Source organism: Brassica napus, chromosome C6 (assembly GCF_020379485.1).
Source record: "Brassica napus cultivar Da-Ae chromosome C6, Da-Ae, whole genome shotgun sequence".
Classification (NCBI taxonomy): Eukaryota; Viridiplantae; Streptophyta; class Magnoliopsida; order Brassicales; family Brassicaceae; genus Brassica; species Brassica napus.
This window is the reverse complement of record NC_063449.1, coordinates 18,992,890-19,109,556: the sequence shown is the minus strand read 5'-3', so window position 1 is coordinate 19,109,556 and position 116,667 is coordinate 18,992,890. Positions and strand designations below refer to the sequence as shown.

General features: G+C 37.8%; 14 protein-coding genes, 1 long non-coding RNA gene, 1 other non-coding gene and 2 pseudogenes across 23 annotated transcripts; 14 read left to right on the top strand and 4 right to left on the bottom strand.

Moving 5' to 3' along the window:
- The first annotated feature begins 6,576 nt into the window (after positions 1 to 6,576).
- Positions 6,577 to 8,876, top strand: LOC106402546 (membrane-associated progesterone-binding protein 4). 2 transcript variants are annotated; one of them, XM_013843312.3, is made up of 8 exons: positions 6,577 to 6,821; positions 7,132 to 7,208; positions 7,308 to 7,379; positions 7,502 to 7,539; positions 7,767 to 7,810; positions 8,023 to 8,069; positions 8,202 to 8,376; positions 8,457 to 8,876. In XM_013843312.3, the coding sequence occupies exons 1-8, from the start codon at positions 6,708 to 6,710 to the stop codon at positions 8,622 to 8,624; spliced, it is 735 nt and encodes a 244-aa protein (XP_013698766.1). In that variant the 5' UTR covers positions 6,577 to 6,707; the 3' UTR covers positions 8,625 to 8,876. The 2 variants fall into 2 exon arrangements, with proteins under 2 accessions (XP_013698766.1, XP_013698767.1); XM_013843313.3 differs by lacking the exon at positions 7,308 to 7,379.
- Positions 8,877 to 12,494: 3,618 nt separating this feature from the next.
- Positions 12,495 to 13,073, top strand: LOC106402616 (annotated as a pseudogene).
- A 2,099-nt stretch (positions 13,074 to 15,172) lies between these two features.
- LOC106403789 lies at positions 15,173 to 18,221 on the top strand. The gene is made up of 8 exons (XM_013844578.2): positions 15,173 to 15,201; positions 15,253 to 15,602; positions 15,672 to 16,012; positions 16,092 to 16,775; positions 16,969 to 17,276; positions 17,359 to 17,440; positions 17,522 to 17,534; positions 17,638 to 18,221. The coding sequence occupies exons 1-8, from the start codon at positions 15,173 to 15,175 to the stop codon at positions 18,219 to 18,221; spliced, it is 2,391 nt and encodes a 796-aa protein (XP_013700032.2).
- A 6,162-nt stretch (positions 18,222 to 24,383) lies between these two features.
- Positions 24,384 to 28,130, top strand: LOC106406253 (protein FAR-RED IMPAIRED RESPONSE 1). The gene is made up of 8 exons (XM_013846880.3): positions 24,384 to 24,701; positions 24,861 to 27,059; positions 27,125 to 27,178; positions 27,264 to 27,332; positions 27,412 to 27,474; positions 27,612 to 27,680; positions 27,770 to 27,817; positions 27,909 to 28,130. Exons 2-8 carry the CDS (start codon positions 24,963 to 24,965, stop codon positions 27,960 to 27,962), a joined length of 2,454 nt encoding a protein of 817 aa, XP_013702334.2. The 5' UTR covers positions 24,384 to 24,701; positions 24,861 to 24,962; the 3' UTR covers positions 27,963 to 28,130.
- A 3,066-nt stretch (positions 28,131 to 31,196) lies between these two features.
- Positions 31,197 to 32,600, top strand: LOC106411462 (extradiol ring-cleavage dioxygenase). The gene is made up of 3 exons (XM_013852266.3): positions 31,197 to 31,557; positions 31,742 to 32,121; positions 32,226 to 32,600. Exons 1-3 carry the CDS (start codon positions 31,240 to 31,242, stop codon positions 32,416 to 32,418), a joined length of 891 nt encoding a protein of 296 aa, XP_013707720.2. The 5' UTR covers positions 31,197 to 31,239; the 3' UTR covers positions 32,419 to 32,600.
- A 246-nt stretch (positions 32,601 to 32,846) lies between these two features.
- LOC106406724 (extradiol ring-cleavage dioxygenase) lies at positions 32,847 to 34,167 on the top strand. Its single transcript, XM_013847447.3, has 3 exons — positions 32,847 to 33,241; positions 33,406 to 33,785; positions 33,860 to 34,167. Exons 1-3 carry the CDS (start codon positions 33,005 to 33,007, stop codon positions 34,047 to 34,049), a joined length of 807 nt encoding a protein of 268 aa, XP_013702901.1. The 5' UTR covers positions 32,847 to 33,004; the 3' UTR covers positions 34,050 to 34,167.
- A 203-nt stretch (positions 34,168 to 34,370) lies between these two features.
- Positions 34,371 to 38,833, bottom strand: LOC106406725. The gene is made up of 2 exons (XR_007325047.1): positions 35,065 to 38,833; positions 34,371 to 34,720 (listed from the first exon to the last, which is right to left on the bottom strand). It is a non-coding gene; the product is annotated as an uncharacterized LOC106406725 (long non-coding RNA).
- A 421-nt stretch (positions 38,834 to 39,254) lies between these two features.
- On the top strand, positions 39,255 to 41,881 carry LOC106404619 (choline-phosphate cytidylyltransferase 2). 2 transcript variants are annotated; one of them, XM_013845328.3, is made up of 8 exons: positions 39,255 to 40,189; positions 40,286 to 40,399; positions 40,491 to 40,586; positions 40,682 to 40,724; positions 40,800 to 40,955; positions 41,055 to 41,123; positions 41,308 to 41,418; positions 41,519 to 41,881. In XM_013845328.3, the coding sequence occupies exons 1-8, from the start codon at positions 40,062 to 40,064 to the stop codon at positions 41,651 to 41,653; spliced, it is 852 nt and encodes a 283-aa protein (XP_013700782.1). In that variant the 5' UTR covers positions 39,255 to 40,061; the 3' UTR covers positions 41,654 to 41,881. The 2 variants fall into 2 exon arrangements, with proteins under 2 accessions (XP_013700782.1, XP_048616711.1); XM_048760754.1 differs by having other exon boundaries at positions 40,682 to 40,955.
- Positions 41,882 to 42,016: 135 nt separating this feature from the next.
- LOC106405550 lies at positions 42,017 to 43,009 on the bottom strand. The gene is made up of 2 exons (XM_013846070.3): positions 42,233 to 43,009; positions 42,017 to 42,142 (listed from the first exon to the last, which is right to left on the bottom strand). The coding sequence occupies exons 1-2, from the start codon at positions 42,608 to 42,610 to the stop codon at positions 42,038 to 42,040; spliced, it is 483 nt and encodes a 160-aa protein (XP_013701524.1). The 5' UTR covers positions 42,611 to 43,009; the 3' UTR covers positions 42,017 to 42,037.
- A 627-nt stretch (positions 43,010 to 43,636) lies between these two features.
- On the top strand, positions 43,637 to 58,234 carry LOC106404782. Of its 6 annotated transcripts, none has more exons than XM_048760751.1 (4): positions 43,637 to 47,082; positions 47,195 to 47,478; positions 47,707 to 47,847; positions 48,256 to 58,234. In XM_048760751.1, the coding sequence occupies exon 4, from the start codon at positions 52,370 to 52,372 to the stop codon at positions 54,431 to 54,433; it is 2,064 nt and encodes a 687-aa protein (XP_048616708.1). In that variant the 5' UTR covers positions 43,637 to 47,082; positions 47,195 to 47,478; positions 47,707 to 47,847; positions 48,256 to 52,369; the 3' UTR covers positions 54,434 to 58,234. The 6 variants fall into 6 exon arrangements, with proteins under 6 accessions (XP_048616708.1, XP_048616706.1, XP_048616705.1 ...); XM_048760749.1 differs by having other exon boundaries at positions 47,702 to 47,847; XM_048760748.1 differs by having other exon boundaries at positions 47,195 to 47,847.
- A 2,168-nt stretch (positions 58,235 to 60,402) lies between these two features.
- LOC106403793 lies at positions 60,403 to 61,239 on the top strand. The gene has a single exon (XM_013844580.1). The coding sequence runs from the start codon at positions 60,403 to 60,405 to the stop codon at positions 61,237 to 61,239; it is 837 nt and encodes a 278-aa protein (XP_013700034.1).
- Positions 61,240 to 66,802: 5,563 nt separating this feature from the next.
- Positions 66,803 to 69,897, bottom strand: LOC106403794 (meiosis-specific protein ASY2-like). Its single transcript, XM_013844582.1, has 4 exons — positions 68,985 to 69,897; positions 67,876 to 68,711; positions 67,279 to 67,804; positions 66,803 to 67,164 (listed from the first exon to the last, which is right to left on the bottom strand). The coding sequence occupies exons 1-4, from the start codon at positions 69,895 to 69,897 to the stop codon at positions 66,803 to 66,805; spliced, it is 2,637 nt and encodes an 878-aa protein (XP_013700036.1).
- Positions 69,898 to 84,949: 15,052 nt separating this feature from the next.
- LOC106454124 lies at positions 84,950 to 85,459 on the top strand. The gene has a single exon (XM_048759714.1). It carries the CDS (start codon positions 84,950 to 84,952, stop codon positions 85,457 to 85,459), a length of 510 nt encoding a protein of 169 aa, XP_048615671.1.
- A 4,287-nt stretch (positions 85,460 to 89,746) lies between these two features.
- Positions 89,747 to 91,152, top strand: LOC106345441 (leucine-rich repeat extensin-like protein 3). Its single transcript, XM_048760747.1, has one exon. It carries the CDS (start codon positions 89,815 to 89,817, stop codon positions 90,937 to 90,939), a length of 1,125 nt encoding a protein of 374 aa, XP_048616704.1. The 5' UTR covers positions 89,747 to 89,814; the 3' UTR covers positions 90,940 to 91,152.
- A 14,064-nt stretch (positions 91,153 to 105,216) lies between these two features.
- On the top strand, positions 105,217 to 105,323 carry LOC125589312. Its single transcript, XR_007325500.1, has one exon. It is a non-coding gene; the product is annotated as a small nucleolar RNA R71 (small nucleolar RNA).
- Positions 105,324 to 108,118: 2,795 nt separating this feature from the next.
- LOC106452413 (proteasome subunit alpha type-4-A) lies at positions 108,119 to 109,671 on the top strand. Its single transcript, XM_013894522.3, has 2 exons — positions 108,119 to 108,268; positions 108,737 to 109,671. Exon 2 carries the CDS (start codon positions 108,748 to 108,750, stop codon positions 109,498 to 109,500), a length of 753 nt encoding a protein of 250 aa, XP_013749976.1. The 5' UTR covers positions 108,119 to 108,268; positions 108,737 to 108,747; the 3' UTR covers positions 109,501 to 109,671.
- A 445-nt stretch (positions 109,672 to 110,116) lies between these two features.
- On the bottom strand, positions 110,117 to 110,563 carry BNAC06G11380D. The gene has a single exon (XM_013896301.1). It carries the CDS (start codon positions 110,561 to 110,563, stop codon positions 110,117 to 110,119), a length of 447 nt encoding a protein of 148 aa, XP_013751755.1.
- Positions 110,564 to 113,339: 2,776 nt separating this feature from the next.
- On the top strand, positions 113,340 to 114,031 carry LOC106454126 (annotated as a pseudogene).
- Positions 114,032 to 116,667: the final 2,636 nt, after the last annotated feature.

Genomic DNA, 116,667 nt, shown 5'->3' with positions numbered 1-116,667 from the left:
CTTGTTGTTCTCGATCACGTTGAGGAGTCCTGATTTGATCTCAAAGTTGTTGGCTGCTATAGCTGGTGCTCGGATTCCCAATCTATGACCATGAATGTTGGGGCGGTCATAAGTACCAATGGGTCGAGCTGCTCGCTGTTGGTTTTGTGGAACGTTGTTGGCATCATTTTGAGGTATGTCTCCCATATCAGTATCCAATCTCTGCAAGTGAGACTGTTGCTCTTCTTCTCTTCTCTTTCTAGCACACTCTCTCTCTAAAGCTCTGATGTCTGCGGCTCTTGGAACTAGGTTTGATGGACCCTTGCTCCTCAAGTTCATACACCTGTAAATTAAAGGGAGGTGAAGAAGGAGAATCAGTAACAAAAGAAAATAAAAATGACTTAGTCTCAAGTAAATGACTAAATCTCAATGTTCAAATCTACTCAGAATTTGGCAACGGCGCCAATTTGATGTTAGGAGTTTTCAAGGCTCCTAAGACAAATGTTGTAGTTTAAATGATTGTCGAACCAATTCTAAGGGATTTCAAGCACTGAGAATGCAAGTACTTACTTAATCTAAGTGCAACCGATGATTTAAAGGGTTTTCTAAACTAATGATTAATACTAATGCAGTTTCAGAATAATAAAAATGGTAAATGAGTTGACTTTCTTAACTAAGGAAAATGAGAACTCATGGGCATAGGAATTAGACCTTGAGTGATCAAGTTTCGAACTAAGGATGGCAGACGAACAATCAAACTATCAACCTTAAGCTTAGACACGATCCTAAACAAACTCTATGTCTAGATGAATGTTCATTTACTAACACATTTCAAACAACAAATGTCTTTGGTTGAATAATATGGAAGCAATCATTACTAACAGGTCTAAGGCTATCTTAGCACTTCTAACAACAAATGTCTTTGGCAAAATATGCTAAAAGCTTAGAAGAGTTGTTTCATGCATTTCATCGAACACCTTTTGGGTGGGAAATGCCTAAAGATCAACTTTTGAGAAGCTAACTCAGAAGATGCATTATGATTACTCTACTAGCAAGGTTTTGGAATGATCTACTCTAAAACATCCTAGCTCTAAACTAATCACCTTTAATCTTCCTAACCCATGAATTCAAATGGTGATTACTCACTACTCTTCATGATTCCTCTTAAACCCAATTTGGATTTCAGATTAATCATACAGAGGGATGCAACAACGAATTGGAAAGACAGAATTGCAATAACTAGATGAACAAAGATGATTTAAGAGATGAACTTTCCAAAGGTTTTTCTTTAGAACAAAAGATAATTTGTCTGGTGGCTGCTAAAGGTACTTAAAACATAGGTTTTCAAAAGTAAAAAACGTGCATAATGAAATGACCAAAAGGCCCTTAGAAAACATGAATTCGGCCAAACAAATAGACGCGGAGCGACCTTGGCACGTCGCTCCGACAAGTCGCTACGGGCTTCGGGAGAGACCTCAGTGGGTCGCTCTGAGAGGTCCCTCCGGCTCCATTGTGTTGTCGTCACGCGATATACATGCGAGCGACCTCGGGGTGTCACTCTGGCCAAGTCGCTCTGGGTCGGGAGCGACCTGGAGTGGTCGCTCTGATAGGTCGCTCCGGGTCAGTTCTCGTCTTCCACCGGGATGAGATGGCGAGCGACTTCTCAGGGTCGCTCCAGCGAGGTCGCTCTGAGAGGTAGTTTGGAGCGACCTCATGGCGTCGCTCCGTGATATCGCTCCCATGCTCTGCTCGTCCAATGATCACCTAGAACACTTCTTTTGAGCTCAAAATGCACCCAAATGCCTCCAAGAACTCCATGTGGTACTCCAACACCTGATAAAGACTCATGTATGCAAAATGCAACCTAAACGTGGCTAAATCCTAGTCTATATGATAAAAATGCACATGGATGAATGGATAAGACAATAGAAATATTAAAGACATCATCATGCATATATGTTTTTCCAGCGTTTTCTGACTGTTGTATAGAGTCATAGCAATCTGATCTGAGACTTTTTTGGTTCATCTGTAGATAACAAAGCCTGTTAGACTCTATGGAAGTATAAGAATCAACCAAAAATTGCTGAAACAATCGTTTAAAATTCAGTAGTGTATGACATTCATTCTCCCTTTCATGTAGACAGAATGCATACCACTGCCTCATACTGATAGTCTGCCTCTTTAGTTTAGCTGTAGAAGTTGTATCTCTTTTCTTAATCCCAAGTCTGAAGCCATCTTCCCCATAAGTAAATATGAGAGGATATTGAAGTGCCAAATAAGAAGGGTGAATCTCACTAATCCTCTTTAGCCAACCAGTTTGCTTCTCTTGCAGCACAATATCTCTTTTATCCATGTCCAAATTGAAATCTCATGGAATTAATGCAGCAACCTCAGATGCTGTAGGAGTGTCATATATCCTTCCATCTTTTTCACGACTGCTAACAATGCGCATATGGAATGCTTCTTCCGGATTAGTGTTAAATCTATCCTTAGCAGATCTAAACTGATGAACATAGGGGTTCACTTCGTTTAGCATCTTCAGTAAAGAGTCAATGACTTGATTCCGAATTGTCTCCTTTTTAGAGGATTCTGCAGATTTCTTGTACTTTCTGAATTAAAAAATAAGCACAAGAGTAAGTAATTTAATAAATATAAACAATCGAAATATATATAAAAAATTCTTTAATGCCCAATTATAGAAGCACGGTTGGCAACTTTGTTTTCTGTGTCTACAATATATAGTTGTCCAAACTTAGCAGGGTCTCCTGGAGGAGGCTTCAAACTTCCCATCAGATGATAGTTCTCTCCTTGAAGTACAAACATTTTTAAAGGGCCACATCCTCTTTGAACTGAGCGGTCACATCTACCACCAAGCGACGTAAAAGAAAAAACCATATTTAACTGTCGAATATTTTCTCGAAAATATCTGCTCTTTGCATCAATACCATAAAGTAATCGTTGCAGTGTAGGTGGTGATTCTTTTAACAAAGGAAGTTGGACTTGTCCTTGACCACAACAAAGAGTAAACTTTGGTTTATGGGATTTTTTTTGTTGTTTATCCTTTCACCATACCACATTATAGCTCCACAATGTTCACATTTGTGAGTAGGATCACCATCATCAATGTAACCTGTATTTGAAAAAAAAAAACAAAAGCTGAAACTAAACAAAATAACTCAGGAATGATTTTTTTGTCAACTTCACGAATTGATTACCACAATGTTTCTGAGAAGTAGTACGTTTTGGAATCTGGGTACTCTTAGATGAAGAAGTTGGCTTTGTGTTAGTTTTGGAACACCCTTCTTTTGGCAAGACATTGGGTGATCTTTGATCCGTATCTGGAGATAACATAGGGTCGCAGCTTATGGTTTCACAATCACTTGAGTCACTTTCTTCGCTACTGCAGTCATAAACTTGTTCTTTGTATAATTCAGACTCTTCTGCGGATAAAAACCATAATATAAATTGTAGTGACTTATTTTTAAATACATAATTTTCTGCAAGATTAAATGATAAAAAAATTTAGACCTTCATAGTCAAAATCGTATGCTTGATCTTCTTCATCCTCACTTGACGAATCATCTAGACAACCATCAAATTGTGGTTCCAATGTTTTCCTACAACTCTTGGTTCGAGTATTACTCTTTAACTTGTTATCTCCAGCAACTACCTTTCCTTTCCCTTTATCTGACAAAGCTAACAGAGGTTAGTCTCCCTGTCAAACAATTGAAAAAACAAACAAATGAATAAGCACAAATTTTGAATTTCTTTTATTATACCGTTGGTAGATATTTTGGAAACACATGAACCACTCGTAAAAGCTGAAAGATAAAGCTACGAGGCTGATTAATTTATTATTTTGTCACAAATTTAGTCATGTAGACTCTGCAAATCAAACTGGTAGCTCCACATTCATATGGATAACAAATGACGGTTGCTTTCTTGCACTGTGTGATGCTAGACTGTCCGCCCTGAATTATGCATCTGTGGTATATGAATGAGCTCTGAGCTGTTGAAACTCATTTTCAAGATCTTTATGCCTTCCAAATAACTTGTAAAGGCTGGGTATTCTTTATGGTTCTGAAACCATCTTCACCAAATAAGAACAATCTGTTGCAAATGTAACAATAAACTGTCTTAGATTCCTCATGCATTTCATTGCCCAAATGAGAGCCTCTATCTCCGAGTGAAGTGGCGACGAACACGCTCTTGTATTCTTCGCTCCCATTAAACCATCAAAACCTTCCAGTGTGCTATAGTACCCTTGTCCCGAAAAGATTTCATTTCCTGATTTTTCCATGATCCATCCGTAAAACACCATCTACCTGGGATAGACGGTAATATGTGTTTTACGGGTACTCGAGTGTGATCGAATCCATGTGTTAGTGAAATATGCGCCTCAGCCCAAAGTGATGATTCCGTTTCTACCATTCTGAGAGTATCTCTACGATCAATATCCAATTTGCTAAATACCTTGTTGTTTCTTCCTTTCCATATGTACCATAATATCCATGCTAATTGATGATCTTCCAATTCCAGAGAGACCCCCCAAAATAAATGATCCATGTTTGCAAAGAGTGACTGAGTGGAAAAGATATCTAGATCCGATGAAATTCGTGAGAGTGCCCAAACCTGAACCACCGGTGGAAATTCAAAAAACCTGAACGAGGCTGATTAATTTATATGGTTAAATTGTTGAGTTTGATTTCTGATTAACTTTTAAGAAAAATGTGTACTTCTCTGCCATTGGAGATCGAGGTAACACGAGTTCCAAGAGCGCTGTTTCATCTTCTTCCTTATCAATCCGCAGAGATACCTGTTACAGATTGCCCCTCTTCAACTCCTTCTTAAATCCATACCCCATGATCTCTCTTGAATGTGATCTTAACTCATGGAAGGCGGTGGAATTTCGACTATAAAAAGATATGCTTTCATGCTATGAGAATCATCTCTCCATTTCGTATTCAAAAACCAATAATCTTATTTTCAATAGAATGGCTAAAGCTGCAATCTTTTTTTCCGATTTGAAGACCGGATGATGCTCCTCCACAATTCAAATGCGGTTGCTCCATTATTAGGAGGCCAGGGACGTCCGACGCGCTGGGAAACTTATTGAACAATATCTTATGAACATTTTTGTCATACAAAATTAACGATAAACTTATATATAATATATCCAAACTACATAAACTTATTGGATCTATAAAAATCTGAGAAATATCTTATAAAAATATGAGCAATATCTTATAAACATTTTTTCATATATAATTAACGATAAATTTATATACACTATATCAAGCTATGTAAATTTATATCACAAAATAAAGTTCAACAAGACATATAACAATAAACAACCTTAAATCATAAATTAAATTTTGATGAAATTAAACAACCTTAAAGTTCAACTAACTTTATTTAATGAATTAAACTCTTTGTCTACAGTGCCTGACATAATTACCATTACTACCGGTAAATCTTTAGTTTAGGAGTTTCTACATTAAGTAAACATAGTTGAGGAGTTTTACCATTAAAATTAAACAAATAAAAAAAATAAAAAAATCAATAATATTATCTAAAAATTAGTAACTTAAAATTTTAAAATTAGAATTTTTTAAAAACAAATTGTAAATATATGTGTTTGATGTGTTTTTAACATCAACATTATATATTTATAAACTAAAAATGTAATTTTCTTGTTTTTTACATTTTTAATCTTGTCGTAATTTTATTACAGGTAAATCTTTAGATAATTTTTGTTATATTTTTGGGTTTTTACTTTTTTAATTTATACATATATTGTTAATTTTAAAACAAATCAGACTCATATATTTACAGAAATGTTTAAAAATGCTAATTTTGAAAATTAAAGTTACTAATTTTTAGTTTAGGAGTTTCTACATTAAGTAAACATAGTTGAGGAGTTTTACCATTAAAATTAAACAAATAAAAAAAATAAAAAAATCAATAATATTATCTAAAAATTAGTAACTTAAAATTTTAAAATTAGAATTTTTTAAAAACAAATTGTAAATATATGAGTTTGATGTGTTTTTAACATCAACATTATATATTTATAAACTAAAAATGTAATTTTCTTGTTTTTTACATTTTTAATCTTGTCGTAATTTTATTACAGGTAAATCTTTAGATAATTTTTGTTATATTTTTGGGTTTTTACTTTTTTAATTTATACATATATTGTTAATTTTAAAACAAATCAGACTCATATATTTACAGAAATGTTTAAAAATGCTAATTTTGAAAATTAAAGTTACTAATTTTTAGATAATGTTTTTATATTTAGGATTTTTTTTTATTTTAAAAGCAAAACTCTTTAACTATGTTTACTTAATGTAGAAATCCATAAACTAAAAATTTACTGGTAGTAATGGTAATTATGATATGCGAGGATTTAATTCATTAAATAAAGTTAGTTTGAGGTTTTTTCGTTAAATATTTAGTTTAAGAATTTTTACCCTAAACAAATTTGTTCTAGGGGTTTAACAGTTAAAATTCCTATTTATTTTAATTTTTACCTTTTTCCCCGAAACTCGAAATCCCTAGGAAAGTCACTAATCACACCCTGTACATTTCAGTTATTGCGATTTAATTCATTAACTTTTTGTCCTTGATTTTAAGCCCTCACATCCAATAAGTGCTTCGTAGCGTCTGTGGGTGGGGGGTTTTGGAGACTTTTCGCATACAAAACGCAGATCGGATCCAAAACGATGATGTCGTTGAGGAGAATCTTGCTATCTCCGTTCGTAGGTGTCAGCTTGATCGTCGTTCTCTTGGCTCTCTACTTCAGATCTTCCTTCAAGTCTCCTCCACAACACAGCCAAGTACTCTCTCTCACCTTTCTTCTCTCTGCTGCTCTGCACACTCGAAATCTTGTATAAAAAGTCTTTAACGTCTGCTACTTTTGTTACCTCCACTTGCGTACTAATTTGACAAAAGTCCTTTAAACTAATGAAGTTTGTGTCTGCGTTTGTTATGTTCCCATATGGTATATGTGTCTGAGTTTTAAGTAACTAAGCGATGTTATGATGTGTCATGTCTTGAATTTGAGCTTAAATTTTTTTGAAAGCCTCCAGTTTTGATACTTTTTGTTGTTGTTGTTGTTGTTGTGTTATTTGCTTCCAAATTGAAAAGAGGTTGTTTTCTGCTGAAGAATTGGCATTGTACAATGGCACTGATGAAACGTTACCTATACTCTTAGGGATTCTTGGGTAAGTCTTCTTCCTTGTGCAAAGTAACACACGTATGTCTGGCTGGCACTTTTGAACAACTTAGAGTATAGATATATATATGTACATATTGGGATACAGATCTGTATATGATGTCACCAAAGGGAAATCTCATTACGGTAGTGGAGGAGGTTACAATCATTTTGCTGGAAGGTTTGTTTTTGTTTTATCAATATATGTGGACTGGAGAGACTCTCTCATATGTTTCTTATATATAGTTTTTTTGCATGTTTCTCGCTGATGGGAATCTTTTTTCATGTCATTCTTGTACTCAGAGATGCTTCTCGTGCATTTGTTTCTGGCAACTTTACAGGTACAAATTTTTATTTTCCCGCATTCTTTGGTGTGTTACAAAGATTTTAAGTCTCTAGGAAAAATGATCACTGTGCTTTCTTGATCTACCAAAATTCTTGTGACATTATCTTCATGCATGAACAAGTAGTCATAGTTGTTTGCAGAGGATTTGATTGATTATACACCAAGTCCCCGATTATCTGTTGAAACTTCACATTTGTGTGCTATGATTATTTTCTTGTGCAGGAGATGGACTTACAGATTCGTTACATGGGTTATCTAGCAGTGAGGTAATGCTTTTCTACCTTTTAGATAGCTTGATCGATCAAAATTACGGGAAAACTCTAGTCTTTGGGTGCCAGATGGGCTTATTATATCTTCATAGCTATCACTTTCTATTATATGAAATGTTTGTTATTCTACTGATTCGAATTGTGAGCTCAATGAACGCATGTCTGGTACAAATGTTAATTATTTGATAAATATTTACTCTTCTTCGTAGGTGAAGAGCATAGTCGACTGGCGAGGTTTCTACGCCAGGACCTACACGTAAGTTACATGCTTCATTCATCACACGACACGATACAGTGCAGATAATGTTTGGCTCACCCCTAATCCCTGTATAATTAGGTCATGTTGGTTTGGTTCTAACTTCTTAGCTTTTATAATTTGTGATCTCAGTCCTGTTGGAAAGCTTGTTGGACGGTACTACGATAGACAAGGTAATCCCACTAAGCACTTAAAAGGAGCTGAAGCAAAAGCCTCCAGAGGTGCACAACTCATGGAGAAGCAAAAGATTGAAGAAGACAAGCAAAAGAATTGCAACTCACGATGGAGTCAAGATGAAGGTGGAGAGGTATGAATTCTTGTTATCTTCTATCAAGGTGGCATGAAAAAAAAAACAAAATTATGCTAAAGGATAAGCTATTTGTGCAGGTTTGGTGTGATGTTGGGGTGCCAAGATTGGTACAAAGACCATTGGAGATAGCAATAACAGGTTCGATGAGCAAACGTTGCGCTTGCTTTGAGGAAGACCAACTTGATCAGTCTGGTTTGGAGATCTATAAAGACTGTGAACCACTTGCCAAGACTTGCAAAGTCTGAATGTAATCACAGGACTTGGCTTAACCAGCAGCTTGCAATTGCTAGTTTCTTATATGAGCTTGTGCATTCTTGTATTATAAATAGCTAAATACCACAGAAGTCTTTTTGTATGGTTAGACGCCGTGCTCTTTTGCTTTTGCGTCGCCAGATCATGTATGTGTTGTGTGAACGGCACACTGGCTCTTCTTTGTTGACAAACGGCAAACTGATATTCCCTCCATAGCCCGGCTTTATTCATTTCTATTAGAACAATCTGACGCAGAGCACATGTCGTATCTGCTTAGGTTTTTGCTTCTTCCTGCTACCCACGCAAATGTTAGAAGAATAATCTCCCAGATACGCCAGCGGTAAAATTTCACTGGGAATGTCACAGCATTGTGGTTCTCGAAATATAAAAAAAAAGGAAAAACAGCTGCACATAATGCAGAAGGTTCTGTTCTACATGCTTTGAGATCAAGCCTTCGATTTCAGAATGTAAGTTGGTTTCAGTTACAGTTTTTTAAGAATGTTAATGTTTGTCATTATCTAGCATCAGTTTGTTTTCTTTTTATAGATACTCTGTCAAGGAGCTTTAACAGTCTGGAGAAAACTAGGGAATGGTATTAGATGTATAGCTGTTCATTCATGTACATGAATGCTGATCCCATCCGCAAGAACATTGATATGCCATTGTGTGTGTATTCGAGAAAGAGAAAGAAGAAGGATGGAAGTGAGCATATTGACGTGGAGCACAAGGATGCTGAGAGTGACAGTTAGAAGTTGTTTAGAAGATATTGTTACTGCGCCTTAGTATCTAAGAAGGCCAAGTGTTAATTGGAGAATTAGTAAAGATATGGTAAAGGGTTGTTTGGACCTTATCGTTTGTTACAAAGATAGATAATACTACTATTATCTATCAAATTGGTGCAGCCTTGAGCGTTCTGGATCGAACAATCGCGATTACGAAGACGACAAAACCATGAAGAAATCGCAAAAGGTTCAGGCGGAGGATGAGCCGGTGATGTTGGATACTTTTCCGAAAACATTGAGGGATCACACGGCAGCTCAACACGAGACGAGCATTGATTCGAGCTTTGGACACGAAGTCGATGTCGAAAATCGAGGTTCTGGAGAGAAAATAACAAAATCGTTACGAAGAATTGCAATCAAGGATGGATTCGAACTTTCAGAATTTATGCGAGCTGATTGTGAAGAAGGATTCGAAAAGTGTGGAGGTTACGGAGCCAAGTCTGAAACCATATCGATAATTGAGATGGATTAGTGAAGCATGTTGAACTTCCATCTTTTGCTGGGGATGATGCATATGGTTGGTTCGTCTTAGCGGAGAAATATTTTCTAAGCGAAGGTTATGATGAGCGGAGAGAAACTGGAGACTGTTTCTGTGAGTCTTGCAGGTGATGTTTTGAGCTGGTTCAACAACGAAACACACACACGAGCAATTTTGTGAGTTGGAACAAAGTCAAGGAAAGGTTGTTAGCAAGATTTAGCAGAGAAAAATTAAGAGGTCCGAGTCAACCGTTTTTTGCTGTAAAACAAACGGGAAAGATTTCTCAATACATCCATATGTTTGAGGATCTATCGACTCATGTCAGTGGTTTGACTGATAGGCAATTGGAAGGTATATTCATGAATGGACTGACTCCGGAGATGAGAGAAGTGGTGAACATGAGTAAACAGGTAGACCTTCCTGAGATGATTGCTACTGTGTATCAGATGGAAGACAATGCGTTCTATAAGATGGTTTGTCGGGAGATAAATCAAGAAGGAAGGGTAGGCATGGGGCAAAAAAAATTCAAACCTGTCGCACAGTCCTGTACGTCATCTGATTGGCAATCAAAACAACAAGCTAAGAAAACTGGTACTCAAGATAAAGGTGGTGGTAATAGAGTGCAACGACCACAACTTTGGTTATCAGATAGTCAAATAGTAGAGAAGAAGAGGTTGGGACAATGTTTTACTAGTGATGATAAATGGTCTAGGCAACATTGGTGTCCAAACAGATACTTACAAGTGCTGACGGTTGTTAATGGGATTGAAATGGAGATAGTGGATCAATCTTTGATTGAGATTGAAGAAGATACAGAAATTTCGGAGTCCACATTGATGGCATTGTCATTGAGTTCGTTTATGGGAATTTCTTAACCAATTACAACAAAAGTTCAAGGCACTATTATGACGAAGTTTACAAAGAAAAGAGACATAGTAAGACCTGGAGTAACTAGATTTGCATCTGCTTTCCTTTAATGGATAAGAAAGAAAACTTAAAGATGATGTTTGCTAGCAATGAATGGGCAGAATGTAAATGGACAAAGCATCATAAAGGACTTGCAGCCTATCATACAACTTGGTATATGGAGTATTGGGATGGTGTAGGAATGTGTCTGAAAGTGTTTTCACCCTTGGTTAGAGTACTAAGATTAGTTGATGGAGATCAGAAGCCTACAATGGGGTTTTGCAATGAGAGTTATAAGAAGAAGCGAAGAAAGAAATATGCAAAGCACTCAACAATCTGGAAAAAAATACAAATCAATCCTCAATATTGTTGATGAGAAGAGTTATGGTCTTCTTGATAGTCCTCTTCGTTGGATGGCATATCTCTTGAATCCTTATTATTTTTATAAGGATATGAGTATTCAGTTCGACCAGGATGTCATTACTGCTACTTTCAAGTGTGTTGATGCTTTTTATCCGAATGATCTCGATGCTCGAACATTTTTCATCAACACTGAACTTGCAATGTATGCAAAAAAGAGAGAAATTTTGGGCATCCAACAGCCAGCCATTAAAGGATGTTCAAAAAATGATGAAAATTATGATCTAGGTTTGTTTCCTGAGAATTTGTGTATTTTGAATATTTTCTATGTATGATTTTGCTAATCATTCTTTCTAGTTCAATGGTGGAACTTTTATGTAGTTGAAGTTCTAAGTTACAAAAATTAAGGAAGATTTTGTCTCTGATGATTAGCTCTTCGGGATGTAAGCGTAACTGGAGTACTCTCGAAGGGATAAGTATTTCAAACTAAACGAATTGTATATTTCATGAGCATACAAATGTTTGTGTGTCTTATTTATTCAGTTTTATGTAGGTACATACCCAAAAAAAGGAATAGACTTGATGCAAAACAATTGAACAATTTTGTCTATGTTCAATTCAACACGAGTTTAATGGCTAAACGAAATAAGCAAAAAGAGAAGAACGTGGACACTACTTGCAGATTCTGCTACTCATGCTCAAGATTGGATTGTTGAAGAAACTGATGTGGAACTTGGAGATACTTGTGAAACTCTAGGTACCTCATCTAGAGATGATTTGATGAGAGAGTTTGATGAGTCTGATTTTGAGTCTGATGATGAGGAAAAAATTGACATGGAATTTGACTTAGATGATGAGTAAATTTTAGAGGAGATACACTGAACAACATGATTAAAATCACTGTTAGAATTATAGGACAAACTTCTTTTCCTACTTATAGCTTATGTTTGCACGCTATACTACGTAAGTTTGAGTTTTTCTTAACTTTTATTTTTTATGGACAAACTCCTTTGCTTATTACTATAAATAACTAAACATATATATATAAAATATAGTTTGTTAAGAATGCGTCTAGACCGCCTAAAATCGCCTAGGCGTTCTAGGCGCCGGAGGACTACCGTCCGCTTAGCGATTTCTTGAACGCCGCTTTCGGTACACAAGAGAAGGACAATACATGAAAGAAGATATCGTAGATACTCCAACGGGCCATCCCACCTTAAATTGGTTTAATTTAACGGCCCAATATGAGGCGTTAGTACTAGGCTAGGTTACTTTTAGTTCTCTCAACCTTCACTATTAAACCAAGAATTCTCACTGAATTCGCCACTTAGCGGCGATAAAGAGAAGAAACAATGGTGAAGTTCTTGAAGCAAAACAAGGCAGTGATCCTTCTTCAAGGCTGATACGCCGGAAAGAAAGCCGTGATCATCCGTTCCTTCGACGACGGAAACCGTGAGCGTCCTTACGGACACTGCCTCGTGGCCGGACTCAAGAAGTACCCGAGCAAGGTCATCCGCAAGGACTCGGCCAAGAAGACGGCGAAGAAATCTCGGGTTAAGTGTTTCATCAAGGTCGTTAACTACCAGCATTTGATGCCTACCCGTTACACCCTCGACGTGGATCTCAAGGAAGTCGCTACCCTGCTCTTTCTTAAAAGGACGAGAAGGTCGCTGCTCTCAAGGAGGCTAAGGCGAAGCTTGAGGAATGTTTTAAGACTGGCAAGAACAGGTGGTTCTTTACCAAGCTCAGGTTCCGATGACATTTCGTATGGAGTTTTACAGCTTTACTTTAGTTTCTAGGGTTCATGTGTTGGACGACGTGGATCCTCTTTTATCTTGTGAAATACTTTTTGTTGGAATTTCGATTCTCGATTTTCTGTGTTATGATTATCTTATGCAGTTTGATTTACCTCCTCATTTCCTTTGAATGATCTGCTTATGTTTTATATCTTTAGTAGATCTACCTTGTTCATAATCTCGATAGAAAATGATCATTTTGTTTCTAAAGATCAATTTCAAGTAGAGATTGATCAAAATTTTGGTTAGAAAAGTCTTTATTCTGTTACGGCTGAAGAGAGTCCTGATTTTGCAAGAAAAAAAAGGTATAACCAATTATTCTGTAGTTATTTAATTGTTCGGGAATGTTTCTCACTAAGGGTCGGATCATTAAGGTTCTGATTGTTAATGACTGTAGTTTTAAAAATTGGGACATTTATTAAAATCAACCCAAATATTCAAGTCAAACTTAAAAGTGTACCCCACTTTCAGTTAAATGCAAAACCAACCTAAAGAGCTAGTGAAAATACTATTTAACCCTTATGACAAAACAAAAAAAACATAAATGTATTTTACGTTTCTATCATTTGGAAGTCTACACGTAAAAAACGAAGTCTACAAATGTTTAGACTTTCTAAAAAGTCTACCTTACAGACTTAGTTTGTAGTCTACACTCTAATTTGATCTAAAATTTAATTTTGAAAATGTATAAAAATTAATTATAGTGATATTTTTAACTAATCATCAATATAATGGATAATATGAACTAAATAGATTAAAATTTCATATAATTGAACAATTTTCAAGAATATATACTAATTTGGTTATCATGTGGTAGACAATATTCATAGTTTAGAAACAAAAGGTTCTAACATGTTATGTCTTTTAGTGGTTGATTTCATAGGGTTAGATTTTAGATTTTGTTTTTTTTGTTTTATTAACTTAAATCTTCATATTAATGTTTAGTAGTTTATATTTTGTATAATTGAGACTTTTTGATTATCAAGCAAAACATTTAGGGTTTGAGATTTGTGGTTTAGGGTTTCGTAGACCTACAAAAAAGTCTATTTAGCTGGAGACGTCCTTTTCAGTCTATTTTATTGGTGTTTACATAAAATCTATTTAAATTAAATTTACATATTTATAAATAAGAATGTTAAATCATATATTATAAATATTAAAAATAAATAAAAAAATTTAGTAAGTTATTTTTTTTTATTTTCGCAAATAATAAAGGGAAAGAAAAAAATCGTTGTAGACTTACAAAGAAGTCCACATATCAAATTTAACCTAACCAGATTTAACCAATATAATATTAACCAAATCGAATTTAAACCAAACCTCTTTTAACCTAACCAGAAAAGTTACCGAGAATATAAATACGATTTGTTAAGCTTTTTGGGGTAAAAAAACCCTAATCCCCGCCGTTCTCTCTCTCATGCGATTTTCGGGGAGATTTCCGGCGAACTCTAGCCACACCGTTTCCGCCGCTTAAACTAGTCGTTGTCCACTCCGTCGCTCTGGTAAGTTAAATGTCTTCGGCTTATCTTCGGCTTCGTCTGCTCCGTTGCTAAAAGTAACCACCTTTATCTTTTTCTTTTTCAGATCTGAGCCGGCGACTTCTAGCGAACGGTGCTTATCGTCCAAATCTCCGCTTCCTGTCAGTCTCACGGCTTCTACTCTAGCGAGCGAACAAACTGTGTTTCATCTTTCCAGGGAACGAACGGTACTTCATCTCTCTATGTCTTCTCTCGTTTAACTAATAACCTAACTAGTTGACTTATATTCCTGTAACCTCTCTCTTAGTTTGTTAACTAACCTATTAGTTTCTTCTCTAATCCATTTTCTGCTTCCAGTCAGTCTACTTTAAGGTAGACATCATTGTTGATATGTGGACATCTTTTTGAATTGTTGTATATTGTTTTTGGCTTCCGTTGAAGGATGACAAATTTAGTTTGGTTAGATGGTTTCGTATTCTCGATTTATGATAGAGTTTGGGTTATTAATTTAGTTTGAATGGTAGAATTCTCGTGTAGACTTCATTTTGATTTATAGACTTCTCGGGTAGACTTCATTTTGCATTGTAGACTTCATTTTGAATTGTAGACGTCTCGTATAGAATTCATTTTGAATTGTAGATCTCGTATAGACTTCATTTTGAATTGTAGACTTCTTTTATTCGTTTGTAGACTTCTCTTGTGTAATTTTTTGTTTGTGCTTTTTTTGTTGCAGGTTTCAAAATGGATAAACTTGATTTCCCACAGAGGCTGTATAGTGTAGGCTAGGAACCTTTTCCGAATAAAAGCATTGCCTACTACAGCGATGACAACAAGCTCTTCCCTGCTCTTAAAGAAGCACTCGAGGCAGATGAATGGGAGGAGCTCAAGAACTCGAGAGTAGGAGTGTTCTTAAAGTTCCACGAAATGAAGTTTGGATGGGCTTCAAGGCTGGTGCACTATATACTGTGTTTTCAGCTTGACTGCAAGAAGAAGTTTGAGTTGTGGAGTCTCGTAGGTGTTGAACCATTGAGGTTTTCTCTGCATGAATTTGAAGAGATAACTGGCCTGAACTGCGAGTATGTGAAGAATCTCGAGAATCCGTTGGTTGAGGTAACGACTGACATGAAAGCATTTTGGGCGCAGATGGGAGTGAATTTCGACCGGGGGGCAAGTATTGATGAATTATCTACAGCGTGTCAGATGTGCAGAACATGGTCTTGAGATGATCGGCTGCGTTTAGGGTATCTAGCCTTTTACGCTGGCTTCATCGAAGCAGCAAAAACCTCGTCACCCACACGGGCTAGCCTGACTAGGTTAGTGATGGATCTAGATGCTTTTGAAGATTATCCGTGGGGAAGAGTAGCCTTTAAATTCTTGATGGAGTCGGTGAAGGGTGTAGACTTGACAAAGACGTATGCTATTGAAGGCTTTGTTCAGGTTCTTCAAGTCTGGGTCTACTGTTGTCTCCCTGAATTCGGAGCTGGGTTTGGTCACCCTATAGAAGGTTCTCCGACCCCACCTCTACTTGCCTTCTTAGGTGGCAAAGGCAAGAGAAGGCTCCAGGAGAATATGATGAAACATGTATGCTTCTTATGTTTATATATGCATTAATTTGATATAAAGTGGTTTTATACTAACTTAATAGTTTTATCTTCTGCAGACTAGGACTAAGAACTTTGCTATGAAGGATTACTCTGAAATGTTCCCTCGCTGGGATGGTGAGCTGGAAGATGAGAAGGCTGATAACATAGTGAAGGCAGTGTTTTCTTCAGGCTGGGCATGGGAACAAAGCCACTGGCCTCTTGTCGGAACAAAACTGTGGACAAATGTGAAGGTGGAGATCCTTCCGATGAAGACAGAAGCTGGTCAGATGATGCGAAGCTTGAAGACAGTGTCCCCTTCTCGCACACAGTCTGATGCAGAATCACGCAAGAAGGCTCGTGAGTCCCCTGGCCTGGATGTGGAGACCATGAAAGGAGAAATAGTTCGTTGGCTAACTGGCCTGACTTCTAATATGGTTGAGGGGCTGAGCAGATGCGAGAACACTCTGAAGACACAATCCCGCATGATTGAGGGCCTTACAACTCAGGTGGGAGCTGTTGAGAAGATGGTGCGTGAAGGTTGGAAGGAAGACCACACCAAAGCTGATTCATCTACTGATGTACCTGAGGCAAACAAATCTGATGGAGACAAAGCTAAGAAGGACAGCGCTGAAGAATGCAAAGGTGATGAAAGCGATGAAAGCAAAGGTGAGGAAAGCAGAGCCAAGGAAAGCAAAGCTGCGGAAACAGCTCCCAAAGGAATGACAACAAGAGCCAAAGCTAAAGACACCCAAGCCACTGTGGTTAGTACCAAAACATCTCCCAAACCACTCAATCCGAAAAGAGGAAAAAAATCAGTGAAAAAGAAATAACTTGTTTGCATTTGGATTTGGATTTGGAACTGTGGAAAAACGTGTGCATTTGAATGTTCTCTTTTGGTTTGTATAATATTTGTGGCTGTTATTAATGTGTTCTTTCTACTGAAAACAAATGCAGAGTGAGAGTGAAAATGAGAATGGAGGCATAAGTGTTGTTGTAGTAGATAAAGAACAATCATGCATTGATTATGGTTCTGTGAAAAAACTGAAACAAGTTGGTAAAGTGAGAGCTGCTCACATTGTGGCCCGTGCTAAGAGTGAGCGGCAACGTAGGCTTGCTGCAACTCAGCAGTCTCCTTTTGATGGAAACAGCACGGCAAAGGTTATTATACCTAACCAGCCGAAGCAAGGCCAGGGATATAACCCATTTGCTAATCCTGATCGCCAAAAGCTCTATGCTCTTCTTGATTGGGTGAAACTTGACCCGTAAGTCATCTATTTCCTAAATTAATTGCTCTTTATATAAAGACTTTGTAGTGTTTTATTTATTTAATTTGATTATTGACAGCAAATGGCGACAGAAGGTCAAAGGTTCTTCAAGTCATTGGTTCTACATACTACTAACTCCTACAAAATGGTTGATTGACACGGTATGTAGACTTCTCTCTCATGTAGACTTCTCTCGCATGTAGATGTCTCTGATGTAGAAGTCTCTAATGTTGTAAATGCAGCACATGGATGCTGGCATTAATCTCTTAAGGCTCCGTCCGATACACAAAGCACCCTGAATGGTTTAGGTCCGACAGATTTTGCATGTTGGATGCTGTATTTACTCAAATGTGGACAGCAAAGTACTCAGAGTTTCTGGCCTCTCCTGCCAATCCTGATGGCTCAGGTAAACTACTCCCTCCTGGCGCCTTAGACTACTACACAGGCGAGGAACCAGCGTATAGCAGATCAAATAAGACATGGGCACTGGAGATTGATGATATATATACGCCATTATTGGTCAAGAACGATCATTGGGTAGCTTGCTGGATATCAATCCCGAGGAGACGCATAGTGATTTGGGATAGTGATCTTGCTTACGCTACGGATGCAGAAATTGCAAAGGCCGTGAAGCCTATTGCACACATGCTGCCGTACATGCTGCGTATGTTATCTACCGGTGCGGAGATGGAGTTGTACACAGTTGATTTCACACATGAGCGTGAATCTGGGGTGCCACAAAACAAACAAAGTGGTGACTGTGGAGTGTATTGCTTGAAGTATATAGAATGTCATGCACTTGGCATGCCATTCCCACCTCATGAGCTGTGTGATAAGAAGATCAAGACAATCAGGTCTCAGATGGCGAGTGAGATATTTGATGAGACCAGGATAAACGGCACAGAGAAACGTGATTACAAGCATCTCGGTCTCTATGACTAAGGTTAATCCACTTCTTTGGGTAGAATTGAGGGAAAGTATGAAGTTTTTTGGTGACTTTCCTCATCGGATATATGTAGGTTGATGTAGTAGGCTTTTGTACCAGACTAGTGTATTGTGCTGTGAGTAACAGGCTGATGTAGCACACTTTTGGCTGTAACAAACTTATGTAATTTGCTTGCAGCAGACTTAAGTATTAGTCTTCTTTTACATAAGACTTTTACAGAAGTCTGCTACTCGACTACTATCTAGGCATCATCTTTTTTTCAGTATATTAGTCCTTTTTAGCTCATATTCGACCAAAAATTTCTAGCCAAGACTGTCACCTCGACTTCTTTTGCCTACCCCTTCCACGCTTGACCTCTGGAGGAAGACATTTACGTGCCTTATCAGCTCCTTCTTCATTAGCAGGTGTTGTGTCATCAGTGTTGGGAGCTTCTTCTTCATTGGCAGGTGATGTGTCATCAGTGTTGGGAGCTTCCAAAACGTCACTTTTGGGATATATATTTGCCGCGTATGCTGCATAAAGATAATTCTTTGAATAGGATGGGCATACAAGCGTAGTGACATTAATATTTGCGTCCTTTGCAGCTGCAATGGCATGTGAATAAGGTATCTTACTAGCAAAACTCTGATCGACATATATATTGTCCTTTAAGGACAACGATCTTCCTTCACCACCAGAGAACTGTGCTTTATAGCCATCATAAAGCATTTCATTTGCATCCACGTCAGAATCCTCATCTTTCACTTTCCCGTAATCACTATAGTTTACACCATTGTCAACATCAACAGCAACAGTCGCTTGAACATAATCAGCAGTTGCTTGAACATCATCAGCATCGTTACTATCTTCATCCCACTCTGAATCAGTATCTTGACCAGTATCTTCATCAGCAAAATTACTATCATCACCATCAGACACATCCGCATCATGATCAACTCCAGCTTCTACTTGGCTCTGGCTTGATACACAAAGGCGTACAAAGTGTGTCTTAGCCAACTCGATCAAGTTCCGCACTTGTCTATCACTCGTGACATGCATAGGAGGAGTATCCGAAGCCATTTGCTGTAAAATGACGTCTGGTAAGGAATATGTTAGCTCCACCTTCTCGATTTTCTTGTCCAGATCATAATCTTCTAGTGCCATTTCATGAAGTTCACCATGTGTACAACCATCCGGCACAAGAAACATTCTCCCTCCTTTCCGATTATTGACCACACACTCCCATAAAAAGCCTTTCACCACCCATTCTCCGTATACAACAGGTATCTGAGCCATTTCCTGCAAAAAAATACAGGTTTACATAATCAGCAAAGAAATATTTCATGTTTCATAAAACTATAAACGAAGACTTACAAATACGTCCACAATTATTAGCTAAACAACATTGTCAAATCAAATGAATTATACCTGAAACCATTATAAAAAAATTCTTTTCAAAATCATTCAAACCCATTAGGATTAACTAACACACACTTTCAAACAAATAAAACTAGAAAAAACTTAATGAATAATACACAAATTCACATTTTTATAGATTTTTCTATGCAGACTTAATATTCAGTCTCTGAAGATGTAGACGTTCTTTTCAGTTTACAGACGTAGACTGTCAAATAGGTCTACGCTTTGGGTTGGTTTTTGCAATTGATCATTTTACTGGTTGCTTTCTATAGTTGAAAAAAAGCTGTGATTTTGTACATGTAGACTTTCATTTCAGTCTACAATTTAAAAATGTTAGTTTTTGCAATTGATCAGAATTCATCCAAGATTTGACTTTCAGAACTAGACTTCATATGCAGTAGATATGTTTGAATTTTTTTGAAAGAAGTTAGTTTTGCAATTGACCAAGTTTGACTTCCAATCAGTAGATTGAATTGAATGTCTACGTGTGTGTAAACCTCTTGTGAAGTCTACTCTCAAATCCGACGGGTTGGTTTTGCAATTGACCAAAATAAAAAGATAGACTTTATACGCAGTCTACATTTTTTTTCTAAGATAAGAAGACTACATATGAAGTCTACAATTTAATAAATTTTTGATTGCTTTTTAAACTTTTTGGTCAAACACAAAACTAACCTATTCAACGAAGTCAAAGTTTTGGTCAAATGCAATACTGACCTTTTATAGACTTCGTTGGCAGTCTACAGTTTGTAGACTTCTGTTGAAGTCTATTTTGAAAAGTCAAAAGTTTGGTCAAATGAAAAACTAACATCTTTTAGGTAGACGTCTGAGTAAGTCTACCGAAAGTTTTATTTTTGTTGTCAAAGGTAAAGACGGAGACTACTGGGGAAGTCTGCGTTAGAAAAAAAATTGTTTGGTCAATTGCAAAACTAACCCGTGCGTTGACAAATAGACTGTATCGTAAGTCTACACGGAGGCGCAGACATACAAAACAGTCTACCATCGCGACACAGATCTGAAAGAGAACGAAAAGCATGTAAATAGTTACTTTTTTCCTGTGTAAAGCTCGTTTTCAACCTTTTCAACCGTCCAAACTCCGAATATGAGCAAAAAGAAGCATCTTTGACGATTCACTAATGAAGAAACTCGAAAATATGAAGTTTGTGATTGTGAAATTGAAAGTTATGAGAGTTATTTAGATGGAAATGTAGAGGAGATGAGAGGAAATGAAGTTTTTTGGGTTAGAATGAGAAAAAAAAGTGGTTGAAAATTGAATTCTAGAGCTTTAGAGCTCAAAAATGGTGGTTCATGGTGGTTGGAAAAATTGATGATGATGGCATTTTTGTAAATAAGAAGAAATGGTTAGGGTGTATTTGGTTTTTTGTTAATTTCGAAATTAATAAAAAAATAAATAAAAATGACAATTTTGTGAATAATTCAAAAACGTAGGGATAATATGGAAATTTTATTGATGAATAGTATGGACAAAAAAAAGGGTTGATTTTGGATTTGACTTGAAAAAGTAGGTTGGTTTTGAAAAACTCCCTTAAAAATTTTGCTGTAGAAAAAAATCTACAATTTTTTTTACTGTGGCTTTAACTTTTATTCCTGTAGAATTTTATGGAAAACTTTAAAATATTGCTTTGGATATTTGGCTCTGCAGAGCACTTGTACAGCTGTAGATTATTTCAAGAGCTGTGATTTTAAAATTTTTTTATTAAAGCTTGATTGATGTGAATTTAGTGCTCTATAAATAAATAGAGCTGTGGACAGCACCTACATCCACTACCAATCACACCCTAAAACAAAATGATGGCTATACTACAAAGTAGCAAAGTTGATATGTTTGATCAATTCAAGACAGATTTGGAGACAGTGTATGATGTCTGTTGGTTTTCACTTTGGAACCAATAAATCGACAGCTAAGTAATAGCATCCAACCATAACAGTGGATGCAACACAGATTCGAGCCATCCTTGTTCCAATCCCTCTGTCTGTATGATGGATACCTGTCCATCTCTCTAATCTCTTTCCTTGTTTATTCCATTTCAGAAACTTCCTCTCTTTTGTCATATACTGTAAAATCAACAGAAACCAAACTAGATGAGTTTTCATGTTTCTTGTATGACAACCAACCAAAAACCCATATTCTTTTTTTACCTTTGGCAATATTACACACTGAGCACGTGTTCTTGCTGTGTCAAAGCTATGAGATGCTGCAGCTGCAATGGCACCAGAAAACCCAGCGGCAATGCTAATAGCTACCGGAGATAAAGGCCCGACTTCTTCTTCAGAACTGAAACTCAACGATCATTAAACAATCACTACACTTAAATGATAAAACTAGTAGTTTAAAATTACCTGGGGAGAGGATTCGTTCCGACTGCTTTCCAACCGATCATTGCCTCGTGAAGAAACTACCATGTTCCGAAGAACACTCCTCCGTAAAGACAATCTCTTATAAGACCTGAAAGAAGATTTCTCCATAACGCTCTCACTCCTTCAAGTGATGCAACATCTAGGGGTCTCTTAACATCCATGGCTGACGGTGGGTTTCCTGTTCCAGTGGTACTTTTGCAATGCGGCTGCCATGGTTGGGTGTTTGATAACAAACTGACGGTTTGTGTCAACGAATTCATATCAAGATTGTATCGTCTAAGCAGTTTTGTGATCATGGGTGAAACCACTGTTGATGATGGTTTTGATGGTCTCTAGAGTGTAAGCGAGAGCAGTTCCCAGCGAGACAGAGGCTGATGCGGCGATGGCGTGTGTAGCAAAATGATGATTCTTAAGAAGCTTATCCATTTCACGGAGATAAAATACGAAAGAGGTTTATAAAAGGGGAGGTATAAATGTTCGACGAAATGCCTCAGCGAAAGTATACAAAAAAATGTTGGTCAAACCTCTGTTGCTGTTTCAGACAAGAACACGTGTCTCTCCCAGAAATTTCTTGGAGATTAAGTAAACATAAACCTCATCTTCAGAGTTGCTGTTAGTAACCAGATCGAAGCCTAAGCGTACGATGTCAAAGACGACGATCTATGCTAATCGGATGAAAGATCTAACCATGCTGGTCCTCCCAAAGCCAAGTAAGATTGGAATCTGCCATCACGCATAACACTTCGAGCGATATCACGGGCGATGATGTTCCAAAAAGAACAATCTGAAACCCTCGTCGTAGTGTCTCATTATGGTTGAGTAGGTTGCGGTAGCAAGGCCAAAGCTGAGCATAGGAGATACCTTGAAAAGCAGATTGAAGATCCAGTTCAGTGATTATACTGTGAAAACAGAAAAACGGCTTATTTATGCCTGAACTAGGGGTTGCCGAGAAAATAAGTGCATGAACTTTTAAGACGTGCCAAAACATACCTCCACTAAACATAAATTTGAAATTCATGCCCGAATTATATAAGTCGCCGCTAATCATGAACTCTGTTAATTAATTGTTAACAGCGATGACTAGGATGCTTAGTTGGCTGATGAGTCCGAATAGTCAATAATTGGGCCAAATCGAAAATCAGATTATAAAGGGCTTAAATTGATAATGTTGATAATCTTATTTTCGATTTGGCGTAATTATTGATTAATCTGACTCATCAGCCAACTAAACATCCTAGTCATCCCGTTAACAGTTAATTAACAGATTTACAATGCGCACGTTGTGGAGCAGAAGAAGAAAGAGTGAATAATTTATTCTTTGAATGTCCTCCGTTTGTCCAAGTTTGGGCTCTTTCGAGTATTCCTTCGAACTCACAAGTTTTTCCACTTCAATCCATTTTTAGCAAATATGGATCACTTGTTTGGGAGAATTGTACCAAATATGGATATTCATCAATTTGAATGGATTATATGGTATATTTGGAAAGCTAAAAATAGCATGGTTTTCAGTAATATATATGTGGATCCTAATGATATTGTTAAGCTTGGAGAAACATAAGCTGCAACATGGTTGGAGGCACATGCATCACTCTCACAACAAATTACACAACAGGAAGAAACAATTTTGACAGCATTTCTTTCGATTCAGGGATGATGATTTTTCACAGATGGATCATGGAAAGCCCATAATATTTTTTCAGGACAAGGATGATATACCCTTTTAGAGGGTTTTGATGGTTTGATGGGGGCGAGAAATACAAGGGCTAGTTTTTCTCCATTACATGCCGAGTTGGAGGCTTTCATCTGAGTTTTTGAAAGTATGAGAAATCTACAACAATTTCATGTGACGTTTAAAACAGTCTGTTTCCAATTGGTAAAGATGGTTTCTAAACCTGCAGAATGGCTAGCATACATAAGTTATTTAGAAGACATCCGGATCCTAAGAGGGAGTTTTAATCACTCTGTGATTATTCATGTACCAAGAACGAAGAACACAAGGGTTGACAGCTTAACACGCAATGTTTAGAAGCAAACGTCATTCGTCGTTCACATGGATTCAAAGTTACTAAGTTGATTCACACAGTCTTAGTGAGTCTGTATGTCGATGGTAAGAAAAAAAAGATTAAGAGCAAAACTACAACATATCTCTTCAATTTTTCGGTTTCCTTCTTTGAAAATGGAGTCGCTTAGTTGATAAGTGTAAACAAGTGAAAATGGAGCCGCTAAAAACAGATAATTATTCAGTAGTTTTGAACTTTTGAGACTTTGACTGTGTCAAAAGTCAACTTGACTAATGAAAAAGAAGAGCATCAAAATCCAAACGCAGGGACGCGCTCAGAACGCCAGACGCGCCTGAAATAAAAAGACGCGTTGGAAACAAACGCTGGGTGGAGTGAGGAAAAGGCGATTGTAAGAAACCAAACATTCCCGAGATCCCTAAAAATTCTAAAAAGAAACCCTAAATTCTCTACTCCTTCACGCTCCTTGCGTTCCTCACTCGCCTTCTTTGCCTCCCCACTCGCCTTCTTTGCTCTGCTGTTTTCTCTTTTCTCTTTTCTCTGTGTCTCCCTCCCTTTGTCGCTGTCTGGGTGGCCGAGAAAATGGGCAAATCCAAAGTCTTAAAAAATTCCTGAAATTTCGTGGATTCTTGCCTTATGATACATAAAGTCTGTATCTTTTGTGCTTAATACCCAATGAAAGTAAGCTTCTTTATTCTCTGCTGTGTCTTATGGACTAGAACTTGTCATGTTACTACTGAAAGTTCTTCACTTTCCTATTGCTATGTGTGTGTTAGCTAAAGGAAAGTATGTATCTTTTATGCTTAAAATACTTATGAAGTTCGGTTCTTACATTTCCAGGTGCTAATCATGTAAGTGTTATCTATTGGGAGGATTCTCTAGTTGCTTCCGAGTGTGTTAATAAGGTACTTTATAGTGAATCCAGATGTGGCTAAGTTGAAGATGGATTTGCAAGAGAGCAATAACAATCAGATGAGTGATGCAAATATGGTTGAATCTCATAATAACAACGAAGATGTAGGAGGAGTTATTGTTGATGATCTCAGAACAGGAGGACATCTTGGTGCTCTTGATCTTGAGCCACGGGATGGTATTGCCTTCGACACACACGAGGCAGCTTATACGTTTTACCAAGACTACGCCAAATCCATGGGCTTTACTACCTCCATTAAAAACAGCAGGCGGTCCAAGAAGACTAAAGATTTCATCGACGCCAAGTTTGCTTGTTCTAGATACGGTTCCACCCCCGAGTCTGAGAGTGGTAGTAGCAGTGGTCGAAGGTCGAGTGTGAAGAAAACAGATTGCAAGGCAAGTATGCATGTGAAGAGAAAATCGGATGGGAGATGGATCATTCATGAGTTTATAAAAGAACATAACCACGAGCTTCTACCTGCTCTTGCTTATCATTTCCGGATTCAGAGGAACATCAAGTTAGCTGAGAAGAATAATATCGACATCTTGCACGCCGTTAGTGAACGGACCAGGAAAATGTATGTTGAGATGTCGAGACAATCTGGGGGATATAAGAACAACAAGGGGCTTCTTCTTCTTCAGACCAGTGAGGTTGATAAGGGTCGTCGGTGTTTGGCTTTGGAAGAAGGAGAATCTCAACTACTGCTTGAGTACTTTAAGCGTATTAAGAAAGAAAACCCCAGATTCTTTTATGCCATAGACTTAAACGAGGAGCAACGTTTAAGAAATCTGTTTTGGGCTGATGCTAAGAGCAGAGATGATTACGTGAGTTTTAATGATGTTGTATCCTTTGATACTACTTATGTCAAGTTTAACGATAAGTTGCCTCTAGCTTTATTTATTGGGGTGAACCATCATTCCCAGCCTATGCTGCTTGGCTGTGGATTGGTTGCTGATGAGTCTACGGAGACATTTGCGTGGCTGATAAAAACATGGCTTCGAGCAATGGGTGCTCGAGCTCCTAAAGTTATACTCACTGACCAAGATAAACTCTTGATGGCTGCGGTTTCGGAGCTGTTACCGAACACTCGCCATTGCTTTGCGTTGTGGCATGTGTTGGAAAAGCTTCCTGAATACTTCTCCCATGTGATGAAACGGCACGAGAACTTCTTGCGGAAATTCAATAAGTGCATCTTCAGATCGTGGACGAGTGATCAGTTCGATATGAGATGGTGGAAAATGGTGAGCCAGTTTGGACTTGAGAATGATGAATGGCTGCTATGGTTGCACGAACACCGCCAGAAGTGGGTGCCCACTTTTATGAGCGAGGTGTTTCTAGCGGGAATGTCGACATCTCAGCGTGCAGAAAGTGTCAACTCTTTCTTCGATAAGTACGTTCATAAGAAAATAACGCTGAAAGAGTTCTTGAGGCTGTACGGTGTGATGCTGCAGAATAGGTACGAGGAGGAATCCGTTGCGGATTTCGATACTTGCCACAAGCAACCCGCGTTGAAGTCTCCCTCTCCCTGGGAGAAGCAAATGGCAGCAACTTACACCCACACGATATTCAAGAAATTCCAAGTCGAGGTCTTGGGGGTTGTCGCTTGCCATCCTAGAAAGGAAAAAGAAGACGAAAACATGGTGACGTTCAGAGTTCAAGACTGTGAAAAAGACGACGAGTTCCTTGTGACGTGGAGCAAAACTCAGTCAGAACTCTGCTGTTTCTGCTATATGTTTGAATACAAAGGGTTTCTCTGTCGGCATGCTTTGATGATTCTGCAGATGTGTGGCTTTGCTAGCGTTCCGCCTCGGTATATTTTGAAAAGGTGGACAAAAGATGCCAAGAGTGGAGGAGCAGACCAGATACAGACCAGAGTTCAGCGGTATAATGATTTGTGTTGTCGAGCCATTGAATTGAGCGAGGAAGGTTGTGTCTCAGAAGAAAACTACAACATAGTATTGCGCACACTAGTTGAGACCCTGAAAAATTGTGTCGACCTAAACCATGCTAGAAACAACTTCGCTGAGTCTAATAGCCAGCTTAATAATGGTGCTCACGAAGAAGAAAACCATGTATTGGCCGCTGTAAAAGCAACAAAGAAGAAGACTGTTGTTAGGAAAAGAAAGGTGGGTCAGTTGTTATTGACTTGTCTGCAAATTTATTATTTGATACTCAAATTGATCTTGTGCAGGGACAACCAGAGGCTAGCCAAATGCTCGAATCTCAACCGAGCTTGCAACCAATGGTTTGTGCTTTCTTTGGTTCTTCTCCTATTCATTCTTGATGGCCTTATATAGTCTGCTGCTGGTTCTTGTGATTGTTTTGTGTAGGAAAATATAAGTTCAGAGGGAATGAGTATGAGTGGTTACTATGGTCCTCAACAGAACGTTCAAGGATTGGTATGTTGATTATTATTATTACTTAACCTGGCTAAGCAATTCTCATGTATACTAAACCTGTTTTTAACTGTGGATATAGTTAAATTTAATGGAGCCACCTCACGAAGGCTACTATGTAAATCAACGAACCATACAAGGCCTGGTGGGTTTATTATATATATATATACACATAAATGCTTGAAATCAGAAAAACACCACCTATGATGCCTTACCTATATATGTGCCAAGTATAAATTCTTGTGAAATGAGATTGTCATGTTTATGTTCTTATGATTTCAGGGACAACTGAACTCCATAGCACCAGTGCAGGATAGCTTCTTCACGAACCAGCAAGCCATGCCAGGGCTGGTACATTTATGCTTCCATACTTTATAAACTCTTAATTTATTTTAGAACCATGTAATGTTATGAGTGATCTCTTGCTTTTCCTGCTACAGGGTCAAATGGATTTCAGGCCTCCTCCCAACTTCGCTTACAATTTACAGGTTTCAGCTCCATAAAAGTTGCTGCTTTACTTGGAATGATAATTTTTCTTTTTGTGGTTTAACCCACTTGGTTTTTTTCCTTTTCTTTCAGGATGAGCATTTGAGATCTGCCCAGTTGCCTGGTAGTTCATCAAGACAGCTATAGAAACTCAACAGATCTTCCATTGGACCTGAGTTGCAATTGACAAGAACAAATAAAATCTTTTAGTTTGGTTTATGTATATTATGTGATCCCTTATCATGTATGAATATTATATGGCTGAAATGTTGTGCATTTTGGTTTTATGTCATTAAATAGAAGGGCATCTTTTAATAACGTTGTCCATACGCTTGTTCTGTTCTGGCGGTATGATTACCCGGCCTTCTCAAGTTTAAGTTTAAGTAATAAATGTTCGTTGTCAGAAAAAAAAAAATAATGCTGTCCAAACAGCCAAGCCTTCTCTTTATGTTTTAATGCAGTTTTTAATGAATTTTTATATAAATTAGTGTATAAGTTTGAGTACATTTATCTGTAAGCCACGAACCAAATCATATTAAACCGAAAAAACCGAAACCATAATTGAATTGAACTTCTTAAATAACCGAGCAGATCATATATCTAGAACCAAAAAAATTGAGACAGAACCAAGAATCAAATGGGTACCTGAATTTTTAAAATACAAATTGTATACTTACAAATATTAATTGTACTTAATTTCTAAATAACCAAATATCCTAAAATACTATTTATAAACCAAATTATCTGAATAGCCAACTAAACCAAATATTTTTTATTCAAAATGTTAAAAATTACTCAAATTATCCGATGTTTTTATCTGAACAATCCAAATTTTCCGATAGTTAAACTGAAACCCCAAATTATATTTTTATCTATAAATCCATAATTACCCAAAAACAAGAATCGAACTGGAACTGAATTGGATCCAAAATTTTGTTTGCATATTAGGTGATTTTCAATTTTGCTACTGAACCAAACCAAAATCCAAAATAACCCAACTGAAATAGAACCAAACTTTGTAAGTAAATGAACGGTTCCTAAATTTCTAGAACCAAAATACCAAAAGCCAAAATACCCGAACTGAAACTGATTGATGAGGACTAATAGTGTGTCTACATTTAAATGGTGCGAAGAAAGCATTCTATTTTTATAAATGATTTTAACTCTCTTTAGTGGGGTATATATATTGTTTATAGACAAATTAAGATATAAGCAATGTTTTTTATATCCATACCTTGAGTCTAACATGTAAATCCTGTGGCCGTATATAATTCGGATTAGCTTATGTTCTTCATGTAGCATTCTATAAAAGGTTCTACCAACTTATATGTTTACACAAAATTCAGATTTTATGAAACCCCATTAATTAAAAATCCGAACGCCTTTAACCTATGAACCGACACCGTTGACCCGACCATTATAGAAAATATTATAATATTTTTTTTATATTGATTAAATTTTTCGTATATTTTATAATCGTACTTAAAAGTAAATAAACTATTTGATTTGTTGTATAAAACAAATGCATTGTTTTTATTTTATGCATTTTAATTGATAGGTTTCATAATGATCAATACTATTTTAGTTTTGATATAGATTTTTTTGTTTATAAGAATATTAGTGGTGTGTCTGTGCTACGCGAAGATTGTCTACTTTTTATTATTTTTTTGTTGTATTTTTTTTGCAAATATATTTTGTTTTTTTATGCAAAATATTATATTGCGTTAATATATTTTGTTTCAATAGTAATGATAGTTTTCCGAGTGTGGTCATTGTTTTGTCGTTCGGTAAAACTAAGTATAAGTTATTAACACTTTCTGTCTCAACACAACATTTAATTAGTAAAACTGTTTTTCTTGGGGGACGGACTACACAACTAGTAAACACTTTAAAGGAAAAAACATAATTATGAATTAAAATATAATAATTAAAACCCCATTATGTATTGTAAAGAAGTCTGAAATCATAGATGTGTTTTCCTGCATCTATGATTTCAAAGAGTAGGAAAACTTTTCATCTAACAAAAAAAAAAGTCAATAGCCATGATCTCTCCTCCTTTCTTCACACTGTGTGCCTGCAAATAAAAAAGTAGACACGCCACATGAAGGAGATGGTAATTCACCATTGTTCTTGGGGTTGAAAGTAAATAAAGCACTGAAGTTGATGAAGAGATGAGATTTGTTGACATCTTAATCCCTGTTTATAGACCAAAAAATCAGAAACATAGAGATGTGATGAAGTGAAATTTAACAGTACATAGTGGGACGCCTGGATTGAAAAACATAACGAGAAGAGTTATTGAATGTATATAAGACGATCTCCAATGACATTCTATTTTTTCCTCTATAATTTACATTAAAATAGAGTAATTCTATTATAGTGTAACTTTTATTTCAATGGTGTTACTTTATTATAGAGTGAAATATAGAAGTATGTCACTTTTCCACTCCAAATATAGAGTAAAATATGACATTTTTCCATATTTCACTATAATAGAGTTACTCTATTTTAGTGTAAATTATAGAGGAAAAAATAGAGTCTCATTGGAGATGCTCTAACCGGATGAAAAGAGAAAGCGTTTCAAAGGAGTTACGAACAGTCTATACCTAAAACATGTGAGACAACGATAGTGAGATATGGTAAACTATGGTTGGGCTTAGAAGTGGTGTACGAAGCCCATGGAGACTTGCGTAACATTTTTCATGATCGAGAAGAGTCTGCCATGTGTCGTAAGGAAGAATATGGTGTGTTGAAGTGGCACACTAACAAGAGAGAATAGTTAACTTTATCAGTATAGATAAATAATGGATTTAGACCTGTTAATAAAATTAAAATTTTGATTGCTGGTATGAATTTTTTTTTTTTTGTTGGTATGAATTTTTTTTTTTTGTTGGTATGAATTTTTTTTTTTTTTGTTGGTATGAATTTTTGTACTGATCATAGATTCAATGGATTAAATTAATGTAGTTTTAAGCACAAAAACCAAAAGATAAAATTACTATTAGTGAGAATTAAATTTCCTTTGTAAATTTAGGAGTCTCTTTGGAAAAAATTTGACATACATTTTTAAGGGAACATAACAAAAATTTTTTTTTTTAAAGTATAGATTTTCGTATAAAGTCTGTTAATCCGAGACAACTAGTTTCATTACAACAAAGTAATTATTAGATTAGGCTACAGCAAAACACATCCACGTTTCCTGCTAAGTTTGGTTAGTTGATTTGCTACGGAAACTAATTTTAAGGGTCGGTTCTAGAAACTAAAACAAGATGTAGAGATGATGTATCTGGCCAGAAAATGATGAGCTCGGTGGGACAATGTCGTGTCAGAGTTTCTAACCGGATATTCTATATATAAAAAAAACACGAATTTGGGTTTGGTGGGTGGGCCCGTAGGTTAAAAGAAAAACTGGAGGACAAAAGAAATGAAACCTTTAGAGTTGGTTGGTGAAACAGAGAGCAAGAATCAAGATTTGACCAAAACACGAGAGAGAGAGAGAGATTCGATGGAGAAAGTGAATCAAACGTTCTTCTTATCTCATGGCTCTCCTACATTGAGCATTGACGATAGCTTGGAAGCGAGACAGTTCTTCAAATCATGGACCAACAAAGTTTTGCCACAGAAACCCAAATCGATCTTGGTCATCTCCGCACATTGGGACACAAAAGTTCCAACCGTCAACACTGTTCTCCGCAATTCCACCATCCACGACTTCTATGGCTTCCCTGATCCCATGTACAAGGTCTCTCTCTCTCTCTCTTCCTCTTTTTTCTTACCAGAACCCAAACTTTTGTCTCACCCAGAATCTAGATGAATTAGGTTTTATCCTAAGCCCTACCCACCGTTGAAGAAACACATCAATTTTCAATCTGTGGTCAATTATATCAAAAAGTTTCAATCTATGTGGTCATTTTTGAAACTTGCAGCTGAAATATGAAGCACCTGGAGCTATTGAATTGGGGAAGAGGGTAAAAGAATTGTTAATGGGAGAAGGAGGAATGAAACGTGTTGATGAAGATAAAAACAGAGGACTGGATCATGGAGCTTGGATTCCTCTTATGTTGATGTATCCAGAGGCGGACATACCTGTTTGCCAGCTCTCTGTTCAATCATCTCAAAGTGGGACTTACCATTACAACATGGGCAAAGCATTGGCTTCACTTAAAGACGAAGGTGTTCTTATCATTGGATCAGGAAGTGCTACTCACAACTTGAGGAAGCTTGACTCTAATATAACTAATGGCTCAGCTGTTCCTTGGGCTTTGGCGTTTGATCATTGGCTCAGAGATTCTCTTCTTCAAGGAAGGTATAAACTACAGTTACAAATATATATATATATATATATATATATTTATTTTTTTTGGTTAGTGTTACAAGAATCATTGATTGTACGTATTATGTGTGTTATAGATATGGAGATGTGAATGAGTGGGAAGAGAAAGCCCCAAATGCGAAAATGGCGCATCCTTGGCCTGAGCATTTTTACCCGCTGCACGTTGCAATGGGTGCAGCAGGTGGTGATGCAAAGGCAGAGCAAATTCACACAAGCTGGCAGCTTGGTACTCTGTCTTATTCATCTTACAGCTTCACTTCTTCCCTTTGAAAATATTTCATGTCTATCTCCTTCACTTTGTTCTGTCTCTACTTTTAATATACGCTTTGTGTATTTCATCTATTTACAATAATCCAAATCTTTCCTTGTATGCAAATACAAAATCTACTTTGTGAACGACAAGAAGAAAACAAGTCTGTAATTGGTTTATATATACATTATATTGGATTGTCTTTGATGTATGAAAAAAAATGGAGCACATCCATTGCTTTAAACTTTAAAGTTCTCAAACAAAACAGTATTAGTTTCTGAATATAATTAACTTATATTTAAGTTTTAATTAAAAAAATTATTTCAATCATAAAATGATAATTTTCTTTATGGTTTCTTACAAAGTTCTCATATGAAAACATTTCTTCACTCTCTCTCTTTCTTTTTTGATGATTTATGTCCACTTCAAAAAAGCATATGTGTAATCGTGTAAAGTATACTCGGTTGGGTCTGGTGGGTGTGGCCCCTCCCTATCTTTCTTCCCCACATAATAATAGAAAGGCAGAGAATACTCAGGTGAAAAAGAGGCAAGAATCATCAAGAAGACAAGAACACACACACATAGTAAGAGAGAGAGGGAGACTCAATGGAGAAAGTGAATCAAACATTCTTCTTATCTCACGGAACTCCCAGGTTGAGCATAGACGACAGCTTGGAGGCCAGAGACTTCTTCAAATCATGGTCCCACAAAGTTTTTCAACACAAACCCAAATCTATTCTAGTCATCTCTGCACACTGGGACACCGAGTTCCCATCCGTCAACACTGTTCTCCGTAATACAACCATCCACGACTTCAATGGTTTCCCTGAGCCTATGTACAAGGTCTCTATCTCTCTATTCCGCTTTCTTTCTTACGCCAACCCTAACTTTTGTCTCACCGACAATCTTAGGGCTTGTCCTAAACCCTAACCAGATAGCAGATCGTTTAAGAAAAGAAACGCATTAGTTTTCAATATTTGTGGTCAACTAACTTATGATTCTTGCAGCTGAAGTATGAAGCACCAGGAGCTATTGAACTCGGAAAGAGGGTTAAAGAACTGCTAATGGTAGGAGGAGGAATGAAGCGTGTTGATGAAGATACAAATAGAGGACTTGATCATGGAGCTTGGATTCCTCTTATGCTGATGTACCCAGAGGCGGATATACCCGTTTGCCAGCTCTCTGTTCAGTCATCTCAAAATGGGAGTTACCATTACAACATGGGCAAATCATTGGCTCCACTGAAAGCGGAAGGTGTTCTTATCATTGGCTCTGGAAGTGCTACTCATAACTTGAGCAAGCGCGGCTATAACGTCTTTACTGACTCTTCGGTTTCTTGGGCTTTAGAGTTTGATCTTTGGCTCAGAGACTCTCTCCTTCAAGGAAGGTTGAAACGATTGCTACCAATAACAAACATCTTTTCTTACTGGTTAATGTTACAAGAATCATTGTTTGTTCCAGATATGGAGATGTGAATGATTGGGATGAGAAAGCTCCGAACCCTAGAATGGCGCATCCATGGCCTGAGCATTTGTACCCGTTACACGTTGCAATGGGTGCGGCAGGTGATGATGCAAAGGCAGAGCAAATCCACACAAGCTGGACAAGTACTTTGTCTTATTCTTCTTATAGATTCACTTCTTCCCTCTGAAACACTTCATTCACTTGTTGCGTCTCTTCTCTTAATAAGCTTTTGTGTATTTCACTTCTCTTTAATTATCCATATGTATCAAAATACAACTCCTTCATTGAATAATTTCGATTCTCTACTCTAGCAATTAACTTAAGTATACATTCTGCTTCCTTGTCTTGTAAGTTAAGAGTTTCCACTTTTTACCTACACAAAGAATGGTGTTTTCTTTGCTTATCTTATTTTACTCTGTTCTTCTCTTAACTTTGCACCACATCCCATTTTTGGCATGAATCGTTGCGCCGCTCACGAGTTCAACCGACTCTGACGATCCACGTGATAGAGTAAAACAGTTACTTCAATTTATATCCAAAAACAGAGAATCAACGTACCAGGTAAGGTTTACGCTTTGAGAGTGAGTCTGATGAGCAAAAGTGGCTATGAAATTTCTTCTAAATCCATAGCACTTGGTGAAGTCATTGATGAACCAAAAGCTTGTGAAGAAGTTTCTTAAAAGTTTGCCAAGAATACGATACAAACATATCATTGCAGCACTCGAACAAGTTCTTCATACATTGCAGCACCTTTGAAGATATTGTCTCATGGAGCATCTATGGTATGTTAAAGGGCTTTAACATTATGTCTTTGAGACAGGAGGGAGCTTTTGTGTGCATGGAATCATTGACAACACCCTGGTCCAAAGAGCAACAAGGAAGGTGAGAGTGGACAGTCTAATCATCCATGAAGAACTGGATTTGAGGACAAATCATGTAAGACCCGATCCTGGCTTTCAACCCCATTGGACCTGCGGCCTTACCCAAATGCAATCCGATCCTTAGGTTCTTTTTAGGTCCAAAATTTTCTAAGTATTTTCAATGTATATGCGGTTTAGAAACAATTCAACCAATATATATGAACAATGGGGCAAATCGATTGTATTAACATAAAATGAGATTCAGTACATATGTTTAAGTTGCACTATAGGCTATCATAAGTTCATTCCTAATTCGATCTACCAAAACACCACACAACTTACACACTACTGACCGAGTCTTCACGGCTCCTTGGCGTACCACGAGTAATCACAGATCCTGAAACCGTAAACCATAACATTAGACACAATCAGATAACCTATCAATCGATTCTAGCAATGTATGGTTCGGTTTCAATATCTACTTCATAAATCTCTATCAAATCCAACATATATTGAGCTGCCATACTCAGATCCCATCTAAGTACAATCACCCTTTACCAAAACACAATCGAGCCGCCCATAGTCCAATCCGACCGCACAGTTTAGACATAGGATCAATCGGCTTACCTTTTAGTCTGTCCCATGGGCTTTAGACTTACTTACCACAACCGGCCAACGCCCATGCCCAAGATTTGGCACATGAAACCGTTTAGGAACAGAACAACACCATGTTGTCTTTTAGCCGTCCGGTCCAATCGATCATATACGTCTCGGCCGATCATACCTTGGTGCGCGTCCAGCCTGTTGGCCTTGGAGCACGATTGATACACTACAATAAATATGTACATTGTTAGCGCGAGAAATATGCTATAGTAGATGTTTGATAGCGAATTCACAAATGCTATGTATACGGCAGCCATCATAGGTACCCCTCCTACGATAGTGTTTTCTGAATGCTACGAAATATACAGATACGATAGCAACACTTATATGATATTATTAACTTAACTATAGCTTCTGATTCGTGTTATGATGTACATATAATGACATTGATATAAAGCTATAACTAGAAATATAACAATTAAAAATTATTTTGTAACTGAAAATAAAATAAATTTTATTTGGTTTACAGATTAATTCTGGTTTACAAAACTAAACCAGAAATTAAAAAATAAAATCAGACCACTACAATTTTCCTAACTCGGTTTACACTTAACCAAACCTAACCTAAACCTAAAGAAAAAACTCCTGCCGCCTCCTCCATAGCCTTGTCCCTCTTCCAGCAGCCATGAACCTTGCTTCCTCCAGCCACCATGAACCTTGGCTCCTCCTATCTTTACCAAAAACAAAACAAAATCAGATTCGTAATAGAGCAACAGAGAGAAGGAGATACACATATACGAAGAGAGAGAGAGAGAGAGAGAGAGAGAGAGAGACGTCGACCGTGGTGGTGGTGAGACAAGGGGGAAAACGGTGGTGGTGAGACGAGGAGGAGACACGGTGGTGGTAAGATGAGAGAGGCGTTGAGAGAGATGGGCGAGATGAGAGAGGCGTTGAGAGAGATGAGAGAGAAGAGAGATATTGGATATGAGGATGAGAGGTTAGAGTGAAGAGAGAATCGGGGAAAAAAAAGCAGAGAAGGAGATGAGATGAGATCTGTCGTGAGAGAGAGAGAAGAAAAAAATAAAAATTAAATTGAATAAATCTCTACCTTTAGATCTAAGTTAATCCAAAGGTTAAGAGTGTGATCTAGGTATTTGAATCTGATTGGCCAGAAATTTTGTCTTTCTTTTTCTATTTTTATTTTTGTTTTGTTCTTAAATATTTGATAATTTGTTTTCTAAGTATTTTTTCTTAGTTATACCTTATATAAAATTTTGTATTTTCGAGTTTATAATTTAAGTTTAGAGTTTTCTTTTTTGAACATAATAAGTTTATATTTATTTTAAGAATTGATGTTTAAGTTTGAAAATATTTGATTAATATCAAGACTATGATTTAAGATTTTGGATCAGAGTATGAAAATATTAGATTTGAATATTAGGTCTAAGTTTTGTAGTTAAATTTTCAAAATTTTAGTTTTGAAGTTTATATTTAGAGTATTTTATGTATAGTAAAGTTTAGTGTATATGGAATATAAAGTTTTGATTAAGGGGTTGGAATATAGTATTTGGGGTTTAAATTATGATTTGAAATTAAATTATGAATTTAAATTTAAGATTTAAGTTAAATTATGAAAAAATAGAGTTTTAAGGTTTATATTTAGGGTTTAGGGTTTAAAAGAATTTTAGGGTTTAGGGTTTTAAGCATGTACAAAAAAACCGTGGCATTTCGTGGCTATTTTATAAAGACCTACAAAATATTTCGTAGCTAAATCGTAGCAAGAATATAATCTTTATAAATTGTCTTTTTTTTTCCTTCAATCTTTGATGATTTGTTTTGTAAATAATTTTTCTTACTTATACCTTATTTCAAAATTTATACTTTGTACTTTGGAATTTAAGTTTAAAGTTATTTTTGAACATAATAAATTGATATTTATTTTAAGAATTAATATTTAAGTTTGGTCATCATTTAAAAAGTTTGTATGTTTACACATAATGTATAATTTATGTTTGAAGTTATGATTTAGGATATAGAGATTGATTAAAGATTAAGGATATGTGGTTAGGAAATTATAGTTTAAGATCAAGAAGATTAAATTTTAAGTTTAATTTTAAGATTTGAAGTTATGATAGAAAAAGATTAGAGTTTTAAGGGTTGTGTTTAGTGTTTAGGGTTTAAAACCATGTTTAAGGTTAAGGGGTTCAAATAGCTTTTCTTAGCATTATAAAAATGCTATTATAAGTCTTTTGTAGTTTTATTAAGCCGCTTAAATAATATTTTTGGCGCTTAAATCTAAATTCCCGCTAAGTACTGGTAAAACTGGTGATTTTATTTTTCCCGCTCACGTATTTCTTAAAATAGCATTAATTAAATGCTATTTTAGGTTTTTCTCTATCATAGCGTTTATCTAATGCTATTATATAATACGGAAATTTCTAAATCATCTACGATAGCAGTTCGGTAAAACGTGCTATAATAATGTGCTATTAATGTATACTTTTTTTGTAGTGATACATCCGGCCTAAGCCTCAAACTGTCGCAATGGTTAAGGAAAATGTACAGTCAGTTACTTAGTAACCGCCTGATCCAACCGGACAAACACTTGGCCGATCGGCCATGCGTACGTCCCACAGGAGGGTTATGGACTACGATTGTATGAACCAGCCTTGGCCTTGGTTCTTCTAACCCATCCCAACCATTACTTAGATCACATGTACAGAAGAAGAAGAAGAATATAAATCAATAAACATGGGGAGAAAGGGATGTAACCAATCACCCATAGCCTTAGACTCGATTGGTCTAACCGATGGTCTAGCCGATGGATCGCCTGCTCACTCAACTGACCTTGGACGTGTGTTCCTGAGGGTTGGAGTCCTTCTCCATGCCTTTCTCTTTGCCTCTGGTATCCATACCACACGTCCCTTGTCTTCCCAAAACGTTCTCCTTCTCGCCAGAACTCTAAATCACCTCGACCGCCTTGTTATGGTCGGCCAACTCTCTCTCTCCTTTCTCTCTTTCTTTCTCGGCCTTTGCCTTTTGTTTCTTTGAGAAACTGATATGAGAAATCGATCAGAATGGCCCTCAGCTGACCTAGCTGAGTGAGCTAGTTATCCAGCTGGTCGAGCTGGATCACTTTATCCGAAATCTGTCTCAGCGCCGTCTAGCTGGTCGAGCTTCGTGTTTGCGTCGCCCATCTACTGTTAAACTCGTCCAACGTGATTAACTTTGTTTCCATTTTTATTCGGTTAAGTCTCAGCCTTCTGATTTCCTTAACTATCATTTCGGCCATGGAACACTTGCCTTTTGGTCACATGACCAGCTGGTACGTTTCCTCAAACCATATGGCCCGCCCCGACGGTCCCATCTAGGATCAGGGACATGACAAATCCTCTTGAAAGAAGAAGGGATGATGCAATCCCGATGAGTAGTAGACAAAAAAGTATGATCTCTTGGTCTAGAGCAGAGGGAAGAAGAGATGTTGTTTAGCCGATGAGATTTATTCTGAATCTTATTGGGCTCATTCATGAAGTTCTGGACCGAGAGAAAGGCTACAGGCGCATTCACAAAGTTTTGAACCGAGAAAAAGACTACTGGTTTTGGATGCAACCCCGTGGATGCAACTCTGTGGATGAACCTGAGTGGATGCAACTTCCTGTATGCAACTCTGTGGATGAAGAACCTGAGTAGATGCATTATTACAATGTTCATAAAGAAGACCCATTTGCAATCTTTGATAGGTCTATTATGAAATCTAAGTCCAAGAAGCTAATTGAGAATTGTTGGCCTTATTCAGAATCTGGAAAGTGAATAAAAAATACTTGGCCAAACCACCATCACCTCAACCACCTTCATTTACTCCACTTTTTCAATCACCTCAACCACCACCTAACTATTTATCACTTTTTCTATTTTATGTTTTCTATGATGTTCATACATCAAGTCTGTCTTTTCTATTTAGTATTTTCAAATTTGTTTCGGAAACCTCAATCATCATTCTTATCATAACTTTTTTCATTTCAAATTTTGTGATTCATAACTTTTTTCATTTCAAATTTTGTGATTCATTTGTTTTATGAACAATTTGATTGTGGAGGTGTGTGAATCCAAAACAATCAACAAATTCTCAAGTTGACTCAGTATGTCATATCCAGAACGAGAGAAGTGAATCTGAGACAATTCCGCAAGCTTAGTGTGACCAATCAATCCATTTATCCAAGTCAGAGGAATTATAGCTAGTTAGCTGGCCGACACCCTACCCTTCAAACAAACCATCAAACCATTTAAATCAACCATCTACCATCAACCCTAATTCGATCTAACAATAATCAGAGTGAGATTCATTGGGAAAGTTGCATAAGGTCTACTAGCTGTGCTGTGGAGCCTGGCATTTCTTTCCTTCCAAAGTGCATATATGCAAGCTTGGAAAATGAGCTTCAAGATGAGCAGCAAGTTCAAATCTCTTTTTTTTTTTGTGCTAAAACTATTAATGAATCGCTAATTAAATGTTAAAATCAATATGGATCTCCCACGTTATTATTTATTTTAATGCAAATTCAAAACAAATGCAAAATTGAAAAGTCATAGAATGTATAAACGGAGAAAAAAGAAAGAAGCCAATTTAGAAAAATTGCGCGATTGGAGGGAAAGCCACTAAGAAAAATAGGAACAAACACACATTTAAAGAAGAAGAAGCCAATCCAAAAAAAAGAAGAGAATTCCGACAAAAAATTTCAATGGCCGTTAACGGTGACGACAAAGTTTCAGAAACAGCTTCAGATCGGCCCGTTAGAGTCTACGCTGATGGCATCTTCGATTTGTTCCACTTCGGTCATGCTCGCGCCATCGAACAAGCAAAAAAATCGTATGTACCTTTCATTCAATCCCTCCCTCTGGTTAATTTTTTTTCCATCGATAATTTGATCAATATAACTTAAATCATATAAACAAAATGAATTAGGTTTCCGAACACATATCTGCTGGTAGGATGTTGTAACGACAAGATTACCAACAAGTTCAAAGGCAAGACCGTCATGACGGAGTCCGAGCGTTATGAATCTCTCCGACATTGCAAGTAATGTTAACCCTATAGATTATATATGTAGCTTATATATATATATATTGTGTGTTGGTTTTATTCATATGGTGTTGTTGTTGTCAACAAGGTGGGTCGATGAAGTGATTCCAGATGCACCATGGGTTCTCACCATAGAGTTTCTCGATAAGCATAAGATCGACTACGTAGCTCACGATGCTCTTCCGTAAGATTCCACAAATAACAATTGCAAAAAGGTTAATACTTTGTGTTTTGTCTTAGCTTTTAACTGTATTTGTTGTTGGTTTCTTGTTGTGCAAGCTATGCGGATGCTAGTGGAGCTGGAAACGATGTTTATGAGTTTGTAAGTTTCTTCCCTTTGGTTATCTCTTCGGACTCATGGTGTTTTTTAGCGGTTTTGGGCTTTGGTTTCTTGCAGGTGAAGTCGATCGGGAAGTTTAAAGAAACGAAACGAACAGAGGGGATATCGACATCAGACATAATCATGAGAATAGTTAAAGATTACAACCAGTATGTGTTGCGTAATTTGGACCGAGGATATTCAAGAGAAGAACTCGGTGTCAGCTTCGTTAAGGCAAGCTCTCCATTATTCTCTTTTATTTTTCCTTAATGTTATAATTGTATATCCAACATGATGCACTAACAATCTTATGGACTTGTTTACTACAAACAGGAGAAGAGGCTTAGAGTGAACGTTAAACTGAAGAAACTACAGGAGAAAGTGAAAGAACAGCAAGAGAAGGTTGGAGTTGGTGAATCTTTATTCTTTAATGATTTTGCTTCCTTTAGTGAATGCACAGTAACTTGTAGTTGAATGATCTTCAGAGGGCGTCACCCCTCCTTTTTGATTCTTACATCTAGAGGTTATATTATTGGTGACCACTTATATGGCTACTGAATCCTGGATCTTTTATTTTTCTTGGCAGATACAAACCGTAGCAAAAACTGCTGGGACTCACCATGACGAATGGGTTGAAAACGCTGATCGCTGGGTTGTTGGATTTCTCGAAATGTTTGAGGAAGGTTGTCATAAAATGGTATGCCAAAGCATCAGAATGGATTTGTTTCTCTCAGCTTTGGAGATTTCAAAGTGTTTCCATATATGTCAACTGATGTCTCCGGTTGAGTGTTTTTCAGGGAACAGCTATCAGAGATGGGATCCAGCAAAAGCTATTGAGGCAAGAGTCAGAAGAGAACCGGCGCTTGAACGGCCTGTCAAATGCCAAGGAGGAACAGATTTTTGATGACGCTGGGTTTGCAAAAGGAGATTAAAACTATCATAATGATCATGAAGGTTCCTTAAATGAGAGCAACAAAAAGAATAAGATAGTAAAGAAATGAGAGTTCTTGGCTAATGATTCAAGAGTTTCCACAGCTATGGCATTAGTATTGCTTGTTTTATTATGTTCAACTTGTTGTTACTTTCTAAGACTCACATGCAGCAGAAGTTAAAGCTGTCACTGATATAGAATATATGATCAAAACACTCAAAAATGATAACATGGTGGAGACCATACATAGAAATATATAAGCGAATAAAAATAAACAAAATAAAATCAACATATCTATCCATCAATGGTCTCGTAGTATTGTTACTTGAAATATAAAAGCAAGAACCAAAGACAAAATTAAAATTAAAGTGGGATATATATAATTTCAGCAATTGCAGAAGTTGAGAAGCTTGACATCAGCGATTGAATCTCTCTTCTTTTTTGACTTCTTGAAGTGTTTTGAAGCTGCATTTAACACACCATCCCATCCCTAACACAATCTCCACATATATTATAGAATATAAATCACATTGAGAACAAAAATAACAGAGAAAAAGAAGATCATCATCAATGTATTTACCTTAGTATGAAAAGGAAAGCAGCCGCTATTGGGAGAATCTTCATTCTTTATCGAAGACATGTCTAGTTTCACTAACTTACTCTTCTTCATTTTCTTGTTCATTGAAATCTTCATCATCTTCTTGCCTTCTTGAAACTCTCCGAGTTCAAGGTTACGACAAACGCAACTGTCGGAGTTCAGATCGGAAGGGCTTGCGTAGTTTCGAGGCAAGAGAGGAGACCAGAGAGAGCTCTGCGTGTAGTCGAATCCGAATGCATAGTTGTCTGGAAACTTGCAGAGTAGCTCTTGACACATTACAGGTTGCAAGTATTCAACTATTTTTGTTGTTATAAGAGGACAGTTCTCCTTCTCTTCTTCTAGACTTATTTGCTTCACCATCTTTGTTTACTTTCTTAGCTTTTGTTGTTTCTGATCTTTTTTGGTTTTCTTGGATACTTTGGGTTGAGTCATTCTTCTTATAGTTTAGGTGAAGATCAAGAAAAAAGAAAGACCGCTGGGGTCATATTTTGGAGGACGTGTCTTCTAGTGGTTGGATAACATAAATTGACTTCATGTATAAAAAGTTACCGTTGGAACACTAATACTGCGATCGGCGCAGGAATCATGTAGTGCGCCACTGCCGAATCCAACATTGTTAATACTATTTATTTATGTTATGCCGTTATTCTGCTAAATCCACTAACAGCGATCTTGATTATTACAGGTTATAATTAGAGACCCTTATAATTATGCGATGGTGAGAACTCGTGCATTAGATTTTTAAAATAATTAAAAATTTTGATTAAAAAAATTTTGACGGAGAAAAAATTGAAATCTTGTAATAATAAACATTTATAAATGATGTAAATTTAGTTTTATTAAAAATGAATTATTTTTAACATAGACGAGTGAATGTAGATTGAATCATGTAGTCTTTGGTTTAGGGTTTTGTAAGTAGTGTTGATATTTTTAGGGTAAAGATTTTGAAATCTTATATATAATTTTTGTTTGTTTAATTTGACCTATATGTGTTTACTGATTATGTAATAACTTGATTTAAACACTTTATAAGTATATTTTAAGCTTAATGAAGTGTTTTTTCGCTTAGTTATTTGATTATAGGGTCTGGAAGACTCGCGGAAGGCTTCTTAGGAAGTCTTCGAACACATCCCGCCTAAATTTTAGTAGAATTTAGGGTTCCCAGCTAAATTTTAGAAGAATTTAGATTTTCCGCCTAAATCGGAGTCTTCCAGAAGTCTTTTAGGGCTCATGTATTAGATATTAAAAGTAATTAGTAAATTTTATAAGAAAATATTTCCAAAGAGAAAAAATTGAAATCATGTATTAATAAGAATTTATAAATGATGGAAATTTAGTTTTACTAAAATTAAATTATTTTTAACATAGATGAGTGAATGTAGTTTGAGTCATGATAGCTTTTGGTTTCGGATTTGGTAACATATGTTGTAGTAGTGTTGGTATTTTTAGAGGAAGATTTTGAAATCTTATATATATTTTTAATTTTTTTAACTTGACATTTATGTGTTTAGTGACTATATAATAACTTAATTTAAATACTTTGTAAATTTCTTTTAAGTTTAAGAAAGTGGATTTTGCATAGTTATTTGATTATAGGGTCTGGAAGACTTCCAGAAGACTTCTTAACGAATGGTTTACAAGACTTTTTGAGAAGTCTTCCAGTGCAATTTATATTAGAAGACTTCGTAACTTCTAAACCGAATCGGACCTTAATTTTACATTCAATTTTAACATAACCGAATATACACCAACATATATTTAACCTAAGCTGATAATTTACGGACATATAAATAGTATTTTTTTCACTTTTCGGTGTTTCTTAGAATTTTTTTTGTAAAAACGCGAAAACCCTAGATGTTTGCTTAGAGGCGATTTCTATGGCGATTTCAATGGCGATTATAAAGGCAATTTCCGGCGAAACTCTTCTCTGTCCTTTTCACCTCTGGTAATCTTGTTTTTTTTTCTGGTGAATCTTGTTTCTCCTTCGTCGCCGAAGTGTTTTTTAGTACATTAAACTAACCCGCTTGATTTTTTTTCAGATCTGAAACCGTTTCTGTTGTAGTCGAATTCCACTTCCAGTAAGTTGTTTCTCTTTGCTGTTGAATCATTTCTGAACTGAAACCGTTCGTTTCTCCGTCGTGACTTCTTCTTTCCTGTCGAGTTTGGCAAATCTGTAACCAAAGCTGTCGTCGGTGACCGTTCTCTGTTTTGCACCTCAACTTCTCCGCTTTCCGACTGTCAGTTCACCCATTTGTTCGATGTACAAGGGTTTCTCTCGATTTGATTAGTCTTCTACTGGAATACTTCGAAAGACTCCGGAGATATTACGGAAGACTTCCAAAGACTTCATGAAGACTTTCGAAAGACTATAAAGTCTTCCGGAAGTCTTCCAAAAGTCTTCGCATGTTGGTTTGTTTGTTATGCTCAGTTTGTGTTTGAAATTTTGGTTTTTCAATGTTTTGCAGGCTGTAAAATGGAATTACCAGAACTTCCGAAGAGGATGTTCACCTTAAGGGAAGAGCCCATTCCATCGAAAAGCATTGCGTATCATACCGATGACCCAAAGTTGCTTCCTTCTGTAAAGGCCGCTCTACATGATGATGAATGGGAGGAGATGGAAAATTCAAGGTTGGGAGTGTACATCAAGTTTCGGGAGTTCAACTTTGGATGGGAGTCAAGGCTGGTTCGTTACATGCTCTGTTTCCAGCTCGATATCAAGAAGAAGTATGAGCTATGGTGTCTTATTGGTCCAGAACCATTGAGGTTTTCCCTAATTGAGTTCGAGCACCTCACTGGTCTAAACTGCGAATATACTGAGAACCTAGACAATCTAGATGTAGGGGTGACAGATGAGATGGCTTGTTTCTGGGAGTTGATGAGTGTGGATATTGATGTTTGTCCAAGGTCTCAGCAAATAATAGCAGCATGTCAGAGGTGTGGAGAGTGGTCTCGGGTTGACCGCATGCGGCTTGGACTATCACGCACTGGAATCAGAGCATTATTCAAAGATTCAGCAATGTTTGAAGTCATCATGTTATAACTCTTCCCTTCGAAATGTGAACGTGTCCACAACTTGCGGTCGATTTTCTCCAAATAATCCCAACATCTCCAATCAGTAAGCTTTATAAGCTCATAGAGCTTATTAAATTCTGAGACCTTGAATGCTTCCCCTGCTCTGCCGGCCATATCCTTCTGTTGCAGCCCTTTATACTTGTCATACACGTTTCACTGAAGGTGTACAAGACAAATACAATGGTGTGCACGTGGATACCATTTCTCTTTAGCTGCAAAAATTGCGGCGCATCTATCGGAAATTATACTTAATTCATAGCTATCTTCTACAATAGTTGACAACCTCTAGAAAAACCACTTCCAAGAATCCATGTTCTCGCTATCCACTACTGCGAAAGCAACATGGAATACATGGCTGTTTGCGTCTTGCCCGCTGGCAGTAAGCAAACACCCTGTACATGTGGGTGCCGTCCACCACAAGGACCTTCCGCAGATGCTTCCACCCATCGATACATGCCTTCAGCAACATGAATGCATACTTGAACCTTGTTTTTCCTTCTTTATCCACTTCGGTTTTAATATCGGTGATTGTTCCAGGATTTGCGTATTTAAATACGTGGATGTGCTGTGGTAGCATCTTGTAAGACTCCTCTTTTGTTCCTTGTGCAGACGCAATTGTTAGTTCTTTCGCTTTCCAAGCTTTCCTGTATGTGCATGTATAGCTGAATTCCGTTCGCAATACTTCCAGAAGTTCCATTGCACAAGGTCCACAGTGGAGTCTTTCGTATTTTGACCGCAAAAGCGTTGCAAACACTTTTGATGTACCATGTTTTTTGTACTGTCCTCGAACGTCGGAAGTGCATACATGTCCCAAAATTGCCTTCTTCACACTATAAGTAGGAGAATCACTGAGTTTCTTAGCTATTACCCTCCAACTACATTGTTTGTCAATGCATTTCGCCGTGATGAAACGTTTGCAATGCCTCAGCTTAAACCTGCACACCTAATGACTATTATCACAACTCAGCAATCTATAGCTGGGGCTAATCCCTCATAACCTATTTAAACCCTAAATCTAACAATGGAACTACTCAGACATGGCTAAGTAATTCATAACATCAATTAGGTAAGAAAACTTCATTAGAATAGTAAATAGATATTAATGGAGTTCCAATCACAAATTATAACTTTGGATCTTCTCTCCAATCTATCAAAATCCTAAAAACCTTTGCTAATAATAAAAAACTAGAAACACAAGAAAAGCACACTTTGCCTCTAACATAGTAGAAAAGCTTATATAATTAGGTTAAAAATCGTCAGGGGTAATATTGTAAAATGGTGAAGACTTGGGCTTCAAGTCGGCTGTGACCAAACAAGCTTTATGCGCGCTTCGCTGTCGATCGATGTTCTGATGTGAACATCGATCGATATTTGTTCCTCAATATCGACCGATGGTCGAGCTCGATGGTCATCTCGGTTGCTTGTCCCAAATATCTCTAAAATGCTCCAAAATCATCACTTATCTACAAATCACTCTTGATCTTATAAATATAATAAATTGACTCTATAATATAATAATCTATCTATAACAATAAAACAGACTTGTTTCTCTCCTCGTGCGTCCACGTCATCAAGGAGAAGATGGCGAATTATGACACGTGGCAGCTCCATATATTAACTTACGAATCATTTGTTTCTTTTGCTTCGTGGGCCTATCGTGTTTCTGCTATATTGTTCAGGCCCAATGTCTATAGGGTTGCAGGTTGCATCATCTTAGTAAATCGACAAACAAATTCTGCCGCCGCTTCCCTTCTCTTGAGGTGATGCCTCTTGCGAAAACCCTATAACTGCATTGGTTTTCATTTATTTGCTCCTTAAATCCGTCCATTAACGTGTTAACCCACTTGTCCATCGACCTCTTCATCTTTCTAGGTAACCTCAGAAGACAACCGAGCCGGCACCGGCTTAGCTATTATATAATGATGTTGTCCCAATCCTTTGATAAGCAGAAACCACATCAGATGACTGAGTCGAAACAAACTTTTTGTTATTCTATTATTTGTTGTACACTTTGAGTCTGGTTTGCTGGTCTTGATTTTATGTTTGGATTGGATGTTAACTACCCATGTTTTGTTGTACCCATTTTTGGAAATGGATTACACCAAAGATGATGGGGCTGGCCACAAAAACTTATGTGTATCATTGGTCAATTGAAGGTTTGTATTTGTATCTTTTACATACTGTCGTCTTCTCAATATCATGTATATGTAGTTTGTCAATCTGTTTAACCAGGGGATCTTGAAGATCATCAACCACCATACCTTCTTCAATTGGAGTTACAATACAGAGACAGATTCTATTGATTGCTTGAACTTCCTCCTTCTTCTTTATTAATTTCAATTAGCTGATGAGTTTTTATTGTTTTGTTCCTTGTCATAGAGTAGTTGTGGACATGTGCGTCAGGAGGTGGTGACTGTGAGAGATCGACTGGAGAAGAAAGAGCAAGATCCAGGATTTTCGAGTCTGAGTAAGAGGAGACGAAGCCAGAGATTCACGCCAAAGAACAAGATAGACAAACTTACAAGGTAAGACATTGGCTTTTGTTTTGCATATGAATTTTCAGCTACATCACAGGTTTTCAAATTTATTATTAAATCTATTCTTTTATATGCTTCGTGAAAGCACTTTGTTATGTTGATCTAGGACATGAAATGCATTTTTCAATTTTCACGGTGATGAGAGAAAATTTCGGACGAAACAACAGTTGTAGCAAGATTTTGGTTGCTAATGGATTTTGTTTGAATATTTCGTAGAGGCACATTCAAATTAAATTATCATTTGAAATGGGTTGCTTGAAGCTATATTGTTGTTTCAATGTATTCTTCTGTTCTTGAGACATCGAGAAAGTGCATGATACCACTTCCACGCGTTGTAATTCATTTTCCCGTTATTTTACAATATTGATTGGTGAGTTTTTCCTTGCATGTCATCAGGAAATAAAGCTTCCCAAATACTTTTTAAGCTGTTCATTGGTGCATTTGAGTGAGATCCTAAGACCCTTGGGAGCAATGCAAATGCAGAGTCAAAGTTTGGGTGACAATTATTGAACACACGGGAATTATCAAGAAGAGAAGTCATATAATAAATCAAATTCCATTTTTTCTGTTTTGTTTAAAAGTTTTTGATTTTTTGTTATATATTAGGCCGAGTAAATTTATGAATATCATTGTAACTTCAGGTTGTAGGAATATATTTAATTTCCTTTTTGATTGACATCCAAACCTCAAGAGACAAAATATGCGAGAAAAGACCAACCTTTTTTTAGCTTTTTCTTACTCCATAGTCATGGTTACATGATTTCCTTGAACCCTCTTTAGACTGAATAGAACGTAGGGCGTCTTGGAAGAAAACCGTTGGTGTAGAACAGCCAAATAAAAGTGAATTTTAACACTTCAGATGAGGCGTTAAGTCCACATAATTCCATACACGTTCTTCTGTGTATACTCCAGTTTTGAATAACTTTCTTATTTTAGTGATCTCGCTTTCAATTATATGATTCCTAATTTAAACTTGAAGAAGCCAATGAAATTGAGGTACACACCATATAAATGGTTACATTACTTGGTTTAGAGAATATTCATATTAAACTGACGCCAATTAATATAGGACTAATTAGTAGATTTTTCTGTTATATCTGAGTGAGTGAAAAACATCAGCCTTTTTTTCTCTAGTACTAATTTATATCCAGGTTGGTGAGCCTAGTGATAGGAGACTATCTATCTTGGTTCGGAGAGCACCGGTTAACCATAGACCCCCGGTCACTGGATCTAATCCACCACGAAAAGTAAGAAAGTCTGAGTATTTTGACCAATTCAAGGTAAAAAAAGGGGATTGCTCCTCCAGAACGAGAGGGATCCCGACCGTCGTCGGGAAGTAGCGATTGCCGCTCAATTATTTGCGAACAGTGGAATTTTGACACAATCTAATAAACAGTTTCATTTTCTATATTCATGAGGTTGTGTCAACGGAGTTTGATTATTATGAGAGGGATCCCTAACTTTGTAGAATGAGAGATTTCATTGATTTCTTTATATGAAACCTCAAATCCTAATGTTGGCTAAAGCTTTCGATAATGCTGAATTTAGAGTTGTTGAATTTTTTGTATGCATTTTCTTCAGTGTAATTTAACTGTTACAATTTTCTGATAGGTATTACATATGCAAAAACGTGTAATATTGACCTGAAAAACAATTTTGTTCATAAAATCACTTGCATATTTTCTCAAATTCAAATATTATACCAAATTTAATATATGATAGAGTCCGCAATGATGCATAAGTTCACATAAATATTGAAGACAAAAGTGAGAGAACAATATTTCTTTCTTCTCGCAAACAAATTGGCAAATTAGCTAATCGTTATTATACCATAATGACAACACAAAGGTCAATATGTGAATTTATTTTTTTTTTCTCAAAAAATAAAGTTTCTCGAAAACAAAAACATAACGAATCACATATTAACATAACGAGCTACATCCGAAAAGAGAACCAGACTGTTGTATTTTTTTTTGTTCCAATCAGACTGTCCCTTATATATTTATACACATTTTTATAATTAATTTATCATTTTTATACAATTTACATTTTAGAAATCATGATTAATTAGTGTAGTTATGTAGAAGAAGGATCTATTGTAGTTATACGAGTGTGCAAAACCGACCATCTGTAAAGGGGGATTGCAACATGACCAAACCAACATACAGTATTCGATGCGTTTTCTTTGATATTTTGGACATTCACTTCTCTTTCACTCATTAAATACATGGTCTCCATATGCTGAAATGAAAGTACCGGCAGAGAAAGCAATCAGATTTGGTTAGCAATTTGGTAATATACTATCTAATGAGAAAAAAGTACTGGGGGAAGGCCGGAGATCAATTGCAAAGACTCAATAGTTGAAGAATATAAAGCGCAGAAGACGCATAGTACCCTAAAGATAAAGATTTGATTAATAATGGTGATATGAAGTTTTCTTTTCTCCAACCTCTGTCATACCTTCTTTTTTTTTTGCTTAAGAACTTCGTCGTACTTGCATCAAACGAACAAATTTAGCGAAATAAAGTACATAAAAGCAGTAAAAAAACACTTTAGATGAGAGCAGTGCTAAGTCAAATTCAACAAGACAATAATGGCGACATAAAACTCCAACATATCTTTATTTTTTAGATATTTTTTTGTTTAACAGTTCATTATTATGTAGTGTTATTTTATTACAAGAAAACTATGAAAATTCATCAGGCATATATAATATTAAAAAATATACAGAATTTCTGTAGAAATTACATTATACTACTATTATTTAATCTAAAATTATGTTTAGCTAGGACACTAAAGTATTTCCACAAAAAAAATTATTTTATTAGTTTTTTTATTCCGGTCTGGTTAACCAAATAACTTCAAATTTAAGAAATAGAATAGACTTTCGTTCTCAAAATAAAAATAATAATAATAGAATACCAATAACTTTTTCCTGACTAATAGAATACCAATAAATAAGCATACATAAATATTGAAACAAACATTACCACAACACATCCAAGAAATCATGAAGTAATTGAGACAAAACTATGAGAAATAATGAACCAAACCAAACATACAACCAACCATTTAAACTAAACAAATGCCACCCATTATATTTCATGAAGCCTAAATCCACAATAAATAAAATAGAAATGCTTAGACAAAAAACACATTGTCCCACTTCAACTTTATTGTTGAGAAAAATTACTAACCGCATAAGATGATGAGGTTAAGTTCCCATAAATCAAATAAACATACCCCAGAAGATTACAATAATTATAATGGACAATGTATGAACAAATATTTGACAGACAATTGAAACAAAACTACTTTAGAATATAAAAAATTGTAAAACGATTAATTCTAAAAATAAACAACAATCCTTGATTCTAAAAATAAACAACAATCCTTAATTCTTATATATAAAAATAAGAAGAATATATGAACAAAACTTCATTACACATGTTTAAATTCAGATTAGTCTTTAAAATAAAATTTCAAATGCCGTTCTTTTTATATGCTGTCCACATGGTACTTAACAGTATAAATGTGTTATCTAAATAAAAATCAACTTTACCTTATGTTTAAATTCCAACTAAATAAAATTTGTTACGATTATCGGCTTTTGATTCTACTGTTATTGAATCGATTAGTCACAACTACTTATGCTATTCCACTTTAAAATAAGTAATTTCAAAACAAAGTAATACACTAGATCGTTAACCACTATCAAATGAATCCAGAAAAATATATCATTTTCTTTTAACATATTTTCATTTTCATATTTTTGAACATAATTTCGTTAATAAGACCATAAAATGAATTGTAAATTCATGTAAGAATAAAACATACGAACCCGGCGCTACGCGCCGGAATACCACTAGTTAGTAGTAAAAACACCTATAAACCATGGGTGAAACTGGGTCAAATCGTCTATCACTAGTTTCCCTAAATTTTAGGGAATCTATTTGTTAGAAAGTTTAATGGGGTGACTTCTCTATGCCCCCCCAAACTACTTAAACCCACAGTCAATCCCCCTAGACTTTTAAGCTCTTCTCCTAACCCCACAAAATTAAATGATTCATCAAATATCCACCTAACTATTTATTTCAAGTTAATTACACATTTTTTCTTATATAAGAGTACATGCGTTTAGAAATTAAAAACGCGTTTAAAAATAACGATTACCCTTTATCCGATCCAAAATTTTTTTTTTTGATCCATGATCCACACAAAAAGACCCGACACGTTTATAGAAAAACCTACGCTGACAAACCCTACCTTACACGACCTTAAACAACCTTACGCCACTTTCGACCAAAAAAAAACAACCTTACGCCACTCTCGTAAAGCACATGTAACGAATTGGAGAAAGACAGAGCTACTAGGTGAAGGTTCTATTTATTAAAGATGGAGAATGAGGCCTCACAACTTGCAAGGTGATTATTTATTGTTATTTTGATTGATCACGTTCTTTGACTCACCAGAGGATTATTTGTTTCTATTATATGATTCTTTATTGCTTATGTATAGGGACACTGAGAATGATCTAAGACATGATGGGGAAATAGGAGATGTAAACAGAGATGACAAAGTGGCGAACGACATCTATGCTAAAGAGGATAATGGTGAAGATGAAGAAGAGGCTGTTGATCGATATGAACATGAGATTGAGCAATCAGTTGCTGATTTTGTTGATGAGGAGTTCATTGGTCGCATGACAATTCCAGAAAGCTCAGATGAAGAAGAGGACGAGTTTGTTGCAAGAGATAGAAGGATGAAAAACAAGTCTTTTGACAGATTGTCTATTGGAACAACTTTTTACTCAGGTTTCGAGTTCAAAGAGGCTGTATTAGAGTATGCTTTGAGTAAGGCGAGAAACATTGTGCAAAACAGATGGGATAAGACAAAGCTTAGTTTTAAGTGTGGTATTGGAGGTAAATGTAAATGGAGGGTATACTGCTCATATGATAAGCCGAGACAGTGTTGGTTGGTGAAAACAAGATACAAGTACCATAGTTGTACTCCTAACGGGAAGTGCAAGCTTTTGAACAGTCATGTAATAGCAAGGATTTTTCTGGATAAACTGAGAGAAGACAGTGGTTTGATGCCAGAAAAAATCCAAGAGCAGATTAAGGATATTTGGAAACTAGTTGCATCAAGAAATCAGTGCCAGAGAGGAAGACTACTTGCTTTGAAATGTCTGGAAAAAGAGTATGCAGACCAATTTGCTCATCTCCAAGGTTATGTGAGAGAGATCGAGAAGACAAACCCAGGTAGTATTGTTGTGCTCGATACGTCTTGCAATGCTGCGGGTAAGGATGTTTTTGATCGCTTTTACGTATGTTTTGAGAAACTTAGAAGTTCATGGAGAGGGTATTGTCGGCCAATCATAGGGTTAGATGGAACTTTTTTAAAATCTGATGTAAAAGGGATATTGCTTACTGCTGTTGGTCGTGATGCAAATAATCAGATTTATCCGGTTGCTTGGGCTGTAGTACAAACTGAAAACTCGGATAACTGGTTGTGGTTTGTTCAACGGCTGAAGGCTGATTTAGTTCTCGGTGATGGGAGCAGATTTGTTCTTATTTCTGATGGCTCAAAGGTAAGCATCTCATTACTGGACTTTCTCATATCACATATGCTAATATCTCTAATACACCACCATTATTATTTGATTCAGGGTCTGATCAGTGCAGTGAAGGCTGAATTACCTAATGCAGAGCACAGACGATGTGTTAAACATATTGTGGACAATTTAAAGAAAAAGCATAAGAACAAAGATTTTCTGAAACCAATGGTTTGGAATCTAGCATGGGCCTACAATAAGACACAGTACAAGGCAGAACTCCAGAATCTGAAAGACTACAACATGTCTTTGTATGACGACGTGATGAAGAAGGAACCAAAGACTTGGTCGTTGGCATATTATATGCTTGGAAGCTTATGTGAGGATGTCGACAACAATGCAACTGAGTCATTTAATGCCACCATTCTTGCAGCAAGAGCTAAGGCAGTTGTGCCTATTTTGGAAACTATTAGAAGGCAAGCAATGGTTAGAATAGCTAAAAGAAATAAGAAATCTGAGAGGCGCGCAGAGAAATTCACAAAATATGTGGTTAAGATGCTTGAATCGGAGAAGGAAGACGCTGAAAAGTGTATAACGACTCCTTGTACTCATGGAGTTTTTGAGGTTAGTCTTTATCGCTGTTCATATGACGTAAACACGACAAGGATGACCTGCACATGTGGGAAGTGGCAGATAACGGGAATTCCATGTGAACATGCTTATGGAGCGATGATAGATGCTGGGTTAGATGTTGAAAATTATGTTTCTGAATTCTTTTCCACTTCTATATGGCGGATGACATACAATGACTCTATCAACACCGTTAGAGGACCACGCTTTTGGATGAATGGTACATACAGGTTAATAGTCGAAGCTCCGGAGCCTATACTCCCTGGACGGAAGAAAAAGAAGAATCAAAAAAAGTTTCCGAGATTCAAAGGAAAGCATGAATCGCCAAAGAAGAAGAAGCAAACAGAAACACTAGGAAGGGGGGGGGGGGCGAACCATCCACTGTTCTAAATGCGGGGAAGCTGGACACAACGCAGCCGGCTGCAAAATACACCCAAAGAAGAAAATAAAGAAGACAGGAGAAACAATCGAGCAGGTGAATGTTTTTAGTGTCTAGATTTGGATATTGTCAAGTGAATATTTAATAACTTATGCTACTGGTGTTATGTCATATGTTATGTTTTACAGGATGTTGGAACTGTTACAGAACCAGAGTTCGTTGCTTTAACGCAGCCATCACAGTCACGCATAAACTAAGGAAGGATGGTGACTTATGAATGTTCTTATAATAAACCAAATCTATGAATGATGACTTTTGGGAGTTTTAATAATTCTTGTTTAGTTTTGTGTCTTATGGTTATTTTAATAACTTTGTGATCCTATAAATGATGTTTTCTGAGAATTTTTAGTAAACCATTTTTCCTTGTGTTGACTTTGAATATTTTCCTTTATACGAAAAAATTATATTAGACGTTGTCTACGATGAATCCAGAGGATGACATGTGAACATGTTGTTTGACACTTTTGATGTTCTCAGGTTGATTGTTTGTAGTTTCTAAAATGGTTTTTGGCTTTTGTTTTTGAAAAACCACTTTAATTGCCAATCAAGATTTTGTTAAAAGTGATTCCCTAAAAATTAGGGAAACTAGTTTTTCAAATAACTACCTAGTTCTACACAAAAACCAAAATCTCTATTTTCTTAGCTTTTGGACTACGTTGTTTTTTATCTATCATTTTACTTATGTTTTAAAAAGATAGTTAAAAAATAAAAATATGATTTAAAATTATTATTTTAATTATAAAATAAAGTATATATAACTTATGTTTAAACATAGAATTAAATTTTGTGTTATTTGCTGTTTTTTCAAATAAGCTTATTTATATTTTGGTAATGATATTATATTTTATTATTTCCATAGTAAATATTTTACTATTGATAATATTTTTATTTTATTATTTTATAAGCAAAATCCAGAAACTAAAAACCAAAATCTAAAATTACCATTCATGTTTTTCAAAAACTAAAATCTACTGCAAAATCAAAAACCAAAAACCAAAATCTAAAATCCAAAAACCAAAAACTAAAAACCAAAAACCAAAATCTAAAATCTAGAAACCAAACAAACAATCATCACCATAGACTAATAATCTTCAAGTTATTGTGATGACTGTTATGGCTTACGTTTAACATAATCAAGTTTACAAATGTTTACGTTTATAAAACAAACTATGTCACTACAACAAAGTGACTCCTTACAAACGAGATGATCCCTTTGTCTCTTTTCTGTTGTTTTATGGGAAATAAGTAAGCAACAAAATTTTCTAACACACAGAACACAGCCCAATTGAGATTATAGAACTCTGGACAGAATAATGTGCAATCTCAAAAATTCAATAGTAAAAGCCACAAAAGAAGAAGAATTTTTCTTGACATGGTTGCAGCTTGGAACGCTCTAACTTTAGCCTGCAAGACCATCCCGGGTTCATCTGCCACTTGCATTGAATAAAAATTTCTTGGAGCTTGTAACTAAAGTTCTTCGGTAATCTATAGCTTTAGACATAGGTCCTGGAACAAAAGGGAACTGAAACATCCACCAAACCACAAATAATCCAAAACAAAAAACATATGAGAAAACTTACATAGAATACCTTAGATCGTGTTCATAAAAAAAAAAGAAAAAGAATATTGTAGATCGTTGCTCTCTTTTATGTTGGAAGAAAAATTCAAATCTTAAACTAAAAAACAATCTCTATGAAGCTTCCTTAAGCTTCTTTTCGTAGAGATGAAGTATGAACCCTAGTTTCAGAGCAATTGAGGGCGAAATTATGTCGAGAGTTTCATATTCAGATCTTTTAACTTAAGTCGGGTCCTACGGTTGGGTGGGGAGATTATCGGGTAGTCTTAGGGTCAACGTGATTTGTCTGATCGCGTTTTATGAAACTAAACGCAATCACGTCGAAATCATACGATATGTGGAATTAATTCAGGAAAAATACTTAACGGAGAAAACTAATGAAGCAAATTAGTTTAGGGGGTTTCTTAATGAGCCTAAAAGTTTAGGGGGGTTTGGTGTGAGTTTAAGTAGTTTGGGGGAGGGGGAGGGGTGTAAAGAAGGCTACCCAAATTTAATTGGCAAATGAAATGGTTTTACAAAAACAAAAACTAAAAGCTAAAACTTGATCGGAGGAAAAATGGTTTTTGAAAGAACAAAAACCAAAAACTAGTCTAAAAACTACAAACAATTTTTTTCTAATTATTCATGTAACTGTAAAAATCTGAACCAATTGCAAAATAAAGAATTGTAAGCAAAATAACTCTCTAACAATAAAGAATTCCACTACTCCTAATTTCATTGCACGATCCAAACAGTTTCACTGGCTATATAATTATTCATGTATTAACTAATCATCTTTTGTATTTTTCTTAATTGTTTTATCTCTTCGTTCTTTTTGTTGGTTCTTGAATGTAGCAAAAAGGTCAAAGATCGATTTAGTTTTATGACTATTTTTATTTAAATTTATTTTCTCTGATTCTCAAAGAAATACTCTCTATTTCATGCATGATTCAGCTTGAGTTTTGTTTATGGATTATCATAGGAAGAGGAAGGGACAACGAGGCTGCATAATTTAGTAGTTAAACTATGGAAATACTAAATGAGGGTGTTGAAATCCTCTTTCAACGGTTTAATCCCATACAATATCCCATACAATGAGGATGTTGTAAATGACGTTGTATCAACATGTATAGTTTCAACAGCTGAAAGAAAAAAATTGTGGACTATCGTGCCACGTGTCGCATTGTGGTTGGCCATGAACATTTAGTGCGCGCGCAGCAGATCACAATTTTTTTTGAAAAAATATGGATAAGATTTAAATACTACATTCTCATTGGCTCGGCAAATTGCTTTTGTTTTTTATCCCCACCCAATAATTTGAATACATTTATTATATAATAATTTTTTTTTTTAAATATGAAAATTATATCAAAATTCAAGATTTTTTTTATCTATAAATAAAGACTACTCTCATTTCGTTTGGATACAGAAAAACATCATTTTTACTATAAGCAACTATCAAGTGTGTTAAAAGTTATGTTATTTTAGTTTTTAAGTTAATTATTAATATGTAATTATTATATTGTAATTATTATATTGTAAGAAAAAAAAAATATGACTTAAAAGTTGTGGAGTAGAGTGTTGAATTTCTTAAAACAAACCATTATAGAAGTTTAAAATGAAGTGGGTGTTGAATAAATGAGGTGGAAGAAAGAGAAGATGATGTGAAATGTTAAAAGGAGAAAATGAGGGTGTTGAAACCATTCTACATGAGTTTTTTTTAACGCTGATTTATTATGATATTACAATTATGAAAAAAATTACATAGACGATCCGACAACCGACAATACTACCTGCTTTATAAGGATCTACGCCTAACTGCATCACCTGAGCCGTTCTACGAAGATCACGCCTGACCGAGTTTACTTACACCATGTTGAAGATCCATTGTAAGCCTTTCATTTGTAGCCTGCATAATTGTTTAATAAATCGTTTTCTCCGGGAATTGAAACCTAGACCTGCTGGTGTAGAAGTATTAATGAACTCTTAGTCAAACTATTGGAACAAGGGGGCTTCCACATGGTTTAAAGAACATATTTTTGCACTTTTTCATTAACATGGAAAGGTTTAGTAGGGGTTATTAGTTGTTGTATTTTAATGGATTTGAAAATTCGAACTAAATCTAGTGTTATTGGTTCTATGATTTTCAAATCTGTATTAAAATCATGTGTTATTGGTTTAATGATTCATAAATTCTGTATCAAATCAAGTGTTATTCAATCGTACGGATTTACTAATATATTTTATTTTATAATGGATTTGAATGGATTTATTTGGATTTTTTAGTTAAAAATACAAAGACTCAAATCTGAGGAAAAACCTCCGGATTTGCATATTTTACTTGGATTTATAAATACTATATGGATTTCTAAATCAATCAAAATATATAAACCAATAACACATTTATTGAATTTCTTTTTTGGTTAATTTTTGAGATTTATGATTATAGGGCAAAAAAATAGCTTATGCCATTTTTAGGAAACGGTGGCTCCAAATCAAAATCTCCATTGAGATCTTGGGAGGTGTTATTGGTTTATATATTTTGATTGATTTATAAATCCATGTAGTATTTATAAATCCAAGTAAAATATACAGATTTTAAAATTTTTTCGGAGGTTTTCCCTCGGATCTGAGTCTTTGTATTTTTAACAAAAAAATCCAAACAAATACATTCAAATCCATTATAAAACCAAATTTCTAAGTAAATCCGTACAAATGAATAACACTTGATTTGATATAGAATTTATGAATTATTAAATAAATAATACATGATTTTAATACGAGTTTGAAAATCATATAACACTATATTTAGTTTGGATTTTCAAATCCATTAAAATATAACATCCAATAAACTCATAAGTTGAGTTCGTCTGTCTGGTGTCGTCTACTCCGTTTCCACTTTCCGCAGTCACCTAGGTTCCGATTAAGCTCATACGGCTTTGATCCCTCCGGTTACATTTCTGAAACAGAGGTTTCCTGCTGTCGTCTGATCTGAACCCTAGCCGTCCGTTCGCTTCGAAATAGCCAATCCCTTTGAGCTAGCTCCTTCCTTGATTAAGTTTCAGATCGGTGGTTTCGTAATATGTTCAAGCACAAGAGTTTCTTTCTATTCTGGTTCGTCGTATGGGTACTGGATTCGATCTAGTCCTCTGTTCCATTCTCTTTTTTTTTTGCATACTCAGTTATGGCTCATTAGAACGAGAGGCATTGAGGCGTCGGCTACAACCAATTTAAAGTAACATCTCTTCAAGCCTTGTTCTACCATGACGTTAGGTAGCTCACGAGGACAGTAACAAGGCTTTGTTTCACCATGACCTTGTTCTACCATGACGTTAGGTAGTTTCACCATGACTTTGTTTCCCATTTGATTCATCGTTTGTCTCAGGGAATCAGTAGTTTTGGTTGTGATCTTGAAGGCCGTGACGAGCATCTCTTTGGAACTTTCCAAAGTAATAATTCTGTTTTCCTTCAATGGAAATAAAAGACTCCTTTGAGTTATTATTAATGGCAATGTGAGTCAGCAGGTGTAGATGGTAAATTCGACCATCCCTCAAGGATCGAAGAACAGACGGCCCGGCCCACATGAAGCGGAGCATTGGCTCGACGCGGCGGCTTGAAGGGTCGATCTCTCGGCGTAATGTGAGAGAGCTTTCGATGGGCTTCTTGACTAAACACCCCGAGAAAACGACTCCACGAGACAATGTGGACTTCTCGGCCCAGCGAGTTAAAGCCCACAGAGACGACACAAACTAGGCCACGGAAGAGCGTGAGGTCAGCTATAAAAGGGGAAGGAAAGGCAACGTAAGGGGGATCCAAAATCACTGATACCCACTGGGCGGCTAGATTAGGGTTTTACCTTTGTTATCTCGCCTTGTTGTATCTCTCCGATAAAGCCTTCGAGGCTCCGGTACCTTTCCTTTTACGTATTTCCTTTCCTTGTAACCGACGAAACGCTCTTCCTACCATTAATAAGACGTCTTTGCTTAAACCCACTTCTAAAACCGAACGTTCTCTCGTTCCATACCGTTTCCCGATCAAACAGTTGGCGCCCACCATGGGGTCTTAGCAAAGTAACGTCGACAAGATGGCGACGAGTAACGACGGCTCTTCCTCTGGAGAAGATCGTGAAGCCGCTGAAGTAACGCCGGCGTCTTTCCACGTGACTCCGACACCACTCCAACCCGCTTCTATAGAAACTATCATGGCGCGCCTTGCGCAGCAAGACGCAGCCCAGAAAGCGGCGACCGACCAAATCGCAGCGCTTGCAAAGATCTTAGCCCCCCCCTCACTGCGAACGTGGAAGCTTCGACGGCGCAGTACCAAAGACATCTGTTTAACACAGAGAGAGCGACTGGTGCAGCACCAATGCAGACTGCCAACCAAGATGTCGCCGATGATGACGTGGCCCAAACCCCGGTGGGTCTTGATGCGCAGACGATAAACAAGCTCGCCGCGCTGAAACAGTCGGTGCTGGATATAAACTCCAAGATCCATCATGTCACCACATCCGCCCCACAGATCGAGCGAGTCCTAGCAGAATCTCTCCGGACACCGTTCACCGAAAAGATAACGAAGGTCCGCCTCCGAAAGATGGAAAAGCTCCGTCTTCCAACCTTTGACGGTGTATCCTACCCTTCTGCTCACGTCATATCCTTCAATATCGCGATGCGACGCACGAACCTCTCTGATGAGGAAAAAGACGCCGGCTTTTGTCAACTTTTCGTCGAAACCCTAGAAGGTATCGCTCTTAACTGGTTCACCGGTCTTCAGGAGAACTCCGTTGATAGTTTTCACGGCCTCTCGACGGCTTTCCTCAAAAATTACATCATGTTTACTAGACAAGAAGCCACCACCACGGATCTTTGGAACCTCAACCACGCAAACGGGCAGAGCTTGGGATATTTTATGGAGAAGTTCAAATCCATTGTCTCGAAAGTCGACGTACCAGATCATATAGCCGTGGAGTCGTTGATGAACACCCTCCACATTAAGTCACCATTTCGGGCTGACCTTTACCGACACCCGACGAGATCAGTACCAGATGCCATCGCTCGATCCAATAACTTCATTCGAATGGAGGAGGATACTAGGGCCAAGGCAGCCAAAGAAGCTGCAGGAAAACAAACTCCCGCCCGGACGAACGACGCTCATCAAGAACCGCGCCAACAAGTGGCAAGCCTAACCAGAAGAAGGGCTACATGAATGCTATAGATGACGGAGAACCATCGGGTTCCGCCGTAATGGCGCGAGAGAAGGGATGGAATCATTGGGATCGAGATACCAGCCAGCCAAAGTCTAACTCCCCCGAACCAGCAAACTCGAACGCCGTCGAGCCGAGTAAATGGTGTTCCTATCATGAGGTCAAATCACATGATACGAACGATTGCAAAGTCTTATACTGACACTTCCTCAAATCCATCGAAAGCGGGAAAATCGAGATTGAATCTCCGCAGAAGCCAAAATACAATAAGAGTTGGAGCAAAAACAAAGAAAAGAAGATTCAGAAATCTCAAGCAAAAGCCCCTCAGAGAGAAGAGCAAACTTATCCAGAGAAAGCCACAGTAACAATCTCAACCTCGAAGGCAAATAAACTGATGAAAAACCACCTAAGAACCGGCGACGGGTGGAAGTGATACTCCCCCGACAGGCTGATTCCTCGGATGATGAAATTCCACCGGTACTAACGGACTTGCGCGAAAAATTGGGCAGAAAAACAGATTCCAAGGACTTACGCACATTTCTGAAGCGGAAGGCCGAAATGGTACAAAAGAACTAGGCAGACCTCAGGACGTCCCTCGACGAGTCTAAAGTAAGAAAGACTACCCGCACCGGAGCTGCTCTAAACCTTCAACCTCAGCCTGCAGATTTACGTGAGCAGATCAACTCCAAAGCCGAAGACTTGCGCGCCAAGCTTAGTCAGCCCAAGCAACATGATTTGCGACCATGCCTCGAAGCGAAACGACAAGCGCAACGGGAATTGATGAAGGTTACGAACACCCCGCACCTCAACGTCATAATGGGTGGTTCACCTCCTTGCGGGGACTCGGTAAGAGCAGTTAAAGATTACAGGCGACAAGCCATCACCGCCCCAAAGTGGCCTTCGCAAGTCGAAGCAGACCATCAAATCTCTTTCTTGGCGGCCGACACTCACGGTATCAGCATGCCGCATAACGACCCACTCCTAATCGATATCGGAATTGGCGAATGCCAGGTCATGAAGGTTCTCGTCGACACAGGCAGCTCAGTCGACCTTATCTTTTGGGACACGCTCGAAAAGATGGGAGTCGACCTGCGAGACATGAAGCCCTGCTCACGCACTCTCACGGGATTCAATGGCTCCTCGGAACAGATGATTGGGACAATTCGTCTCCCAGTTTACGCAGGTGATGTGACCCGCACTGTTAAGTTCTCTGTTATCCGGGCTAGGGCGCCCTACAACGCAATCCTTGGAACGCCTTGGTTACACTCCATGAAAGCCATTCCCTCCACATATCACCAATGCGTTAAGTTCCATGGGAATGATGGAACGACGCAGATGATTCGTGGGGACCAACGGGCCGCGAGAGAGCTACTTATCGCCGCGGTCAAGCTACAACAATCGCCTTCTCTCGTCAACGCAGTCACCAAACCAATACATAAGATCTACCCTCAGAAGGAAGAAATCCACGAGGTTCCCATCGATGGAGCTGACCCATCGAAGGTCGTGCGCTTTGGCGCTTATCTCTCCGACGATCTGCAGACATTAATCATTTCTTTCCGCAAAGAGAATGCCTCAACCTTTGCATGGGTAACTTCTGATATGAAGGGTATAGACCCCACAATAACATCTCACGAATTAAACGTCGATCCGACGTTCAAGCCTATTCGACAGAAGAGGCAGAAGCTCGGATCCGAACGGTCCAAAGCAGTAAATGAGGAAATTGACAGGTTACTTGACGCAGGTTTCATCGCCGAAGTACGATACCCGGAGTGGCTAGTAAACCCCGTCGTCGTTAAAAAGAAAAACGGGAAATGGCGCATTTGTGTTGACTTCACGGATTTGAACAAAGCATGTCCAAAAGACAGTTACACTCTCCCGCATATCGACCGTTTGGTGGAGTCAACTGCCGGTAACGAGCTCCTAACATTTATGGACGCTTTTTCCGGATACAATCAAATCATGATGCATACGGACGATCGCGAGAAAATGGCGTTCATAACGGACAGAGGGACGTATTGCTACAAGGTCATGCCTTTCGGCCTAAAGAACCTAGGAGCGACTTACCAGCGTCTGGTCAATAGAATGTTTGCCGACAAACTTGGCAACACTATTGAAGTTTACATTTATGATATGCTGGTCAAATCACTTCGCGCCAAGGACCATCTCAACCATTTACGAGACTGCTTCAAAACGCTGAACGAGTACGGGATGAAGCTCAACCCGGGGAAATGCACCTTTGGCGTCACGTCCCGAGAGTTCCTAGGTTACATTGTCACCCAGCGAGGCATCGAAGCAAACCCAAAACAAATAACGGCAATCCTCGATCTCCCTAGCTCGAATAACACCCGCGAGGTTCAGCGTTTAACCGGAAGGGTTGTGGCACTAAACAGATTCATCTCAAGATCCACAGACAAGTGTCTCCCGTTCTATGAACTCCTGCCAGGAAATAAGATATTCGTCTGGGACGAAAAATGCGAGGAAGCCTTCAATCAACTCAAGCATTACCTAACGACACCTCCAGTTCTGTCGAAGCCCGAAGTCGGGGACACTCTATCCTTATACGTTGCCGTCACCTCCTCGGCCGTTAGCAGCGTCGTAATACGAGAAGACCGTGGCGAACAGAAACCTATTTTCTACACCAAGCGGATGTCGGAACCGGAAACGAGATACCCAACCTTGGAAAAGATGGCCCTTGCTATCATCACTTCGGCAAGAAAACTCAGACCTTATTTCCAATCGCACACTATCGAGGTGTTCTCCAACCAGCCCCTTAGGACGGTAATGCAAAATATCAACCAATCAGGAAGGCTAACAAAGTGGGCAGTTGAGCTTAGCGAACACGACATCGTGTACAAGAACCGCACAGCAGCTAAGTCGCAAGTTCTCGCTGATTTCCTGATCGAGCTAACGCCGAAGCTAGAACAAGATCTTGTGCTGCCAAGTCTGAACTGGATACTGCAAGTAGATGGTTCATCTACGAACAAAGGTTCAGGGGCAGGCGTACAACTCCAGTCACCGACAGGCGAACTAATCCGACAGTCGTTCAGTTTTGATTTTCCGGAGTCCAACAACGAAGCGGAATACGAGTCTCTCATCACAGGCCTTCGGCTCGCAAAAGCAGTAAAAGCCAAAAGAGTCAATGCATACTGTGACTCCCAACTCGTGGTGAGTCAATTCCTCGGAGACTACGACGTCAAGAACGACAGAATGGATGCTTACTTGAAACTCGTCAAAGATCTCACACAAGATTTCGAATTCTTCGAGCTAACGAAAGTCCCTCGCGGAGAGAACGTATGTGCGGACGCACTCGCAGCCCTTGGGAGTAAGCTACACGATCAGGTGAAAAGGACAATCCCAATACATAGGATTGAAAAGCCAAGCATCAGCCCACCGACGGAACAACTTGCCATTGCAGCATCTATCACCGACGCCATGGACATCGACGAAGGGGAACCTCGCACAACGGAAGTGCAACTCGAAGATTGGCGAACGGAATTCATCGCTTACCTATCCGACGGGATACTACCTACAGAGAAATGGGAAGCAAGACAGCTCAACAGATGCAGTGCGCATTACGTCGTCATGGACGGAACACTCCATCGATGGACTGCAACCAAAGTACTCCTTAGGTGTATCTTTGGAGACGAAACAAGGCTGGTCATGGCCGAAACACATGAAGGAGCAGCAGGCAATCATTCAGGAGGACGAGCTCTCGCACTAAAAGTGAAAAGCCTCGGTTTCTATTGGCCAACAATGAACGCAGATTGCGAATCCTATGTCAAGAAATGCGATAAGTGCCAGCGACACGCTTCAACCACACACAGCCCGACGGAATTGCTCCATACCTTGACGGCAGCATACCCCTTCATGCGATGGGGAATGGATATCATCGGGCCAATGCTGAGCTCTCGACAGAAGAGATTCATCATAGTCTTAACATATTACTTCACCAAATGGGTGGAAGCAGAAGCCTACGCCAACATTACCGACAAGGAGGTGCAGAAGTTCGTCTGGAAAAACATCCTCTGCAGGCACGGGCTCCCGTATGAGATAGTCACAGACAACGGATCCCAATTTATCTCCCACAACTTCAAAGAGTTCTGCGACATATGGAGAATTCGGCTCAACATGTCCACACCGAGAAACCCGCAGAGCAACGGTCAAGTCGAGTCCACTAACAAGATAATCATCGACGGACTCAAGAAATGACTCGACTTGAAGAAAGGTTGCTGGGCCGATGAACTGGATGGGGTCCTCTGGTCCCATAGAACAATACCTCGCGGAGCAACGAAAGCCACCCCCTTCTCGATGGCCTATGGGGTCGAAGCAATGGCACCTGCTGAGGTAAACGTGATGAGTTTACGACGCTCCAAAATGCCGCAGAACATCGAACTTAACCAAGGTATGCTCCTCGACGCACCGGATGATATAGAAGAAAGACGCGACCAAGCATTGCTTCGAATCCAAAACTATCAGCACAAGATCGAAAGCTACTACAAAAAGAAGGTTAAGTCTCGCCCCCTCGAATTGGGAAATCTGGTCCTCCGGAAGGTGTTCGAAAACACTAGGGAATGGAAAGCCGGAAAACTCGGAGCCAACTGGGAAGGACCCAACAAGATCATCGAGGTCGTGAAACCTGAAGTCTACCACCTCGAAACTTCAACCGGCGAAACGGTACCACGAGCCTGGAACTCGAAGCACCTTCGCCTCTTCCACAACTAAAAGTAGCAAAGACAGGTGAACGACCAACGGTCACGTTCACTCTAACAAAAAAAAAAAAAAAAAAAAAAACCGAGTAAATGCCCTCCCAGCCACTTTTACTCGGAAAACAAAGAACTACGAATGGCTTGATCTTCCACAAAGGAGGTACGTAGGCAGCCTTAACGGGTCCAACAAAAATCAAAACAAAAAAATACTTCCCGAGAAGTCGCGCTTCCCCGAGAAGTCGTACAACCCATGCGATACCTACGTGAGTTCGCCCCGGCATCTCGAAACAAACGTACCAGTACTCGCACCCCACGACCGAGTATGTCCTGATCAGACACATACTCGCGGGAATCCGGTCATAATCATAGTATTAACTAATATGCCCGAGACGATGACTCCTAAACATCTCATGATTTGCTTAGTGAGGTTTGGCCGACCGAACGCTTGGAACTTACTTAGAGATTGAGTTAGGAACCGTTGTCATTTAAAAGATGTTTTTCACGGTCTAAAGTAATCCTATATTGACTCATATCTAGTCGACGTACGTCAAGCAAAAAAGGGAACTTGACAAAACGACCAAACAAAACTCGAACAAGAGTTATTGAAATTCGCAGCCCGTACTATATCGCTATCTCGATACGGCGCGAAGTCACACACTCTATAATCATTTTCCTATTTTCATGCAACTCCCCGATCTTCTCTCGCGATGAGATCAGTACCGAACACTCAAAAGAAAAGCAAGACGAGTGATGCAGGATTCGTAAAGAGAAGAAATAAATAGAGTCTTAACAAAAAGGGCAAGGGAATACATCAAGAGCAAGAGTGCCGTGAAGAGATAAAAGAAACAAAGCGACAAAGTTACTCCTCGGGGTCTTCAGCCCACTCCTGTGCAGCGGTTCCACCACCAAGGGACGGCTCCGAAGGATCAGCACGCACTGACCGCTCCGCATCGACGCCCTCAACACGAGTCGTCGCCTCGCCTTCACGAACCTCCGGCTGACTTTCGGGAGGGTGAGCTTCGGAACAAGTCGTCTCTCTACTATGCTCCTTATTAACCGCCTCACCGCCATCATCTTTATCCGGCCCTTCACCCTGATTACCCTCTGGGTTCGAAACAGAAGAGTCAGAGATCTCAAAGACATCCTTCCCGACGGACTTCGTTCCCTCATCAAGAGCATCAGAAGCGAGGGCCGGCGCATCGGCTTTCGACGATCCTTCCCCTGCGGAATGAGATGGAGTGATCGAGGCTCCGGGAAGATTAGCGGGGCTTCAGAGAACTACAGCAGTCCTCGTATTAGCGGGGCTTCAGAGAACTACATCTTGAGGGATATCACGACCACCAGCCTTTAAAGCCTCAAGGCATCTCTTAGTTCCAAACGCCTGGCTCTGAAGCAACCGTGCTGTGTCGAAAGGGCCGCGGCGAGTCCACCATTCACGCAGATTTCCGAAGTGCCTGTTGGATTTCACGATCATCTCGGTCTCAACCCTCATCCTCTCCTTCGTAACCCCATAGACACGCGAATCCCTAAGCCGACCCAACTCTTTCTTATGTTCTTCGGCTTTGACCCCCATCTCTTCTATCAGACTGGCCTTCCGAGACTCCAAAGTCGCAATGGTCACATTAGCGATGGAGAGTTCGGCCTCGGCCGCGTCAGCTCGCTCCCGCTGAATCTTCTTCCGAGCAATCGCTCGTTCTCTCTTCTCGGCCATCCTCACGAACTCATCCCTCCATTCCGCTTTCTTCCGGCGGAGAAGCTTACCCGTGGCCGCCACTGCTTTCTCCGACTTTCTCAAGGCTTCGCGAGTCTTCTTCAAGGCTGTGTCGTATTTCTCAACAACGAAATTCATGCTCCCGTCGCCCTAACATGAAAACAGAATATTTAAGTTTCTTTTTATCACATAAAAGGAACACAGTCAAAGGAAGTACTTACCAGTAATTTAGTGCGAGCAGCGTCGACGTACTCGTCCTTAAAGATCAAATCATACATGGATGGAAGAGGCTTCGGCCCGCATTTGATCTGGCTGACCAACTCAGCACATTTATAAGGAGCATAAATAAGCGGGGTGGGACCATCGTACTCGAACGACACGTGATCAGGAAACTCGACCCTCAGAGTCTTCTTCCGAGACGAAGCACTGACGACTGATGTTCCAGGGGTCGACGAAACTAGAGCACTAGCGACCATCTCTCGATCACCCGTCTTTTTGGATTTCTTCTTCTTCCGCAGTGTAACTTCGGGAGAGGCGTCTTCAAGATCATCCAATGAGGCTAAGTTGAGAGCCGGCTCGCCAGCTGATTCACTCCGATGCACGGGATTGGTGACATCAGTCTCTCGCGGCCTCACGATCCCTGCAGCTTGAGGCTGCTGATTGCCTTCCTTCCTCTTTTTTGATGACGGTTCAGCCGTCTCCTCCTGACTAGGAATCTCAGCTTCAACAGGAGCTGCTTCAGAACCTACGCTGACAGGAAGGTCGTCACGGGGTCTCTTCTCCCCCTTTTTCTTCTTAGGAGCCAAAGTAATGGTACCGGCTGAGGAATCTTGATAATAAGGGCTCGCGTCGGTGGTGCCGGCAATCGCCATCTCGTTAGAAGGTGCAGGTAGTTCGACACTCGGCAGATTAAGTTCGACCGTCATAATCGCACTCAGATCTGGAAGCCCTCTCATTTTCCTTGCCTCGTTGATTCTCTTCTGCTCCTCCTTTGTGAATAGCGAGATCCGCCTCTTAGTCTTGTTGGTAGAAAGAGGATAACTCGAATTCCAATCTTCTGCGAAGAGCACGAGTCCAGAAGCCCGACCATTAGGCAAAGTCAGAGAGTCGTATTGAAATAAAAGAAAAGTATGGACTTACTCCTGGAAATACGATCGATCGAGCGGTGAACCCTCTCCCAAGAAATATTACCCCAATGCTCCTGAGCAAGTCCCGCAACAGCGCGAGCGCTTGTAAGAAAGTCTTCTGGATAGTCACGAGAAATCGGATGGTCGGCGCATAAAAAAAAACAACAAAGACAGAAAGCAGTTAGGATACGAAGGAACGATACGAGTTAACGAAGATGTTCTACCAAGCAAATTGTTCCATAAGACACGGTAGTCGTCATCTGGCGGGTCTTCGAAGGCAGAGTCATCACATTTAACGAAGAAATAAGATCTCTGCCAATCCGGCGTCTTGTTAGGATGCCTTCCTATCACATTGTAGATGGTACGCATCTTTATCAACAGAAGCCCGTCGTCTAACGAGCTGACGGACGTCAACTCCTCGAGGACACGAACGCTCAACGAGACATAAATTTCAGCAGCCATAACCATCAGGGCCACCGTGATACGCCATGAACCATTCAAAAACTGACTTATCGCTGCATCTCGGTGCCTCGCATACGATGTGATTAGTCGAGGAATTGGGAACCAAAGCTTCGTATCGTCCCGAAAGTAGGATTCGTAAACGCACTGATACCCAACTGGTGGTGACCAAGGCCTCTGGTTTTCCGAGGGAATCAAGAAAGTTACCCCTAGTCCATGACGTTCCCTCAGAAGCTTCGTCACGCTATTGGGAGTTGACTGAGTCTTAGTAACATTCTCCCAAGCTTGACCGCTCACATCGGGAGAGCGCAGGAACTCGAAAGCTAACGCCGGGAGCTCCTCGAAGATCCCTCCAGGATAATAGCACGTCGGCACGTAATTGACAGCGAGAGCTTCTTCCCTCGCACCGCCGGAACCGTCTCTCTCGCAAGCCTGGGGCTCATCTGGATTTCCTCTCACTTTTTGCCGATACGAACGCGCAGATTCGGAGATTAGGATCCTTTGAGACAGATCTAAATTCCCGGTGTCCATCATCGCCTCATGATGAATCCGTTCAAATTCTTCAAGCGGTGCCTCGGTCGCATCTCTCGAAGGACTAGAGGAGGCTGCGATCTCTTTTCCTCTTTGTTTATGAGATAACATCCCGCCAGACGACATATCGCTATCTATGTTGCAACAACTACCTAGAGAGAGAAATAAGAAGGAAGAGAGAGAGAATACCTGAGAAGTGTGGAGAAGAATTGAGAGAATGTGAAGGAAGCGAATATTTATAGGGAAATAAGGGGTGCCTCCCCGAGGCGTCATCATTCGGCCTACATGGGCCTATGTGGGCCTAGGAATAGTTACCTAGCCGCCGAAGAAATCGGAGCGTCGTTTCGACTTCCCGTTTTAACCGGCTTCAACCCCGATCAGAACCAACGGTTAAGGGAAAACCTAACCAAACCAAAGCCGGTTCGGTAGAGATTTTACTAAACCACCCGATGAAGGGGAAACGCCTAACGATACCTCGCGACATCCGGTCAGGAGACATTCATTCGAAACGTTCCGTCTGTCCTCCCAAACCTTTAACTTCCTAAATTCATCGAATCCGACAGGATCTTCATCTCGATGAACTGGGGGGACTTACTGTAGATGGTAAATTCGACCATCCCTCAAGGCCCGAAGAACAGACGGCCCGGCCCACATGAAGCGGAGCATCGGCTCGACGCGGCGGCTTGAAGGGTCGATCTCTCGGCGTAATGTGAGAGAGCTTTCGATGGGCTTCTTGACTAAAAACCCCGAGGAAACGACTCCACGAGACAATGTGGGCTTCTCGGCCCAGCGAGTTAAAGTCCACAGAGACGACACAAACTAGGTCACAGAAGAGCGTGATGTCAGCTATAAAAGGGGAAGGAAAGGCAACGTAAGGGGGATCCAAAATCACTGATACCTACTGGGCGGCTAGATTAGGGTTTTACCTTTGTTATCTCGCCTTGTTGTATCTCTCCGGTAAAGCCTTCGAGGCTCTGGTACCTTTCCTTTTACGCATTTCCTTTCCTTGTAACCGACGAAACGCTCTTCCGACCATTAATAAGACGTCTTTTCTTAAACCCACTTCTAAAACCAAACGTTCTCTCGTTCCGTACCGTTTCCCGATCAAACAGCAGGACAGGGAAAAATAAAAAAGCGAATATTACGGGAAGGGTAAGGGCAAGATCCAAGTGGGTAATGGTGGCAGAAAGAAAGAACAAAAGACCCCACATTAATCAATGTAACAACCGTGGAGATGAAGAAGGTCTCTTTATAGGAACACAGCTGGGAGCCGTCAAGAGTTCATTCTCAAGACGATCATGTCAGGTACAATCGTGGTATAAGAAGAGAACGAAGCCCATAAAATGATGTAAGAGAGGAAGTACGTGAGGAGGGATATATTCTGAACCAGGATGTGAGGAACACTCAGTCGGAAGAGAAGGAGTTGACCCATTCATCTTCAGAGTTTCAAGCTGAACTTATCAAAACTCATGCTGCACCAACAAAGGTAATACCGGAAACTTTAGTTGAGGAAAATGGCTTAGATTTGGTCAAAGATACTGTATAGGAGCGGGATAATTTGTTAGGTGTTGATGGGATGGACTTGGATGAGTTTCTTAATAGCTTGTTAACGAATGGGAACAATGAGAATGTTGAGGATGAATTTCATAGTCTCTCTGATGAGGATATTGAGGATGATGTTAAGTTTCGGGAAGATGGGGTATGTTAATGTAGAGGAGGAAAAACAGAGTGACGATGCAGAGACAAAGACTCTGGTTGCTGGAGATACGGTGATGAAGCAGGGGGCCCCGAAAGTGGTTGTTTAAACCATCGACTATCACAGGTGGATCAACAAAGATGAGAATGTATCAGGCGCTGATTTCTCCACGCACGTGTTCTGTTGCCAAAACAGGCACCAGCCAAGGAGAAAACTCTAAACAGGTGGAGGATAAGGGTATATCCAACCCAAAACCTTAATAGTGTTTATGGATCAAGTCAGTCCAGTTGAGAAGTTATGCGAGCAGTTTTTGGTTTATGGTTTCAGTATTTTAATTGTTCTAATAAGCTCCATGAGCATTTTATCTTGTTTTATTGTTGAGGTTTCGTGGATTTCTGTTTTTTTTTATTGATGATTTGGTTATTGGTAAGATCTAGATCATGCATTGGAATAAAATTTGCTATTTAACCTGCTGGTACTGGTGGTGTGTGGATTTGATAATCATTATCAATGCATTCAGATGTTCTGATCCTCTTTGGAAGGTCTTTCATTATTGGATTGCACTTAGGACCGTTAGAATAACCTGGTCTTGCGCTAGAAACTTGGGAATTTGGCATACCTTGGTCTTGGTATATGGAAAAGATAATGCGTTTGGTCTCGTTAAACCGAATGCAGCTACGAACTAGATGTCTTACAGATGTGCTGGACAGGTTTACTGGTCTAACCCGACAACAAGCACGAGGGTTGGGTGATATGCGATACAATGGTAATGGATTGAGAGTACAATGGTGAACTATAAAGCAGTGCCAGGCTAGGAGTCTTGAGGTCCTGATTTTTTTAACAAGGAATGAGTTATGGAATACCTTTTTTACACATCGGTTCCTATTTAATGGCTCTATAGTTATATTGCTTTGTTTTATTTGGGTTACACATGATGCAACCTAAATTATCGATCAGTATTTATTCTTGACGATTTTGTCTTGTGTATGATTATGGTTATATATGAATCGGAGGTTACTACACAATAAGGATATACAGTACTATTTATTTTGGTTACATGGGTGTTTTTGTTTTGGTGGTGCACATTGCTTCTTCACATAGTATAATCTTATGAGGTGGGTACAGAAACAAACAACAGACATTTGGAAAATATGGTATCACGGCTGCATGCGGAGAAGAAGCAATCACTTTTGCCTGCCTTGGTAATCAGAATATCAATGCAACATCATAGGTTATCTGGACACGTAGGGTTTCTTTGCACCCGGTTGCTTAGCTCAAAGGAGCAAATCAAAAAAAAATTATAAAAGTTCTCAGCTGGAATTGTAGGGATATGTGAAGCAAATAGACAATAAGTTATCTCAGAGAGATATGGCATAAACATAAACCTGATTTTTTTTGTTCTTATCAGAAATAAAGCAAGATTTTGCTTTCGTTCAAGGACTTCAGTCACACTTTGATTTTGATAATTTAATTATGGTTGATCCGAATGGGACGAGTGGAGGATCAGCTTTATACTTCAATAGTGAGTATCAGGTTAAAGTCTTATACTCAAGTAACGGAATGATAGATGTGGGAAATCAGTCTTCATGAAATTTGTATACGGAGACCCGTTTCAAAAATTAAGAGATCAAATATGGAAAACATATGAAATATGGCCTGGAAAGATCAGGCATGTGGTTTATTATTGGAGATTGAATGAGATCACTGGAAACCATGAAAAAACAAGGTGGTTCTTTGAGACATGCAAGATCATTACTATCCTTCAATAATATGATTCAGAATAGCGGACTTTTGAAATTTCCTGCCAGGGGGAATCAAATGTCCAGGCAAGGAAGAAGAGAGAAAACGACGATTCGGTGTTGTTTGGACCGAGTTTTAGCAAATGAGGACTGACAAGCGTTTTTCCATGTTCTTACACATAATATTTAGGGATGATAGGCTCTGACCATCCACCAGTAGTGACTTATCTTGAGGATGAAGTACCCAGATGGTGGGGACAATTTCGATTTGATAAAAGATGAATGGACAGGACGGCTTATTGGAATCCATTGGTAGAGGCTGGGGTCATTCAACATAGGGGAATATGGGGGATTTTTGTATCGAAAATTAGTAATTGTCTTCATGAGATTTCTCTTTAGCGAAAGAATAATCCGCCATATGGCAAGGAGAAAATCAGTGAACTTCAAAATGTTCTGGAAGAAGTACAAACAGAAAACAACAAAACTCAAGAGGATATACTGGAAGTATCTGGAAAGTTACAGGAAGCGTATAAGGATGAGGAGGAGTTTTGGCAACAGAAGAGTCGGAATATGTGGTATATATTAGCGGATCTTGATACTAAATTTTATCATGACCGAAGGAAACGTCGTGCTCGTAATAGGATTGTAGGTCTCTATGAATATAATGGAAACTGAATAATAGAGGAAAAAAGGTAGAAAATGTTGCTGTGGATTACTTTCATGGCATGTTTAGTACCACTTCTCCCTCAGAATTCCAAAGTTTTATGGATGAGATTACGCCTAGCATCACTCCACAAATGAATCAAAGGTTATTCAGGATTGCAGCGGAGGATGAAGTACAACGAGGTTTGTTAATGACGCTTCCAGAGAAAGCATTTGGACCGGATGGAATGACAACTCTATTTTTTCATAACTCTTTACATATAATAATAAAGGACATCCTGGATATGGTTGATTATTTTTTTACCACAGGGAAACTGGATACAAGGTTAAATATTACAAATTTTGCTTGATTCCTAAGACGAAGCAGCCCACAAGGATGACAGAGCTCAGGCCTATAAGCTTGTGTAATGTAGGATACAAGACTATATCTAAGGTATTATGTCAGAGGTTGAAGGCTTGCCTTCCCACACTTATCTTGGAAATACAATCGGCTTTTGTGGCTGGAAGATTGATCTCTCACAATATCTCATTCTTCATGAGATGTCACTACAAAAGAGGTTTTTCTTATCGTAAGAAAAAAACTGTGACATGTTATTGTTAGCGTTATTGAAACCGCTATGTTTACCCGAACTATAATAAGCATCCCCTATATCATAGCAGTTTTATAAAATGCTATTGTCTCTAAACTATATAATAGCATTTCTCATAGTTTTCTATTATTGGGTTACATCATAATTAAATAAAAATTAAAATTAATTCAAAAACTGATTTTTACAGCTATTTTCTTTTTCTTTTTTAAAAAAAAAATACTATTATTTTCTATACTATTTTGTGTGTTTAATATATATAATATTTTTAATATATTTTCGTAAACAAAAAAAAATATTGAGAAAACATAAACAAATTATAATTCACAATATAAAATTTATAGATTTAAATTTATAATTTTAAAAGTTAAACTTTATGATTGATATTTGGGTATAAAATAGAGTTTAGGGTTTATGATATATAACATAGGGTTTAAGTTTAAAATTTGAAATTAAAATTCAGAGTAAAAATAAAATAAATGAAGTTAAGGGTTTAAGAAATAGAGTTTTGGTGTTTAAGTTTGAAATCATAAGATTTATATTAAGATTATGCTTTGGATATAGAGTATAAATTTCGAGTTTAAGGATTGAAGTATAGTGTTAGGGTTAGTTTTAGAATATAAAATTTATGTATTTGAGTTTATAATTAATTGCATTTTAGTGTTATGATATAAGGTTTGGAGTATGGGGTTTGAGATTTAGAGTAAAATTAGATTATTGAATAAAGTTTTAAGATTATTATTTATGCTAGAGTGTTTTGAGTAAAAATTTGGGGTTTGGTTTATTGTATTATTTTAAAATTTTGAGGGTAGAGATAATTCTTTAAGATTTTTGAGATTTAAGTAGGGAATATTAGATTTGAAGTTTAATTTATGAATTTAAATATATGGGGGTTGGACTTAGGGTAAGATTTGATATTATTTTTTGAAAATAATAAATTGATAGTTTATATCAAGGTTTGGTGTTTAAGTTTGAAAAATATTAGATTAATATTTAGATTATGATTTGGATGTAGAGTTTTAGGGTTTGAAGTGTAATGTTAAAGGTTGGTTTTAAAATTTTGAGATTAAATTTTGAAAATAACTAAATTTTGAATTCTATTTTAAGATTTGGAACTAAAATATGAACAGTAGGTGTGTTGAATACAATATGTTAGTGTTTATATTTATGATTTGGAGTATAAGGTTTATGGTTAGAGTTTATGTATAGAGTTTATGTATAGAGTTTGACTAAGGATTTAAGGTTTGTGTTTTGGAAGTTAAAGATTAAGATTAAAAGGAATAACTTTGAGTTTAAGTTTATGATTTCAGGTTATTGTATGAAAAGATTAGAGTTTTAAATTTTATGTCTAGAGTTTAACGTTTAATACATGTTTAGGGTTTAAGATTTCAAAGATTAGAAATTGATTTTTCATTGCAGTTCTCAAAACAATGCTATCATAATGTGTTATAGAAAGAAAAAAATTATGTCTTGGCATGTGTCTAATTTTCACTTAAATATTAGCGATATTAGTGATTTTCTCTTTCCACTCACTAATTTTACACAACAACATTAATACACTGCTATTAATATAAACCTTTAAAAAATTGATTTTTGATAGCAGTTCATAAATACGCTATCATAATGTGCTATCAATATCATTTTTTTTTATAGTGTGAATAAAGCATATGATAGGATTGAATGGACCTTTATTCAGGCACTACTTCACAAGAGGGGATTTTGTTGTAGGCACGGGTCCAGCCAATCTTTTCGGATCGACTGAGGTTCCGGATCCGACAGCAAGACCTTATGGGCGAACAGCCAGAATGGACTTTTGGAAGCCGATTTGTAACCTGAAACAAAAGTGTAAGTTTTTATGAGTTTTCCAGATCCGACAGCAAGACGGTATGGGCGAACGACCGGAATGCACTTTTGGAAGCCGATTTGTAACCTGAAACAAAAGTGTAAGTTTTTATGATTTTTCTTATGGATTTTTATGAATGAAACATAAACATATAAGATAACTAAAATTATGAATAGAATATGAATGAAAATGGACGAGTTGATCAATGGGCGATAGATGATATGCAATATGGAAATAACAAAGAAAAGAGATAGGATCGATGGAGGATGGGATCTTGTTGCTGGATGTATGTCTCTCTCAACAACATCAGTGGATGGAATGATGAATAGAGATGGATCCGGTTCGTGTTGGACGTGTATCGCTCTCGAGATCGGACGAGGGATGAAGATGGATCGATGGACTCCACAAAGAACAATGGACGGCTCTTTGATATGTCAAGGATTTTCTCTCAAGTTGGCTTCACGCGAACTGGAAAGACTTTAGGGCTTTTCTAGGAGAAAACTGACTCATATATTAGCTTAGGTACACGGCTTCTTATAGTGGGTATTAAATACCCGGCAGTTTTGCCCTTCTAGGAGACTTGAAACAAAAACAACATGGACTGTAAAACGACAAGGCCAAAACATAATGGGCCGACTCTACTTGGACTACTAAAGCAAAGGCTAACAAAGACCTTAAATTATTGGACTCAAATCGAGCTAATGAAACTCGAATCAGCAAAGAAAAGGAAAGAGAACCTAATCAATTTGGAATACAGAAATTATGGAAACTAAGGTATTGCGGTCGACCCAAAAATGGAAACTGGTCGAGGAAATTGGTTAGAAACAAATCCGACCAGCTTTCTAACCAAGCTAAATATCTAACAATTGTTTTTTTTTTGTATTTTCAATTTGAATGTAATGATGAACACAAAAGAACAGAAACCTAAATATGCATTTTTTTTTAAGATAATGCACAAGGGAAAGAATGCAACTAAGGGAAATAGATAACTGAAGGAACCAGCTTCGGCTCTGAAACCAAAATGTTGTAGGCACGGGTCCGGCCAATCCTGTTGGATCGACTGAGATTCTGGATCCGACAGCAAGACGGTATGGGCAAACGGCCGGAAAGGACTTTTGGAAGCCGATTTGTAACCGAAACAAAAGTGTAAGTTTTTATGAGTTTTCTTATGGATTTTTATGAATGAAACAGAAACAAATAAGATAACTAAAATGATGAATATAATATGAATGATGATGGACGAGTTGATAAACGGGCGATAGATGATATGAAATATGGAAATAACAAAGAAAGAGATAGGATCGATGGAGGATGGGATCTTGTTGCTTGACATATGTCTCTCTCAACAAAATCAGTGGATGGAATGATGAAAAGAGATGGATCTAGTTATTGCTGGACATGCGTCTCTCTCAAGATCGGACGAGGGATGAAGATGGATCGATGGACTCCACAAAGAACAATGGACGGCTCATTGATATGTCAAGGATTTGCTCTCAAGTTGGCTTCACATGGACTGGAAATAATTTAGGATTTTTCTAGGGGGAAACTGACTCATATATTAGCTTAGGTAAAATAAATACACGGCTGCTTAATTTTGGATTAAATACCCGACTGCTTTGCCCTTCTAGGGGACTTAAAGCAAAAACAACATGGACTCTCTTGGACTCTAAAAGGGCAATGCCAAAACATAATGGGCCGACTCTACTTGGACTACTAAAGTGAAGGCTAACAAAGGCCTTGAATTATTGGACTCACATCGAAAATAAAAGGCTAACAAGTTTGCCCATTATGTCTTAATGAAATCAAAAATAAATAAACAAAACACAAACCAAAAAACAATAAACTGGTTAGAATCATAATTGAATCCTTACATGCTTACCTTATTTGGAACAGGCGGCTAAGTCTCTAAACCAGATTCAATTGGACTTGAGGCCGAACCGAGATTGAATGTGGAGATAATTACACTGGCTTGGTTCTGGGTGATGGATGAGAACTGGATCGAACCGTACGGATCTTGAACCTCTATTGGAACGGCTTGTTCTTCAATCTGTAACTCGGCTATTTCTGAATCAGCAGCTGCTTGAGGCCGGTCTGTCCTGATCTAGCATTTCTTAGACAGCCTTGGTGAGATTATCTCTTATGCCCCCAAACCTGACCTGGTTGTAGGACCCTTGCGAACTAGAGGAACCTCAGCTTGCGTGACCACAACAGATTTGACCATGTTGGATCCAACTAATGATGGAATATATTTCCTCGGTACAGTATAGAGTTTTATTGAATGGCCAACCATGGGGACACATAATTCCACATAAGATCCTACGACAGGGTGATCATTTGTCTCGTTAAGAACTAATTGTTAATATTAATAAGGCTGAGAAAGAGAAACATTTAACAGGTATGAAAGTTGCAAGGGCTTGTCCCTCAATTTCTCATCTGCTCTTTCAAGATGATAGTCTCTTCTTTTGTAGAGCACAAAAACAGGAATGCCAGAAATTTCTCAAGATTTTGAAAGAATATGAGGGGGTATCGGGTCAGCACATAAATTTTCAAAAGTCTCCGATTCAATTTGTTCATAAGATTGAGGAATCCATCAGACATGAACTCTGGGATATATTAGGGATACAAAATTTAGGAGGAATGTGATCATATCTTAGAATGCCTGATAATTTGGGAGGATCAAAAATACAAGTTTTTGGTTTTGTATACGATCGTTTAAATAACAGAGAAAAATGGATGGAGTTTTAAGTATTTTACCAAGGGAGGAAAGGAATTGATTATAAAATCTGTGGTGACAGCTATGCCAAATCATGTGATGTCTTGTTTTTGTATACCAAAAACGGTAACGAAAAAGCTAACGAGTGCAGTGGCACAATTTTGGTGGAGCTCAGGGGGTAATACTAAACTAATACACCGGAAATCATGGTATAAACTATGTACTCCTAAGGACGAAGGATGCTTAGGTTTTAAAGATCTCACGGACTTTAATATAACTATATTGTGCCAGCAATTATGGCGGATAGAGAAACCAACAACCTTATTTTCTCGAGTTTTCAAAGGACGGTATTTGAGGAATACATAGCCCCTGGAAACGATCAGATCGTACTCACCGTCATATGGTTGACATAGTATTGTGTATGCTAGATATCTGGTTACCAAGGACTAATCAAAAGAGTGGGATCAAGATTATCTATCTAAGTATGAAATGATCCTTGACTCCCACCCACCCACCTGAGACCGGCACACAAAAATCAACATAATCTTTACCATGGCCATACAGTGGACTCTCTCATCAATGCAACTTCGAGAACATGGAACTTACATGCCATTCAGTCTCTGGTGGATTCCTCACCACCAATTTTGGTTAATCCGGTTGCGAAGCCGAAGCATTCACTTTCTCCTCCACTAAGAAAATACGACATACATTGAAGCTTTTAATGGAATCAGCAAGGGATTGAGAACCAAACCTGAGGAGACCTTGAGGTGTAATCGAACTGTGGTGAAGACAAAAGCATGAATAAAGTTTTTCTGTTCCTCCAAAAAAAAAGAAGATAAATATGTCGAGACGACCAAGGAGCCCTCGCAGCATTGGGATGACGCCTCCTTTGAACGCAAGCAAGAACCTGAGTTGAGACTAGACACCAAGCCTCATAACATTGACAGCCAACGATCCACTCCACAATAAAGACAGTCTTCGCTAACATCACATATGAAGAACAGAGGAGAGAGCCCATCTCCAACCCTCATGTGTTGTCACCACAAGAACTCCGACCAGATCTACAAACAGAAAATTAGAACCGTCGAGGTCCAAACCCTAAAAGCCGACTTTTTCCCTCACGCAACCCTTGATTACTTGTTGAAAACTACATAAAAGGACCTTAAAACACCGGATCTAGCTCTCTTCGGAGCAGATCTAGGATTCCAGCGGAAAAGCCTCCGCCAGAGCGTCAGACATATCGCTGCAAAGAGAAAGATGAGGAAGGAGAGAAAATGAAAAGAGGGAGGGAGGAAGAGACTTTGGGACAACGGAGCGAAGACCGAACTCGGAACAACGAAATCACCTTTATAATCGCTTCTTAGAGAGAGTTTTTGTTTTTTCACGTGTTTTTCCACGTCAAAGTTTTTCAAATTAGAATTCTTATAAATTATATTAATATATTTGACATGAATTTTTAATTTTTTTAAGAAATTTATAAATTAAATACTAACATAATATATAGTGATATTTTGGAAAATTCAGTTTGAGAGATCCCGAATAATAAGTTTAGATTTTCTTTAACACTGGATAACATACATTACATCATCATATAATTCTAATTCTATTACATATGATGATCAACTACGAGTAATATATGCGATATTAATTAATAATTTCACGGATAATGATTCTACGATGAAATTCTCTCCGAAACACTTCGATCAACGGAAGGTTCCGTAAGTACGTCATTTTTTATAGATAGGCTCTCTTTACAGCAAACAATCACAACAAACGGTTCTGCTTACATTACTTTAGAACCTCCGATAAGATTTGTATCATGTAATCTGCAATAAATTGCATATGTTGGAATTTAAATCCCAGATCTAAGTATATACGTTTTTAAACTTTAACCTACCGAGTGCTTTTGCTAATATGTTTAGAATAAGACGATTAGACTTAGAGCTATTTTGACTTTTCCTCTACGCACGTTTCCAATTTTCCTTATATGGATATTGAGTTAATTATTTTATGTATACCAATCTGATGATTACAAGAAACACCGCACGTCGGTGCAACACTTTGAACCCATGTGACTATTAACATATTTGGTTCATTTCGGAGCAGGAGCGAAGCTAGTAACAAGACACAGGGTGCGCATGCACCCATAGTTTTTCAAAACGTAATGTAATTCTTAACTATATATATATATATATATATATATATATATATATACTAAAATTTGTAAATTTATACCTGTTAATAGATTTTTGCACCCGCTAAAATCAACTTCTAGATTAATCGCCCATGTTTGGGAGCATTAAAAATTAGGATGCTACGTCAAACTTTACATTCAAATATCGGTGGTGGTGAAATGACTAAATAATTTGTTATTGTGTTCAATTCGGTGTGCATGTAAACTTCAGTTTGCTCCAAGCTGGATATATATAGTTTCAAGTCGTCCTTCATCCAATGATATTGGTACGTGAATATTCAGTTGAGCTAAAAGAATTTAATGCCATTAAACCTCTTTGTCGCATACACAAACACAAAAAAAGGTTCATGTTGTCAGTCTCGAAATTTATATACTAGTAATATATTAACCATTTTCTCCATTTCTCAAATACTTAGCTGGCATCTACGACCTAGTGTGACAGAATTAGCGATCTACATTGGTAAACGATTTGAGCTTCTTTGATCATCATACAAAATTAAAATATAAACGTTTACTCTGTCAAGAACTGTGGTTCATGTCGCCATTCATTCATAATTAGTCAACATTTTCACCAAGAAATGTTAAGTTTTACGTCAAAAAATGGAAAACACGCATATTTTAATTTGTATGGGAAGAGACTTGACACTTTTAAAAATGAAGTAATCCCGACAATTTGGGGATTCGGATTTTATAAAATAATTATAAAACTTATACTCTGGCCCTTGGTTTCAGCACAAATTAATGAGGGTGTGTTCACATGAAGAGATCTATGCATGTGAATTGTGATTCATCTTCTATAAATCCATTATTATTATTGCTACACTAATTTTTAGTACTGTTTGAAAACATGGATAACAATATAAATAAAAATTATTTAAAAATATGAATGACAATTTTTTTAGTAATTCATTAATATAATTACATTAATTGTCTTTCCATATTTCACTCAGTTTAACAATTTCATTAATTATATTACCTTAACAATACATCATATCAATAATTATATTACCATAATAATAATAGTGCAGATTTTTATTTATTAGTTAATTAACATTGACTTTGTACCAATTATAAAATTAAAAATTATAAATATTGGATTTTGCATATGGTTAAACGTTCGGTTTAGTTTGTTTTACTAAATTTAATTTATTTATTTTACTTTCAATCGATAGAAAATTATACATGTTTTGTGAATAAAATAATAACTTAAATTAAAATAATAAAATATATTATATTTATTTTCACTTAATTTTTCACTCCATGTAATTATTTTACTGAATCAAAAACTCTTTTTATTTCACTTAATTTAGCCAAACACATAAAAATAGTCATTTTTATGTTTGGATTTTGAGTTGGGTCCTTCTGGGTCTGGATGAGTTCGGTTCTGAAGTTTAGGAACCAAAAAGTATCTAAATAATAAATGTATCTGAAACGGGTTTGAATATTTGTATCAAAAATAACCATATTATCCGGTTCGATCCAGGTCTTTTAAATACAATTAGTTATATTACGACCCATCTAAAATATATAACACTAATTATAAAAAAAACAAATATCAATGTATACAAATGTAATAACTAATATCCGCGCGGGTGCATGGATCAATCTTTAGTTTCTTTTATTTTACAACGCATATAGTAAGCTCTTTTACAAATATATATATATATATATATATATATGTTATAAATCAATTAATGGATGTCCATAACCGGCCCATTCCATAACCGACCCGTTCCATAACCGGCCCGGTCCATAACCGGTCCATACAACTAGAGAGAGAGTTGGCCACGACTTGGAGAGAGAGTGAGAGAGAGTCGGCCATGACATGAAGAGAGAGAGAGGGAGGCGGCTTGGAGAAAAGGAAACCATCTTTCCTTTTCCTTGTAATTGTTATCTTTCCATTATTATATATTAGTAGTTTTCCTAATCCTAGTGGGTTTAGGTTTTGGATACTTTCCTTTTTACTTATCTTGTAATCCCCTATGTAAAGGAACACTTATTCATTAATGAAACATAGAAATATTCATACCTAAAACCTTCGTTTTACAATACGTTATCAACACGATTGTTCTCTGCAATCTAAGCTAAAATCGCCAACCCCTTAAACCCTAACCTAGCCGGCGACTTTAACCTAATCCCGACGAACCCTAATTCGTTCCAGCTCGCGTTCCAACTCGTCAGCATCCGATCAGCTCCAACCCTAAGGTGTTCCTGATCCTAGACGACCTCAGCTTCCCGTTCGCATCACAGCCAGCTCGCGTTCCCGATTAACCAGCTCCCAATCCTGATCAGCCGCTTGCAAACCCGATAGGAAGCAGCTCGCAAACCCGATAGGAAGCAGACGCGTCCCGTCCCGTTCAGCTCGCATCCGACGACAGCCAGCTCGCGTCCGTCCGTGTGCAGCTCGAGGTTCATCCATTCTCTTTGGTGGTCCGGTTTCAACCCTACAAACAAAGTTATACCGTTTAATCTGAGAACATAATGATCAAATTCTAAAACCATAATCCATTATTATGGAAATCCTATGTTCTTGATAAAACCCTAAAAATTGGTATAACCTAAAACTGATCATCTCATAATCACTAGATTGAAATCGATTCCCTAGAACATGATTGATTGTTTTATTGATTGTTATGATCTGAACTAAGAAACCCTAAATCTGGAATCGAAAACCTAGAAACCCTAAAGCTTAAATCGGTTTTGTTTGATGTCCTTATCTGATCGATTGATCATTGTGGTTTCTAGATTGTTCTTGTTTTGATTGAATGATTGATGATCTGAGGTTGTAGTTTTGATAGATTGATTGTATAATCTGAATCTCGAAATTAAATCCTATAGGCCTTGAAACCTTGATCACATATTGCTAAAATCGAATTCTAGTATTGTTTAAATCAAAACCTTAGATTTCATAATTGAAACCAATTGATTAAGGTTGTTTGCATAAAATATAAAATTGAATATGAATTGCATTCGTCTTGTTTTAATTATCAACCAGCATGACATATAGATCGTATAAACTTGAATAGTTTGCATCATAAAATTGTATGGTCGTGTGGCCTGATCTATTTGTCACATATAGAATCTAATGATTGTTCGCACCATGGTCGATTAGATTGTTTGAAACATGATTGTATAAGACTTGATTGTGGCCGAAAATTATTGATTGCCTTGCGGCCACATGATCACATTGTGAAACCCTAAATTACGAATGATAATGTGATTCAGATGTCGAAACTCTCAAACCTAGACTATGTTGCCCTTAATCTCTCCGGAGACAACTATTTGCAATGGGCACTTGACACAAAGATTAACTTGAGGTCAAAGGAACTCGGTGATGCTATCATCGAGGGCAACAATGAAACTGATAAGAATCGGTACAGGGCTATAAGTATTATACGCCACCATCTCATTGAGGGTCTAAAATATCGGTACCTCACCATGGAGAATCCACTAGACCTTTGGACCGCTTTACAGCGACAATATGATCACCAGAAACGGTGCTATTACCAAAGGCTAAACATGAGTGGAAGAATCTCAGATTCATGGACTATAAGTCTGTGGATGAATACAATTCAGTATTGTTTAAGATAGTCTCAATGATGAGACTTTGTGGTGAGTAAGTAACCGAGAAAGAGTTGTTTGATAAAACATTCTCCATGTTTCATTCGACGAACGTGTTGCTGCAACAGCAGTATAGAGAGAGAGGCTTCGCCTCATACACTGATCTGATCTCGTGCCTACTCATGGCCGAGGCTAATAATGAACTCCTGATGAAAAACAGTGAGATGAGACCCATCGGAACATCAGCATTACCAGAAGCCAATGAGGCTGAAAAGAAAGATCCCAAAGAGTGCAACCACGTCCATGATGATAAGAGATCACACGGCAAATGCCGTAGTAGAAACAAAGGACGTGGCCGTGACAACTACTCATATGGCCGGCTAGGAAACCACAATAACCGTGGTCGTGGTTCCAGCTATGGCTGTGGCCGAGGCAGTTATGGCCGTGGTCGAGGCAGCATATCCAAACCATCTAACTCGACCAAATCAGCTTGTCACAGATGCGGGATGAGTAACCATTGCGCCAAGAATTGTAGAACCCCTAAACATCTATGTGAGCTCTATCAAGAGAGCCTTAACAAGAACCCGGAAGCCCATATGGTTCATGATACCGGGTATGATGTTGATGATGATTCCGACCTTGAAAATGACGACCTCTTGGATTTTGAGACTTCTGATTGTCTCAAAGACTAAAATCGACATCTTGTCTTATTGTTTTATGAAATGCTTTGAGTTCATTGCTATTATATCTTGCATGATTTTGCTTGATAATGTGAATGATTTTATTGATAAATAAATTGCCTAAAGGGCATTATAGTACGGGTATAGTAGCCTAGTAAGAAATCTATGGCCAAGGCATTGCCTAAAGGCCATTATATACACCCAAGAATGTATGACCCATTGAGTTATAATAAAATGGTTTCCAAATAGAAACAATGGGCAAAAGGAAACAAGTTCCTTCAGATTTAAAGAAAGAAAACGCCTAAGACCTTATAAGAAAGTGGTCAAGACTATACCTACGTACTCTACTGATCAAAACTATGCTACAGATCAGTATAATAAGAGGCAAGAGCCGTGGTGACCATACTGATATATCCCACGAAATTATATGCTTTTATGGCACGACTTGATTAGTCATCCTAGTCTAAAACTTGATGCAAAGATTGTTATTGAAAGGCACACAGAGTTATCCCATAAAGATCTCACATTGTGTAACATGTACACAAGAGAAACTCATTAGGCTTGATTGTCCTCCTAAGCATCAAGAAATTATAGTATGTTCATGAGGGGGAGAGAGGATAAACCCTAAATCCATGACCACACTACAAATTCGTGTACCATGGTCTATGACCATGCTATAAACGGCTTGGCCGTGCATGCCATTACCTATAAGGTTCGGACATCCATCCTAAAGCTTAGGGACATCATGAATTTACATGTATATAAAGTTAAGATGCATTAAGCCATATAAGTGAGCATAGATATTTCCATCTCACATTTAATACGGGTCATAAAACCAGACATACACCATCTTAAGAGACTTTGAATAAACCACCACATACATATGTGCCGTCTAAGATGGAACCTCAGAAGAGGATTGGGAATATATGTTGGATAAAAGAATGACTTTCTCCCACGAGTCTTAAAGAGACCTTGAGCCAAATATGGGTGATCAGATTGTGGCCAGGTACACGAATTGCATGACCAATGAATCCGACTATCCAACATTAGAAGGAGAAAGTTATAAGCTGGTACAAAGAAAAGAATGATAAAGAGAAATAGTATGGTATCAACCATCATTGTCTTGGCAAAGATCCTCGGACTAGAGAATATGATTATAGACGTCCAAACAAAGAAAATAAAAGATTATACAAAGCTAGCTAATCGAGATGCCAGACACTGACCCGAAAAGAAAAGAAAAGAATGACTAAGTCATAACCAACTTATCACCAAACGATTTTGATGTCCTAGAAAGAGACACAGTCAAGTTGTTACAGAGTCTATACACTTTTGTATTCAAAATCAAGTTTTGAGTCATTTTTTGAATTTTCTTTCAAATTAGTAACTGAAATTATCGAGAACATGACAAATAAACAAATTTATCTAAAATCATGGAAAATGTGACAAATAAGCAAAATTATCTAAAATCATAGAGAAGATATAAAATAATCAAATTGAAATCTCAAATAATAGTATAGATAAACATGTCGTAATTTTGATTCATTTTTGTAATCAATGGCTTAAGGTTTTCCCTTTTTAGCGTTTAGGCCTAAACCATTTATAAAAACAAGGACCTCAGTGGATAACTAACGTTAAAATATCTTTTTGTGAAGTCTAGTTAGCAAACATTTTAACCATTCGTTTCTGCACAGTTACCGCACATCTGTAATCAGTTTTGTTTAGTAATTAATGGATAAAAATACTGACCACTATCATTATGTTGACACTGATTCCATATAAATATATACTATAGCTTTGGACCTAGCTAGAATTGATTCTCTTTCTGTATTTGTGAGTTTGTTAGGGCATCCACATTAGAAACTATCATCAAATAAAGAAAAATAAAAAAGTGAAAGAAGAAAAGTTTGCAAATGAAAACTTATAAGAATCCCATAAGAGATCACCGAGAAATCTTTTTTTTTTTTTTTGCAACAAACGACTATTCTATTACTCAAACTTGAGATGGTCTAGGTAACCAGACCGGAATAAAGCAACCAATAAAGCAAATAGATCTATGAATAGAACGAGCATTCCTAGCTAGAGAATCATCAATTTCATTTTGTGTCCTTGGGAAGTAGCTGATCTTGAAATCCGGAAAACACATCTGGAGAATTTGAATGATTTCCAGCTCAGTTGAGAAGTTTGGCCAAGCTTGTGGGTCCGTTATCATTGCAATCAGGTCCTTGCAATCTGTCTTAAATCTCTGACAGGTCGAATGTTGTAGCATGCTCTCCATTGCCCATCTTAGCGCTTCCAGTTCCGAGTGTAATGTTGTTCACGCCTCCTTAAGTTTCGTGTCTCCATAAGTTGGACATTTTCCATGCTATCCTTCCAAACCCATCCAATTCCACTGAATTGATCTGTGGAGGTCCATGAACCATCCACGATACAAATATTTCCCAAGCTTAAGGCTTGTGTTTCTTCAACAATTTGTGCTTGTGGAGGAGTAGGTATAGTACCCTTAGCGTTAGGGATATGAGTTTCGATCTTTTTGACTGGGGAGAAATAAGTTTTAATACTTATAATATGTGGAAAACTAGATCGAGGTTGAAAGATTGTGGGGAACTGTTACTATATGATACTTCTGGTGTGAAAATATGTCGTTTACCCAAAATAAATTTTTGAATAGTTTCGAAATGAATTTTCAGATTTCAAAATAAAATTTGAAAACAAAATATTTGAAACAAACTTTTTATTTATTTATGATCTTTTGAGAGAATTGTCCTTATATTTAGTAAAAAGGGAAAATAACCCTAAAAGTTAAACGACCTATTTCCACACCAGAAGAATTTTTCTATACTTCCCTAAATCTTCACTTGATGCCACGCCGACTCTCCTTTCGTCATAAGTCCCTCTGATTTTGCACGTAGGAGATCGAGACACAGCCCAAGGGCTATGGAGAAAGATGTACATCGATCGCCTTTAGATAGACAACTACATAGAGGGTCTTTACAAGTCTATATATTCTTTGATTTCGTTCCCCCCCACCCCCCCCCCACCCCGTAAGATCAATATCACAACTAATGAGGTCTTAAAGTTTCACATCTAAGTAATACCCGATCCGATAGTTTACAATGTAGACAGATATTTATCTATTTAACAACAACATTCTAAATATAGTAACAGTTCCACAAAATCTCTCAACTTCGACCTAGTTCCACATTTTATAAGTATTAAAACTTATTTCTCCCCAGTCAGAAAGATCGAAACTCATATCACAATAAATGAAGGTTTGACTTGGTTTAAATGGTTTGAACGTAAACTGATATCAAGTTAGTATGTTTTGGACTCAATTTAAAACACGCCCAACCTGAGATCCAAATACAAACCCGACACAACTTCCCAATCAGACTTTGGTAAATTTTTAAAATCAGATTGTATCGATTCAATTAGGTTAGCCATTGGTTAAGTTTCAAATTTTTGAATAGTAAACCGATCTTAATCGGATTGTGTGGATTTTAGTTCATACTTAATACATTATGGAGATACGGGTTTTGATCTTTTGGATTGGGGAGAAATAGGTTTTAATACTTCTAATATGTGGAATTAGGTCGATGATGAAAGATTGTATGGAACTTTTACTATATGATACTTCTGGTGTGGAAATAGGTCGTTTACCCTTAAATTTTTGAATGATACATATTTGAATTCAATTTTTTTTTTCAAATTTTGTTTCTCAAAATTTTATTCTAAAATCCAAAAATTCATTTTGAAACCATTTAAAAAAATATATTTTAAATTTTTATTATTTATTTACTTATTAAGGATTGTTCTAGAGATTTATCAAAATATATTTACTATTTTAAAGTTAAGTGAATTATGTTAAAGTATGTTATTTGTTTAATTAGAGGGTTAATTTCGTATTTAAAAAAAAACAAAAGTATATTTAGACAAGCTTATAGACTCAAAGGTATAAAGGGACAAATTCATTTCCAATATGGCCTAGTTAGCCAATTTTTCCAAAAATATTTCCATTTATCTCCATTATCTATGAATTGAAAAGAAATGTGCAACTATTGGCAACATACCAAAATTGTACAACTACGAACATACTGAAATTCCGGAAACTCTTAGAAGACCCTTTTTACGTACTTATTTTTGTTAACGTAATATTGTAATTATATTATAATCCAATATCAGTCATCTTATATAAATCGCAATTTGGCACGTTCATATCATCACGATGATGATAATGAGAACATTAATTATCATAAAGGGGAAAAAATATCTTAGAGATCCCTTTCGGTACCACTATATAAAGAGGACAACACTCAATAGTTTTAACGTACTTCATCATTTCCTCACAAAACCAAACCTTAAACCTCAAGATGGGGTTTCTTCACAATCAATATCTCTCCTTTGTGATACTTCTCCTTTTTGGTTTCCTCGCCATCTCTTACGCTTGTGAATGTAGTGACCCTCCAAAACCATCGCCTCCACCACCGTACACTCCATGCCCTCCCACCGCGAAGCCACCGCCACCACCAACCCCATCTCCTCCACCACCGTACGTCAAACCACCGCCACCTCCAACCCCTTCGCCCCCACCACCGTACGTCAAACCACCGCCACCTCCAACCCCTTCGCCCCCACCACCGTACGTCAAGCCACCACCACCTCCAACCCCTTCGCCCCCACCACCGTACGTCAAGCCACCACCACCACCAACCCCATCGCCCCCACCACCGTACGTCAAGCCACCACCACCACCAACTCCATCGCCCCCACCACCTTACGTGAAGCCACCACCACCACCAACTCCATCGCCCCCACCACCTTACGTGAAGCCACCACCACCACCTTACGTGAAGCCACCACCACCACCAACTCCATCGCCCCCACCACCTTACGTCAAGCCACCACCACCACCAACTCCATCGCCCCCACCACCTTACGTCAAGCCACCACCACCACCAACTCCATCGCCCCCACCACCACACATCCAGCCACCGCCACCACCAACTCCATCGCCCCCACCACCATACGTCAAGCCACCGCCACCGCCAACCCCATCTCCTCCACCACCACACATCCAGCCACCGCCACCACCAACTCCATCGCCCCCACCACCATACGTCAAGCCACCGCCACCGCCAACCCCATCTCCTCCACCGCCACCAACCCCATGTCCTCCTCCACCTCCAGCACCAACACCTAAGCCTAAGACTTGCTCAATCAACGTGCTTAAGCTAAGCGCATGTGTGGACGTGCTTGGCGGTTTGATTCACATTGGACTAGGGAAAGGCTATGCCAAGACGAAATGTTGCCCGGTTCTTGACGGTTTAGTGGGTCTTGACGCAGCGGTTTGTCTTTGTAGCAGCATTAGAGCCAAGCTTCTCAATATTGACCTGCTTATTCCCATTGCTCTTGAGCTTCTTATCGACTGTGGTAAGACTCCACCTCGTAACTTCAAGTGTCCTGCTCCACAGCAAAGGAATCCTCTCTTGGGTTGATCTCCTTGTGTTTCATTTGATTCAGTGAAAAGTATTTACGTTCTCAAGATTTATGTTCTTTTTAACGTTTTCTGATTCCTAAATCAATAGCCAAAAAGGACCAAATTTTATTACTTCTCTAAATCAAAAAGCAACTTTTATGTTATTGTAAGGTTATTGTATGTTGAAACAATGTCATGAAATTTAAAATTTTAAGGGGATTTTTTAGCACCACTTAGTTTCATTATTTAAATTGTTTGCATATAAACAAAAAAGAGAATTAAAACCATCTTCTTTGATATAAATCATAACATAGAACAACAACACAAATAAAAACAAATAGATGAGAAAATGACATAATTCAAAACAAAGGCTTGAATGCGTTACAGAATCTTCATGACAAAGTCGGACAGCCGAAGATTAGTCAAGAATTGTGAAGTTGAAATCCAACCCTCACCTATGAAAAAAAAGAAGTAACACTACAAGAAAACAGTGGTATTCTGACGGACATTCCGACGGAAAATGAAATCCTCGGAATATCCAGAGGAATTTCCGAGGAAACACAAAATTTGGTTTCCTCGGAATTTCCTCGGAATATACCGACGGAATTCCGAGGAAATACTAATCTGTCGGAATATTCTTATGGAATACCGAGGAAAAACGTATTCCTCGGAAAAAACCGATGAATTCCGAGGATATATTATAGCCGTTAGAGAGCCGTTGGGGGATTTTAAAAATTTCGAGGAAATTCCGACGAACTAGCCGTTGGCGTCGGAATTCCGTCGGAATTTCCTCGGGCTGTCGGTAGGATTTCAACTATAAATACAAGCACCCCTCTTCCTTTCATTCACTCCATATCTTCATCCTTCCTCTTACTCTCTTTGCACATGAATTTGATTCATAAAAAACATGTCTTCTTCAAATTATTTTCGTTCTTGGATCGATCGACCTCATTTGGATCCGAACACGAGATTGCTTACGGAAGAATACTAACGAGGTATAACCGAATTCATGGGGTTAGTTCACCGACAACCGGAAGCAAAAACAGGTATGTAGAGGATGAACCAGTGATTGGAGAGTTTCACCAAGATCCAGATTCAGATTCATCTGGTGATGATGACTCGGAAACAAAGTAGCATCGATTTTTTTTTTTTTAATAAATATTCCGACGGAATTCCGAGGAAGGTAAGGGTTTCCTCGGAATTCCCTCGGTCTATTCCGAGGAAATTCCGAGGAAATAGGGTTTTTAAACCGAAAACAACGTTTTGCGGTTTGAATAACACTTATATAACCCTTATTAAGTGTCTTAGACTGATTATGAAGTCAAAAATTTGTTCATTACCCTATAATAAACACTTTTCCGATTGTATGAACGAAATCCCCACAACATAAGAGAAACACTTATACATTTTAATGAACGGTAAAGAGAATACTTTCAATTCGTTTTGAAATTTGTTATTTCTTGGTTTATGATCATCTATACAAAGAATCCTCAATGGTATGCATTACAATTGTATAAGAAATGAAATACGGCAAAAAAAATTGATGTTTTGAAGCCCCAAACACTAGTTCCTGGAATTTCCTCGGAATATTCCGACGGAATTCCGAGGAAGATAAGGGTTTCCTCGGAATTCCATCGGAATATTCCGAGGAAATTCCGAGGAAATAGGGTTTTTAAACTGAAAACATTGTTTTGCGGTTTGAAAATAAGGGTTTCCTCGGAATTTCCTCGGAATATTCCGACGGAATTCCGAGGAAGATAAGGGTTTCCTCGGAATTCCCTCGGAATGTTCCGAGGAAATTCAGAGGAAATAGGGTTTTTAAACCGAAAACAACGTTTTGCGGTTTGAATAACATTGGGTTTTCTTGGAATTCCCTTGGAATATTCCGAGGAAATTCCGAGAAAATAGGGTTTTTAAACCGAAAACAACGTTTTTGCGGTTTGAATAACACTTATATAACCCTTATTAAGTGTCTTAGACTGATTATGAAGTCAAAATTTTGTTCCTTACCCTATAATAAATATTTTTCCGATTGTATGAACGAAATCCCCACATCATAAGAGAAACACTTATACACTTTACTGAACGGTAAAGGGAATACTTTCAATTCGTTTTGAAATTTGTTATTTCATGGTTTATGATCATCTATACAAAGAATCCTCAATGGTATGCATTACAATTGTATAAGAAATAAAATACGGCAAAAAAAATTGATGTTTTGAAACCCCAAACACTAGTTCCTCGGTATTTCTTCGGAATATTCCGACTGAATTCCAAGGAAGATAAGGGTTTCCTCGGAATTCCCTCGGAATATTCCGAGGGAATTCTGAGGAAATAGGGTTTTTAAACCGAAAACAACGTTTTGCGGTTTGAATAACACTTATATAACCCTTATTAAGTGTCTTAGACTGATTATGAAGTCAAAAATTTGTTCCTTACCCTATAATAAACACTTTTCCGATTGTATGAACGAAATCCCCACAACGTAAGAGAAACACTTATACACTTTAATGAACGGTAAAGGGAATACTTTCAATTCGTTTTGAAATTTGTTATTTCATGGTTTATGATCATCTATACAAAGAATCCTCAATGTTATGCATTACAATTGTATAAGAAATGAAATACGGCAAAAAAAATTGATTTTTTGAAACCCCAAACACTAGTTCCTCGGTATTTCCTCGGAATATTCCGACGGAATTACGAGGGATATTTAAGTATCCGTCAGAATTTCCTCGGAATATTTTCATTTAACCGGGCAAATATTTCGCGAAAATTGAAATTGGAATTCCGACGGAATTCCGACGGATACTATCCGTCGGACCCTAGGTTTTATAACCACGAGCCACTTCTTCTTCCCCATTTCTCTCTTCTTCCTCTGCGCCTCCTCTCCCTCCTCTCCGGCGAAAACCCCCTTCTCTCCGACGATATCTCCGACGATATCTCCGGCGATCTCCCCCTTCTCTTACACAAATCGTGTAGATTTGATAGATTTTTGTTAGGGTGATTGGTTAGGATTGTGATTTGGTTGTATAATAGGTTTAGGATTGTGATTTGGTTGAATAATTTGTTTTGTTGAATTGAATTGATTTAGAATTTTTTTATAAATTTTTGATTTTTTTGGTATTTATAAAATCGATTTTTGAATATAAATTCGATTTTTGTGTATAAATTCGATTTTTGTATTTTACAAAATGATTTTTGTATATAAATTCATTTTTTTGGATTTTACGAAACGTTTTTTGTATATAAATTCGATTTTTTCGATTTTACAAAACATTTTTAATATCTATAAAACTTTTTTTGTGATTAAAAACTATTATTAGGGATTTAAAAAATAATAATAATATTGTTTTTATATTTATATTATATACATTTCTATATTTATTAAACATTTTTAATATTATTAAAACTAGTTTTTGTAATTATTAAACTATTTTTTTATTTATTAAGACTTTTTTTTGTTTATTAGAACTATTTTTATATAATTATTAAACATTTTTAATGTCTATAAAACTTTTTTGTGATTAAAAACTATTATTTGGGATTTAAAAAAAAAATAATTTTTTTATATTTATATTATATAAATTTCTATATTTATTAAACATTTTTAATATTATTAAAACATTTTTTTGTAATTATTAAACTACTTTTTATTTATTAAAACTATTTTTTGTTTATTAGAACTATTTTTATATATTTATTAAACATTTTTAATATCTATAAAACTTTTTTGTGATTAAAAACTATTATTTGGGATTTTTTTTTTAAAAAATTAATTTATATATTTCTATATTTATTAAATATTTTTTTTTTAATTTACAGGTCGCATGATGATCAGACTCGGCCTCGACAGCGTCGTGGTCGTGGTGGTACGGGGAGCCAGTCTCGGGATTCCAGCCATTTTCAGGATTCGCCTTCGCCCCACAGCTCCTACCATACATCTCCCTCTGCTGCACCCGCTCCTGCTCCTCTCGCTCTCGCTGCTGCACCCGCTCCTGCTCCTCCGGGTCCTCCGGGCGTGACGAGTGTTGCGGAGTTGGTTCGACAGCCCGGTCGTGACCATCTTCCCTATCTCACTCCGTATCCACATGGACTGGGTCAAACATGGTAATTAAACATATTTTTTTCATTAAAATTTGATTCATTATTAAGCGTTTGTTCTTTTTATTAGGTTCAACCGATCCGGGAACGGGATCAGCGCATGGATCAACCGTATGATGTACTCGGCCCTCGACAAGGGACTTCCGACTTTCACTGACTTCCCTACCGACAAGCAGCATCTGTGGTTTCGTTAGTTTGCGGTAAGTATTCTAATTTTTTACTTATATTTTTAATCTTTAATATCAATTTTCTACTAATTGTGTTTTTTTTTCAGCAAGAATTCAACTGAAATTCCGATGAGACGCTTTTTATCTATCACCACTTCGTCCATAAAGTTATGGACAACTATGGGAAGCAGATCCACGAGTGGAAGAAGAAGTGGGAAATCAATAAGGTTCGATTTAATTTATTAAACAATTTTTTAATTTATTAAACTATTTTTTTATTTATTAAACTATTTTCTTTTTTTTATTAAAAGGTCCCAAAGTCGATAAACAACACGGTCTGGACGGAGTTGTGTGCGCATTGGGATAAGGAAGAGACGAAAGAAACTTCTTCCACCAACTCTACCAACCGCAGGAGCGACCGTAAAGGGAATGGCGTCTTCAAGCATAACTTGGGTGCTCAATCTATTGCCTCTTTGGGAGATCGCATGGTAAGTTCAGCCGCTTTTTCTTCAATTATTTAAGTTTTGAAATTTAATTTTTTGTCCATTTCTTCTACTTTCTAATGTTTCTTTAATTTATGTTTTTTTTCAAGGCGGAAGAAAATGATGGCGAGCCGGTAGATGATCTCGCCCTAATGAAGAGGGCGTATACCAACAAGAAGACCGGCCAGATTGATGACGGTCTTGTGAGGGAAGTGGTCAGCCTAGTCCAAACTCAGGTGCAAGACGAAGTGTCTCAGCTTCAAACCGAGGATGACGCTTCGACGGCTTCGACCAACTTGTCCCGGTTTCGAATCAACGAAATTGTTGAATCCGTAAGTTCTTTTTTTAAAGTTCAATTCATTTATTTCTTGATTTAAATTTGTAAATTTGGCTATTTTCTATTTCAGTCGGTTCCAAAGAAGAATGGACGTTTGGTCGGTTTGGGTCGTCGCACCCGGTAGGTTCCTCCTTCTTCTGCACCACCGCCCTTTGTTGATCCAGAAGTACTTGCGGCTCAGTTGAAGGAAAAGGATGATCGCATATCTTTGTTGGAGACCCAGATGGCGGCTCAACAGGCGGGCTATGAGGCACAGAGGAGGCTGAACCAGCAAATGATGGAGATGATGCAGAGGATGTACCCGACCGAGGTGTTCCCGGACGTGCCAGACCCGTAGTTTTTTTTTTTCCAAAAACTCGAAATGTTTTATTTTTATTTGTGAAACTTTGAATATTTTCGAATTTAAATTTTAATTTTAATTTTAATTTTAATTTTAATTTTAATTTTAATGATTTCAATTTTAATTTTAATTTTATATTTTCGAATTTAAATTTCAAAAATTTTATTTTTAAAAAAAAAATATTTTTTTTTTAAATTCCGAGGAACGGGGTCCCTCGGAATATACCGAGGGACATGTTCCTCGGAATATACCGAGGGCCCCCGTTCCTTGGAATATACCGAGGGACATGTTCCTCGGAATATACCGAGGGAAATGTTCCTCGGAATATTCCGAGGGACACCGTTCCTCGGAATTTTCCGAGGGACCCGTTCCTCGGAATTTTCCGATGAAAATTCCGAGGAACATTTCGCCGGAACTTCCGAGGATTGGACCATCGGAAAATCCATCGAAATATCCCGAGGAAGCTCTCCCTCGGTATATTCCGAGGAGCTTTCCGACGAACAGGTGGTCCTCGGAATTTCCTCGGAAATTTGTTTTCTCGGAATTCCGTCGGAAAATTCCGAGGGATTTCCGAGGAAAAATGAATTTCCGAAGAGTTATTTCCGAGGACTTGTTTCGTCGGTATGTCGTCGGAATAACGTTATTCCGACGACATACCGACTATTTTTTCCCTCAGTATGTCGCTGTTTTCTTGTAGTGACCAGCCGAGGGTCTTCGTCATGATGTTGGACCGGCAAATGAGAGACAGGCTGCGTCCAAATGATGCTCGCTCTCTTCTCAGCGGCGAAACTACGTTGTATAGTAAGGGTGCACGTGCACCCGTTATTATTTAGCTTTGAAATTTTTACATTGTACATTTAAAGTGAAAGTGACCTATTTGGTCATGGTGCACCCACAACTTCTGAACAACCTAAGTTCAGTACTCATATTTTAACTTATATCATTATATTTAGTAATTATTAAATTTTTATGCATCTAGTAGAAAATAGGTCTGGCTTCGCCCATGTCTCTTCTAAAGCTCTATTTTTGGTTTATTGCACCTTTAAGCTAATGTTGTTTCTAGTGTCTCTGGTTTTCTCTGTTTTTCTTCTTCTTGCTCTTGTAGTAAGTTGCTAATGAAACATGTAAAACTTAGAAAATGGTTATAAATTTTAATATTTAGACCAAAAAAAATTCAAAACTGTAACCGAACATAAAATAATAGAATACCGAGGAGGATGTGCGTATCTGAAACTAGCCCTGCGACGTTTAACCGGATCCGATTACCCGAACCGGATCCGACCCGAAATGGACCGGTTCGGATCGGTTTCGGTATTGCCAAAAGTAACCATTAGATAAAATTAATTTTAACCATGGATAACGGGTCGGTTCCGGTTTTTACCCGGTTTATTTCGGATACCCAATTCAACCCGAATCATTTAATATGCATGTTTTTTGTACCGTTGCATGTGTAATTGTGTCTCAACACTATACCAGTCGTCTCTTCGAATTCATCCCAAATTCTCAAACTAAAAGCTAGCTTTTCGATTCATTTCCCCCATTAGAGCTCGAGAATCGTGAAAATGACTCTACAAAAAGGACAAATCGTGTTAGATTCTACCACAAACCTGGAATATTTTCAGAGAATCGACGATTGTTTTCCATCTCCATCATCTGCATCATCGAGAATTCAATCGGAGGTATGCATCATTTCTTAGTTCTTAATCTTAAAATCGATTTATTTTTTATTGTTCTCTCTGTTCATGTATCATTTTTCTTAGTTATTAATCTTAAGTGATTGAATTTTGGTTAATGAATTTGATTGTTTGTTTTGAGTTTTGGTTAATGAATTTGATTGTTTGTTCATATCATTGTTAGAGTAGTTTGGTTCTTTTGTTGTTGTAATGTTGTTCATGAGTTCTTGAATTCGATTGATTGATTGTTTGACAGGATATTGTTTGGTTGTTTATGCAGATGGCTTCTTCTGACACTCATCAACAAGACAACGACAATCAACCAATGGATGAAGATTTTTCTTCTGATGAGGACATGGAAACACCGGCTAGAAACGGCAAAAGGAACGAGAGAGAGGAAGATGGTGCTGGTAGTTCTGGTTTAGGCTCAAAGAAGAAAAGCAGGTCTTTTGTCTGGAAACATGTCACCAGACTGAAAGACAACTACGACAGATGCAAATGCCGTTATTGTGGGAAAGAGATGAGTTGTCCAACCAAGTCTGGGACCTCCAACCTCAGGAAGCATGTACTTGGATGTAAGGCGTTCCTTGCATGGAAGGCCGCAAAAGCATTTGAAGGGAAGGGTAGACAGACAGAGTTAACTCCTGATGAAGAAGGCAATCTCACTTTGTATAAGGTGTCTGAAGATGTTTTCAAAGAGGCGACCAATGAGTTGATTGTATTAGGCGAGTTGCCTTTGGCCTTTATTGAAAGCTTGGCTTGGAGACATTTCTGCTTAAAAGTTTAGCTGCATCCGCTGGTTTGTAGGAAGACATCTACAAAGGACATTGTGGCCATGTATGCAGCAAGGAAAGCTCAAATGAAGAAAGTTCTTGGACAGAACAAACAACGGTTATCTCTGACGACAGACATCTGGGTTGCTCCGTACACTTCAGCAAGCTACATGGTGATCACTGCTCATTTTGTTGATGCAAGTTGGAAGCTTAGGAAGATGATCATCGGGTTCAAGAATGTTGATGATCACAAAGGGTCTACAATTGCTAAAGTTCTGATTGATTGTTTAGCTGAATGGGATATCAAAAGAGTATTTTGCATCACAGTGGATAATGCTACAGCTAACACATCAGCTATGACGAAGTTCAGAGAATAATTCACGAATCATGGTGAAGATGCTCTGGTTTTGAATGGAGAATTCTTGCACGTCAGGTGTGCAACACACATCTTGAATCTGATTGTCATGGAAGGCTTAAAGGAGATCGATGATAGTATTATTGCCATTCGGAATGCTATTCAGTATGTGAGGTCTTCAACAAATCGTCTCAAGTCCTTCGAATTTCGGGTTAAAACTAGGAAGATGACTAGAGGAAGTATGCCATTAGATGTGAAGACCAGATAGAACTCGACATATCTCATGTTAGACCAAGCTTTGAAGTTTCGGCTAGCATTTGAGAAGATGGAGTCTGAAGACAAGCCGTACAATGACTATTTCATGGAGCTCACAGATGGGAAATAGAGGATTGGACCACCATCGAAAACAGATTGGGAAGAGGTTGAGAGGTTGGTTCACTTTCTGGTTATCTTCTACAATTCTACTTTGATACTCTCAGCTTCAAAATCCATCACTTCTCACAAGATCTACAATGAGATAGTCACCATCACAAGGAATTTTAGTAAGATAAGCACCGCACCAGGTCCTGATGAGTCATTACGGTACAAAGCATTTTCTATGATGGGGAAATTAAGGAAATACTGGAATCCGTTTTGGGAGGGAGATGAAGCTGACAAGAGTAAGCCTAAGAAGTGTCAAATGAACAATCTCATTATAGTTGCATCAGTCTTTGACCCGAGAAAGAAGATGAACTTTGCTAACCTCTGCTTTGAGAAGTTGTATGGTAAAGAAAGCATCGAGTATACTCTGTTCTCTGAATCGATTTTGGATATCTTGAAGAAACTTTATGATGAGTACAGTCTTGTGGCTAGCAAAAGTGGTGGAGGGTCAGGTGGATCACAGTCGCAAGGTGGATCATCTTCTCAGACCCAAGATCAAGATGGTGGTGCAGTTTTTGAGTCGAGAGTTCTTGGTAGTGGCATTGAATATGAAAGAATGGATAACATATATGAGGAGCTCATAGAAGAAACATGTACAGAGGATTCTAGTAATGAGTTAGAATTGTATCTGAAAGAGAAAGTCGAGAAGACAAAGACTATGCTTGGAACCGAGTTTGATGTTCTATCATGGTGGAGAAGAAACAGTTTGAAGTTCCCAACTTTGTCTCGAGTTGCTGCTGATATTCTTGCTGTTCAAGTATCATCTGTAGCATCGGAGAGTGCGTTTAGCACTAGTGGGAGAGTCCTAGACACCTATAGGAGCTGCTTGACACACTTTATGATTGAGGTGTTGGTTTGTGATGTTAGGAGTTTTCAAGGCTCCTAAAACAAATGTTGTAGTATAAAAGATTGTCGAACCAGTTCTGAGGGATATCAAAGCACCGAGAATGCAAGTATTCACTTAATCTAAGTGCAACCAATGAATTAGAATGGGTTTTAAGCTACTACTAATACTAGAAAGCAATTACAGAATGATACTTTCTTGACTAAGGGAAAAGAGAACTCATGGGCATAGGGATTAGACCTTAGGTGATCAAGTATCAAACTAAGAATGGCAAATAATCAATCAAACTATCAACCTTAAGCCTAGACACAATTCTAAGCAAGCTCTATGTCTATGAATGCTCATATGCTAACATATCTCAAACATCAAATGTCTTTGGTTGAATAATGTGAAAGCAATCATTACTAACGGGTCTATTAGCTATCTTAGCACCTTTAACAACAAATGTCTTTGGCAAAGTATACTAAAAGCCTAGGAGAGTTGTCTCAGGCATTTCATCAAACATCTTTTGGGTGGGAGATGCCTATCGATCAACTTTTGAGTGGTCAACTCAGAAGATGCATTATGAATACTCTACTAGCAAGGAACAAGAATGATGTACACTAAAACATCCTAGAACTAACCTAATCACCCTCAATCTCCCAAACCCATGAATTCAAAAGGTGATTACTCACTAATCTCCATGATTCCTCTTAAACCCATATTGGATTTCAGATTAATCATGAAGAGAAATAGATAAGAAATCAACAAGAGCACAAAATGAAAGCAATGAAATCTGAATCAAAAGAAGTTTTACTAGTTGTTCTCTCCCAAAAAGATTCTCTGCCTCCAATGGCTTACAAAAGTACTTAACTTAGGTTTACGCAATGTAAAACGTGCATAATGAAATGATCAAAAGGCCCTTAGAAAACATGAGTTCGACAGGCAAATAGACGCGGAGCGACCTCGGCATGTCGCTCCGACAAGTCGCTCCGGCCTTCGGGAGCGACCTCAGTGGGTCGCTCTGAGAGGTCGCTCCGGGCTTCGTTTTGTGTCGTTGGGCTTCGTTTTGTGTCGTTTCACCATGGAAACGCGAGCGACCTCGGAGCGTCGCTCTGGCAAGTCGCTCTGAGAGGGGTGTCTCACGATAGAAACGCGAGCGACCTCTCCATGTCACTCTGGCCAGGTCGCTCTGAGATGTGTGTCACATCGACTTCACAGCGTCGCTCCGGTGAGGTCGCTCTGGTGCGCTGCTCGTCCGTTGATCGCTTTAAACACTTCTTTTGAGCTTCAAATGCACCCAAATGCCACCAAGAACTCCATGTGGTACTCCAACACCTGATAAAGACTCATGTATGCAAAATGCAACCTAAACGTGGCTAAATCCTAGTCTATATGATCAAAATGCACATGGGTGAATGGATAAGACAATGGAAATATGCAAGATATCAACTCTCCCAAACTTGTTTTTTTACTTGTCCACAAGTGAACTTTCTAGAACTCATAGGGAGAGAGGTTTTAAGGTGGGAGCTCATAGCCAAAAGAAACACAACTAGCACTCAATTCAACATCTAATCCAACATGAGCACACTCTCTTATTACACTCTAGCTTCTCTAGGCCTATCTCAACTCCTTTTACCCTTATACTCATCATCAAGCATCCACACATTCAAATCAACCAACTCTCACATTCATTAAGCATAAAACATTAAGTGAATTCTTGCAAATGGTCAATTGGTCCAAATCATTTGGTTGAGTAAGGGAAGGTTTTTATTCAAGTGGGTCAAGAGGTTCAAAATCCATGATCTTTTAAAGTGGTTTACTCTCAAAACAAGTAGCCTTGACATTGCACATAATATATCTAAGAAAGAGACCAACTCATGCATACAATGCTCAATCTCCATTGTTCTATCCTTTTCCCAAACATACAAGTTACACAATCACTTCCCAATGTCAAACCCAACTCCCATCTCTCACCAAAAGATCCCAAGAATACTTTGCACATAAAACTATTTTTCTTTGAAATCTATAAAGGATTTTCTCAACTTCTAAACAAATCTTAGCTCTAAACAACTTTGCTAGCCCCATTTTTTTTTTTTTTTTTTTTTTATATATATTTTTTTCTTTTTTCCTTTTCTCTTTTATATTCTTTTTTTTCGGGGGCCAAGACTTTTCATAAACTCGAGCTAGACTTTTATCTATTAATTCCAATAAGATTATCCATTTAAACAGAAAGAGTCTATTATTTTCCTTCGAACTTTTCATGCTTCCAAACCATAGTCGCAACACTCACCCCTACCTATAGCTAGACAATAGAGTGCCTAATCTAGCAAGAATGAAGACCAAGCATTGTCGTTCCCGATACTCTCAACATTATGCACATGTAAGGCTTTCCGAAAAAGGCCTCACTCATCAAATAATGAAAGCTCAAAAGGAGGGAAGGGTTTTGGGAATGGTGTACCACTCGAGTTTGTCAAAAAGATTGGCATAAAGGATGTGACAACTCAAGTGTGTATATCCATGACTCAGTACACAAGGGACCATAAGCAGGAAGCATTAAGTTCGTTCAGTTCAAACAAGGTTGTAGTTGGCTTCACAGGTTGAGTTTCAGCAATCAACAAGTTTCATGAAGAGTTTTCAAGGCTCGAAGCATATAAGTCTTTTTGAGAGGTGCATAAGCTACTCAGGTGCAAAGTAATGTTCTTTACAAGGCATTTCAAATCATTGCTCCCAATGCAAGTAAATGCAACCTATATGCTCTAGACTCTCCTAGAAATGCAAATGATGCAAACTAAATGATTTTTTTTTTTGTGTTTTTCAAATTTTTTCAAATTTTTTCTTATGCAAATAGGTATGCAATGCATGACTCAATGAAATAACATCAGAGCAAACGTGATCAAATACTTGGTACCTCCCCCACACTTAAATCACACAGTCTCTGTGTGAGTGAGAGATACCCAAAAGACAACTAAAATGCAAAATATGAACTGGTATATACAAGGGAGTGTGGTGGGTTACCTTCTATGGGGAATGAGTAGAGGGAGATGCTCCCTCCTCGTCGTCCGTAACTCTTCAAGGTGCTCATCAGCAGGATTGCCCATCTCTTCAATGTAGAAGGCTTGCCCGAACACAGTTGGTTTTCTCATTTTCCCCTTGATGTTAAAGTGGAGGATGTTCTCTTTACCCAAATGGAGATCAATTGTGCCTTCCTTCACATTAACAATAGCTCCTGCTGTAGCTAAGAATGGCCTTCCTAGAATCAATGGGTCTTGAGCCTCCTCACCCATCTCAAGCACCACAGAATCTGTAGGTATCTCATAACTTCCAATCTTCACAGGGAGGTCCTCTAAGATGCCCACAGGGTACTTCACTGAACGATTAGCTAACACCAGAGAGAGTCTACACTTCTTGTACTGAGTGAATCCAAGCTTCTTTGCAACAGACAAAGGCATCAAGCTGACACTAGCTCCCAAATCGCAGAGACATTTCTCAAATACCATAGGTCCAAGAGCACAAGGTAGTGTGAAGCATCCTAGATCCTCTAACTTCTCTGGAACATCAAGCCTCTGGATGATGGCACTGCACTCATGGGTAAGAATCATCATGCCTTCCATCTCCTTCTTCTTTACAGCTACAACATCTTTCAGGAACTTGTTGTATTGAGGAATCAACATGAAAGCATCGATGATTTGGCATTGCAACCTGAGCTTCACTCATTTGCTTCTCAAACAGAGCCTTGTACTTCTCTAGCAACTGCTTCTTGAATCTACCAGGGAATGGAAGTTTGGGTTCATAGGGGGGTGGGGGGACAGAAGAATTCTCACTTACTGGAACAACAGCTTCACCATCTTGTATTGTTTTCTTCTCTTCTCCAACCTTTCCTTTACCTTTAGCTTCCATAATCTTCTCCAAAATCTCATCATTGGTCTTCTCATCAACAATTACCACATCATCATCTAAGTTGATGGCCACCTCCTCACCAGGTTTCTCAGCATCCCTAGTGAGGGTTGTAGGAGGTAACTGCTTACCACTCCTAAGAGTGATAGCTTTGGCCTCCTTGGGGTTTTGGTCAGATTTTCCAGGTAGAGATCCTTGCTGGCGATTCTGGTGAGTGTTCATGGAAGCAAACTGATTCTCTAAATTCTTGACTGTAGAAGCAAGATGTGAGAATTTGTTGTTAAGCTCATTGTAGCTCCCATCAATCTTGGAATGAAGGTTCTTCAACTCATAACCAACATGCTTCTCACTTCTAGTCTGAGACTCCAAGATTTGTTTCAGTAAGGTATCAGTGCTGCTCTCTTGAGGAGCAGAGGAACCAGACGAGGGGTTTTGCTGAGGCTGATAGCTGCCTTGCTGGTTGTTTCTAGGCGGATAACCACTCTGTTGGTTGTTGGGATAGGATTTCTGTTGGTAGTTGTTGTACTGAAAGTTGAGCTCTTTTTTGTACCAGCTACCATTGTTGTTGATGAAACACAACTCTTCCTGACCTTCCAAACCCTCAACCCTATGGACAACAGGTGGTGTCTCTTGGCTTGGGTTACCAACAAAGTGCAGCTGCTCTTGGGTGGCTTTATCAGCAATGAGGATGTCTATCTTATCCTGTAGAGCTTTCAACTCCTTCCTCGTCTGCTTATCATCTGTTCGACTGCCTCTGTCGTGGTCTCCACTGTAGACTGCATCACTCTTTACCATGTTGTCAACCAGCTCCTCTGCATCTTCCTCAGTTCTCCCCAAGAAGAACCCATTGCTAGTTGTATCCAGTATGGCCCTGTACTTAGGAAGAGCACCACGGTAGAATGTGCTCAGCAAGCTCTCCTTAGAGAAATCATGGTGTGGGCATTGAGCTTGGTAGCCCTTGAATCTCTCCCAGGCTTCACTGAAGCCTTCCAAGTTCTTCTGTTGAAAGCTGGAAATCTCATTTCTCAGCTTAGCAGTTCTTGAAGTAGAGAAGAACTTCTCCAAGAATGCTTTCTTGCAGTCATCCCAAGTGGTGATAGAGTCGCTGGGTAGAGACTTCTCCCACTGACGTGCCTTATCCCCCAAAGAGAAAGGGAATAGCTTGAGCTTTAAGGCATCTTCGGACACACCATTGGTTTTTGACAATCCACAGTAGCTGTCGAACTTGTCCAAGTGATCAAATGGGTCCTCTAGAGCCAAGTCATGATACTTGTTGTTCTCGATCACGTTGAGGAGTCCTGATTTGATCTCAAAGTTGTTGGCTGCCACGGCGGGTGCTCGGATTCCCAATCTATGACCATGAATGTTGGGGCGGTCATAAGTGCCAATGGGTCGAGCTGCTCGCTGTGGTGGAACATTGTTAGCTCCATTGGCGTTCGCATCATTTTGAGGTATGTCTCCCATATCAGTATAAAATCTCTGCAAGTGAGCCTGTTGCTCTTCTTCTCTTCTCTTTCTAGCACACTCTCTCTCTAAAGCTCTTATGTCTGCTGCTCTTGGAACTAGGTTTGATGGACCCCTGCTCCGCAAATTCATACACCTGTAGATGAAAGGGAGGTGAAGAAGGAGAATCAGTAACAAAAGAAAATAAAAATGACTTAGTCTTAAGTAAGTGACTAGATCTAAATGTTCAAATCTACTCAGAATTTGGCAACGGCGCCAATTTGATGTTGGGAGTTTTCAAGGCTCCTAAAACAAATGTTGCAGTATAACAGATTGTCGAACCATTTCTGAGGGATATCAAAGCACCGAGAATGCAAGTACTCACTTAATCTAAGTGCAACCAATGAATTAGAATGGGTTTTAAACTATTACTAATACTAGAATGATACTTTCTTGACTAAGGGAAAAGAGAACTCATGGGCATAGGGATTAGACCTTGGGTGATCAAGTATCGAACTAAGGATGGCAAATGATCAATCAAACTATCGACCTTAAGCCTAGACACAATTCTAAGCAAGCTCTATGTCTAGATGAATGCTCATTTGCTAACATATCTCAAACATCAAATGTCTTTGGTTGAATAATGTGAAAGCAATCATTACTAACGGGTCTATTAGCTATCTTAGCACCTTTAATAACAAATGTCTTTGGCAAAGTATACTAAAAGCCTAGGAGAGTTTTCTCAGGCATTTCATCAAACACCTTTTGGGTGGGAGATGCCTATCGATCAACTTTTGAGTGGCCAACTCAGAAGATGCATTATGAATACTCTACTAGCAAGGAACAAGAATGATCTACACTAAAACATCCTAGAACTAACCTAATCACCCTTAATCTCCCTAACCCATGAATTCAAAAGGTGATTACTCACTAATCTCCATGATTTCTCTTAAACCCATATTGGATTTCAGATTAATCATGTAGAAAAATAGATAAGAAATCAACAAGAACACAAGATGAAAGCAATGAAATCTGAATCAAAAGAAGTTTTAGTAGTTGTTCTCTCTCAAAAAGATTATCTCCCTCTAATGGCTTACAAAAGTACTTAACTTAGGTTTAGGCTATGTAAAACGTGCATAATGAAATGACCAAAAGCCCTTAGAAAACATGAGTTCGACATGCAAATAGACGCGGAGCGACCTCGGCATGTCGCTCCGACAAGTCGCTCCAGCCTTCGGGAGCGACCTCAGTGGGTCGCTCTGAGAGGTCGCTCCGGGCTTCATTTTGTGTCGTCTCGCCATGGAAACGCGAACGACCTCGGAGCGTCGGTCTGGCAAGTTGCTCTGAGAGGGGTGTCTCACGATAGAAACGCGAGCGACCTCTCCATGTCGCTCTGGCCAGGTCGCTCCGGGATGTGTGTCACAGCGACTTCACGGCATCGCTCCGGTGAGGTCACTCTGGTGCGCTGCTCGTCCGTTGATTGCTTTAAACACTTCTTTTGAGCTCCAAATGCACCCAAATGCCTCCAAGAACTCCATGTGGTACTACAACACCTGATAAAGACTCATGTATGCAAAATGCAACCTAAACGTGGCTAAATCCTAGTCTATATGATCAAAATGCACATGGGTGAATGGATAAGACAATGAAATATGCAAGATATCAGTTTGCACTCAGCAATGGTTGAAAACATAGGTGCATATGAATGAGAAAGGCAGTCCTACTATTGAACAACTACTTGAAGCTGTGGAGTTAGAAGATGATCTCATGAGAGGTAAGCTTTACCAGATTTAAAGTCTTTCGATTTTGTTTCTTGATGTTTAATTTGAAAACTGATGTTATTATATTTTTTGTAGCGAATGAACCTGAATTCAACGCCCAAGAATTACCATAGACTTGAGGAAGGAATTGCAAGTGTCTGTCTCATTTGAAGTTCCACAAGACTTTCATTGTGTTGTGTGTTTGATGTCTTTGCTTTGTGTGTTTGTTTTCTACATTTCTAATGTGTTTGTTTTCTTTTCATTGTGTGTTTGCTTTCTCAATTCTCATTTCTTGTTTTCGAAATTTCAATGTTTCAGTTGGATAATATAAGTATGTTTCGTAATCTGAGTATCTTTGGTTTTTTTTTTCAATTCCGGGTACTAAATAACCGAAACCGAATGTTACCCGTTTGTTTCGGGTATACAAACGGTTAAAAACATTTTAAACCGATCCGACCCGGAACCGATAGGAACCGGTCCGAAACCGAACAGAAGGCATGTCAAGTACTTATTGGATACAAAATCTATTTAATCAATTGACCCGGAACTGAACCGATCTTACTCGGAACCGAACCGAATACCCGAAATCGCAGGCCTATCTGAAACGAGTATGTGGGCTTTACTTGGCATTCATGTATTGGGCCGAAAATTGAGAAGTCCAGTAAAAGAAGTTCTTTATTTTTCTTGTTGAACAAGCTCGCAGTGCAGAGGAAGTTGTAAGCGAAATCAAGGAATCGAGAACCCAGAAGAAGAGTGAGAGGAAAGTTTCTTCAGGTAGTTTACTTGTTAATCGAATCCGTTAATTTTCCTTTTGTCCTTGTTCCTCAGTATCTTTGAAATCTGATTCATTAGTTCCGTCTCGATGGATTTGTTAGTGGGATCAGTTTTGACTAAAATCTGGATAATTCGTTAATATTTGTTTCCTAGAAGAATGATAAACCCTAGCTTGACGGGATTCTCTGTTGATTTTGATTTATCTAGGCATCACTAGTGAATTTCAATACTATGTGTCAATGAATCTGAGTCTGAGAAAGTGGATTTCCGTTTAATCAATCAGTGTTCAGGGATTCACTTGTGGCTTTTTTGTGTGAGTTAAAGAGATGCTAAGATAGTGTAGAACAATGACTTAGGCGTGAAACAAATGCTCTTATGAAAGCTACCCTTGCGCTTACAATGAATAAAGATGAAGAAGACTTTCATTGTCATAATTTTGTTGGGCGTTTTCATCTTTCTCCAATGCAGTTGTTTCCAACATGTCTCGGAGGTATGACAGTCGCACCACCATCTTCTCACCGGAAGGTCGTCTCTACCAAGTTGAGTACGCTATGGAAGCCATTGGCAACGCTGGCTCCGCTATTGGAATCTTGGCCAAAGACGGAGTTGTCCTGATTGGTGAAAAGAAAGTCACCTCTAAGCTTCTTCAAACCTCCACATCCGCTGAGAAAATGTACAAGATCGATGACCACGTGGCCTGTGCTGTCGCTGGTATCATGTCTGACGCCAACATTCTCATCAACACCGCTCGAGTCCAAGCTCAGCGTTACACCTTCATGTACCAAGAGCCTATGCCGGTTGAGCAGCTGGTTCAGTCTCTATGTGATACCAAGCAAGGGTACACACAGTTTGGTGGTCTTCGTCCCTTTGGAGTTTCTTTTCTTTTTGCAGGATGGGACAAGAACCATGGGTTTCAACTCTATATGAGTGACCCGAGTGGGAACTACGGTGGATGGAAAGCTGCTGCCGTTGGTGCTAATAATCAAGCTGCTCAGTCTATTCTTAAGCAAGACTACAAGGATGATGCGTCCAGGGAAGAGGTGGTTGAGCTCGCTCTCAAGGTTTTGAGCAAGACGATGGACAGCACGAGCTTGACATCTGAGAAGCTCGAGCTTGCTGAGGTGTTTCTGACTCCATCAGGGAGTGTTCAGTACCATGTTCACTCGCCTGACTCTCTCACTAAGCTTTTGGTTAAGCATGGTGTGACGCAACCAGCTGCAGAAACTCCCTAAGCTTGAAACCACTAGACTTGTACGGTAATCGACATTCTGTGTTTGTGGTTTCCCATTTGCTTTTTTTTCCTTTGGACTTGAAGATACTGTCTCGGAATCAATTACTACTCTGGTTGTGTCATGAAGTTATATGTTGTTATGAATCGAATCTGAGCACTTTTATTTTTGCAATCCTGTTTTGTCCGTTTCTCCACAAATGAATTTCACATCAAAATGATAAATGCAATGTATTGTTTTTCGCTACTTTATTCTGCGACATTTTTTTGTGTTAACATTTTATTTTGTGATATAATATTAAGAAAATTACCTAGAATGACCTATTTTTTATAAAGGCAGGGTGTCACAATTTTTTCACAAAGGGATTAGAGAGACTACTAATCAGAAATGTCTATCAAAAGTAGCATCCTCAATGATGAGATTATGTATTCTTTACATGGCAACTCTTCCAAAGGTTTTTTTTTTTTTTAAACACTGAATCAATTCATTACTAGGGTAAAACCCAAGAATTCAAACATAGTTTTGAAACAATTAGGTGTTAGGGAAAAACAGAGGAAACCAAAATAAGAAAGGCTGGGTAAGGTTACGTAGCAGCTTCTTTGTTCAGAAGAGAACGAAGCTATGAGGGACCATTTCGAGCTACGTAGGAGTGGAGCCTCAAGTCTCTGGTGACACTCGTAGCAATTTCCAGCGCAGCCTTGTTCTCAGATGAAGGGGCCACTCTCAGACACCAAGAGTCTAGTTTCTGCGGAAGCACATGTACTGCATCAAACAACCACTGAGATTCAGGATGAGAGCTAGGATTAGCTAGGGCATCTCGGAGAGAAGGCAAAGAGAATTCAAAGATGATCCTTGTTTGCTTAAGGTTGACCATGCTTTCCACTGCCCAGTGAAGGCTATGAAGATCAGCTAAGGTGTGGGAAAAAGCCAAGGAATATGATCTGCGACTGTGGAGTAAGGCGTCTCCGTTATGGTTCCGGAGGATCCAAGCTGCTCCACTCATTTGCTGATCATTAGACCAAGAGCTTCTGACGTTACATTTGAGAGTACCAGAAGGGGGTTTCATCCAAGTTGAGGTATCTCTTTCAGGTCTCTCTGCAACAACTGGTTGATTGGCATGAAACCAGACCTCAGTGTCTTCCAAAGGTTTATTGTTTTCTTTTCGGGAGAAACCAAAGGTTTATTGTTACATTCAAGAGCTATGTTATGGCTGGGAGAGCAGAGACTCTAATCTTTTGTTTGAAAAATTGTTGCCTGGAATTATCTCAAACATCATTAGATATATGAAAGATTAAGTAAAATAAGGTAAACAAGCTGAAAAATACAAATCATTGGGCTTGATTGTAATAAGCACTAAACACTATCCACAGTTATTCTATTGATATTTTTGGCAGGATGTTTTGAAAAGCTGTGTTGGAGAGCTATTCAAGAGTACTCAAAGGTTTAGCTTTTAACATAGTTTCTTGGATTGATTATGTTCTCTTTGTAGACAAAACCATGAGAGGTAGTGAAAAAGTTGTTGTAGGTTTATGAATTTACTTCTCTGTCTATTATTTTCCTTCTCTTCCCATATAACTCCTGAAAATTAAGTTCAGAGGCAAATCCATATAAAATCTTGAGATAAAGCATTCACTTTCTTTTGCTTGAATTGTGGATATAGTAAGCAATGTCCCTCCATCAAATTTACGCAAAAAAAAAAGAGAAGAATATCAAGAGGTTCGTAGTTAAAATATAAAGATCTGAAAAAGCTATAAACTCATAAAGACTTCCTGCTTCAGTCTTCGTATGAGCTCTTAATAGTTGATACATAGGCACATACGATCAAATCTCTTTTGTTATGTCCTCCTGAAATGCTTATACATACCCTTTCTTACTCTCTTTCTTAAGTTAATGAAGCACTATAAGCAGAAAGCACAGTTTGAGCCGCAACGCAAACAATCAAATGCTAGACTCAAGATACAGAGGAGGCAAAAGGTAAATATGACTCATCAAAACCGGTGGTTAAGCTGAAAGGACAAAAAGAATAGCTTGTGGAGAACACACAATGTAAAAGATGAATCAACAAAACACGAGTGTGTTGCAGAGACGAAAACACAGCTTGCGTTGCAATTCAAACAATCAAAGTCTAAGATTTTTTTGAGAAGAGACAAAGGGTCAAAGATGATGACGCAGAAAAACTTAAGCTGCAGGGAAAGAAAACCTAAATTGAGTTGCAACTCAAGCGATCAAAATCTATGATCCAAGTCTTAGGAAATTAACCCAAGGTAATATGAATCGAATAATCAAAACTGTTGGACAGTGATATGTACATATGCATCTTTTGAGTCGTAATTCGAGAATTCAAAAGCTAAGATCGATATTTTTGGAGAAGTCACAAAAGGTAATAAATGAAACAAAAATACGAGGTGGAGGCGCGAGACAGATGATTGCCAGAGCATCTTCAATCCACCTCTATATTTGTCTATATAGCATTTAAAGATAAAATCATTTCAATCATATTCTATTTATTCCTCTAAAATATAGATTGCTATTTTCACATCTATATTTACAGGAAGAAATATCATTCTTCTATAATAGAGACATATTTTTTTATTCAAAAAATGATCCTTTGACTTTTTACTTTAATAATTATAACCAAAATAAATATTTTTAGTGAAAATAAACTATTTATATAAATATATAATCATACTTTTGTTTACCTAATAGCTTCTATAAAAATATTCAGTGTAAATAATATCATAATTTTATGAATGTTAAATCTAATTGGATTGATTTTCAATTTTCACAAATAAAAGGTACTATTTGTAAAATTAGAAAAGTATATCAAGAATATTTCTTTTTAGAGAAAGAAATAGAATAATAAATTGGAGAGAAATCCATCTCTATTATGGAGTTTCTCTATTTTAGAGGAAAAAATAGAGAAATACATTGGAGATGGTCTAAGTCATAACTCAACTCAAGAAACAACACTTAAAATCATTATCTAATAATATAAAGAAGACTATTCTCTTCTTTTCCTCCCGCCACGTAACTAATTCGCTCATCCTCAGAGCGACATGTGTCCTCTAAATGAAACGATCCGTTTCATTAACAGAAGCAACGATGAGGTGGGCTGTGTTATGTGTGTGGGCTCCATGTTTTCTCAGATAACCCAGCCCAATAGCAAGTGACCTAAGCCTCTCAAGCCGTGTGGGTTAATCATGTTCTTTCTTCTCAGCCGTCCGAAAGCTGATGTAGTCAGCGTGACGATTCCATTCATAGGGTTTTGATCGCGTCCTTTGAACTCCTTTTCCATCCATTGAAACTAAACTACTTACAGATTTGTAGCATTAACCATCTTCTTACTTCCTTTAGCCACAATTTATACTTCAATGTGAAGTTATCTTCTGCGAGGCGGTGATATGCGGGTATAAGAAGGTAAGCCTTCCTCCTCTCAAAAACATCTTCTCGATCTGTTGAATCAACAAAGTAAACTTATTTTCTGAGAAATGGCTAACTCAAAAGTTCTTCTTTCTGATTTGATGTACTGTAGATGTTTCTCCACCGCTGAGGTTAGGGTGAGGCCAGGAATGTCAAGCGATATAAAATCGTTCGTAAAAAAAATCGCAGTAAGCCATTTTTCAGATTTTGCAAATTGTTCTTTAATTGATATTTTTCTCACCGTTGGCCGATTTTCTTTTGAGCTTCTAATATAAAACAAACATTGTATTATTGTTGTCAAAGTGAGGTCCTTCGGTAACTCAAGGTTTAATTGAGTATGTGTGTGGCATGTTACTAGAGCGAGATGGAGGGCGGCAGAGAACGACGGAGTAAGCGGCAGAGAGCAACCGGAGAGCAACTGATTTTGTTTGAGAAGAGAACATCTCATTTTGCCTCAATCCATCAGTGGAGAGCAGGAGCAACCAGTAACCATAGCGGAACAGACTGAGAAGGCATTTCTAAAGCAACCAAATGTTTTCCTAAGCTTGAAGAAATCAGGGAAAGGAAAGAGGCCTGGTAAAGGAGGAAACTGTTTCTGGAAGAACATTGGTTTGGGTTTCAAGACTCCCCCGAATCCATTGACGGACATTACATTGACAAGAAATGTTCGTTCACTGGAACTGTTTCTGTAAGAGGTCATATCTTAGCTGGTACTTGCCACAGTGTCAAGATGCAGAGAACAATCATTGTTCGCCGAAACTATCTCCACTTCGTCAAGAAGTATCAAAGATATGAGAAAAGACATTCCAGCATCTCTGCCCATGTCGCACCCTGCTTCCGTGTCAAAGAAGGTGACCATGTCATCATTGGCCAATGCAGGCCATTGTCAAAAGACTGTGAGGTTCAATGTGCTGAAGGTGATCCCAGCATGCACATCTGCCTTTGCCAAGAAGGCATTCACTGGAATGTAATAGGTTTTGAAGTTATGGAGAGTTTCTATGTTTCAGAATGTTTTGTTTGTTGATCCCTTTTGTGTGAGACTTGGTTTGTCCACAGACTGAATCCTACGTACTACTTTCGTCATCTGAAAATACTACATTCTACTGTTCTGTGACTTCTTTCTTTTGGTATCTCTAGAAGAAATCAAGTACAAAAAAAAGAAAAAAATTGTTCAGAAGCAACAAATGAATGTAATGTTTCCTTCCCTCTTTCCCTCTATAACACAATCAATGTTATAGCTTGCTTTGTTGCTTAACATTTTCATTCATGGTTGCTGGCTGACTCTATTTCCCGGATTGTGGCAAGCAGAGGAAGTAACACAGTCTCTTATGAAGCCCCTGAGGCAGCGGAAACATGATCAAATGTGTGATTCCTTGCCTCCTTGGTTGCTTCAATTTTTTTTAAAAAAAATTGTTTGGTTTCTTCAATTTATTACCTAGGAATGTCTTTGTGTTCTACTTTTGAATATTTTCAGTTGTAAAAAGGAAGAACAGTATAGCAATGTCCCCATTTTCAGTGAATGAAAATGTAATCTCCATGGCAATGTCATCTTCATGTACTTTGAATCTTCTCTTTAGTTTGGTAAAAGTGACGAGTGGTGTTTTTGTTACCAAAGCTAATTGTAATCTCCAGCTGTTTTTTTGTTATCAATAATACAGCTCTCTACAACCTTCTATCATCTGTGTTCTTTACTTAATATTCTGGTTGACCACTATGTATATTGCTAAGATTATGTAAAATTTTATTCTTTTATTAAAGATTATTGATATAGATTAATTGATAGCTTAATAATATGTTTGACATTATATATATAAGTTATTAGTTTAAAGTATAATCAGAATATTAATAAATAAAAATAAATTATTTAGGTGTTATATATAATAAACAAATTTCATTTAATGAGGGCAATGTTAAAAATTATTTTCTAAAAATTAATAAGTATCGTTTAAAAAAATATTCAGTATCATATATAACTAACAAAAACAATGATTGAGAAAAACAATGATTTAATAGTGGATTTTATTAAAAAACAATGAAAATTAATGTTACATATTATTGAGAATAATTAAATATATATATATATATTTTTTAAAAACTACTAAATAAAAAGCTCAATCATAATTTTAATATTGATATGATAACAAACAAAAAAATGACAAATGAAATTAAATAACTTATACTAAAACAAACAAATTAAATATATTTTTTTTAAACATAAAAAAAAACATTTATTGACTTCAATTCTTCTACAACAATCAAATTCAACGGAAAAATGTTACTCTTTTAAAAAAAAAAAATACAAAATCAAATTTCGTATGTAATTAAAATCAAATCATTTAAACTAAATACAAATGTTAAAGTAAAATATAGTGGAAATTTTATGTTTACCACATTCGAGCTACCACTTTTCATTTTTACCACCACCAAATGACATTTCAAAAATATCTTCTTCATTAAGTGGCAAAAAGCTCTTATGCCCTTGTTCTTTATATATATAATAAATAAATATTTAAATAAATAAAAATCTAAAAAAATAAATAATTTTTTTAATTTTTTTTCGAATTATACTATTTCGAAATTCAAACCCGAAACCCTAAAACTCAAGTCTAAACCCTAAAACATCAATCCTAAACCCAATTTCTTTTTTGATATACGAACCCTAAAGCCTAAACCATCAATCCTAAACTTTTTTTTTTTGAAATACGGACCCTAACCACTGAAACATCAACTTTAAACCCTAAACCCCGAAACATAAATTCCAAACCCTAAACCCTAAACCTTCAACTCTAAACCCTAAAACATCAACTCTAAACCCTAAATCCTAAACTTCAACTCTAAACCCTAAACCATTAACACTAAACCCTAAACTCTCAACACTAAACCCTAAACCCTAAAAAATAAACTCTAAACCCTAAAAAATTAACCCTAAACCCTAAAAAATCAACTCTAAACCCTAAACCCTAAACCTTCAACTCTAAACCCTAAACTCTAAACCCTAAATCCTACACCCTAAAACCCTAGAGTTGGTGTTTTAGGGTTTAGATTTGAAGGTTTAGGGTTTTAGGGTTTAGGGTTTACGTTTAGGGTTTAGAGTTGATGTTTTAGGGCTTAGATTTGAACGTTTAGTGTTTTAGGGTTTAGGGTTCGAATTTCAGAAAAAATATAGGGTTTAGGGTTTACGTTTAGGGTTTAGAGTTGATGTTTTATGGTTTAGAGTTTTGGGTTTAGAGTTGGTGTTTCGGGGTTTAGGGTTTATAGTTGGTGTTTCATGGTTTAGGGTTTAGAGTTGATGATTTAGGGTTTAGAGTTGATGTTTTAAGTTTAGATTTAGGGTTTACGTTTAGGGTTTAGAGTTAATGTTTTAGGGTTTAGATTTGAAAGTTTAGGGTTTAGGGTTTAGAGTTGATGTTTCGGGGTTTAGGGTTTAGAGTTGATGTTTCATAGTTTAGGGTTTAGAGTTGATGATTTAGGGTTTAGAGTTGATGTTTTAAGTTTATATTAGTTAACCTTATGTTTTTTTTTGTCAAAGTTAATCAAAAGGTTATAAATGTCTTTTACCATTCATTAAAGATGGTGGTAAAAGTGGTTAGTGTAAACATGAAAAGTTGTACTTTGAAAATAGTATTTTTGGCAATTTCCCAATATTTATATTTTTAATGAATTATTATAACATGACAAAAAATATATAATTTCTAAAAAAGAAGAATTAGTAAAATTTGTACTAAAAAAGTGACAATTTAAAATATATTT

Bases quoted from the DNA above. Each gene is read 5' to 3' on its own strand.
- LOC106403793 (XM_013844580.1), top strand. From the start codon at position 60,403: ATGCAGACTGCCAACCAAGATGTCGCCGATGATGACGTGGCCCAAACC.
- LOC106403794 (XM_013844582.1), bottom strand. From the start codon at position 69,897: ATGTCGTCTGGCGGGATGTTATCTCATAAACAAAGAGGAAAAGAGATC. The intron at 68,712-68,984 runs GTATCGTTCCTT...TGCTCTTCGCAG, and splicing joins TAGAACATCTTCGTTAACTC to AAGATTGGAATTCGAGTTAT. The intron at 67,165-67,278 runs GTGATATCCCTC...CTCATTCCGCAG, and splicing joins GGCTTTAAAGGCTGGTGGTC to GGGAAGGATCGTCGAAAGCC.
- LOC106406724 (XM_013847447.3), top strand. From the start codon at position 33,005: ATGGAGAAAGTGAATCAAACATTCTTCTTATCTCACGGAACTCCCAGG. The intron at 33,242-33,405 runs GTCTCTATCTCT...TGATTCTTGCAG, and splicing joins TCCCTGAGCCTATGTACAAG to CTGAAGTATGAAGCACCAGG. The intron at 33,786-33,859 runs GTTGAAACGATT...TGTTTGTTCCAG, and splicing joins GACTCTCTCCTTCAAGGAAG to ATATGGAGATGTGAATGATT.
- LOC106405550 (XM_013846070.3), bottom strand. From the start codon at position 42,610: ATGGTGAAGCAAATAAGTCTAGAAGAAGAGAAGGAGAACTGTCCTCTT. The intron at 42,143-42,232 runs GTAAATACATTG...AGATTGTGTTAG, and splicing joins GCTTTCCTTTTCATACTAAG to GGATGGGATGGTGTGTTAAA.
- BNAC06G11380D (XM_013896301.1), bottom strand. From the start codon at position 110,563: ATGAAACCCCCTTCTGGTACTCTCAAATGTAACGTCAGAAGCTCTTGG.
- LOC106403789 (XM_013844578.2), top strand. From the start codon at position 15,173: ATGGATAAACTTGATTTCCCACAGAGGCT. The intron at 15,603-15,671 runs GTATTGATGAAT...GGCTGCGTTTAG, and splicing joins GAATTTCGACCGGGGGGCAA to GGTATCTAGCCTTTTACGCT. The intron at 16,013-16,091 runs GTATGCTTCTTA...TATCTTCTGCAG, and splicing joins AGGAGAATATGATGAAACAT to ACTAGGACTAAGAACTTTGC.
- LOC106402546 (XM_013843312.3), top strand. From the start codon at position 6,708: ATGATGTCGTTGAGGAGAATCTTGCTATCTCCGTTCGTAGGTGTCAGC. The intron at 6,822-7,131 runs GTACTCTCTCTC...CAAATTGAAAAG, and splicing joins CTCCTCCACAACACAGCCAA to AGGTTGTTTTCTGCTGAAGA. The intron at 7,540-7,766 runs GTACAAATTTTT...TTTCTTGTGCAG, and splicing joins TGTTTCTGGCAACTTTACAG to GAGATGGACTTACAGATTCG.
- LOC106345441 (XM_048760747.1), top strand. From the start codon at position 89,815: ATGGGGTTTCTTCACAATCAATATCTCTCCTTTGTGATACTTCTCCTT.
- LOC106411462 (XM_013852266.3), top strand. From the start codon at position 31,240: ATGAAACCTTTAGAGTTGGTTGGTGAAACAGAGAGCAAGAATCAAGAT. The intron at 31,558-31,741 runs GTCTCTCTCTCT...TGAAACTTGCAG, and splicing joins TCCCTGATCCCATGTACAAG to CTGAAATATGAAGCACCTGG. The intron at 32,122-32,225 runs GTATAAACTACA...TGTGTGTTATAG, and splicing joins GATTCTCTTCTTCAAGGAAG to ATATGGAGATGTGAATGAGT.
- LOC106406253 (XM_013846880.3), top strand. From the start codon at position 24,963: ATGGATTTGCAAGAGAGCAATAACAATCAGATGAGTGATGCAAATATG. The intron at 27,333-27,411 runs GTATGTTGATTA...CTGTGGATATAG, and splicing joins AACAGAACGTTCAAGGATTG to TTAAATTTAATGGAGCCACC. The intron at 27,475-27,611 runs GTGGGTTTATTA...TTATGATTTCAG, and splicing joins AACGAACCATACAAGGCCTG to GGACAACTGAACTCCATAGC.
- LOC106452413 (XM_013894522.3), top strand. From the start codon at position 108,748: ATGTCTCGGAGGTATGACAGTCGCACCACCATCTTCTCACCGGAAGGT.
- LOC106454124 (XM_048759714.1), top strand. From the start codon at position 84,950: ATGGCCGAGGCTAATAATGAACTCCTGATGAAAAACAGTGAGATGAGA.
- LOC106404782 (XM_048760751.1), top strand. From the start codon at position 52,370: ATGTATAGGGACACTGAGAATGATCTAAGACATGATGGGGAAATAGGA.
- LOC106404619 (XM_048760754.1), top strand. From the start codon at position 40,062: ATGGCCGTTAACGGTGACGACAAAGTTTCAGAAACAGCTTCAGATCGG. The intron at 40,587-40,681 runs GTAAGATTCCAC...TTGTTGTGCAAG, and splicing joins GTAGCTCACGATGCTCTTCC to CTATGCGGATGCTAGTGGAG. The intron at 40,956-41,054 runs GCAAGCTCTCCA...TACTACAAACAG, and splicing joins TCGGTGTCAGCTTCGTTAAG to GAGAAGAGGCTTAGAGTGAA.